Consider the following 144,179-nt stretch of genomic DNA (forward strand, 5'->3'; position numbering starts at 1 on the left):
TGGCCAGGCCTAGGTCTAATGCACTCCCGAAGGTGGATTGGTATAGGTAGAGGGCCCCCAAACCATACAGCCTGAAAGGGATGGAGGGGAGGGTCCCCAAGGCAAGGCCTGCTCTGAACCATGTGGCAGAGTGGGACTCTATCTCCAGAGTGGACTGTCCCCATCCCCACCCTCAGGGGCCCCTCCCCAGCCTGGTCTTCCTTGGAATTCTCTGACCCTGACCCACTGGTACTGAGCAAGGGGTTTGGAATTTGGAGCTGCAGGACCAGACTGTGTGACCTGGAGCCGATGAACCTCCGCTTCCTGCAAGCTGAACTCTCACATTGTCTTAGTCAGCTCAGGCTGCTGTAAAAAAACACCGCAGCCTGGGGGGTTTAAACAAGACGCTTGTTTCTCCCAGCTGTGGAGGCTGGGACTCCGAGGAGGCTGCCAGCATGGCCAGGTTCTGAGGAGGCCCTCTTCCTGGTTTGCAGGCTGCTGCCTTCTTGCTGGGTCCTCACATGGCGGAGAGAGGAAGCTCTGGTGTCTCTTCCTCTCCTTACAAGGGCGCTAATCCCATCAGGAGGGCCCCACTCACATGCCCTCCCCTCAACCCTCATCACCTCCCACAGGCTCCACTTCCTAATGCCTTGGCATTGGCGGTTAGCCTCTAACAGATGACTCTGGTGAGGACACAGGCATTTACTCGGTAACTCCCGTCCTGAAGAAAAACTCCGAAGGGAGGTGAAAGTGCTCTGTAAACGCTGAGTCCATGCTCCTGTAAGGTGTATCTGGATGGAAAAAGGTGCACTCGTGCCTAACTCCTGCCTTGATGTGCCGCACGTGGCTCCTCTGTGCCTCCGTTACAGTCTGTGGCCCCAGGCCTCCCCACCACTGTTCCTGGCACAGCAGGGTCCCACCCTCTGGCCAAGCGCTCCACAGCACAGCCCGCAGCCCGGCGAGGGACAGCCCCACTCTGGACATAGGCTAAGAGATGGAGAGACGTTGCTGCAGTGTTGAAGCAGATGCTCCTGTGGCCCAGGAAGGCTCACCCGGGTCATAAATCCCAGCCCAATGGTGTCCCCCACCCTCAGAGGCTAGAGAAGTCCTGCCTGAGGAGCCTCGGAGCCACGTGGGTGGGTGCTGGCTGGGCAGATTGTCCCCCAGTGCCTGCTCACAAGGCAGCCTGAGCAGATGAGCCCTTACAAACACTGATTCCATTTCCATACAAATGTCTGTGGTTGTAGCAAATACACGATGGGGAGACAGCAATGTGACATAAAAGCCAAGTCAGTTCTGTAGAAGATGCTTCCTGGTGTTTGGGGGGCTTCAGAGAGCTGTGTTAGCCACCTGTCAGGAATAGTGAGGGAACCAGATGGAGCTCTTTGGAGAGGCATCAAACAAGTTTGAGATAAATCTGCGTGGAAGGGGTAACGTAATCAGGCTCAGGGAGCTGCGGGTCGGGGTAGGCAGCGCTGTTCAGGAGAAGCAAATAATTAACCACAGACTGTTCCACTCAGCTCCAGGAGGGCAGCTGCCAGCTATGGGAGTTGGCTCCTTCCCCCAGAACGCCCATCCTGCTAGCGACACCCCAGGCACCCACCCCTCTAGAGCCCAGCCATCCTTCCCAAGAGGACCAGCCAGCACAAGAGCCCAGGAGGGTTTTGTTGCCAGGCCTGAGTCTTTAGCAGTGAGGTTTCAGCCCTAGGCCCTTCTCCCCTCCATGCCATCGTCTGAAAATGGTGAATGAGGGTTTTCCTTGTAAGGAAGATACCAAGGAATTGGATGGCATCCAAATTTCCCACTGCAGGATGTTTACTACTAGAAAGGAAAGAAGGAGGGAGAAAGGGAGGGAAGGGGGTGGCCTCCTAAAGTTCAAAACCAGAGGAAAACACAGGACTCGATGAAGTTAAATGGGCCCCCTTCCTGTAGGACTTAGAGATCCTGATAGATGTGTGTGGATCTATCAGGATCCCGATAGATCCTTCCCCTACATCCTCTGTGGGAGGAACGAAAGTTTGCAGATTTTTCACAAAGGATCTTGAGGACCTAGAGTCTTAGGATACGTTTTGGAAAATGCTGGATCAGCCGGTTTTCTTTTTCAATGCCATGATTCAAATATAAATTAATAAATACCACTTTTACAGTCCACACTGATCCAGGGCATGGGACATGGACTCCAGGCAGGACAGCAGGGTTCCTGGCCCGGTGCTGTGTCACTATGAGCAAGTTATTTCACTCCACGCAGGCTCCGTTTCCCATCAGTGACACGGTGATCATAACGCCGACTCCAGCACTTTATACCTGTAAAGGTATTCTGGAGAAATTACAGGCACTGTGAATATGTGGTTTGGATTCTTCTTCACTTTCAAGGAAAAAAGTGTGTGCCCTCCCTCTCTGTCTCCTTCCACATGGATTTGAGATCACAGTCAGCACGTATCTCCGCAAAGCAGCAATCTTTTTCAGATTAATTGATTCGATAAATATTTTCTGAGCACCCACTATGGGCCAAGCACATTCTACGCACTGAGGACAGAGCAGTGAACAAAAGGAACAAAATCCCTGTCCTCGTGGGGCTGTGAGCAGACATAATAAACAACCATTTGCATAAAAAATGGACATCGGGGGCCAGGCGTGGTGGCTCACGCTTGTAATCCCAGCACTTTGAGAGGCCGAGGTGGGTGGATCACCTGAGGTCAGGAGTTCAAGACCAGCCTGTCCAACATAGTGAAACCTCATCTCTACTAAAAATACAAAAAATTAGTTGGGCATGGTGGCACGTGCCTGTAATCCCAGCGACTCGGGAGGCTGAGGTGGGAGAAAAGCTTGAACCCGGGAGGCGGAGTTGCAGTGAGCTGAGATCATGCCACTGCACTCCAGCCTGGGTGACAGAGTGAGACCCTGTCTCAAAAAAAAAAGGGGGGGAGGGGGCGGGAATCAACAGCAATAAGATCTGAACCCTGAAGGGGACTGAAGGATTTTTAAATAATGACAAATAAGAGAAAGGAGGGGAGGATTCAGGCTTCCACTCTGAGCCGGGTCACTCAGGTTGCTGTCTGGCTTTGGGGAAGGGGAAGTTCAGCTCCCCGCAAATAAGCTTTTACCCTTGCTCCGGCCTATGCTGGCTGAGGCTTTGATGGTGGCAGCTGTGGGTCCCCATGGACCCAGCCGGGTTTCTTCTCCATCAATACAGATACTGGGGCGCGCCTCCCTCAGCCAGCTGCTCCCTATCTCCAAATTCACTTTGTGAATGAGAGAAAAAGGAAAGAATGTGAGAATCAGGTACTTTCCCCGTTCAACTCTGACTCTCTGATTAACTATTTTTATCTTCCAGTTAAAATAGAGAAACAGGGGGTGGTAGAGAGTGATATAGAGTCCCTTGTGCTGATAAACAGACTTAAAATTCTAGTCAGAAAATTTTTAAGATGATTCAAAGGAAATCACTTTCTACTTTCTGGCTTGGACGTACAAAGTCCAATCTCAGTATTGATCCCATAACACACAGAAACTTCTCAGCCAGACCAGTCCTCACACAGACAATATGCACTGTCGGGCCCACACAGGCCCCAGAGCCTGACCAACCTGGGGAGGCCCCAGGGACAGACCATTGAGAAGGCCAAGATCACAGACTTAAGGGCCAAGCTTCGAATATGTTTCCTTCTACTTGGACTTTTGGATTGAAAATCCTGTCCTAACCCTTCCTTCCTCTTTTGAGGACATCGTTCCAGCCTCTAGGAATGGAATCTAGTGCCTCCGGGTGGGCCAAGCCCTCCAATTCACCCCGTATATTAGTGTTCATAACCTGGGTGGCTTTAAACAAAAGAAAGGTATTGTCTCAGTTCTGGAGGCCAAGTCCAAAATCACAGTGTCTGCAGAACCATGTTCCCTCTGAAGGCTCCATGTAGAATCCATTCCCTGCGTCTCCTCGCTTCTGGATCTCACCAATCTCCACCTCCATTGTCACATGGCCTTCTTATAAGGACACCAGCCGTTGATTTAGGGCCCACCCTAATCCAGTGTTACCTTATTTTAACAAATCTCATCTGTAAAGACCCTATTTTCAAATAAAGTCACATCCTGAAATAATGTGGCTAAGACTGTAACATGTCTTTTGGATGGCACAGGTCAACCCACGACAGTCCCCATACTGCCTCCAGTATGGGTACACACTCTCCAGCATCATCACAGTCTTACTCTGCTTTTTCCTCATCAGCACCTTAGACTTTGGCTGGAAGAACATTCTAGAAAGACAGGCTCAGGAGCTTTGCAGGCTCCTGGAACTGGGAAGAGTCCAGCATATGTGGCAACTGGGCATTTGCATGTGCCACCCACAGTCTGGATCTCTCTCCTCAGCACATCCGTGGGTCCCCACTCCCCTGAGAGACCGTGGGAGGCCTTCTGGAAGCACTACACGGTGCCTCCTCTCTTCTGAGGTAGCTCAGGCAGGGCCTTGGGCCTGTAAAGCTCTGCTGGCCGCATTGGCCTCCTTACCAAGAGAAATGTTTCCAGTGGCTCTGAGCCCAGCAGTGAGTCACAGCAGGGTCCCCCACCAGCAAATGTGCTGTTCCAGCTCCAGTGACATTTTGAAGCTTCCTTCTCAAAGTTTCAGATGTGGTGGATGGAGGTGGACAGGAGCTTTGAGCCAAGTGAATGCAGAGGAAGTGTCAGGCTCAACAGTCCTGAATTGGAAGTGTTCAGACACCCATCCGGAAGATGGGGTGTGGAAAACCCAAGCAGCGGAGAAAGTGAAAACGCGAACGGGCATGTGGGAGTCAGCTAGTGACGATGTGATTTACGTTTGTGTCAGAGCCGCCGTCCCTGCACTGCGGTGGGTGGTTTGCTTTTGTTTGTTTTAAGTTCCAGCATTGCCACTGACTATGGGATCTTGGGCAAGTAGTTAGCCCCTATCTGTGCCTCAGTTCCCTTGTCTGTCAACCAGGGGCAGAAATACTGTCACCTTAAAGGGTTGTGGGGAAGACTTGAACCCTTCAGGCAGGTAAAGAGAAGGTTAGCTGTAATCTGGTGCACACTACACCCTCGCTAAAGGGACAAGAGCTCTGAAAATGGGTGTTTGCGTCTAACTTTGGAGCTCTGGGTCGGGACACCTCCTTATATCCAAGCTGGGTCTTTGCACAGTGACTCTTGACAAATCACGTTATCAGAGACATACATAAAGACCAATATGCAAGGACGTTTCCAGCAGCATTATTAATAATAGCAAAAAAAAAAAAAACTGGAAACAACCCAAATAGCCCAAAAAAGGGGAAATGTATGATAGCAGATCCATGCAGGAGAATATTGTGCAGCTATTAAACAAAAGGCAGCAAACAGAACTCTCTCTACAGTGGAACCCTCATCCTGTAAACTGCATATATTCATCACTAAACAGGCAAAATCATGACTGGAGGGAAAGAGACCCGAATGGCAATAGTGCTTCCTCCTGGGTCGTGGGGTTCTGGGTGAGTCTGGTCGTCTTTGCATTCTTCCATATTTCTAAATTTTCTAAGACGAATTGCTTTTATAGTTAGGGGGAAAAATGAGTAGGTGCTGTTTCATGAGCCACTTTCCAAGGCTGATGAGAAAGCCAACATTGGTCAGGTTTTAGTGAGGCCTCTTTCCCTCCCTAGGGTCATGCAATATTCTTGGGGGTCCTGTACACAGCAGAACATTCAGGGAAGAGTCTCACATCACCCCTGATGTGACAGCAAGGGTAGGACTCTGCCAGATACCCCCCTGAGGTCCTGCCAGGTCTTAGCCAGTGCCTAGGCCAGGTGTACCATTCTCTATTGCTTGCGAAACCTGCACACTGAACCACCAGCCCCTTCCCAACTTTAGGAAAAGTGTCCCAAATCTTGCAGTGAGACCAAAACAGATTCATATCCAAATACACTGTCCCCTCACTGGGGTCAGAAAAGTGTGACAAGGACAATGGACCACTGACCACTGCAGGAAGAAGCTCCAGCACCTACAGAATCAGGAAGCGTTGTGGAAACGCCGAGGGAACCACAGCGTGAGGGCCAGGAAAGCAAGGGTGGGGTCCTGTGCAGCCCCTGAGTCTGGCACTGGGCTCAGAGGAGTAGCGAAGCCCAAGTGGAAGGAGGGTGCAGAGACTGCTGCGGTTAAGGGCACACTGGAGGGTTTGACCTGTCAGTCTGCAAAGATGGAGACAATGACTCCAAAGGAAACCATGGAGATCTGGAATGTGTGGCCTTGGGCCACATCTCCATCTTTTTTTTTTTTTTTTTTTTTTTTTTGCGGAGTCTTGCTCTGTCACCCAGGCTGGAGTGCAGCGGCGCGATCTCGGCTCACTGCAGCCTCTGCCTCCCGGGTTCAAGTAGTTCTTCTGCCTCAGCTTCCTGAGTAGCTGGAATTACAGGCATGCGCCACCACACCCTGCTAATTTTTTGCACTTTTAGTAGAGACGGGGTTTCACCATGTTGGCCAGGCTGGTCTCAAACTCCTGACCTCAAGAGATCCGCCCATCTCTGCCTCCCAAAGTGCTGGGATTACAGGCATGAGCCACCGTGCCCAGCCTGTCTCCATCTTTCTGATGACTCCCCAAGTCCATCCATGAGCCCAGATCTAGGGTTTCAAGGGGAGAAGGGGGACGGAAGATACTCTAGGGCTTCCCACATCCCAGGACCCTGAGCCTGCACCTGTCAAGGTCAGTTTGCCCTCTTGGTGGCTGGACCTTGAGACTACTGGCCTGAAGACATTCAATGTATCTTCATTCAATTCAACGTATTTCTTCTCCATCGGATCAGAAAAATGGAATGGTCCTCTACCAGGAATAAGTTTGATTTGGTTTAAGCACAGCAGGGGCAAGAATGTGCCAGAGAGCTTTAATGTGTCTTCCTGGGCGACCTCCTGGGGCCCTCGCAGTCCCCGACAGCCTCTCCCGAGCTCTCACTGAGCCCTTGACCATGCCACCATCTGCTCCAGCTCCAGCCTTCCTCCTCTGCCCTGCACTTGAAGCAGGAGCTCTAAGCCCATTAGTTCATTTGTGCTATAAGGCCTAAAATGAAGGCCTGCTATGTGCCACCGTGACAACTGGTAAAATTGGGAGGGCCTCAGATGGTCTAACCACAAAATCCCCCTCCACCTCTGTTCCTGTGGATAAGGTCCTCTGGCCAGACAACCTCCTTATCCGGGAGACCAGATGCAGTTCCTGCTTCTCTCTGAGTTTCAGTTCCCTGCCAGCCCTCAGAACTATTCAGCCAAGTCAACCACGTCCTCCCATGGGCAGTAGGGGCACCTCGCCCTCTTGGTACTACAAAGCCTGCTTCCACAGCCCCAGGTGGTTCACATTGCTCCTGAGTGTGACTCCCCTGTGGCTGGTGTGGAGTGCTGAGTCCTCCCCAGGGCTGTGAGCATATATGACTGATAAACTGCTGTCAACATATCTGTCCAGTGCTGGGTGTCAAGTGTTCACGCATTCCGTAACCATAGGGTGAGATCCTCCCGCACTAATGGGGTGAAAAAGAATTGATTAAAACACCTTAAGTTCTCCCAGTGGTGGGGAGGCTTGATGGCTGGCCAGGGCTTGCAGAGCCAGTGAGGTAAGACATCCAGCAATGTGTACAAGTGGGAACTGGGCCTAGGGCTCCCGCAGCCTGAGGCTCTATTCCCGAGAAAGGCTTTCCCCGTGGGGCTGCCCCAGGCCCAGAGGTCTGGACCACATCCACTTACTTTATCAGGCCTCTTATAGATTAAATACCAAAGACATACCAAGATGCGGATATAAATCCTGTGGCAGGTTTTAAATGCTTACATTTAACAAATTACTGCTCCTAACATTAAAACCTCACTTGGAACCATCCCCAACATCTAAATATAAAGAGGCAATTGTGAATGTGAGGCTTAGGCCAGGAGGCTCCCTGCCCCTGGCCACCAGGCTGAGCCCCGTGTCTGGAGGGGCAGCATGTGGGCCACACTGCCTGCACCAGGCCTGCCCAACGACCATGCGGCCAGGGCTCCCCTCCCTCCTCACCCCTTCCTTCATTCCTCTTCTTTCCCTGCTCCTCCCTCCTCCTTCTCTATCCACTTCCCTTCCTCCTCCTCATCCCCACTTTCTCCTCCCACCCATCCTTCTCTCTCCCTGTACCCTCCTCCACTGCCTCTCCCCTCCGCTCCCACCCCCACTCACACATCTGAGCCCTGAAAGCCTGTGGGGACCTTGTGGTCCCAGGTGGGCCCAACTGCTCACTGCTGCCTAACCCTCTCCCTCCCACCTGGGACCTGCTGGGTTGTGGCTTGTCCCAGGGGCGCCAACCTTCCAGATCTGCATGACCAGGTCTTCACTTTAACGCTGCTGGTGTGGTCAGCAAAGCCTGGACTCGTCAGGAAGGGCTTCATGATGCAGGAACTGCGGCGAGTCCTGTACCTTCGCTGTGGCCTCATCTCTGTGTCTCCTGACATCCTGACACAGCCTGGAGCTTTGCCTCCCCACCTGACACTCCCGACACCCTAACAGACCACACTGCCCAGTTGCCCTTGCCCACGAAGGCCTCACCTCTCCACAACCTGCCTTGTAGAGTGTAAGGTGGCCTCTCTGTCCCCTGTGGCCCACTCCGGGTGACTGACACGATGGCACCAACCAGGATCCTGCAGGGCAGGCACCGCCTCTCCTGCCATCGCACTCCTGCCTGGCTAAAGATCACAGCCCAGTGCTCCCAGCTGTATGTCCTCAGGACACCCTGGCGCAAGGTCTGGCTGGCCCTTCCACTTCCTTCAGCTGGACTGAGTTGTGGAGGTTGCCAGATGTTTCCAGAGAGGTGAAAGGAGGTCTCAGCTGTTGGAGTATGGGTGCTTCTAGTTTTAAAGAGGCGTGGGCTCTGCTAAAGATTCCATCTTTCATTCAGTCACACTCCCTGCACACCCACGGCGTGCCAGGCCCCATGCTAAGTGCTAGGGATACAGGGAGCAACAGCCAGACAGTGCCCTGTCCTCAGAGCTTTCAATGATGGCAGGCATTCAGCCAGCAACGACAATGATACTCAACAATGAGTATATAATAACTATTAGAATTTGAGGGACACAGGAGCGTACACCAGGGGCTCTGATTTCATCCAGGCCAGGGATGGAATGATAGGGGAAAGCCCATCTGCACAATTTTGGTTGGGATTTGAGGGGCAGATAGAAGAAGCTGGTCAAAAGAGTAAGAAGAGGAGGTCCTGTGGGGTCCTGGCAGGCAAGGGACCCCACAGGGAACCTGGGTTTCATGCATATGAAGTCATGGAAGAAGGCTCCTGTGGCCACAATGTGGTGAGTGGGGGCGCCCAGCAGGCTGAAGTCAGATCCCCCAGGCCTGGGATGCAGACCACTACTTGAGGCTGAATTGCTTCAGGTGGAATCCTGGTGCAGGGTCCCAGGCCTGACCCCAGAGGCTGGCTCCTCCCCAAACTGCCCCCAGCCATATGCTCTGTTCTTTCATGGTCTCAGAGAAGAAGCTGGTCAGGACAGAGGACCCTGACGAAGGGCTCTCTGTTTAGACAGCTCCTATCCCACTCCTTCAGGCCAGTCCTGGTCATGCTCAGGACATGGACCAGGAGCAAAGCGCCATGCTCTGCCCCTCCCTGCACCTGCCAGCCCCACTGGTCACACCCCGATGGCCCTTACATACTTACAGCTGTGCCACTGGGTAATTTAGCTCCCAGGGGTATTATATTTAAGGTTTTGTCAACAGGCTATTTATAAAATGCCTCTCAGGCGTGGATAGGAAGCTCAGAGGAAGTAGGGGATGGGCACACTGCTCCTCCAGAATTATAGAGCTGCTAGAGAACCAGCTAGGACTGCAGAGGCAACAGGAATGTGTATGGTCATCAAGGTGGCTGTGGTCCAAGGACACATGCCCACCATCCTGGCAGCAGGGTGGCAGGTGTATGTGCTGAGACTGGCCCACACTCAGGCTGTTCTCTGCACTGGCCACCTCAGGCCCCTCGCTCTCCCCATCTTCAGTTGTTCAGATCCCACCATTCTTCAACATTCAGCTAGGATGACCCCTCCTCCCCAAACCCCCACTGATTCTGTGGCTCCTCCTCCAGTACTGTGGCTCCTCCCCTGGTTCTGGGCTCCTCCCCCCGGTTCTGTGGCTCCTGCTCTGGTTCTGTGGTTCCCCCTCCGGGTTCTGTGGCCCCTCCTCTGGTTCTGTGGCCCCCTCGTCAGGTTCTGTGGCCCCTCGTCCGGTTCTGTGGCTCCTCCTCCGGTTCTGTGACTCCTCCTCTGGTTCTGTGGCTCCTCCTCTCATTCTGTGACTCCTCCTCCGGTTCTGTGGCCCCTCCTTCAGTTCTGTGGCCCCTCCTCTGGTTCTGTGGCTCCTCCTCCAGTTCTGTGGCCCCTCCTCTGGTTCTGTGGCCCCGCCTCTGGTTCTGTGGCTCCTCATGACCTTGATGTTATCACAGCTCTACAGCTGGCGCCCACCACGGTTTAGAGAAAGGCCTCAGCTCCACAAGGCAAACAGGCAAGAGCTTTTTTTTGTTTTTTTCCTCTCCCTGAAAATCCCATAATTTGGGGTCACTTTTGGCTCTAAGGATGATGTTATCTTCAGGTATTAAAGAGTCTTATCTAGTCCAGCTAAAATCAAAACTTTATACAGCACTGTGAATATATTATCCTACTGAGCTATACACTTAAAAAATGATCAATAGGGTAAATTTTTATCTGCATTTTACCACAATTTAAATTTTTAAAAATCTAAAAACACTTTAATCTCACAAGCAATCTTAGCCTTTTGTCTCCCTCACTCAAGCCTGCACCTCAGCTCAGGGACTGGCAAGGGGGGCCAGTGGGGGTACATTGTTTAACGACATGAGATGAGTGGCTGTACTAGTCAAAGTCCTCCAGAGAAACAGAACCAATAGCAGCCATATATACACATAAAGAGTTTGTGAACATGGCTACTGAGAGACGGCAGACAGAGAGAGAGAGAGAGAGAGAGACTTCTAAGGAATTGGCTCACATGATTATGGGGTCCGGCAAATCCAAAATCTGCAGAGCTGATGTCCTAGTTTAAGCCCAAAGGCCAGAAGTTGCTGTGGAACCAGGAAAAGCCTGTGTTCCAGTTCACAGGCCATCAGGCAGAAGAATTCTTAATTGGGGGAGAGTCAGCGTTTTTGTTTTATTCAGGCCTTCAACTAATTGGATAAGGCCCAACCACGTCAGAAAAGATAACCTGCTTTACTCTGTCTACTACTTAAATGTTATTCTCAGCAAGGTGTGGTGGCACATGCCTGTAATCCCAGCATTGTGGGAGTCTGAGGCAGGTGGATCACTTGAGTCCAGGAGTTCAAGACCAGCCTGGGCAACATGATGAAACTTACATCTCTACAAAAAATACAAAAATTAGCCAGGCATGGTGGCACGTACCTGTAGTCCCAGCTACTCAGAGGCTGAGGTGGGAGGATCACTTGAGCCTGGGAGGCAGAGATTGCAGTCAGCTGAGATCACACCACTGCACTCCAGCCTGGAGGCTGGGCAATGGAGCGAGATCCTATCTCAAAAAGAACAAGGCCAGCCTGGGTAACACAGCAAGACCTCATCTCTACAAAAATAAAAATAAAAACTTTGTTTGATGTGGTGATGCACATCTGTAGTCCTAGCTATTTGGGAGGCTGAGGAAGGAGGATCACCTGAGCCCAGGAGTTTCAGGCTGCAGTGAGCTGTGATCATGCCACTGCACTCCAACGTGGGTGACAAAACAAGACTCTGACTCTTGAAAAAAATAGTAACAAAAAATAAGAAAAGTTATTCTCATCCAAAAACACCCTCACAGAAGCGCTCAGAATAATGTCTAACCAAACATCTGGGTGGCATGTGGCCCAGTCAAGTCAACACATAAAATTAACCAACACAGAAGTACAGAGTAGAGACAGTGGGCCCTGCCCTGTTTCCAGCAGCCCTCACTACTGGCTGGTGTCCCTGGGCCTCAACTTCCGCATTTCTTCAGTGAGATAAGGTCTGTGAACCCCTCTGTAAGCTACAAATGTGTGCTGTTGGAGTTGGAGTTGGAGTTGTTGGAGTTGGAGTTGGAGTTGTTGGAGTTGGAGTTGGAGTTGTTGGAGTTGTTGTTGTTATGATTATTTTAGCGACCTTAGTAAATACCCTGAAGGTTGCTGAGGAACTTGGCAGGGTTCCCACGAGCAGCTGAGGTGGGGGTGGGGGTGGGGTTGAAATAATTGCCAAATAACTTCCTGGAATGTTGATTTCCAAAGGTAATTTATGGTCCCTGGTAGTCATTATTTCAGGGCGACTTATCAGAAAAACTGCCCGCAGCATCATCATAAGCACTTATTCCACAGGAAAGTTGTTTGCAAAACACAACAAACATCAATAATGATGTTCACAGAGCTGTAAATCTTCCAAGCCTGCCTTCCCTTCCTGGGACTAAGACACTTGATTTGGTTCTCCAGGAGCTCAGAAGTTTCCAAATAGATAACAGAATATCAAAGTCCATTAAGCAAGGTAATTTACAATAGTGGCAGGCCAAATTCAGGGAAATACATTAGGGCATTTTCCCATTTGGCTTGTAGAAAAGACATTATTCTAAGCACACAAACAATGAATGTTGTTAGGTGACAATGAGGAAATCTGTTCGCTCTCCTAACGAGTTTATTCATCCCCCTCACCATGCAGCACATTAATTTTGAGTGAAAGTTGCACCACCAGATAAGATTCTCAAAGCTCTGACATAAACACCTGAGACCTCATTTCCGACCCATTAAGTAAGCATCACTGGGCATTGTAACAAAGAGAAGCGGGGGCACAAAGGTGACTTCCTTTAGAGCTCTGACTCTTACCTCAAGCTATCCCTGGAGTTGTGAAACAAAGAAGCAATTTCAAATTGTGCACTGCAGAAACTTTCAGAGGTCCTGAGAGTGTTTGGGGAGAGGAATAAAATGTAAAGTGATACTAAACATGAAGTGAAATTGCTACATTTTTTTTCATGTTTTAAAAAACAACCAAAGTTTGTTTCCATTCTCTGCTGCTCTCTCCAGGTTGCACTCCCCTTTGCCCCCACCCCACCTCAGAGTGGACTCCATTTCCAGGTGTAGTCAGGAACCAGGTCAGAATGGACCCTCTCACCCATAGAAAAAAATGGGAATTATTCATGCCATTCTGTGGCCCATTCATGGAGCAACCTAAAGAGATGGAAGAGAAACTAACTCACAATTTAGTAGTTACTGAGCTCCTACTATATATCTTTGTTGCAAAGGACAGGAAACCAACTCAAACTAACTTAAGCAAAACAATGAATGTATTGATAATCAGGATCAAGCATCCCAACTAGTATGGTGATATGGTTTGGATCTGTGTCCCCACCCAAATCTCATGTTGAATTGTAATCCCCCCTGCTGGAGATGGGGCCTGGTGAGAGGTAACAGGATCATGGGGGGTGAAGTTCCCATGAATGGGTTAGCGCCATTCCCCTCGGTGCTGTTCTTGTGACAGTGAGTGAGTTATCGTGAGATCTGGTTGTTTAAGCGTGTGTAGCTCCTCCCCTCTCTCTCTCTCTCTCTCTCTCTTCCTCCTGCTCCAGCCACATAAGACATGCCTGCTTCCTCTTTGCCTTCCACCATGATTGTAAGTTTCATGAGGCCTCCCAAGAAGCATAAGCCACTATGCTTCCTGCATGGCCTGCAGAACTCTGAGCCAATTAAACCTCTTTTCTTTATAAGTTATCCAGTCTCAGGTATTTCTTTTCTTTTTTTTTTTTTTTTTTTTTTTTTTTTGAGATGGAGTTTCGCCCTTGTTGCCCAGGCTGGAGTGCAAAGGTGCGATCTTGGCTCACTGCAACCTCCACTTCCCAGGTTCAAGTGATTCTCCTGCCTCAGCCTCCCAAGTAGGTGGGATTACAGGCATGCTCCACCACACCTGGCTAATTTTTGTATTTTTAGTAGAGACGGGATTTCACCATGTTGGTCAGGCTGGTCTCGAACTCCTGACCTCAGGTGATCCACCCACCTCAGCCTCCCAAAGTGCTGAGATTACAGGCGTGAGCCACTGCACCCGACCTCAGGTATTTCTATGTAGTAATGCAAAAACTAATACAAATGGTAAACACCATCTGTGCCTGTTAGCAGCCTAACATTAGAGGCTAGGTAGCAGTCTCAACTTCCAATTCTGTGGTGTCATTGTTGTGTTTCCTGGTTTCTCCCTTGAAGACCAAGACTTCCAAACTAGCTGAGTCCAAAGTTGCAAAGTCAGGAAGCAAAAATTATGAGTGTGTTATTAGGTATAGTAGTGAAGGAAGCTTTGCCCACTTTTACCTTCTCGATTCCAGGATCCCTGTATTTTGATGCTATTCTCTAAAATCCTCCCCCCACCCCCTGCCAAGGATGCAATATTGTTTTTAGCTTACTATCCTTGCAGGAAGAGGAAAATTCATAATAGCTCTCAGTCTATAGGTCAGGGAGCTAATGTGATGATTCTGTCAATTGCAGAGCATGTCTATTCCAATTAGATACCTAGAGACTAAGGAAGTATCACAAGAGTGAGTCCATGGGCCCAGTGTGAGATGAAGTTTGGTCAAAACTCCATTTGTCAGCTCACCACCATAAACCTTTCCTTTGACTAGTAGACCAAGGAGGTAGTTTGAGTTCCCAGGAATTAGCAAAAATTAAAATCTAGTGTCTAGCGGCCCCTAAAAGGACTGCCAGTTTCCTCATTCCTCAGATCCAGTGTCTGCAGATCCCAGTGGTCAAGGCTTAGGAGTAGTTTTGCAGTATATATATGGGTGTATTCGTGGCATTTTGCAGATTTCTTTCTCAAGAAGGCCAAGAACCGCTTTGATCATGTGGTTCCAGGATGTGAACCGGCTTAGGTCTGGGAAACTGAAGGGGGGACCATGACTGCATTGTGGGGGCCGAAGTTGGCTTCTGGCCACAGATCGTGCTTGTCAGGATGGTTCAGTGTGCTGTCCACCCACTTCAATCCTAGAGGCGCCAGATAAAGCAGCTACCACCAAAGTGCCCCTCCATCAAGACATTCTGATTCCCACACTGGGTATGTGTGGAGCGGGAGAAGGAGGAGGGCAGGAACGGTATTATTTGACTGTTACCGGTGTCACCCAGCATTGCCTTTTTTTGCTCACAACTGACATTTAAGGCGGGTTTTCTCTGGCCTGAACTTTCCCCTCATGGGTGCTTTGTGGATTCTTTGGGAACCCCAAATGGAACACTTGGCTACAGGTTCCTCTGTGTGGCTGCTGCTTTCCTCCCTCAATCTCCAGGAATTTGGGGGTCCATCTGTCTTCAGGGTCACCTTTCCCTTCTGGGCAGTTTTATGAGGCCAGCCCTTTGCCCCATGTGGCCCATGTCTGTAAGAAACACTTACTTATGCATCAGTGGTATTACTACTGGTAGAAGCACAGTTGGCTCCAAATGTGCCTCACACCTCTTTTTCTCTCGCTCTGTGTGTGTGTGTGTCTCTGAACCCCCTACCCTGTCTCCTCCCTTCCCCTCCTCCCCTTTCTTCTCTTCCCATACCCCCACTGTCTCATGTTTAGAGTCTTCAGGTGAATCTCAGAAAACACGGCCTGTAACCCTGACACTTTGGGAGGCTGAGGCAGGCAGATCGCTTGAGCTCAGGAGTTCAAGCCCAGCCTGGGCAACATAGCAAAACCTTATCTCTACTAAAAGGGGCTGAGGCAGGAGGATCACTTGAGCCCAGGAGGTCAAGGCTACAGTGAGCAGTTATCACACCACTACACTCCAGCCTGGGTGATAGAATGAGACATTATCTCAAAAAAAAAAGAAAGAAAGAAAGAAAGAAAAAGAAAAAAGAAAAGTGGCCAGGCGCAGTGGCTCACACCTGTAATCCCAGCACTTTGGGAGACCAAGGCAGGTGGATCACCTGAGGTCAGGAGTTTGAGACCAGCCTGACCAACATGGTGAAACCCCGTCTCTACAAAAAATACAAAATTAGCCAGGTATGCTTGTAATCCCAGCAAACTGGGAGGCTGAGGCAGTAGAATTGCTTGAACCCAGGAGGTGGAGGTTGCAGTGAGCCGAGATCATACCATTGCACTCCAACCTGAGCAAAAAGATCAAAACTCCATCTCAAAAAAAAAGTTATATTATTTTATATATACTACATTCTATATAGCATCTACCTCATAAGGCTCTTGTGATAATTAAATTGAACAACCCTGGTGAAGAGCCTAGTTAAAGTGCTCAAGAAATGGCAGGTATTATTAGTATTCCTATTAATATTATAAACCAGAGCACACAATGGCCCCAGCTGATCTACCAGGTCAGGAATCAGGGAACATTTCCTCCTCAGCTGCATCTCAGGCAGTGAAAGGCAAATCTCTCTAGAGGAGAGGCCCACAGATGCATCTGTGCATTCCCACCACCATCGCGTGCCCGCCTGCACACAGGCAAGCAGCTTTTTGAGCTTTGGAACTTTACAGGGAGGACTGGATTTGGGATGAGGCCTGGGGTCGGGGAGCAAGAGGCCTGGAGCATGGGCATTGGCCTCCAGCACACAGACATTTTCCAGTTTGCAAAGTTTCCAGCCTAGCAGAAGGAGGGTGGTTGGGGTTGGGGTTGGGGTTGGGGGAGTTGGCAGTCTGAGACGGATTAACATTTTCCTTCCTCAGGGCCTAGAGTAGTGGAGGAATTTGGAGAAGCTGCAAAGATAACTCAGGGCTGCTTTGAACATTTGAACCAAGGGCACTTCTGAAGCCAAGGGGTTGGGCGGCGGCATTGATTTTTAAGTTCATCACAGCTACAGCCTCAGATGTGGACTGTGCTGAGGGACCCAGGATCTGAACTCCTCACGGAGGCTGGTAGAAGAAATCTCCCAGCCTGTCTTTGCTGGGGACCATAACCAAAACTCTCTCCCCAAGATTTAAAAAAAAAAATTCAGACCTCAGAGTCCCGAGCAGGCCCTGGGGCTGTCACAAATTTCTGTGTAGTCCTTTCTGTGAAGTTCTTGGCTGTTCCCCAAGCCGTGAAACCACTCCCAGAACTGGGTCAACAGAAATCATCCAGAGCAGAGAGCCAGCCACTACCTTACCTACTCAGGAGGCTCTGCAGAGGGCCAGGGCAGTCGGAGACCTGTCCCACCAACAGTCTTGCTGTGGGACAACCATGTCCCACCAACAGTCTTGCTCCCTTCTCCTTCGGCATTATACCCAGGGTGAGACTGGCTCCCAGCCTATGGGAAAGATGGAACTTTTTCGCGGGTTTCTGGCTGAGAAGCTGCAGACATCCGAGGGATGTGCCTTCTGAGCCAGCTGCCCCAAATGGCCAAGCAGTCTCTCAACAGCAGTGCCCATTAGCTAATGCATATAACACATCTGGGGATGGGTGCACCCCATCTGTACTTCCCACCAAGTGGCTCTCAGGTTGAGGAACCATCTGTGTATCTCTAAGGAGGCATGTTGCCAAGGACCCTACCGTGGTACCAGCATTGTCCACTGAGGCCGAAGCCATTTCTCCAAGTTCATGCCTGCCCTTTGCCCTTGGTGGAGTCAGTGGAGCTGGGGACTGAACACTGAAGGACTTCGAGTTGGGACTAATGGACCTGCAGGTGCCCTGAGATTGGGGGAGTTATGACAATCGTACTTTCTTTTCTTCTTAATTTATTTTTATTTTATTTATTTATATTTATTTATTTTTTTTTTTTTTTTGAGACAGAGTCTTGCACTGTCGCCCAGGCTAGAGTGCAGTGGTATGATCTCAGCTCACTGCAACCTCTGCCTCCCAGGTTCAACCAATTCTCCTGCCTTAGCCTCCCAAGTAGCTGGGATTACAGGCATGTGCCACCATACCCAGCTAAATTTTTGTATTTTTAGTAGAGACGGGGTTTCATTATGTTGGCCAGGCTGGTCTCGAATGCCTGACTTGGTGATCCACCTGCCTTGGCCTCCCAAAGTGCTGGGATTACAGGCGTGAGCCACCGTGCCTGGCTGATAATCATACCTTTTTTTGCCCTCACTGTCGGAGATTTGGACTCACTGCCAGAAGCATCCTTCCAGCATCCAGCAGAAACTCGAAGATGCTTTTTCCTGAGAACCCAGGTAAAGAAGGAGGTCCCCTTTATGGTGTAGTCACACTACCCCCTGCTGGACAGAAGGCAGCATGGCGATGAGGGCCTGCCATGCCCAGCATCCATGGATATTTGCCAAGTGTCGTGGGCAAGGCATTAGACACACAGTAAGCACTCAGTAACAGTCACTTATTGTTATTGTTTAGTTACTGTTGTTGTCATAGAGTGAGGACCACCACAGAAGATCAGAGAAAGAAGTTACTGTGAGGCAGAGGGTCGCTATCGCCTTCTGGGCTCTGCCTCTGGCTGTCTATCCCAGGGGAGATGTACGCAGAGCTCTTGAGGGGAAGAAGCTGCTTATGGGCCATCATCACCTACAAGGGCACCTCCCACTTCGACAGACGGGCTCCGACCACCTGGGCCCCAAACGCCCTTGAACTAGCCTCTGTGTTGCCAAGTTCTTTCTGCCCCTGTTCCCTGAACAGACCCTCTGCAACCTCAGCTGGTCCCCGCACTGCAAACATTTGCTGATCTATTCAGCTCAATTTAAGCTGCAGCAGACCAAAACCTCAAGTGAGCTAACATGACCTTGCTGTTTTCATTTTCATCAAGATAAGAAAATGCCAAGATAAGTAATTGTCAGAGTTAATAATTTAAAAATGCAATAGACCTTGTAATTAAAAATAAGCTGAAGGAGGCCACAAAGTGATTGTAATAATGTTTCAAGGGCCAATCACACAAAACCCTCCTCTGGCTGTGCCAGGAGAGCTGGAAGGAAAGAATCAAACTCTTGGAGGCTCTGAGCAGTTTACGTACCAGGAAAATCCTTTTCTTAAAATCTGGTCCATCAGAAAGCTTTGGATACATTTATCCAATACTGGCCACACCTTCATGAATTTTCCCTACTTATTCATGTATCTTTTCGTTTGTTTGTTTGTTTGAGACAGAGTCACACTCCGTCACCCAGGCTGGAGTGCAGTGGCGCAATCTCTGCTCACTGCAACCTCCGCCTCCCGGGTTAAAGCGATTCTCCAGCCTCAGCTTCCCAAGTAGCTGGGATTATAGGCACCCACCACCGCACCTGACTAATTTTTTGTATTTTTAGTAGAGATGGGGTTTCACCATGTTGGCCAGGCTGGTCTTGAACTCCTGACCTCAGGCGATCCGCCCGCCTCAGCCTCTCAAAGTGCTGGGATAACAGGCATGAGCCACAGTGCCTGGCTATTCATGTATCTTTTTATCAGAAGTAATTATGGACTCCCTTTCTCCCTGGCCTAACTGGAATCTGTGGACTCTGTGGCATGCTATGTTTTCTGGTTGGAATGGGATTACTGAGTCAGGAAGCTGTACCCTTCTGGTACATTCCCAAAGAATCTAACACATCACTTTGAAGCCTCAGTCCCCTCCCTCTCTGGTGAGCCTTGGCATGTTATCAAATGGTTTCCTTGTTTCATGCAGAAGGGCTGATGAGGAAAACACTGTGCCCTTCATTGATTGGCATTCATACTTGCTCTACTGAGAGAGCAAAGAGGCCTTATACCATCACCCAGGAAGGTTGCAGCTCCCATTTCTGATGGCCACTCAGTTGGTAGCAGATCAGGCTTCCCTCTGCCTTCTTAGCTTCCAGGGCAGGATACAGCTTCCCAACTCAGTAATCCCTTTCCAACTGAAAACTTAGAATGCCACAGCAGTCACAGATTTCCACTTACAGAACCTCCCCTACAGTGTATTTTCCAGACCCAATTGTTTTATTTTTTTGTTTTGTTTTGTTTTATTTTTATTTTTAAATCACAAACTTTTATTATTTCATCATATCATAGACTGACCATCATATCATAGAATTTTCCTCCCTTAAAACACACACACACACACACACACACACCTGGGTTTCCTCAAAAATCTAAGCCTGTCCATGGAAGGAACATCATCATCCTGCCAGTGACAATGCATACAAGGCAGAAAAGGACTCTGCAAGCTGGTGGGAGGGCAGAGAGAGGGGATGGGGGAATCAGGACAAGATATGGTCAAGGGTGTGTCCAGGCACACCATCCTACCTGGCCTCGAGGTATTATCCACCAATGTGGTCAAGCGAACCCCAAAAAACCAGACCCAGTAACCAAGGTAGCTCTGCCTGCTTCCCTTGTTCATGACCTTAGGCCCCAAAGCCAGAGGGCTCACAAGAACATGACCAAGAAAGGAAGTCAGAGGTATATTTATAAAACTAACAAAAGGAAGCCCAGAAATCATCTTTGGAAACCTAGGAAGTCTCTGGAATCTTAGAACCTGCAGAGACCTCCCCTTCAACAGAAACGGAATTTTCAGAGAAAACATCAAGACTTTAGGGAGGTAGATTCACTTATCCAAAGAACATACAGACCCCATAAATGTTTACCCTGGCCAACAGTCTCCCTGCTCAGGGCACCTGAAACAGAACTACCACATTTCTACCCATCACAAACCCAACCACAGACTATGGGTGCCAGAAGGGCAAGAAGGGAGGGTCCAGCCCCTAGAGTAACCCAGTGATGGATCCCAAAGGGCCACACCTGATCCTATAATGTGAAATTGGTGTCCTCAAGCTCAGACATCTGTTTCTGGGAGAGAAGAGGAAAAGGAGAGGATCAGAAGGAGTCCTCAGGCTTCCAAAAAGGATAGAAGTGTGTTCATATCTTCCACTATGGAAATACAATTGGGTCTGGGTTCTTGAGAGCCTGTGGATGGGTTGGGCAAGGCCAGGGGTCCCCCTCCAAGCAATGCTCCCGAGCTCCAAAATGAAATCTCTGGGTTCCTTTCCAAAATATGAACTTGATTTGTATGTTCTTTTCTTCAAACATGGAAAAGATGAGCTCACTGCAATATTTTTTCTCAATTTTCTTTGGAACCAAGATTTGACCCCAGGAGCCAATCCAAGCATCATGTGTTCGGTGAACCTTTCCCTCGCCCTGTATCCCCAAATCTCAGCACAGGGCCTGGCTCAGTACAGGCAATCACTAGATGTCTATTGAATGAATGAGTTGCTTGTGGGCTCCTAGAGCAGAGTGAGACGCCAAGCTTCACATTCTTTATAGGCATAGCATGTCTCAGGATAACTTTCCTGTGTTGGTGTTTCATTTGGCCATGCCTCCTTCCTAATGGGCTGAAAGACAAGCCTTGTGTGTCTCCCTCTGTTGGAACAGTGTTTACTACATGGCTTTCTGCCTACAGGCCCAAGGCCAACAATCTAGCCCATGAGTTAATGACTTTCAGCAGCAAAGAAGCCCAGTAGACCTTTGAAACGGTCTACTACTCTCAACCAGGCAGCAGGGCAACCTTAACTTTTTCACTGTAAAAGGGCAGACTAATACAGGCAGAACTGGATTTGTAATAAGAAATGAACACACTCTATCTGGTGGTAACGGTAAGATGAATCATTTCCAGGATCCGAGAAAATCTTACGCCAGTGTTTATGTAGTAGAAGCTCCTTCATTTGGAGTCTGCTAAAGGCAGGGGGTTGCAAGACATTATAGCTATGCACTTACAGAGGCTAACAAGTAGTTGCCATACTGCTCACAGAGACCTGACAAAGGGTCAGAGAAAGTGGCTAGCTCTGCCTGGCGTCTGTCTCAACATCTTTGCCAACACATGCTTCACTTCATCAAGAAAGAAAGAGGGAAACTTCTGCTTCCAGCTATGATGGAGTAGTTGGTACCAGTCTAGCCCGCCCACCATGTGTTAGTTTGCTATTGCTATAAAGGAATACCTGAGGCTGGGTAATTTATAAAGAAAAGAGGTTTACTTTGGCTTATGGTTCTGCAGGCTGAACACGAAGCACGGTGCCAGCATCTGCTTCTGGTAAGGGCCTCCGGATGCTTATAATCATGGCAGAAAGCAAGTGGGGAGCAGGTGCATCACATGACAAGAGAGGGAACAAGGGTGGGAGGAGGTGCCAGGCTCCTTTAAACAACCAGCTCTTGCATGAACTAACAGAGCAAGAATGCATTCATTACCATGGGGAGGGCATCAAGCCATTCATGAGGGATCTGCCTGCATGACCCAAACATCTCCCACCAGGCCCCATCTCCAACACTGAGGATCACATTTCAACATTAGATTTGGAGAGTCAAACTATATCAGGCCAGGCACAGTGGCTCACGCCTGTAATCTCAGCACTTTGGGAGGCCAAGGTCGGGGGATCACTTGAGGTCAGGAGATCAAGATCAGCCAAGGCAACATGGCGAAACGCTGTGTCTACTAAAAATACAAAAATTAGATGGGCAGTAGTGGTGTGCCCCTGTAATCCCAGCTACTCTGGAGGCTGAGGCAAGAGAATCACTTGAGCCTAGGAGGCAGAGATTGCGGTGAGCCAAGATCACGCCACTGCACTTCAGCCTGGGTGACAGAGGGAGACTCCATCTCAAAAAAAAAAAAGAAGTTATCATTGATAGAACCTGAGCAAAGTGTACATAGGACCCCTGTATTATTTCTTCCAACTGCATGTGAATCTACAGTTTATCTCAAAGTAAAAAGGTTATATATACTAATAATATTTTATATGTTAATTATTAAATATTAAAATATATGATTAATATATTAAAACATTTATAATATTAAATTCATATATAGCTAGATCAATATCTGGAAACACCACCAACATCCATTAACAGGAGAATGGATAAACAAATTTTGGTTTATTCACTCAATGAATACTACTCAGTGTTATTGATGAATCTCAGCAATAAAAAGGAATGACTATTGATAATTCAACAATATAGATGAATCTAAAAATTAAAAGCAAAAGAAGCTAGACACAAAAGAACATACACTTTTGATTCTATCTATCTGAAATTCTAGAACAGGCAGAACTAATCTATTGTGATAGAAATCAGAAAGTAGTTACCTCTGGAAGATCGGTGAAGAATTGCCTAGAAAATGGCACTAGGGAATTTTCTGGAGTGATGGAAATATCTTTTATCTTGTTTGGGGGTGGCAGTTACAAAGATATATACAGTTGTCAAAACTGATTAAATGTTTAAAATCTATGAATTTATGTATGTAAAGTATACCTCAATAAAACAGAGCTGTAATTTCCTCAAAAAAAAAATGTTCATGAAAAGATACCATTCTGAAAGTGACAAGGCAAGTCACAGCATACAAGTGGCTGTTTATCGCATATAGAACTAATGAGGGCTTATATCCAGAACAGAGAACTCACACGAATAAGAAAAAGACAAACACCCCAATGGAAAAATAAGCAAGTGACTTGAACAAGCACATCACAAAAGAAGATATGCAAATGTCCAATTAACACATGAAAAATTATCAATATGATTAGTCATCAGGGAAAGGCAAAGTCAAACCACAAGGAGAGGCCACTGCATATCCACCAGAATAGCTGAAATTAAGAACACTAACAATGCCAAGTGTTCTTGGCATTGTCAGCAAAGATGCAGAGAGCAACAGGAACTTGCACAGGCTGGAAGAAATATAAATCGGGCCAGGTGCAGTGGCTCATGCCTGTAATCCCAGCACTTTGGGATGCTGAGGCGGATGGATCACTTGGGCTCAGGAGTTTGAGACCAGCCTGGGCAACATGCTGAAACTCTGTCTCTAATAAAAATACAAAACTTAGCTGGGCATGGTGGCACACACCTGTAGCCCCAGCTACTCGGGAGGCTGACGGAGGAGAATTGCTTGAACCCAGGAGGCGGAGGTTGCAGTGAGCTGATATCACACCACTGCACTCCAGCCTGGGCAATAGAGTGAGACTCCGTCTCAAAAAAATTTTTTTAAAGAAATATAAATTGGTCCAATCACCTTAGAAAATTGTGTGACGTTAGCTATTCAAGCTGGACATACTCATCCGGCAATTCCACTCAAGTATATACCCACCAGAGATGCAAATACCCCTGCAAACAAGAAAAGACATGTGTAAGAATATTCCTAACAGTATCACCCATAATAGTATGAAACTAGAAACAACTCAAATGTCCATCAAATGTGGGTTACATAAGCACAGTGAGTATATTTTTATAATAGAATACAATGTAGCTATGAAAATGACTGAACTGATGCTGCACACTCAACTACCATGATGAAACCCACAATCTAATGTTGAGTGAAAACAGCCAGCACAAACATGTATAATGCATGCAGTGTGATGCAATTTATCTAAAATTCCAAAACCTACTAGACGATGGTTTTACACATATATGCTTAGATAGTAAATCTAAAAAGCAAAGTGAAAAAATAATTGCCATAAACATCAAAATGATAACTCCTTGTGTGGGAGACTGAAGATAATAATTAGGAAGTGAGGATTGGGGGTGCTGGCAAAATTCTATTTCTCTACCTGAGCGGTGGCTAAACAGTGTTTACTTTATAATAATTTGTTAAGCTGTACATTTGTTTGATGTATTTTTCTGTAGTGTGCTATGTCATAACATAATAAAAGAAAGTTTAAAAGAAAAAAAGGAGAATACACACAAATGTTGAGGGCCTAAGGGTAGAGAACCTTTGAATAATTTCTTTTTCTTACCTTCTGTAGCTGTTTCATTTTCTAGAGTAATGGGGAATTAGTGATAGAGAGCAGGGAGTATGGAAACAGACCATGTCTTAATTCAAATCCCAGCTCTCTCTCATCAGCTCCATGACCTTGGGCAACTTGCTTAAACTTTCCATGCTCCTGGCTCCTTATCTGTAAAATGAGGATAATAATAGTAACTGCCTTATTGCGTTGCTTGCACACACAGAAATGGCAAATACTCAATCTGTAGTAAGCCCTGTGTTAGCTGTTATCAGAATGTCTAAATTACCTTTATAAGGAAAAAAAGTAAAATGCAGTTTTCAGCCTATAGCATTCATCACACTTCACTATGATTCTTTTTCTTCTCTACCTGGCAGTGGGCACCACAAGGGCAGAGACAGCATTTGCCTTGAACCACTCTGTCTTCCCAGCACGCAGCACAGGGCCTGAGTAGAAGGAGTCCAGGTGTTTTCCTTTTAATTCAGTGCCATGGTCATAGTAGAGTGTGGAACCCTGAGAGTGACCCTCCACGGCCCAAGCCCTGCCTCCATCCATGCTCCCTGAGGCGAGGCTGAGGCATACATACCGTGTAGCCTAAAAGTAGCCACCTCTCTGGGGTCCTCGGTCCCCTTGCCTCTCTGCTGTCTATTCTTGGGAACAGTCCAGGGAATGATGGAAAGGACCCCTTGGCCTCTTTATTGGGAAAGGATGAGGCTGGAGAACAGGGAATGGGGTTGAGAGGCTCCAAAGGAGATCCACCTATTCCCTAATAGGACCATACATGCCTGGATGGTTCAGGAGAAACCCAGCTCTGACCAGCTGTGTGCCTCAAGGTAGTCCCAAGGGGACTAGGGAAGGCAGCCTCAGGACTGCGGGCTATCCCTCCTTGGTGGACTCAAGGCTCAAGCTGACTCTTCTGTGGTCAGTGACATGGTGAAAACTCCTTCCTATGCACAAAGTCCTTCCACAAACATCAATCCATTTACTCTTCCTAACAGACTAGCGAGCTAATCAATCACTCATTTTATAAGGTAGGAGACTGCAACAGGCACAGCATGCTCAGACTATGGTCATCCAGCCCTGACCTCAACCCATACCCTTCTTTCCCTCCATTTCTCCCTAGGTCTGTCTTCCTAGAAGACCAGGTAGGTGCCACATGGGCCAGGATGACCTTAGTCCCAGCAAGGTGCAGGACATTCGAGTTAGCCCTCAAGACCCTTGACCCTTCCTCATTTCCAAGGAACAGTCAGGAAAAATGGCCTGGGGAGGACGCTCAGCCTAGGGGTTAGGCCCAGAGAGGGATTCCAACCCAGGCCTGTATGATTTCATGGCCCATCCTAGCTCTGGCAGGGCCCACTGCAAAGCATGGCCTCCTCAGGTGGGAGTGCTGTCCAATGCACATGCCAAGGGGAGAGAAGCACAAAGGGCCCTATGAGAAGAAAGGCATCCAGGAAGTCAAGGATCCCCAGAACATGGCATCTCTGGGTTTCCCAATAGAGAAATGCAGTTTTGAGGTTGTGAGAGAAAGAGGCATAGGGTTTCAGAGCCGAACTGTTAGGATAGGTGGAGAAAGGCTTCCTAAGTAAGGAGTAGGGTTTTTTTAATCTAGAGCCTCATTAGATTAAAAAACCCCTTGGCCATACGCAGTGGCTCACGCCCGTAATCCCAGCACTTTGAGAGGCTGAGGCGGGCAGATCATCTGAGGTCGAGAGTTTGAGACCGGCCTGACCAACATGGAGAAACCCCATCTCTACTAAAAACACAAAATTAGCCAGCCAAGCAAAACACCTGGATTCCTTTTACTCAGGCCCTGTGCTGCGTGCTGGGATGACAGAGTGGTTCAAGCCAGATGCTGTTTCTGCCCCTATGGTGCCCACTGGTACCAGCTAGTACAGATGGGTCTGGGACTCTTTAGGATGGAGTTAGAAGAGAGGTGGGCTTAGACCTCATGGGGTAGAAGCTGCTGCTTACTGGTCCAAAATCAGGCTCCCTTGAGCCACTTAAACAGCCTAGACAGCAGGCCATCACCACAGACGGCTACTGAGATGTGAGTCAGAAACAGCTCCAGCTCTGAGCTCCAGTGGTGCAATTGGTTAGCATGTGGTACTTACACAGAAATAGCCCTGGCTCCATTTCCAGAATCTGTCCCAGCAACTTCCGCTCCTAACGTCAAAATGAAAACAGAATCCAGCTAATTGAAGAGAACCACCCCACATATCCTGGCTCAAGCTGTGCTGCGTCAGGCCAGACTGACAACCTCAGGACAGCCTTCTTTTCTGTTCCCTTGGAAGACATTTGGTCCTCGAAAGACTTTTAACCTTTTGAACTTCAGCTGGGAAGGATGAACTGCTTCACACTGAACCCAGAAGGGAGGCAAACTGTTGCACCAGCAAACCAGGCTGAAAGAAGGCCGAAGGGCAAAGCCAGCCCTGCTCACCCCACCCCACACACAGGATTGGGGAGAACTGGAACATCGGCAGGAGTGCCGGCAGTGATCTCCTTCACCTTCAACAGGCAGCACCTGCTCTGATGAGAACCTGGGATTTGGAGGAAGGGGTGATATCTCATACAACTAGTGTGGGCTTTAGCTTCCCGTAGAATTGTGGATGTGCACATAAGGACTGACACACTGTACTCGGCTCTGATCCCGCATTCATCTGTGTACCCAGGACGTTAGTAGTATTGGACTCTATGCAGACTATGTGATCTTGTGCAGAGCCTGAGTTGTCTTGGTTTTCTCCTCATCTAATTTCTCAAATACTTCATTGAATAACAATTTAAAGGGGCCTAGCAGGTGCCAGGTAGAGTAATGAGCTTGGGGCTGGAGAGCAATAAGAGCCAGTTCCTGTTCTCAAGCAACTCACTCGGTGGGGCAAACCACACATTCCACAAGAGCTTGCACTCACGCTCAGGAGATCACATTTAAAATCAAGAAAGCCCAGTCAAGGTATGTGGTATGGTTTAGACCTGTGTCCTGCCCAAACTTCACGTCGAATTGAAGTCCCCAGTGTTGGAGGTGGGGCCTGGTGGGAGATGACTGGATCACGGGGGTGGTTTTCTCATGGTTTAACACCATCTCCCTTGGTGCTGTTCTCATGATGAGTTCTCATGAGATCTGGTGATTTAAAAGTGTATAGTAAGGCCAGGAACAGTGGCTCATGCCTGTAATCCCAACACTTTGGGAGGCCGAGGCGGGTGGATCATTGGAGGTCAGGAGTTCAAGACCAGCCTGGCCAACATGGTAAAACCCCACCTCTACTAAAAAATAAAATAAAATACAAAATACAAAAATTAGCTGGGAGTGGTGGCAGGTGCCTGTAGTCCCAGCTACTCAGGAGGATGAGTCAGGAGAATCACTTGAACTCAGGAGGTGGAGGCTGCAATGAGCCAAGACTGCACCACTGCACTACAGCCTTGGTGAAAGAGCGAGACTGTCTCAAAAAAAAAAAAAAAAAAAAAACTGTGTAGTACATTCCCCCTTACTCTCTCTTGCTCCTGTTCCTGTCATGTGAGACAACTGCTCCCCTTTCGTCTTTCACAATGATGGTAAGCTTCCTGAAACCTCCCCAGAAGCTGAGCAGATGCCAGCATCATGCTCCCTCCACAGCCTGCAAAACAGTGAGCCAATTAAACTTCTTTATAAATTATCCAGTCTTGGGTATTTCTATAGCAATGTGAGAACAGACTAATACAACATGCCTGCCTGACTGCCCAAATTCTAAATGTCTGTTTCTGTCTGCCCCACAAGTTCCAACACATTCCTTTTCAGCTAAGACACAGAAATGCGAGCTAAAAGGTAATCTATTATACCATTAGTACCAAAATCGGGTGCAGAGCTTCAGGTCTGACCAGAAAGTGAGTCTAGTCTAGGAGAAAGGAGCAGATAACACCACACAGGAGGAGGTGGCATGAGGTTGTGAGGCTCAACCGTGGCCCCTCCGTGCCTAGTCCCTAGTGCTCAAGTGCCTCTGTGAGACTCCAGGGGCATTTTTAATCAATGTATGATCTGATGCTCCAAAAGTCTGAAGCTACTTAATTGCAGCACTGTGACCTAGGTGGCTGGACCACCAGGAAGTACCCAAGAATCCCCCAGTCCACTAAGGGGGATGAGCCTCCACACTCAGGGAGCCTTCCATCCCAGATAGGGACCCCAGGATGCTAGAAAGAGCACACTGATTTAGCCACTTTGCTTTTCTTTGCCATCCTACTTTGCTACAGTTTTCAATAAACTTCAGTACCTCACAGTAAGTTGGACCTAAAGAAGAATTTAGAAATGTAAGTGGAATTCATAGAGGCAGAGTTGCACTGCTGAGAGGGACACCTGCAAGTGAATCAGGTTAGATTGCTCCCAGACATACGCTACTCCCCGTCACCACCTAAATGTCATCACTGAAATGAAACACAGAAACACACTCGTGAAATCATAGATTTATATCTTTGCCATTTATTTTTTAAAATCTTATTCAAAATATTAAATAATAGTTTCAGATATGAAAAAAATTACTGCAATAAAACGGTTCAGGGATATTTCCATTGTGCTTCCCTTCCCTATTAGGAAAGTACACTGTCCGCCCAAGAGACAGGATGGACGGCCTTCTTCCAGCTCTACATAAAGCGCAAGCCCACTGGCTCACCCGGGTCCTGCTTAACATATATTAGGGCTATGTTTTCTAAAAAGCTGTAGTGACACTTGTAAGTCAACCATGGTTCAAATCACATATTTACATATTGATCAATTCTTTATGATAGAAAGACAGACATAAATGAATCCCATAGTAAATACTTTCCAGTTGCCATAAAAAACAAAAACAAAGAAAACAAGTGTGGGGGAAAAAAGGTAATTGTACACAAATATCCTTTATGTATACAAACAACTTCATTCAGGTATAATTTTAATTTGAAAGACCTAGGTACAGTATTATTTAAGTGATAATGACCCCTAAGATTTATTCAAATTTACTGTAAAATAATAAATGAAGTAAACGAATCTGATATAATTTTAAACTCTGCCCATTGCTTGAAACCTTGGAGGAACCCATGCTACAATCAATTGCTAACTAAAAGCAATTGTACATGTATTATATTTTACCAGTTTCTGCTTCTAAATTTAATATAGTAATTCCAACCAAAAAAATACTATCTCTGTAACATTTTATCTATGTCCACTGCAAGCTGCAGAGTCTCTGTTGCCAAGATTTCTTGACACATTTAATGTTTTACCTAAAATTGTGGTCAGATTGAGCAATATCATTATCCTAAATTATGTTTAAATTATCTAAAAATATCCAAAGCAGTTTTCTTGGAAGAAAAAAAAATATTACTCAAATCCAAAGCATTATCACACGTATCCTTGTACATTACAGTTTGGGAACAAAAAAAAATGTGGATAAAAAATAGTATTTGAATGGCGGAGAATGAATGTGAGTCAGCAGTAACAGATATGTCAGAATTTAGTTACAAGTTTGGGATCTTTTAAAAGTAGCATCACTAATACTTCCAGAAGAAGCATAATAAATCTAAAACAATAAAAACTAACAGTGTAAATATAAGGTAATGTTTAACTCACATTTTGGACACCTGATTAAACTCAGCTCTAAAAGTACAGATAAAAAATTATATACTCGTTTGTGACATTTAATTTCCAAAGCACCAAGGCAAAAGAGAGACTCACCTCTCATTTAAGTACCAATTGCCTATGGCAAACATCTGCACAATATCATATAAAAAGTCAAGCAAATAAAATTACATAAGCAAATTCAAATCACAGTGCTTTAAAAAATATAATCATTGGTAATCTTCAAAGAAGGCATTGCCTCATTAACATTCTGATCTAGGCGATGGTATTCCACTGTTTTGGAACAAAGGCCATCACGCCATTTCCTGCTTTGAACCAGAAGAAAAATCTGGAAAACAAAAGTCATTAAATAGGCAAAAGAGAAAACAGAGAATATGGTAAACATTTTTATAACAAGTAAAATATCTCTCTCCTAGGTTTCTAAATATAAAACACAAAATATCAACAACAAAAAAGCTATTTTAGGCCAAGGCAGGCAGATCACTTGAGCCCAGGAGTCCGAGACCAGCCTAAGCAACATGGTGAAACACCATCTCTACAAAAAATACAAAATTAGCCAGGCATGGAGGCGCTTGCCTGTAGTCCCAGCTACTCAGGAGGCTAAGGTGGAGGGTCACTTGAGCCCAGGAGGCAGAGATCACAGTAAGCCATGACAGCACCACAACACTTCAGCCTGGGTGACAAAGCAAGACCCTGTCTCAAAAAAAAAAAAAAAAAAAAGCTATTTTGCTTTCCATCTTGTAAACAAGGCTAAACAGTGCTTCTCAAATTTCAATATATATAGGAATGTTTGTTAAAGACTCAGATTCCTAGGCTCTATCTTCAGAGACTGAGTTAGTACTTGAGGTGGAGCCCAGGAACCTACTTGTTTAACAAGTCCCTTTGATGTTCATAATAGAGATGGCCAAACACTAAACAGTGGGATATAATATCAGCAGCACTCAAGGTTCTGTCTATCCATAAACACTTACAAAGCTAGCAATATAGCACTAAATACAAATAACCAGAAGAGTTGGTTGGTTTGCTTTTTTTTGAACTATTATTAGAGTCACTGATTCTCAAAGCAGGAAGGCATTTTGAAATTTTCAGGTCCAGTTTCACTATTTGTCAGGTAAGGAAATCAAGGCCCCGAAGGGGAAGGTGGCTTACACGGTTACAAAGCAAGTTACAATAAAGTCAAGAACTGAGACTTCCTGACCAGTAAGTATTAAAAAGGAACTGTGTGTTTGATCTCCCTTTAAGGATTTTAAAAGGCTTAACTATTCAGCTTTGGATAGTGAATGGCAAAGACTGTACAGTGCCAACATGTACCCTCACACTAAATGTCATGTATCCTGTCCTATAGATGTCTCTTGTGCCTCATGTAATCCAGCAAACTGGTAACAGCACAGAAATGTTCATCACAATATTATTTCTGAACCAAAAATTGTAAACCATGAATCTAATATGTTTTTAGCCAGGCACAGTGGCTCACGCCTATAATCTCAATTACTTGGGAGGCTGAAGTGGGAGGATTACTTGAGGCCAGGAGTTCACCAGCGTGGACAACATAGCAAGATCCTGTCTCAAAAAAAAATAATGTTTTTAAAGAATATTAAGGATATGGAAAATGCTCATGATTGGTCAGGACATAAAACTCTATGAGAAAGCTGGGTGCAGTGGCTCACGCCTGTAATCCCAGCATTTTGGAAGGCTGAAGTGGGTGGATCACTTGAGGCCAGGAGTTTGAGACCAGCCTGGCCAACATGGCAAAACCCCGTCTCTACTAAAAATACAAAAATTAGCCAGGCATGGTGGCCTGCGCCTGTAGTCCCAGTTACTCAAGAGGCTGAGCCATGAAAATCGCTTGAACCTGGGAGGTGGAGGTTGCAGTGAGCCGAGATCGCACCACTGCTCTCCAGCCTGGGAGACAAAGTGAAGCTCTGTCTCAAAAAAAAAAAAAAAAAAAGCTGTGAGATAAAATTCCTTAAAAATCATGACATACACCTATATGTATAAATTATATGCACATTTATAGACCAGAAATACACCAAAATGTTAATGCTGAGAAGTAGTTTAAATTTTCCTTTCTAAACTCTTCTGTTTTCTGAATTCCCTAAAATAAACGTGTAACACTTTATAACCAGAAAAAAAATCAAAAGATTAAGTTCAATGTTAATAATTTAAAAGACAAATATTAAATTAACATTTTCTCCACAAGTATTCCTACTGAAGTAATGATGCCAAATTAAGACATAAACTCTTAAAAAAAAATCACTGGGCTTTGGTATTACTCATTAAGAAATAGGACTATTTCTTTTTTTAGAAGTACATACATTCAAGAATTCTGTCTGCAGTGTGTTAAAATACACAATAGATTTACATGCTGATTAGACATCTCAATATTTTACTATGAATTTAAACTTCACTGAAAAAAAGGAAAGAGGGCTGGGCATGGTGGCTCATGTCTGTAATCCCAACACTTTGGGAGGCCGAGGCAGGAAGACTGCTTGAGCCTGGGAGTTCAAGAACAGCCTGGGCAAAATAGCGACACCTCGTCTCTACAAACAATAATAATTTTTAAAATTTTAATTTAATAATTTTTAAAAATTAGCCGGGTGTGGTACTGTGAATCTGTCGTCCCACCTACTCGAGAGGCTGAGGCAAGAGAATCACTTAAGCCTAGGAGGTCAAGGCTCCAGTGAGCTGTGATTGTGCCACTGTACTCCAGCTTGGGTGACAGAGTGAAACCCACTACACTTTTTTTTGCAAAAAAAAAAAAAAAAGAACCACGAATCATCAAAAGCATTATGACTGAAATAATAAAGGGCTAAAAAAATCCCAAACCTACCTTCCTTTTGTTGTGATATGTAATGTAAACAACAGCAATGCAAAAAGCAAAAATAATAAGATGAAAAAAGAAATGGCTGTCTTCCTCTTCTATATTTGAGGATGGCATCTTAAAAGATTTCACTGACTGTTCAATTTCCATGTAACCCCTGTTTTCTTCCAAGGTGTCATCAGACTCGTCGTCGTCCCTGGGGCCCGTGGTCCAGTCATAGTCTGGTTCTCCATAATCGCCATTGTCTAGAGTGTCTTTGGCTGTGGATGGAGAACTGTTCAGCATGAGAAGATCCTCCTCCTCTATACTAGGATCTTCATTGTTATCAGCTTCCTCTTGAGACAGAGGAGTAGGCGAGGGATGAGGGACCACAGATGCTCCTCCACTTTTCTTGGTACTCGTCGTGGGAGGGAGGGTGGTGCTGATTTGGGAAATAGAAGGTTTGGTTTGGTTTTCATGTGTTAAAGCATTCACATTTGGGGTAGAAATATGTGAGTCGAGTACGGCTGGGCTCGGTGAATCAGTCCGTGATACAACTGAAACAAACAAAGAATATCAAACTGAAATCTCCAACTTTATCTCCACCAAGCTAAAAGCATATTTACCCAAATTTTACACTAAGCATTTCTCTCTGCTACATTCCTATAACTTTCTCGAAAACTAGTTATTAAGTCTCAATAGCCAGCATTCAGTTACATTTCTTCTTAGTCAGTTATTCTTCAGATAATAATTGCTTTGCTAGATACTAACAATTTAAGCAGCATAAAAGACTTACTGCATTATACAGCCTGCCACCAAAAGCAAAGAAAAAGGTCTGACTTTAAGTCACGATGGCAAAGTTCACATACAGCCCTCACCCATCCCCTCTGTTTTCATTTCATAAAGGGTGTGGATTTCAGTTACCTTGTCCAGACTTTACCTGATCCCTAGAACAGACCAAAAAGTGGCTGATTCTCACTCAAGTAGGTCCCAAAAAAGATATGGAGTTTGGACCTAAATACTTTCAACACAACATAACAAATTCAGGGGAAGCTATAGGCATGCTGTAGATAGTAATTCTAAGTGATGCTTGAACTAGAGGACTCCCTCTCCTAAATTAAAAAAAAAAGAAGGATCCTTACAAAGAAGAAAAAACTTCTAAAGGAGAAGCATCCGAAACGGGAACCTGAGAGCTAAGTGACAACTAGACTATTTTGAAGATGAGGGAAGGCATCTAGGTATAGCAAATGACACCAAATACACACACATTCTTATTTCCCTGTGCTGCTACCTACTCAGCATAGTTTACTAAAGGTAAAATTCTTTACATAAGAATTCTTACTATTCTTTTACCAAGAAGAATGAATAGAGGAAGATTCAACAGAGGAATCCTGCCGAAATTTAACCATCTCTAATTTATAATCTAATGTAGTATCTGTTGAAGAACTTCAAGGACCTCTGCTACACTAAAAAAATAAAAAAAAAAAACCCTCTGTCATGTAGATCTAAACATATTCAGACAATATTTTAAAGTCCATCACATTAAGGTAAAATATTTTATTGGGGTAAGATTAAACCAAGTCATTCTAGTGCTTTCACAAACATGTGCATTCACACAAGTTAACAATCCAACAGACAACCCTTTCTTCATGTGAATACACTCTGGTTTGTGTACCACAGTTGACATCCATTTTGTGTGGAAAAAAAAGAAATAGCTGGTGTCAATTAGAATGAACAGAGGATCTCAGAAAAATAATGTAGTAAGTTATTAAAAAAAAAAAGGCCAGGCCCTGTGGCTCACGCCTGTAATCCCAGCACTTTGGGAGGCCGAGGCAGGCGGAACATGAGGTCAGGAGCTCAAGACCATCCTGGCTAACATGATGAAACCCGGTCTCTACTAAAAAATACAAAAAATTAGCCAGGCATGGTGGCGGGCACCTGTAGTCCCAGCTACTCGGGAGGCTGAGGCAGGACAATGGCGTGAACCTGGGAGGTGGAGGTTGCAGTAAGCCGAGATGGCACCACTGCACTCTAGCCTGGCCGACAGAGGAAGACCACATCTCAAAAAAAAAAAAACAAAAAACCAATAAATTAGTAAAACTCTCTCTTTTTTCCCTTTTTTTTTGACAGGGTCTCACTCTGTTGCCCAGGCTGAAATGCAGTAGCACAAACATAGCTCACTGTAGCCTCGACCTCCTGGTTTCAAGCCCCCCGTGTAGCTGGGACCACAGGCACATGCTACCCTGCCCGGCTTTTTTTATTTTTCATATATTTGTCCAATGCCACATGCAATTTTTTTTTTTTTTTTTTTGAGACAGCATCTTGCCATGTTGCCCAGGCTGCTCTCATATTCCAGGGCTCAAGAAATCCTCCTACCTTGGCCTCCCAAAGTGCTGGGATTACAGTAAAACTCTTAAAACATTTTCAATAATTGAGTTCCTTGAAATTTTTTACTGGAAGAAAAGAGAAATAAACAGGACCTACAACTGAGTACATTACTCAGAAAACTACTAACAGGAATTTCTGAAAATAATTTTTGCATTTATCACTTCAACTTAGTTATAATTCAAGAATTTAAAAATTATTATTTTCTGATACATTTAATTTTCCTGCCAAAGTACAAAAAACATGTTTTAAAATAAAATTTAAAATTGAAATAAGTGGGAGCCAACTAACTAAACTTAACTTTTAAAAGAACAATTTTTCCATGGATGAGTACCTTTAAAGGACACAAGCTGATAGGGTGGGAATGATTATAAAGAAATTTCCACCACGCAGTATAGAATTCACAGTCATCAGCAAATCCCTTCTTTCACCCTTCGCTTTCTTGTTATTACTGAAACCTGACTCTCCCTTAAGGACACATTTTCCTTTCAGCCTGTTTAAGTAATAGCTGTTTTTTCTCCCACATCCTTGAACCACTGAATCTCGAGGAGGCACAGTTCTCCTCCTCATTGCCCTTTTCAGACCATTCTCCCGTTCTTCTCCCTAAATGCCTCTAGCTTTGATTCTCTTATCTTAAGCTATAATGCACTAACTTACTTTCATCCAACTCCAAAGTCATGCCCCCTAATTCTTAATGATCTTTAGCTCCCGGCTCTAGAGTTCACTCCATCTAAGACAAGTACTCCTGCCTTGATTTCAAAATCTTTGACCTCCTCTCTTCTCATGAGCTAGCCCTCCTCTTTACCTCAGCCACTCACTCCCAGAGTCATTATTTATTATCACAATTCTTCCATAATCTCAATTTCATGCATTCTACTTGCTGGCAAGACCTCCTATCCTTCCAGTTCATTCCCTGGTATTCTCAATCCATCAACACCTACAACCCTCTAATCCTTTTCATTCCCTTACGGTCACCATCAAAACTTGCCCAATACACTCTCTTCTCTCTTTATTCAGATTCAATTCTGTGTCAGCTATTATAATTGCTTATAATCACTCTCTTACATCCATCTTCAATTCCCTTCCCCCTTGTCCACTTTGACCCATTCACTTGGTGAGACTACACTCATCCCTAGTTATTAATAAATCAAGCTCTCTGACTACTCACATCTGCACCCAGCAGCTGAACATGGCTAGAAAAAATATACAACCATGCCACTGTTTTCATTTCATTTTAAATTCAATGCCAAAGATTCAGGTGTATGTTTAAAGCTGTTGGCAATTAAAATTGTTGGCAATCATATTTTCCTAGTCCATTTACCCTTCTACTCTCTTAGGACACCAATCACATTTTCCTCTAACCACAAACTTCAAATGTCTTCTCGGTTATCCTCATTTTCAACTGATGACATCACTTCCTAACTTTTCTGAGAAAAATTAAAAGAACTTCCAAGAACGACCAGAATTCTAGACTCATAAATCCAACCACCTACTTGACATCTCCTCTTAGATGTCTGACATTCACATTAATATGTTCAAAATGAATTCTGGCTGGCTTTCAGGAAGACAAACACACTCTTCCCTGTTTCTCCCACTAAAAACAACTAAAAGCTCTGGACATTATGTATAAAATAACACAAGAACACTCTGAAAGGTGGAAAGAACTGGGTAGAACAGTTAGAGACCTCAGGATATGTGAAACAACATGGTGGTGACTTCCTTAGGTTTTTCTTTTCACCTCATATATCCCAGGCTAAAGACAAAAAATAAAAATGGCAGACTTCAGCTCTAACATATCCATAGTGCAGTAAATGTAAATGACCTAAATACATCAATTAAAAAACAGAGACTGGCAGACTCAACTACATGATGTCCACAGAAAGCTCATTTTATTTTTTTCTTTTTGAGACAGGGTCTCGCTTTGTCACTTAGGCTGGAGTGCTGCACAAACACATTCATAGCAGCTTTATTCATAATAGCCAAAAACTGGAAACAATCAGGCATCCTTCAACAGATAAATAAAGTGTAGTCTACCTATACCATAGAATATTACTCAGCAATTTAAAGGAACAAACAACCAGGACTGGTGGCTCACACCTGTAATCCGGGCACTTTGGGAGGCCAAGGCAGGTGGATCACAAGGTCAGGAGTTCGAGACCAGCCTGGCCAAAATGGTGAAACCCCATCTCTACCAAAAATACAAAAATTAGCTGGGTGTGGTGGTGTGCACCTACAATCCCAGCTACTCTGGAGGCTGAGACAGGAGAACTGCTTGAACCTGGGAGGCAGAGGTTGCAGTGACCCGAGATCGTGCCATTGCACTCCAGCCTGGAGTGCAAGACTTTGTCTCGAAAAAATAAGAGTTAAAATTTAAAAGGGAACAAACTATTGACACATGTAACAACCTAGGTGAATCTTCAGAGAATTATGCTAAGTGAAAAAAAGTCAATCCCAAAAGTTACATACTGTATTATTCCATTTATGTAAGATTCTCAAAATTACCAACTTATACAAATGGATAATTTGTGGTTGCCAGGAGTTCAGGAGGGGTGAGGTAGGAGGGAAGTGGGGTGGCTTTATAAGGGCAATATGAGATATCCTTGTGGTGATGGTAATGCCCCGTATTTTGACTGTACCAATGTTAATATCCTGGTCGTGATATTGCACTATTGTTTTGAAAGACGTTACTATTAGGAAAACTGGGTAGGGGATATGCAGGATCTCTATATTATTTCTTACAACTGCCAAGTGAATCTATAATTATCTCAAAATAAGTTTAAATAAATTCCTATGCCCCACTCAAAAAACAAAAAAACTTGTTCTACTTAGTCTCCATCTCAATTAATGGCAACTACATCTTTCTAGTTACTAAAACTAAAAACCTTGGAGTTGTCATTTTTTTTAACATCCCACATCCAATCTGTTATTCTGACATATGCAGCATTTGAGGGCTTTTCACCCTCCACTGCTCCTGCCTGGTCCAAGTAAACATTATCTCACATGGATTATTACAATAGCCTCCTAATTAATCTGCCTGCTTCCACCCTAACTTCTACTGTCTATACTCAACACAGCAGCCAGAGTCATTCTGTCAAAACTTACATCAAATGTTACTCCTCTACTTAAGACCCTCTAGGGCCATCCATTTCTCACAAAAGTGAAAGTTTTTATAATAGCCTTCAAGATCCTACATGATCTGGCCCCCATTACCTCACTCTCATTATCTTACTAATCTCCCTAACAGCTCTATCCCCATTACCTACTTAATAGATAGCAGGCACTCAATAAATATTTATTGAATATGCTCTCGATTCAACTCTCACCACAAATCCCACACCACATCCCACATAGCATCTATGCACCTACTGCACTCCCTCAAGAGCCCATGCCATGGTTCTCAGCAAAACGCCACTCATTCTTCTAAGGATACCCCCAATATCACCCTATTCATTGTTTAACTCCAATACCTAGCACCAAGTAGGAGCAGAGTATGTCTTAGTCAAGCAGTAAAATCTTGGAAGTAATACACAAATACAGCACAAGAAAAAAGAAATAATTGATCTGAAACATGTAATACAAAGGCTATCAACTTACTCAAACTCCTTCAAATCAGAGAAGTTGATTAAGTCAGATATGAAGAGTATTCAGAACAAAGGTACAACTCTGACTTTACGGATTTAACTGTTGACCTTCTATGAGCATATAAATAAGACTTCTAAATCTTCCCTTTCCTAATTGATATTACCTCTCTACTTGAAGCTTAACATTTTAAAAATAAAGCTTAGGCCGGACACGGTGGCTCACACTTGTAACCCTAGCACTTTGGGAGGCCAAGGCAAGCGGATCGCTTAAGCACAGGAATTCAAGACCAGCCTGGCCAACATGGCAAAACCCCATCTCTACAAAACTACAAAAATCAGCTGAGCACGGTGGCAGGCACCTGTGGTCCCAGCTATTCAGGGGGCTGAAGTGGGAGGACTGCTTGAGCCCAGGAGGCGGAAGTTGCAATGGGCCAAGTTTGTGCTACTGCACTCCAGCCTGGGCGACAGAGCAAAACCCTGTCTCAAACAAACAAACAAAAAAGGCTGGGCACAGTGGCTCAGGCCTGTAATCCCAGCACTTTGGGAGGCCAAGGCGGGCGGATCACGAGGTCAGGAGATTGAGACCATCCTGGCTAACACGGTGAAACCCCGTCTCTACTAAAAATACAAAAACTAGCCAGGTGTGGTGCGCGCCTGTAGTCCCAGCATACTCTGGAGGCTGAGGCAGAAGAATCACTTGAAACCGGGAGGCGGAGGTTGCAATGAGCCGAGATCACGCCACTGCACTCCAGCCTGGCGACAGACTCAAAAAACAAACAAACAAAAAAAACTTTATAAATTTAATTCTCCCCTTCTACTGGTCCCTTTTTAAAAACTGCCCTAAAATAAAACTATATCAGCATTTCTTAAACTTAAGAATGCAGAGGACCCCAAGAACTCATTCACACACTAGTTTGAGAAACAATGCCTTAAAAATGAAATGCATTATACATTAAGTTTAGGTGATCATTTGGGGACAATATAATGGCAAATGTAGAGAACCAGGCATTTTTGAAATGGCATGACCAAGAATTAGTCACCCAGTGATCCAAACTGCTTATGTTAATTTTTTAGACTTGATCAAAACAAAAACATAAAACAAAAATTCTTACAGACTGACAAGCATATAACCAAGTATTGACAGTTTTTAAAACCTAATATGGAACAAATTTAAATAAATCTAATGTGGTAACCTTCTACCTTTGTAAACTCACTTGAAATTTGGAACTCAACACATTCTAGACTAATTTTCTTATTACAGGAGTGACTACTTTGAAATTACAAAAAATACTTATATCCCAAGGAACACTGTAGTGCAATGGAGCTGCTCGCCTATTAAAGACACGTATGTTCGTTTTCATTTAGCTTCTTTTCAGGACAGAATAATCTGAATTTATGACATTTTAAACTGGTGTATGTAAAGACTTAATTTAAAAGATAAAGATTCTCTAAAATGTCTCAGTATAGTTAGAAAAATATTTATAGGGCTCTAACAAATAAAAGCAGAGACTAAAGGACACTTAACAGTCCACATTCTGCCTCACTTCTTGCCCAATTTTCAACCATCTCTTAGGGGAAAAAAGCTGTTTCTGAAACTACAGTTGCCAGATATATATCCCTTAAGCATTCCAGCAGGAAATATAAATGTTTGTGTTTTATTTTTCTTAGATGATTAAATGGCCAAAACAATTAAGCTACTTAAGTACTTTAGGAACGGGAATATCTGCATCAACCAGGGAAATCCTCATTACATTTCACTAATGATAAAAGGGCCTTAGGAAATGGACAGCAGTCCTTCCTCAGAGACTGCAAAGACTTCTGGGAGGGCGTCCAGTTAGCAACACTGAAATGTTGCTGAGGAAACATAAGTATGTACCCACAGTACTGTCGCAGAGGAATGTAGGGCTGGACAGGCCCTGTTGGCAAGAAAGAAAACACTATACCAGGTCACACTGTTTTGCAGCTGAAAATTCAAATTTAGGGAGAAACGCAGGACTGTGTCTTGGCCTGAAAGAAAAATGGGACTACTAAACAAAATACCGTTTAATCCTTACAAGTTCTTAATAGTGGATTTTTCCCACCAAGTATCAGGCACTGGTTTACAGATTTCCTAATTTCTCAATAAAAGCCTTCAATCTCTTGATTTCATCATGCAACATTTGCAAGAAATGAAATATTTTATCAATCAAATCCTACAGATGCATTAAAATGAGGCAGGGTTATCCTGGTTAACTCGGAACACAGGGAAGAGGAATCATGATCTCCCTTGTCTCCAAACTCCTCTCTGCCTCCCAAGCCTTCAGCGGCCCAACGCCCCAGTACTCTGAATCTTTATCAAACACCAGAACCTCCCAGTCTTCAAATATGCACCAGTACCCTAAGACAGCTCTTTCCCTTTCACTTTCCCTCTCGGAAATATTCCATTGGTTCAGTCCGGTCACGGATTACTGCCCCTGCCCGCCTCGGTCTTTACCACTGACCTCTCCCATTCTGGAAAACCCCCACCTTTCCTTGGTCCTGCAAGATTCCTGAGTCCCCCAAACTCAGGACCCTTTCCAGACACCACACCCCCAGCCCCGGCCACCTCCTCAGCCCCTGTCGCCACCCTCTCTTCCAGAGTCTCCTAACTTTCCGATCCAAGAAATTTTGGAGACCCCACCACCGCCATTCCTTGTGGCAGCCCATTCTTCAACGATCTCTAGGCGCCAACACCACTCCTCCCTCCCCGCCCATCTACACACCCTGCTCCCTGGGTTCCTGCATCTCTCAGGGACCCCGCTTCCCAGGCCCCTTGGAGACCCTACCACCTTGGACCCCTTCAGACACCATACCCTCCGTCCTCAGGCCCGCAGAGACCCTGACCCAACCAGACACCGCCGTCTGCTCCTGACACTTGGAAGCGCCCTTTCCCTGGCCCGGCCTGTCTCCTGCCCTGCGCCCGAGCCCTCCTAGCCTTCCTAAGCCCACACTGCCGCCGCGCCCCCTTTACCACTGGATAGAGCGGCGGACACAAGCAGGAGCGCCAAGACCAGCGGCCGCGCCAACCCCACAAGGGCTTGGATGGCCGACCCGGGCAGCAGTTTCGCTTGTGCTGGCCCCCTCATCCTCTTCAGGACGGCAGCGGCCATAACGGACTTGGCTGGGAGCCTGCGCTGTTGCTAGGCTCTACGCCATGAGGTCAGACGCCGCGGCCCTCGGCACATACGTCCCAGCGTGGTGACGTCGAAGCCTGGAGTCGTGCTCTGGAAACCGGAATAAGAAGGAAGGATTGCAGGGAGGAGGGAGTTGCAGCTAGGCGAAAGTGGGGACTGCTACACAGTTGGCTGCGGATTAAAGGTAGGGTGTGACGTGCTGAAGAGGGCCAAAGCGAGCCCCTCCCTGCCGCCTGCATGATTGGGTACTATACAGCCAAAAATAGCGTTTTTAGCCATTTTAAAAAGGAAGATCCAGCTGTAGAACAGACTGATCACGAAAGCGAAGTAACTGCTCTTCCTCTCTCAAAGGCGAAAGAAACACAAATGTTAAGTAGTCCTATTTCGGTGATGGGATTATAAGTAATTTTTAAAAATCTTTCCCGACAGTCATTTATTTTTTTCAACAGAAATTTAGCACCTCTCCCTATTTAAGATACAGCAGTGAACAAAAAGAACCCCCCCCCCCCCCCCCGCGCCTTGGCAGTTTATTTTCTTGTGAGGGCGAATATGGTGTAAAATACACACTATACAAGATGATAAAGATATTATGGACCGGCCCTAGTGCAGTGGCTCCCAGCATTTTGGGAGGCCGAGGAGGGCAGATCACCTGAGGTCCGGAGTTGGAGACCAGCCTGGCCAACATGGAGAAACCCCGTCTCTACTAAAAATACAAAAATTAGCCAGGCGTGGTGGCGCGTGCCTGTAATCGCAGCTACTCGGGAGGCTGAGGTAGGAGAATCGCTGTAACCCGGGAGGTGGAGGCTGCAGGGAGCCGAGATGCCACTGCACTCTAGCCTGGGCCACAGAGACTCCGTCTCAAAAAAAAAAAATTATGGAGGAAAAGAAAGGAAGGTAGCTAGGAAGTAGAGGTGAGGGGCTGCCATTGAAAATAACTTTCAGATTTACTAAAATAAGCTTCTCTTTTTAAATTTTGTTACTTGAAATCCCCAGTATATAAAAATGCAAACTTACAAACTTCCAAGAAGTTCACCTAGGGCCCTGGCGCCATACTTTGTTCTGTGTGTACGTTCTGTAAATGTCTCCTTAATAAACAGATACAGGCTTCAATTCATAAAAGTTCCATTTGATCAATTTCAGGAAAATCAATGTGACGTTAAGCAAGACATTTATTGTGCCCGGAGCTTCACCATTCTGGTCTCTATGATTCCCTGCGAAGATTGCTGTTATCCCCCAGAGACACAGCTGAGCTGTGTCTCTAAAGGGCCTGTGTTCTACTCCTGAATCTGGTTTCCCCTAAGCTTTTATCTCACCCTGGTGACAGCTCAGAAACACACAAACTCTGTGTTAAGGAAACTAAGAAGTCATTCATCTGCACATTTCCCGAAATCCCCCAGAAGCCCATATTAGACTGAATGGTGTCCTTATTGCAAACTCTCCACTTTAGCCAAGGTGCAAAGTCCTCCCAGTCCCCCAGGAGCTTCCCTTCTCTGAGCTGTACTTAAGTTTTCTGTAAAACCACTCAGTTCAACAAATGAGCTTCTCAATCTTAGTTTCTGCTTGTTGACTTTAAAGTTAATCTATAATAAACACACTGCAGTCCTCTTCCCTGACTCATTGTCCACTTTGTCCATTTGTGTCCTCATACCAGATTGTCTCAATTCTCTTAACTGGTGAGATATTATGAACTCAAAGCATTTTGCACAATGATATTCCAACATGCTGCATGCAACAGGCAGACAATAAGTAATTAGTGAGGGAAATATTCCCTCATACTCAAGAGAACCCTTTATACATTTTTAAATATTTTAGGGCCAGGCATGGTGGCTTATGCCTGTAATCCCAAGTACTCGGGAGGCTGAGATGGGAGGATCACAGGAGCCCAGGAGTTCAAGGCTGCAGTGAGCTATGATGATGACAGTGCACTTCAGTCTGGGTGACCGAGTAAGACTGTCTCTAAAAGTAAAATATCTTAATACTGTACCTGACATCTGACTAGATGTACCCAGCAACCACTATGTGCCATAATCTCTGGATAAATTCTGTGAACATTCACTTAGAAATAGCTGCAAGTCCCTGAAGACAGTATGACAAATACTGAGGCCCACAGTTTTTGGGTGATCAGTTGCATAAAATGCTAAAATAGATGGTTCCTGTTTTGAATGTCACTTTCAAACATAGAAAAAAAAGGAATTCTGCTGAAAAATCATGAATGGAAAAAAAATGTTCATATTTGTTGAAGCTGGATCATGCATAGTTTATTACTATTTGTGTTTCCACAATAGGCCAGATGTGGTGGCTCACGCCTGTAATCCCAGCACAGCCGAGGTGAGCAGATCACCTGAGATCAGGAGTTTGAGACCAGCCTGACCAACATGGAGAAACCCCATCTCTACTAAAAATACAAAATTAGCCGGGTGTGGTGGCACATGTTTGTAATCCTAGCTAGTCGGGAGGCTGAGGCAGGAGAATTGCTTGAACCCATGAGGCGGAGCTTGCAGTGAGCAGACATTGTGCGCCATTGCATTCCAGCCTGGGCAACAAGAATGAAACTCCGCCTCAAAAAAAAAAAAAATCCACAATCAAGTTATTAAAAACATATAAATATATGGGAGAATTCCAAAATCACCCCTTCCCATGACCCATATGGAGGGACCTACAAACATGAAAGGATATTACCAGTGATTAGGTTACTTTACCTGGCAGTTAACTTGAAGGGAGATTACCCTCATTGGGCCTAACCTAATCAGGTGAGTCCTTAAAAGGGTTGGGGCTCTACCTGGAGGAGACTGGAAGTGTGAGAGGGATTTCACATGAGGGAGTTTTTCTGTTTCTGGCTTTGGCGATGGAGGGGACCACATGGCAAGGAATGCTGGCATCCTCTGAGCACTGAGAGTGGCTCAGCCAACAAAGAAATAGGGACCTCTATCCTACAACTGAAAATAACTGAATTCCACCACAACCCTGAAAGCCTGGAAGAGGACGCCAAGCCCCCAGATAAAATGAGAAGACAGCCGGGTCGACACCCTAATTCCAGCATTGTGAGAAGCTAAGCAGAGTCCAGGTAGGCATGCACACCTGCCTCACTTTGACCTGCAGAACTGTGAAATAAATGAGTGTTGTTTTAAGCTGCTAAACATATGGTAATCTGTTGTACAGCGAGTGAAAACGAATAATATATAATACACAGAGCATGAAGACAGAAAACAAATCTAAACAAATGCCGTTTATTTATATTTTATTAATAAAGACAACAGAAGAAGGATGAGGTTTCAATATTTTATTCAAGTTTTTTTAAGTGTTAATTACAGCATTTGAAGGGGAGGATCTAATTCCAACAAAATGGAAGACTCTAAAATGTACCCATTAAACTGCTAAAAAACAAATTGAGTGGTGAGAATACAACAGAAGTCCAATTTAGATTCTGAGTGTTGTCACCATGTGATTACAATCACACAGACACTTCCAAGCTTATAGCTGGAGCTCCTGGAAGCTATTTCATACTCTGGTGCAAGGGCAAAAAAAAAAACACAACACAAGAAGGAATAAGTCCTGAATTACTGGCTTCATCACATCCACCTTCTCCACCCCAAAATGGCACAAAAGAAACAGTTACCACACCCTGCAGACCTTTTGGTGTAAAAGAGATGATGATGAACTGGGGTGGGAACAGGTCATGAAGATCTGTCTAAAAAAGTCCCATTCAGGTGAGTTTGTACACACCATGAAGCAGCGAGCCTCTCATCAATTAGGGTTAGGAAACCAAGGTTCGATTCTCAGGAAATCACAATTTCATTCATTTACTCAATATGAATTTACAAAGTGCCTACATATTATCAGCTTCCACTTGCAGCCATTTCTAGATAAAAAAGAAACCTGGCATCTCAAAGGGGCCACCAAGTTCTCCCCGAGTCTACCACTGAAAGGACCTCTTTTGGAAATAGGTTTCTTCTGTACCTCTGGAAGGGTAACATCTTAAAGCTGAATCAACTTTAACCTGGAGGGCTAACATATTTAGCAATACTTGCATCCCAGACATACAACATTAAAAGATACACTAAATTCTGAAGGTAGCTATGCTGCAAAATAGTTTAAAATTAAACAATTGTACAGTATTCATTTATGCTTGAAATTCCAGTCCTAGACCAAGCTTGTGGCCACCAGCATTGACGTTCTTGCCATCCAGAAGAGCTGACAGTGTCAGTTTAATACCTGCAGGGAGAAAAATGAGGGAGAGGAAAGGAGGAGGAATGGAGGAAAGAAATGATAAGAAAGATTAACACCAAATTCAGAACCTGTTCCAGGTATTATCAGCAGGGTCCAAACTACATGGCCCTTCAATCCTTGTTACTTAGCACTATCTGACCAACAGGTATCCTACAGTGGGCTTATAAAACAACTATAATTATCCCACCACCCAGAGAGTACCCAAATCTACTTCTGGAACCCCACTTTCCTTTTTCCTCTCACTGTTCCCCTGGTACAATTAGTCTATAGCACTGGTAGCATGCAGTAAGCTTCTTTGGCAATCATCCCTTTAAACGAAACCTCAATCCTGAATCCAACCTAAGGTCTTACATGTTCATGTTCATAGTGTACACACACGTGTAGTGTGCATGTACATCCACAGATGCACACAACAAACTGACATTCCCTGGAATAACCTGATTCAGGGAGTAGCTGGTAGTCTTAAGATTTCCAGGGCTCAAAAGCGGTTATACACTAGAACTATAATACACTGTGGACTGGCCTAGCCAACTGTGCAGAGGAAACCTGCAAACCACTTTTCCTATTTCTTTGTCTTTTTACAGTGGGGTTGATTTATAAGTTAGTTTTGAGAATCTGCCAGAAATAAGTATCAAGCATTATGTACACACTGGAAAAAAGGATGGAAGAAAATAGCAAAGAATATGTGTTAGCCTCAGCCTTTTTCCTCCTGCTTGCTACATCTCATATTCTCCAAATGTTTTATAATGACCCCATACTCCTTTATAAACATTTAATTATACTTTACATATATCTATTTATATATACCCACTGTATTATATAAACATTTTATAAGCAATGACATAAATCAGCAAACCAGCACCACAATTTTTTTAAGATAAAGAACTGATTTCACACACAAGCAACACATACCTGGCTTTAGAGTCTGAGTGTATCCTAAACCTATCAGGCTGGAGTTGTTCACTTTAGCCTAATCAAGGAAATGACAAAACAGAGAAAACATTAAGTATAATACTTTGCACTTCCATCTCCAAAATTAGAGCTTTTTAGTCAACCAACCTTGGACTTTAGAATCAAAATTGTTTATGACCATCTTGTTCATGAGATTCATTAAATTCAATACAAAATACATCAATTTTAGGTGCATACTTTCCTGTTCAAATGGTGTGCTGAGATCTGACACCCCTCATAAGAATAAAGCAGAGAGAAGGAAGGCCTCTTAGGGGCCAGTGTCCTTTTTCTCATATAAATAATGAGGCTCTTTTTCTCTTGTTTTTAAGTGCTTGCTGTTAAGGGAGCCAAATTCGGTTCTAGTTTAGGAGACTTAAAAAGGGCTGTCCATAAATTACACAAACCAGTACAGACACCATTCTGCAACATGAGATTCCCTCATTTCACCCCAAAGAGATACAGCCTCCAGTGCCCTGTCACAACAGAAATGAGCCCAATAGGATTTACTGCAAAAACTGTGAAGTAGTTTGAGGGCCTGTGAGCAATGCCAGAGACTCTGCAAGATGCCAACTGACTATTGATTTCTTAATATGCAATGCAGGAGCTAAAAAGGAAAATGAAAAGTGAGGTGGGGGAGGGGAATTATCAATTAGAACCCTAGATTTCAGAGTGCCCCTTTTAACAGTCCGCATGATAGAACAGGAACTGGTATTAATGGAAGAGGCTCAACAGTAAGCCAGTCTGGTTCAAATCCAGTTCCCAGCATTTTCCTGCTGTGTACCTTTGAGCAAGTTACTCACCAAAGTTTCTAGTTCCTCATTTGTAAAAACAGAGATGATTGGCCAGGGGCCATGGCTCATGCCTGTAATTCCAGCATTTTGGGAGGCCGAGGCAGGCAGATCACCTGAGGTCAGGAGTTCGAGACCAGCCTGACCAACATGGTGAAACCCCGTCTATACTAAAAATACAAAAATTATCCAGGTGTGGTGGTGGGCACCTGTGTTCCCAGCTACATGGGAGGGTGAGGCAGGAGAATCACTTGAACCTGGGGGACGGAGGTTGCGCAGTGAGCTGAGATCGTGCCATTGCACTCCAGCCTGGGCAACAGAGGGAGACTCCGCCTCAAAAAAAAAAAAAAAAAAAACAGAGATGATTGGGCAGGCATGGTGGCTCATGCCTGTAATCCCAACATTTGGGAGGTTGAGGTGGGAGGACAGCTTGAGCCCAGCCCAGGCAACAGAGTGAGACATTGTCTCTACTAAAAATTTTTTTTTAATTAGCCAGGCATGCTGGTGTGCCTATAGTCCCAGCTACTTGGGAGGCTGAGGTGGCAGGATTACTTGAGCACAGAAGGATGAGGCTGCAGTGAGCTGCAATTACACCACTGCATCCAACCTGGGCCTTGTCTCAAAAAAACAATAAAAAAAACCCAGAGATGATTAAAAAAACAAAGCACCTATTTCAAATGGGATTAAACACAGTAATCTACACAAAAGGCTCTGCACAGTGCCTGGTACCCATAAGAAGTACTAGCAGTATGATCACTGTACTCATTTGGAACTCTTTTCAAAGTGAGAACATCTCTTACTTTGTTTTTGTTTTTTGAGATGGAGTCTTTTTTTTTTTTGAGATAGAATCTCACTCTGTCACCCAGGCTGGAGTGCAGTGACACGATCTCAGCTCACTGCAACCTCCGCCTCCCCAGTTCAAGCAATTCTCCTGCCTCAGCCTCTCGAGTAGCTGGGATTACAGGCACACGCCACCACGCCCGGCTAATTTTTGTATTTTTAGTAGAGACAGGGTTTCACCATGTTGGCGACGCTGGTGTCAAACTCCTGACCTCAAGTGATCTGCCTGCCTTGGCCTCCCAAAGTGCAGGGATTACAGGCGTGAGCCACGGCGCCCAGCAGCATCTCTCACTTTGAGTAAGCTGAAGCACAGCACTCCAGCAAACCTGAAGGATTCCAACATAAAGAGCAGATGGGCCTGCCTGTGAGATGCGTGATTCCACAGATACCCACCGAGAAGCAGGCGTCAGGGTACCCACCGAGAAGCAGGCGTCAGGGTCAATCTGATACTTGGCTGCTATTCCGAAGCGCGTGTTACTGTTTCCTGCTGTCCAGGCAAGATTGACAGCGGTCTCCAACTTCTTGTTCACTTTCTGGTAAATGGAGCCGCCAAACTCTGTCCCGTCATTCCTGCAAACAAGCACAGGACAGATGCTGAGCTTCCCAGGGAGGTGAGCTGCAGCCCAGACAGATCCACCCAAGTCTCCCAGAAGACAGGGATGACAGAAATGGACTGAACCAATACTGGTATTAAGGGAAGTCAGAAGTTCACCAAATTTCACAAAACAGGTACTAAATTACAGGAAGTCTGATAAGTATGGAACAGGCACCTGGCCAGGCACAGTGACTCACACCTGTAATCCCAGCACTTTGGGAGGCCGAGATGGGCAGATCACTTGAGGTCAGGGGTTTGAGACCAGCCTGGCCAACATGGTGAAACCCTGTTTCTACTAAAAATACAAAAATTGGCCGGGCTGGTACCATACGCCTGTAATCCCAGCTACTCAACAGGCTGAGGCAGGAGAATCGCTTGAACCTGGGAGGCAGAGGTTGCAGTGAGCCGAGATCGTGCCACTGCACTCCAGCCTGGGTGACAGAGCAAGACATTGTCTCAAACAAAAAAAGAATAAGCCAAGGGAGAGGGGGTACACAGTGACTCACGCCTGTAATCCTAGCATTTTGGGAGGCCGAGGCAGCAGGACTACTTGAGCCCAGGATATAGCTTGGGCAACAGAGCGAGATCCTGTCTCTATAAGGAAAAAAAAAAAAAAAAAAAAGAAGCAGCAAGTAGAGCACTGAGATTCTGAGTGATTTATTTTTACTGCTACTGATGTTATTACTTTTATAAACGATTCTGCCAGAAAAATGGCATGGAAGTCCGGGTGCAGTGGCTCATGCCTATAATCCCAGCACTTTGGGAGGCCAAGGCGGGCAGATCATTTGAGGTCAGGAGTTTGAGACCAGCCTGGCTAACATGATGAAACCCTGTCTCTACTAAAAACATAAAAATTAGCTGGGCATGGTGGCGGGTGCCTGTAATCCCAGCAACCTGGGAGGGTGAGGCAGGAGAATCGTCTGAACCCAGGAGGCAGAGGTTGCAGTGAGCTGAGATCTCACCACTGCACTCCAGTCTGGGTGACAGAGTGAGACTCTGGCTCAAAAAATAAAAGTAAAAATAAAAAATGGTATGGAAAGAGAAGAAAATGAGAAGAGAACACAGCCAGAAATGGCAAGAAAGGTGGGGCTGCACATATGCTTCAGAAGGCAAGTTAGAGCCCTTGGCACAACCTGCTGCAGCCACTGCTGGGGAGATACAGTTGGCACTGACCCAGCCTCTTGGAGGAGCAGCACTTCAAAAGAGCTTAATCCACAATTCATCTCGTCCACCTGTGCATACTCCTCACCCATGCTGCAACATCTAAGCCTGGCAGGATTTGAAAGGGAGCTTTTTGCTACATCATAAAATGTCTCCCTCTTTCAAAAACATTCAGAATGAAACCCCAGCTGGCCGAGCTCCCTCCTCTCTTACAAACACACTGAATGACTCCAGTTGCTGGGAATATCCCTTTCCCTTCTTCAGTCATTCAAATTCTCTTCCTCTTTTGGGGCCCTGCTTAAGCTTTCAGAATTTGAAAGTCTGCCCCACCCAGCTGAACAGCCTATACAAACTCTGCAGTCACTGCCACCCCTAAAAAGGCATACGAAGAGCTCAGAGTCTACACTTTGTCCTCTGTCGGGCTGGGGTCTGCACAGATCATAGACTGTCTCTCATTACTGCTTTCAGATTGTTGTTTATACACACAGTACATACTGGTGCCTGGTCAGAAGCAACCTTCTCCACGGAGGGAACCACAGAAAACAAAAACAGTTAAAGTGGCTGCCACCGCGGAGCTGGGATGAGCAGGCTGAGGCAGGCTGGAATCACTGCTTTTCATAAGCCCATCTGTACTGTTCGATTTTACAACCATGGGTTCAGACTCCTTTGATTAAAAAAATTAAGAAAAATTTTAATGCTGCAATTTTTTAAAAAGGAATGACCATCCTCCTTGCATCAGATGGTCTTCAAGCCTGCCTAGACCCTCTCAAACATCTTTAACATAAAATCAGTGTCTGAGTTCTGCCTCATCATTGTGGGCATTTCCAGTGGAAATGGCATTGGTTAACTGTGAGTCAGAGCCCACGTACTTTGGAATCCAGCAAAGGGCTTCAGGACCTAAGAACAAAAACTCTAGTCTTCACAAGACACTCTCCCTAAATCAGAGAATACATTCTAAATTTTCTTTTTTTTTTTCCCCAAGATGGGATCTTGCTCTGTTTCCCAGGCTGGAGAGCAGTGGCAAAATCATAGCTCACTGTAACCTCAAACTCCTGGGCTCAAGGGATCACAGGCATGTTGCCACCATGCCCAGCTAATTTTTAAAAAATTTCTTAGAGACAGAGTATTTCTATGTTGCCCAGGCTGGTCCCAAACTCCTGGCCTCAAGTGATCCTCCCGCCTCAGCCTCCCAAGTAGCTAGGATTACACGTATGAGCCACACATTGTAAATTTTCATTTCCCCATGAAATTCAGCGAGACAGACATTATGCTTCTAGAAAGTACAGGGAGACCCAGGCACTGCCTGATTCACAGAGAATCCTGTCTTCTGTAGACAGCCCAAGTATGCTACAATAAAACAGCAGCCTGTCAAAAATAAGATTTTTGAATGACTTTAGTAATATATTCAAATGGGGAAGTTTCTTGGGCTTACATGTTTTTAAAAAGGCCAGACTTTTCAGAATATCCTAAAACCAGGAACACAATACTGCCTTCCTGTACAGAGCTTTCAAAACCATAAACAGAAGCCAGATGCAGTGGCTCACGCCTATAATCCCAGCACTTTGGGAGGCCAAGGCGGGCAGATCGCTTGAGCTCACAAGTTCAAGAACAACCTGGGCAACATGGCGAAATCCTGCCTCTACAAAAAATACAAAAATTAGCCAGGTGTGGTGGCATGCACCTGTAGTCCCAGCTACTTGCAAGGCTGAGGTGGGAGTATCACTTAATCCCGGGAAGTGGAGGCTGCAGAGATCGTGCCACTGAACTCCAGCCTGGGTGAGAGAGCGAGACCCTGTCACCAAAAAATAATAATAATAAATAAATAAATACACAGGTGGAACTGTTCAAATTCATCTATATGAAGCACAAAGAATTTCTGTTATGCATCTGGGCCCCTGCAAGCACCAGGGCAACCCAGATTAGTTGTGTCAGCTGCCTTCATGCTGGTTCCAAAAATAAACCATACCCACCACTTGTTGCTTATTTAAAATGCTGAAGCTCAGATATGTGGGGGAAATGGCTAACAGCCACTGTTCCTCCTAGAATTGGTACTGAAGAATTGGTGCCAATGCCCAATTTCAAACCAAGGAAAACACTTCCCATGCCAATCAGAATTCTACATTCAAAAACATTTCTATGCATGTGGTATGTTTCCTACAGCTTTTTAGTATGTTTCACCTCTTCTTAATTAAACATACAATAAAATTGATATTTTCTTTGCTTTTTTTGTGTTTTTGTTTTTTTTGAGACGGAGTCTTGCTCTGTTGCCCAGGCTGGAGCACAGTGGCGTGATCTCGGCTCATTGCAAACTCCACCTCCCAGGTTCAAGCGATTCTCCTGCTTCAGCCTCCCAAGTAGCTGGGATTACAGGCACCCGCCACCACGCCCAGCTAATTTTTGTATTTTTAGTAGAGATGGGGTTTCACCTTCTTGACCAGGCTGGTCTTGAACTTCTGCCCTCGTGATCCACCTGCCTCAGCCTCCCAAAGTGCTGGGATTACAGGCGTGAGCCATGACACCCGGCCAAAATGGATATTTTCTTGGTATACATTTTTATGAATTTTAACACACGTACACAGATTAATGTAACCATGACCACAGTCAGAATATAGAACAGTTCCCTCCCCGAAACTCCCTCAGTCACCGCTTTGTAGTCATACCCTCCCCGCCCCCGCCAACCACTAGATTGTCCATCTCTATAGTTTTCCTGTGACTTTTTAGCTGTAACAGATTCCAAATTAATGATAAAAATTCCTCAAAAAATTTATTAATGGAAATATTAGTTTACACATTAATATCATTGATTTGCCTTAAGTTTAAGAAGTTACTTCTTTAGTGACCTCTAGTGGAAAGAAATAAACATGGTAACTCTGCACCCAGCTTGTGCCTGTCACAGGTTAATTCCTCATGAAACTAAATAAAACAAGGTTTATGTATAAAACAAGATTCATGAATGAAATGTGTTTCCCTTAACTTAAATCATCAATCTACTTCAATTCTCAAGGGGCTCTCTCCTAACCTATAATCACTGTTTCCCTTCACCATACTGTCCAATAGTTACTTTTACATGCTTCACTGTACAGAGAAGATAGTTTGTAACCGAGATAATCAGCTCCTAAATTTGTCTACCATGTCTACATGTCATCAAGCCCAGCAGGCTAATCCTCAGGCATTAGACATAGAAAGAGAGCTGTTTTGTTAACTAAAACAAAAACTGCAGGGAATGGACACGCTCTGGACTGACACCATGTCCCTGCTGTAATTAATCAGCCACTTTGTATACCTGTGGCAATATATACTGTTCACAGAGTGGAAAGGATCTAAGACACTCCAGGAAATGGGTAGGTGGGAAACAAAAGATAGCAGCAGGCCATGTGGCTCATCTAATGCCAACAAACTCACTTTACAGTGGTTAAAAACTGGGCTTTCTTAAAAAAAAAAAAAAAACAGTGAAAAGCAATCCCCTTACCACACACGCTCCAACCCCACCCCTCCCACCCTGCTGCCCCCATGTACACTTACACATTAGTGTGAAGCTGGAATTCATCAGTCTTGTAGCCAACTGCAAAGTTGCTCTGGGTCACTCGGGATTTTGCAGTCTCAAAATTCATCTGGTAGCCAGCCAGCCAGCCCTCGTAACCTAGCACCAGAGCACCCCGGATGGAAGGCCCAGCAATGTCGAAATCCATGTCGCAGCCCAGGTTAATGTGCTCCCGCTTGTACCCTGTCTTGATTTTAGCATTTTTTTTCCTGAAGGAAAATAAGTTATATTAAGATCAAAAGCTAACTCACCTTGAAATGCAAGTTGTCTTTTTTTTTTTTTTTTTAATCCCAGGTCAAATAAAGGGAGTGGGGTGGGGGTGAAGTCAGTGCTCCAGTTCTCCCTTAAGCCACTGCTGTACCACAATGAGCAGGACACAACCTCTCTTCCACAGGGACTCAGTCTGCAGAAACCCCACACTAACGAAGTGAGAACACAGATAGGAAAAGCCTGAAAAATAAATACGAAGTAACTTTCTTCTCCTATCCTCTTTGTATGCTTTACGTAGCAGCCTACACAGGCATTCATTAGGTAGAAAGCCACCATGTAATTATGAAACAGATGCATCTTTGATATTTTCCAAACCTGTGGAAAAGATTTATCTGCCATGAAGGCAGCTACCTAAATAGCAGCTTTTAAAGAGACGTTATCTTCTTACTCTGTGGCTCACATGGTTAAGTAAGGAAACAAAGGCTATGTTCCCTCTAAGTGAGTACAACAGTAAAATGGATTTCAATTCCATATTCATGAGACCCCAATGAGTACATATTTCAGAGAACCGGGTACTGATGTAGAACCTGGAACTCTGCAGTCATGGGGGCCAGGAAGTGTTAGTTAGCCAGACAGTACCCCAGGTCCAACCTGATGATACCAGATGTGAGTCTATAAGCAGTTCAGTGTCTCTACTGCCTGTTCCTCAAGACCCAGCATCCCTTAGGAAGAGCAGGTGAATAGTGTCACCTGCAGACCTATTATTACCATGTCTTTTACCAAAAGTACACACTGGAGAACAAGATCACATCGAACAAATACAACATGGACCATTTTTATCTGATTGTCTCTATCATTCAGTTACAAGATCGACATCTTCCACAGGAAGCTGCATTCTCAGCAGAGACCACAGGAGGAACCAGATCCACTCAGAGCCTCAAGGACTACACAGCACTGTTCACTTCTAGCTTTATTCACATTGAGATTAATGCTTCATCCTCAGCACCTAGACCATTTCCTCCTAAATGGAACCAGTGCTCCTTGGAGAAATGGCCGACTATAGATCTTAGGCAGGAAATGTACACAGTAACCTAAAACATCTATCAAAGCTATTGAAGACTACTGGGGTGGAGGCAAAAGGACTTACAAGGTAACCTGAAGAGGCTCCCAAGGGCTTCGACAATGGAGCAATGTGAGCCTCAATAAGAAAAATATTAGCAATAGGCTGGAACATATTAAACAGTATGTTTATTCTAGGCATTATAATGACACTCAGGGCCAGGCGCAGTGGCTCATGCCAGTAATTCCAGCACTTTGGGAGGCTGAGGCAGGTGGATCACAAGGTCAGAAGTTCGAGACCAGCCTGGCCAACATGGTGAAACACCGTCTCTACTAAAAATACAAAAATTAGCTGGGCGCGGTGGTGGGCGTGTAATCCCAGCTACTCAGGAGGCTGAGGCAGGAGAAATGCTTGAACCCGGGAGGCAGAGGTTGCAGTGAGCCGAGATCGCACCACTGCACTCCAGCCTAGGTGACAGAGTAAGACCCCGTCTCAAAAAAAAAAAAAAAAAAAAAAGAATTATAATAACACTCAAATCACATAGCTGTCATCTTTAGAGACTAGAGAACCAACCTGTTATTTTAAAAACAGCAAAAGACCAGGTGCGGTGGCTTACGCCTATAATCCCAACACTTCGGGAGGCCGAGGTGGGTGGATCACCTGAGGTCAGGAGTTCAAGGCCAGCCTGGCCAACATGGCAAAACCCCATCTCTACTAAAAATGCAAAAATTAGCTGGGTGTGGTGGCACATGCCTGTAATCTCATCTACTTGGGAGGCTGAGGCAGGAGAATCACTTGAACCCAGGAGGTGGAGGTTGCAGTGAGCCAAGATCACGCCACTGCACTCCAGCCTGGGTAGCAAGAATAAAACTCAGTCTCAAAAAAAAAAAAAAATCATGAAACAATCATGTAAATTTGAACAGACTAGAGATTTGACAATATTAAGAAATGATCCACTGGGTGCGGTGGCTCATGCCTGTAATCTCAGCACTTTGGGAGGCTGGGACAGGCGGATCACCTGAGGTCGGGAGTTCGAGCCCAGCCTGACCAACACGGAGAAATCCCGTCTCTACTAAAAATACAAAATTAGCCGGGTGTGGTGGCCCATGCCTGTAATCCCAGCTACTCAGGAGGCTGAGGCAAAAAAATCACTTGAACCCGGGAGGCGGAGGCTGCGTGAGCTGAGATCGCACCATTGCACTCCAGCCTGGGCAACAAGAGTGAAACTCCATCTTTAAAAAAAAAAAAAAGAAAAAGAAATGATCAACTTTTTTCAATATATTAATAATATCATGGTTATGCTCCTTTAAAATGGATTCTTGCCATTTAAAGATACATAATAAAATATTTACAGCTGAAATTAAGAGTTGTTATTTACTTAAAATAGTATGTGCGTGGAGGAGTGTTATATTTATGGCTGTATAAATAAAACATGATTGGCCACAGGTTGGTAACTATCAAAGCTGTGTGATAGGAATAGAATGAGGGTTAAACATATTTTTCTGTATATTTTTGTATGTTTCAGATTTCTCATTAAAAAAATAAAATAAAGGTTAAACATTCCAAATTCTCAATGAGACAAGAATTTTAGAGGTCACAGCTGAAAATAAAGCCAGCACCCCTCCCAAGTGATGTAGGAAAATAGCCTGTTCCATGGCAAGAGTGACACCGTCTTGAAGCAAAATCACCACTGATACAGTTTGGATGCTGTACGCTCTGAATCTCATGTTGAAATGCAGTCCCCAATGTTGGACCTGCTGGGTGGTGATTAGACCATGGGGGTGGATCCCTCATGCATTGGTGCTGTCCTCACAATAATGAGTTATGAGATCTGGTTGTTTGCGTGTGGCACCTCCCCACCACTCTCTCTCTCTTGCTCCTGCTCTTGCCATGTGATGTGCCTGCTTCTGCTTCATCAATCACCATGACTAAAAGCTTCCTGACGCCTTCCCAGAAGCCGAGCAGATGCCTGTGCTCTGCTTGTACAGACTGCAGAACCATGAGCCAACTGAACCTCTTTTCTTCATAAATTAGCTATCCTCAGGTATTTTTTTATTTTTTTGAGACAAGGTCTCACTCTGTTGTCCAGGCAAGAGTGCAGTGGTGCGATCATGGCTCACTACAGCCCCTACCTCCTGAGCTCAGGTGATCCTCCCACCTCAGCCTCCCAGGTAGCTGGAACTGACTATAGGTGCGCACCACCAGGCCCAGCTAGTGTGTGTGTGCATGTGGGTAGACGGGGTTTAACCATGTTGCCTAGGCTGGTCTCCAACTCCTGGGCTCAGGCAATCTGCCTGCCTCAGCCTCCCAAAATGCTGGGATTACAGGCGTGAGCCACCTTGCCTGGCCAGGTATTTCTTTAGAGCAATGCAAGAATAGCCTAATACAGCCATGACGACCAAGGAATGCATCATAGACAATCCCATAAAAGAAACAATGCCAGCCGGGCACAGTGGCTCACATCTGTAATTCCAACACTTTTAGAGGCCAAGGCAGGTAGATCACTTGAGCTCAGGAGTTCAAGACCAGCCTGGCCAACATGGCAAAATTCCATCTCTACTAAAAATACAAAAATCAGCTGGGTGTGGTGGTGCACACCTGTAGTCCCAGACACTCAGGAGGCTGAGGCAGAAGAATCGCTGGAACCCGGGAGGCAGAGGCTGCAATGAGCCAAGATCATGCCTCTGCATTCCAGCCCGGGTGACAGAGTGAGACTCTGTCTCAAAAAAATAAATAAAAATTTAAAAAGTAAAGATGCTTATCTAACCTCCCTTTGGTCACAAGTTTTGCAAGAGTTTTCTGCAAGATGGTCTAAGACATGCACATGTCTTTAATCTAAAAGCTTGCTATATAAAGAATACTTTCTGGAGGATGAATGCAGGGATCCACTGTCTCTTGGCTGCTTGAGACATCGCTTCTATTCGTAAGTCTCTATTAAATGTTTCTTTCTGAGAAACTGGATTTGTCAGTCTCTTTCTTTGGCCGCTCAGCTCCCTCAGCAGTTGGGAGTAGGTGTGCACAGACCTGCTCACCAACAGAACAAGTGACAATGAAACTTATGCCTTGGAACCTCAACTTTGTTCAAGTTACTTCTGTACATTTTGGTAAGGTTTGAAGGAAAGGAGTAACAACCAAATTATCTCTCAATAAGAAAAATCCAAAACTGGTCAGGCGTAGTGGCTCACACCTGTAATCCCAGCACTCCAAGGAGGGCAGATCACTTGAGGTCAGGAGTGGGAGACCAGCCTGGCCAACACGGAAAAACCCTGTCTCTACTAAAAATACAAAAATTAGCAGGACGTGGTGGCATGTGCCTGTAATCCCAGCTATTCAGGAGGCTGAGGCACGAGAATTGCTTGAACCTGGGAGGTGGAGGTTGCAGTGAGCTGAAATCACGTCACTGCACTCCAGCCTGAGCGACAGAGTGAGATGTCTCAAGAAAAAAGAAAAACCTATCTTCATCTGCCTGCTCTTTGGGGAAAGAAGTCTGGGTTTCAGCCAAGTATGTGATTGGCACCAGGCTGGTTGAGATGACTGATGATTAGACAGCTGTTGAGAGGCTGACATTTACAAAGGGAAAAAGAAATATAAAATCAGGCATCTTCTAACCACCTCCTTTTTCAATTTTTAATAAAAAGCTGCTGATGATCACAAACTATGATGCCTATGGCAGGGCCTCTGACCAGTGGTGTGCACCACCTGCACCAGTTTACATGGCACCCCCACCCACTGTCTCACTGGATTCTGGCCAGGGCCCACAATCCCCAAGAGAAACGGCAGTGCTGGGGAGTGGCTCAGGCTTCTCTCTAGGTCTCTTTCTAACACTGCACACCATGTCTGTGGAGTCTTCCTCTTTCAGATATTATTGGGATTTATTTTTAAGCCATTTCAACAGTAGTGCTAATTTGACAAGCACCCGAGAGAGGCCTGACTGATTTGTGGTTAACAAGCAAGCTTTATTTGTGGTGGATACTCAGTGTGGGTGCTGGTCCTTATTGCGGTCTGTGGCCTCATCCAGATGTGGTCTACACTCCGCTCCTCCTGGGAGCCAGGTGTTTTCCCAGGCTGTACCCTCAGTCACTTTGGAAAGCCAGCTTTCATTTCTAATCTCCATGATGCACCACCAGAACTTTCCTCAAATACCCAGTAGCAATATGTACATCTAGCACCCAGAATTTTACTTTTGTTTTTTTTTTTTTGAGACGGAGTCTTGCTCTGTCACCCACATTGGAGTGCAGTGGTACCATCTCGGCTCGCTGCAACCTCCACCTCCTGGGTTCAAGCGATTCTCCTGCCTCAGCCTCCTGAGTAGCTGGGATTACAGGTGTGCGCCACCACACCCAGCTAATTTTTGTATTTTTAGTAAAGACAGGGTTTTGCCAGGCTGGTCTCAAACACCTGACCTTGTGATCCGCCTGCCTCAGCATCCCAAAGTGCTGGGATTGCAGGCATGAGCCCCCACGCCAGGCCTACAATCTTAGTTTCTAAATATCATTCTCCAACATAAAGAACCAAGGCTCCTTGGAGAAATGGCAGATAGCAGGACTGGGGAAAAACAAGTACTAGATGAGCGTGGTACACTTTCTAAAACCAGAAATAAAGACATGCTCTGAAAAACGACAGAGGTTTGTCAAAAAGCACACAGAATGTATTCTCCCAAAGCCCATATCTGGGACAACTTGAGCAACAAAATAAATGACACTGTGGATTATAGCCCATAGAGTAAATGTCCATGCATCTATACTAATATAAATAAATAATTGATTAAATAAATACATGGGGAAGAAGAAATAGCTCTTCCTTACAGTAGAATACCAATTAACAAGTGAAGGAAGGATGGCAATAGAAAATTACCATTTGAGGCCTGGCCTCACACCTGTAATCCCAGAATTTTGGGAGGCCAAGGTGGGAGGCAGATCACTTGAGCTCAGGAGTTCGAGACCAGACTGAGCAACATGGTGAAACACTGTCTCTACCAAAAATATAAAAATCAGCCAGGGGTGGCAGCAGGCACCTGTAGTCCCAGCTACTGGGGAGGCCAAGGAGGGAGGATCCCTTGAGCCGGGGAGGCAGAGGTTGCAATGAGCCGAGATCATACCACTGCACTCCAGCCTGGGTGACAGAGTGAGACCCCATCTCATAAAAACAAAAAAGAAAAGAAAATCACCATTTGTAGCCAGGCTTGGTGGCTCACACCTGTAATCCCAACAATTTGGGAGGCTGAGACGGGTGGATCGCTTGAGCTGAGAAGTTCTAGACCAGCCTGGCCAACCTGGTGAAACCTCATCTCTACTAAAAATACAAAAATTAGCTGGGCTTGGTGGCACACAACTGTGGTCCCAGCTACTTGGGAGGCTGAGGAAGGAGGATTGCTGGAGCCCAGGAGGCAGAGGTTGCAGTGAGCCAGAATCGCACCACTGCACTCCAGTCACCATTTGCCAAGCGTAACTGTTGCAGGCAAGAATCACCAATGGATGTTACCATTTTTGAGCAAAAGTATGATGAGAAATAGAATATCTGCATAATCTCAAAGTGTCTACCCACAAGATACTTACTAATTACAAAGAGAAAAATAGTAGCTTTACAATGAAGAGAGTTGGCAGACACCACTTCAAAACTGATCACCAAAAACGAGGCCTACTGATATATTCTTCCTAACATCAGGTGCTGAGAAGAATATAACACAACAACTACAGTTGCCAAAAATGCATAACCTAAATTTAATCATAAGGAAGCATCAGACAAATCCAAACTGAGGGACATCTTAACAAAATAATTGGCCACTCTTTTTCAAAAGTGTCAGAGTCAGAAAATATTCCAGATTAGAGAAGACTTAACAATTAGATGCAATTTAGGAACCTGAACTGGATCACAGATCAGAAAAAAGACGTCATTGTGACAACAGATCAATTAACTATATGATATCAACATTAACTTGCTGATTCTGATCATTACAGTTACGTAAACCATTAACATTAGGAGCTGGGTGAAGAACACAGGAGAACTCTGCATACTATTTTTACCACTTTTTTTCTAAGTATAAAATTATTTTGAAATAAAAAGTAAATTTAAAAAAAAAAAAAAGGGGGCGGGTGCAGTGGCTCACGCCTGTAAACCCGGCACTTTGGGAGGCTGAGGTGGGCAGATCACCCGAGGTCAGGAGTTCAAGACCAGCCTGACCAACATGGAGAGACCCTGTCTCTATTAAAAATACAAAATTAGCTGGGTGTGGTGGTGCATTCCTGTAATCCCGGCTACTCGGGAGGCTGAGGCAGGAGAAACACATGAATCTGCCCAGCACTTTGGGAGGCCGAGGCAGGCGGATCACGAGGTCAGAAGTTCAAGACCAGCCTGGCCAATCATGGTGAAACCCCCGTCTCCACTAAAAATACAAAAATTAGCCAGGCATGGTGACCCGTGTCTGTAGTCCCAGCTACTTGGGAGGCTGAGGCAGAAGGATCACTTGAACTCGGGAGGAGGAGGTTGCAGTGAGCTGAGATCACACCACTGCACTCCAGCCTGGGCGACAGAGCAAGACTCCGTCCCCCTCAACCCCCAAAAAAAAAAACCAAAAAACTTTCCTTTGTGTTTTATACTGCAGGGCCTGGAGACCTCTGCAAAGCTCCCTAAGGTCATGGGAAGAAAATTGCCTACAAATTCCAAAGTGTGCTATCCCAGGGCAGCAGGCAAAGTCCCAGGCAGCAAATTCAAGCATGTGGGCACATCCTCCAGCCCCTCATCCTATCCCAGGATCTTTCCGGATAACCGCTCCCTGATACCATGGCAGAGTTCCTGGGGGGAGAGTGCACAGCACTGCAAAAAGGCAGTGCTCTTGCAGGAGAAACTACAGCAGCGAAGAGGAATGAGAGTAAATCAGCCCCGTAACAATGGTCTCTTCAGATCATCTATAGCCAGGCTATAAGAAGACACCTCCAGAGGATAGGAACCCTGTGTGCCCAGTCACTTGTGTGCACTGCACACCCAGCACAGGTCTGCACTTGGTAGATCCTCCCTCTAATAAATATCTGTTGGAAAGGAAAAAAGGAAGAAAGAAAAAAAAATGAATGGCAAAACTGAAAAATTCATAGTGCCATTTAACTACACACTTAAAGATGTTAAGTTTTATATGTATATCTTACCACAATTTTTTTTTTTTTTTGGAGACAGAGTCTCTCTCTGTAGCCCAGGCTGGAGTGCAGTGGTGCGATCTCAGCTCACTGCAACCTCTGTCTCCTGGGTTCAAGCGATTCTCATGCCTCAGCATCCCAAGTATCTGGGACTACAGGCACACACCACCATGCCTGGCTAATTTTTGTATTTTTATTAGAGATGGGATTTTGCCATGTTGCCCAGGCTGGTCTCAAACTCCTGACCTCAAGCAATCCACCCACCTCAGCCTCCCAAAGTGCTGGGATCACAGGCATGAGTCACTGCATCCGACTCTTTTTTTTTTTTCTTTTGAGATGGAGTTTCGCTCTTCTTGCCCAGGGTGCAGTGCAATGGCACCACCTTGGCTCACCACAACCTCCGCCTCCCAGGTTCAAGCGATTCTCCTGCCTCAGCCTCCCGAGTAGCTGGGATTACAGGCATGCGCCCACCATGCGCAGCTAATTTTTAAGTTTAGTAGAGACAGGGTTTCTCCACGTTGGTCAGGCTGGTCTCAAACTTCCGACCTCAGGTGATTTGTCTGCCTCAGCCTCCCAAAGTGTTGGGATTACAGGCGTGAGCCACCACGCCCGGCCCACAGTTTTTAAAAACTGAAATTCAGTACATGCCCTTGATCCTAACATCACTATATAAAACAACCTTCCCCAGGTTTAGAAGACCCACCAATGTGAGTGGAAAAAACAAGGGTGTATTCTAAAAGGGAATAATTCCTTCTAGGCACTTTGAAAAGCACCCAGGAATTGAGGCAGACTACCATGCTATCATGCCAAGTGATGGGTCAAGAACTAACAAGCCTAATACATCTGTGGCCAGAAGGCCTGGCGAAAGTGCAGCCTCAGGAGCCACCTTGCAGTTACACCCACAGGGTCTCAGTGTCCCTAAGCAGGCAGCTGGGAGAAGGACTTCCATGCCTGAAGAAATGAGGCTGGCAACAGTGACCAGTTAGGCCCTGCTTCCAAATGTCACCCACTCCCGTTTGGTCATGGCCACTTACATCACCAGCAGCCTAACTCACATGAAATGGCTATTACTGAACAGAAATCCCGCAACCTCCATGGCAGAAACTAGAAGAACACTAACAAAATGCAGAATCTTATTACAAAACATGGCTAAACACTGGGCTGAATCCTCTATTAGAAAGTGAGCTCCTTGGCGGGTAACAATCATGGCCTGGGCACCCTTAGATCTCCAGATGGGCACAGGGCCAAGCACAGGTGGCACTTAGAAATCGTTTGTTGGGTAAACACCAATCCTGAATTAGGAAGTGCTCATTATAGCATAGTCTGTTACTGCATAGATGTGGATACGACCCCTGGGACCAAATCAAAACCGGAGGACTTAAATCGCCAGGTCTCGGAGACCATATTTTAGGTGCTGTCAGCCCCCAAAACATTTTGTCACAAAGGGCTTCCACCACCTGCAACATCAGAGAACATCCTTGTGGAGAAAACAGATGAAACTCTTACCCAGTGTTAGGTGAGAAGGATGAATCGAAGGTCAGCTTCAGTCCACGTGCAAGCTGAACAGAAAAGAAATTTGCCAGTAGATTTAGTCACAAGGCAGGCTGGCAGATGCGAATTAATAAATCCACATCTTTTCACAGCAGCCATTACCTGATCTTCCACAGTAATCTCGGTGCCTAGTGTATTGTCGGTATTCCATTTCTCTGTAAACGTCAGGCCGTACTCAGTCCATCTGTACTTGGTTTCCAGACTGCCCGTCACTTTGGTGGTCTCAGTGTTGGCTGAGCCTGAGCTTGTAAATTCCTTCAAAGGAGAGAGAGAGTCACAGCCTGCATCATAGCACTCACTTGGCTTCACTTCACTCCTAAACACTATACTTGCCTTTCTGCAAGAGGCAAGACCCCGAACGTGGGGGGGCCAAGGCTAACTCTACAATTCAAACAGGTATTTAAAGTACAGATGGGAGTAAAGGAGCCTGCTATGTAAAGAAATCTTATGGGGAATTTGTTGTCAGCAGACAGCTTCCTTCCTCCCTGTAACTCTTCAGTCTGCACAGGAAAGCATCTCCCTTCCATCCTGACTCCAGCCCGGTACAGAGAAAAAGCACTGAGCTAAAGCTGACACAGCGGTAATTCAAACCCAAAACTTCTTTCTTCCAACAATTACTGCACACACAATTTCAAAGGGACTATTAAGATTACTTTAAAAACACTTATGTGGTTGAATGCAGGTGAATTTGAAAATAAGAAGCACAAGGAAAACTAAAACTGAGACCTGCCCCATTCTCCTCTGAGTATTACCCGCTGCTCAGCTGGGGGCCTACTGGCATGGTTCCCCTGGACCACCCATCATGCAGAAAATGGAATGAATGTGAAAACCACAAAAACTGCCAGAATAAAAAAAAAAAAAAGTACCTTCTTTTGGCTTTGCGGGCCAGGTCACGACAGTTACTTGTTGATCTACAACAAATTCCCACGTTCCATACAATGGTCACTATTTGGGTAATGGGTACACTAGAAGCCCAAACCTCACCATTACACAATACATCCATGTAACAAACCTGCACATGTACACCCTGAATCTAAAATCTTTTTAAAAACTAAAAATAAGCCAGGCGCAGTGGCTCATGCCTATAATTCCAGCACTTTGGGAGGCCAAGGTGGGCGGATCACCTGAAGTCGGGAGTTCAAGACCAGCCTGACCAACATGGAAAAACCCCGTCTCTATTAAAAATACAAAATTAGCCGGGCATGGTGGCGGGTGCCTGTAATCCCAGCTACTCGGTAGGCTGAGGTAGGAGAATCGCTTGAACCCAAGAAGTGGAGGTTGTGGTGAGCTGAGATCACGCCATTGCACTCCAGCCTGGGCGACAAGAGCGAAACTCCATCTCAAAAATAAATAAATAAAATAAAATAAAATAAAAATAAACAAATACTCATGTTCCATGTGGGTTGGACAACTTACCAATCCATTCTCAGATTTTGTTTTCAAATCAAGCTTTATTAAGCCAAATCCTAAAGAAAGAAGAAGACAACTGTCAATAGGTTAAATAACTAACTAGAGAACAGCACCTCTGCCTCCCTCATGGTTGCTTCAGGATGCTTTTTTAAAAAGAAGCACACTCCTGCCACAGGGGCTGAGGGCACCCAGTCTCTGCTGCTGCTCGTGGGGGGAGCTCTCAGCTGCCATGGAACAGCAGCAGACAGAATGGGCACCCCCACCTGGGTCCCACCTGCACTCCCAGCAGGGTCTGATAAGAAGACACCTGACAGCTGGCAAAGACACAGTTACTGGGCCTCGTGGGCATGTGCCTAAGCACAGGCTAAATATAGAAGCCGCGCTCCACTGCAGCAGCTTCCACAGGGCTGCTCCACACTTGGAAAAGAAAACAAGAATACCCACTTGACAGCACCAATGCAGGAGCCTGTCCAACTGGGTGCACAACCAAAGTTGCTACAATTGCCACACAAATGAAAGCTTCTTTTTTCCCTCACATGAAAGTTCAGAACAGCTGACCTACCCAGGTCTCCTAAACAGTTATCGGTAAAGTCTCAAACATGCCAACTCAGTCTGTGAGCTGAAAGGCACCCCCTCTCTGCAACACTCACCATAGCCCTTGGTGAAGACATCCCTGGCAGATTTGCCAAGATCGGCATACGTGGGTGGCACAGCCATCTTCTGCTACGATAAAAGAATCACCAGAATAAATGCATTGGTAATTAGGGAAATTAGCTTTCCATCAATAACAATTATTAGATGTAATTAGCAACCAATAAAAATCACCTAGCACTAAGACTACCAGGTAGCTTATCCTCCCAGATGGGCCAAGAAGCCCTTGCTGTCTTGTCCTTTATTTTGTGGCCAGAGCTTGAGACACTCAATGAGTCTTTGTTGACAGATGATCAACAATTTAGACCTCTCCTCCTCAGCATCCCCAGAACTGAGCCCAGGCCCAGAACAGAGTAGGAGTCAGGAAATATTTGCTTAATGAATAAACTGTCAAAGACACATTCCCATGAGCCAGTGACTTTACTGAATTGTAGGACTGTTGCCAATAAAACATATCATCTTACAAAATGTCAGCTACTAGGACATTAAATGCACCGAATAGAAATCAGAGCTTTTCATGGGAACATCATTTTCCATGTGGCTCTGATTTCATTCATTCAACAAATATTTATGGAGTACCTACTATATGCCAGGATGGGCCCAACTTTTCACAAAACTTTTGGACTTTATGGGAACCCACTTCATATTTCTCATAGAGAATACAGTAAAACCAAACCAGTTTGGCAGCTCTTCACATGGAAAAAACCCAAATACATCCTCCAAATACATTAAACAAATATTTATTGAGCTCCAGTGTAACTTTATTTTTAAAACCAACCATCAAAGGACTACTTGGGATTGCTGCATATCACTAAGTCAATCAACAAACATTGATTAAGCACCTCGGTGTTCAAGGAAGGAGAGTAACTCAAATAGTCTTTGCCCTAAGGACCACACTGCATTCCTGGAAGGCTTTGCTTTGGCATGCTGTATATGCTGTGTACACAGGATTAATATCCTAATCTGGGACTGTACACGGTGTGCTCTGCCCAGGAGGAGAGGGGGTCATGCATGAGAAAGCCTCATCTCCTGCACCTTCTCCATCCCCAGAATCATTAGTCTCAACCAGAAGGACCATTCCATTCGTTTTAAAATACGGTATACCTAAATTATCAAAATTCATCTGCATATATACCATCTGAAGTTATATGTATATATATTCACACAAATAAACACATGTATGACATGCTCCTGGTGAGTGGGGGTGAGCCCACTAAAAAGTGGTTCAAGTGATCCCAGGGGAACAATATCACAAATGGAAGTTGCATTCTTGGCCAAAGCTTTAACTTCAAAGGCATTGCAGGAGGCCACAGACTCATTGAGTATGTTTTGTAAAAGAAACAGTATAACTTCTACAATTTTAAATTGTGAAGTTGTGATCCAGGTCCTACTTTACTTTTTCCAGATGCTTTGTTAATTTTATCCCAGCTCACTTTTGTGTCAGAGCACAGACAGAAGAGCAGCGAGCTGTTTACTCTGTCCTATTTTTGTCGCTGCTGTGTTATTTCTTGCACATGATCAGGCTGAAACCATGGACAGGTCAGCCCACATTAGTATCAGGGTAGAGAGATGAGGGGGGAAGATCCATTTTACACTGCCCGCCACTGGCTCTTTCAAGTCTGGCGGCTCCCCTCTCCCCACTTGTTCCTCCCTCCCAAACTAACCCTGTAGGTGCATCCCCTCGGGACAGACCAGGAAACCACCCACCAGATCCTCAAGAAATACCCTTTACCTGACACCTTCCTAGGAGAACAACTCTGGATTGAAAGCTGAGGCAATGTAACCCCAGGCAGACACAGAACATAACAGTAAAGGGCCCAGAACATTCTCCACCCGACAGGGTTAACAAACCATCAGTGAACCAAGCACCCCTCTTCAGTGCTATGCCTCCCAGGGGGGCCACAAACTCAGCCGGGGTGGGGGCTGGGGAGGCAGAAGGAGAAGCAGTCCAGTGGTAATATCTGTGGGTCACCTAAGACCTCCCTGGACCTTAGGAGCCAGAGCCTTCCCCACGACTCTCCCCTGACCCCACAGAAGAGACGCCTCCCAGACACAGCAGCCTTCACATCTGGACTGGTCCCCGCTCAGGATAAAGGCAGAGCACTCATCCATTAAATGCTCCTCAAATGCCCTCTCTCATCGCTAATCCCCAAAATCCAACAAGCACAGCCACCTGTCAAAAAACACCCCACCCACAGCAAACATCAGCCTGAAGTACAAGGCCACTAAGGAGATTACCACCCAAGGACAAGGCACTCAGAGAGCAGAGCTCAGAAGAGCAGACCGGACCCCTCCTGGGGCCTCTAGGAGCTCCGACATGGCCAAGCTCTTTTGGGGCTGTGGGGTTCCACAACACAACCATGTAGTTGGTACCAGCAGCACGCAAGTGAACTTGCTGGTTCACTAAAACATATCCCTATCCAACGCCTCACTGTAAACATACTGGATGCTGGCTTTCTCATCTCTGTCTTGCTCTCTTCCCCATCTCCTTGAACACCGACAATGAAGCATAATCTCCCCCGTTCTGGGCCCCCAGGTAAGCATTCTCCCCAGCATAGCACCTGGCAAGGAAGACTCACAGAAACCACTGGCTGAATGGAGTCAAGTCCACTCCTGGGCCTGAAGTGACACCACCGAGGACAGCAAAAGGATGACTCGCCCTTTCACTAAAGGCCCCCAACTGCCAGGTAGTGGTAGCTTCCCCTCCTGCTTTTTGTGCACTTCGGCCCATCCCCTGCTGCACTGATCTGACGGAACTAAGGAAGGCCCGAGACAGCTCTGCTGCTCCGAGAAGTTCAGCTTTCTTACAGCTACAGACAGCACCCCCAAAATGCCCATTTTTACACAGCTCTCGAACCCATTTCAGAGACAATTTTATGATAGAAATGAAAATCTGCATTAATTTTCTAAGGCGAGGACTGGAGGAAAGAAAAGTCGGCAACCTGCTTTCACTTAACACCCTGCCAGGGTGCTGACTTGAAGGCTGAACCCTGGCCCCCACCCCTCCCAGTCACTCCTTCCACCCAGATCTGCTCCAAATCGGAGTCTGTACAGTTAGCTACTGATACACAGCTGTCTCTGCAGCATCCACCCCCCAGGGGCCTTCACAAGCTGAGCCTCTAGAGGCTGCGCATGAAGCTGGGCAGTCTGGCATCAGCAAAGCAGCTAGCCCTGGACAGACAGAAGTCAGAGGGCATCCTGGGGAAGTCAGAACCACAGGCCTCTCTGCCTGAGTGATGGCTTCAGGGCAGAGCCTGGGGGCTTCGTTCCCACTGGTTGGTAGGAAACAGAGGGATGGGCAGGGCCAGGCTGAGCAGACCTGCCTGCAGTCACTGAAGACTTTGAGAAGGACCAGCAAGTCACACCAGGATACAGGAGTCCCTGGTTCCCCTCCACAGCCTGCCAGTCTACCTACCCAACCTTTCCTTGGCTGACCTTGAACAAATTATGCAAGCCCCATTCCAGCTGAGGAATGAAAATCCGGCCCATACTGGAAGCTCAGAGGGGAAGGATAGTGTATCTATCACCCAGCACAGTCTGCATAATACTTACGTAACCTCTGTCTTGGGGGTACACATCCTTCTTGGCTCATCAGCTGAATAGCAATGACAGCTGCTGTGCTCACCGTACCCCCACCCCACCCTACCCCATACACCTACCCCCAAAATCACCTCTTTGAATTCAAAGCACCCCAGAGCCTGTCATGCATAAATTTATCCAAAATATGGAAAAAGTTATGTATATAAAGATGCTAAGCCCTGGCACATAATAGGCATTCAATATAAATGTGTTTGATGAGTGAATGAGCAATGAGCATCAAAGTATTATTTAGCAGTGGGGAAAAAAGTAGAAACTTGGAATCTGACAATAGGAACTCATTACAATGCAACCAGGAAGTAAGAGCTCCCTCTGCAGGCTCACTGTTGCAGCATCACCAAGAGTGGGGGAGTTGGGGAGACCCTCAACTAGCAACGACCTCCACTCCCTGCCTGCTCCCACCTCGGCCTAAGGAGAGCTGAACTCAGGCTGAGGAGACCAAGTGCCATCAGAAGCACTGGTTGCTTCTGACCTCAATACCATGCATGGATTTTATTCTAAGGGCCACCAAGAGCCCCTGTTGAGTGACTACCACATCTGTGTTTCAGAAGCTCACTTAACCAGCAGTCTGGCAAAAACGTAAATAATATCCAGTGTCAGTGAGGGTGTGGAAAACAGTCACTCTCGTTCACGCCAAGGGGGAGTACTACAGGTACACTCTTTCTGGAGAGCAATTAACCCAGCATTAATCCTAGTGGCAATTCCACTTCTAGGAACCTGCCCCACTGTAGCAACCAAGGCACTACTCAAAGATGTGTATATGAGGATGCTCACTGCAGCAGTATTTGTAAGACAAAACCCAGAAGCAACTTAAAGTCCATCAAAAGGAAAATGAATGAATAAAAATTAAGGTACTATACTTGCAAACTAAGGAGTACCATATGGTAATCAAAAAGAATAAGGTGGGTGGCTCATGCCTGTAATCCCAGCACTTTGGGAGGCTGAGGTGGGTGGATCACTTCAGGCCAGGACTTCCAGATCAACCTGGCCAACATGGCAAAACCCCGTCTCTACTAAAAACACACACACACACAAAAAAAACCAGCCAGGTGTGATGGTGCACACCTGTAATGCCAGCTACTTGAGAGGCTGAGGCACAAGCTTAAACCAGGAGGCAGAGGTTGCAGTGAGCCAAGATCGTGCCACTGCACTCCAGCCTGGATGACAGAGCGAGACTGTCTCACAAGAAAAAAAAAAATAAAAATAAGGTGGATGTGGTGGCATAGAAAGTTGCTATGAAGCTATGATAGCCATGTGCAGTGGCTCATGCCTGTAATCCCAGCACTTTGGGAGGCCGAGGTGGGCGGGTCACCTGAGGTCAGGAGTTCGAGACCACCCTGACCAACATGGAGAAACCCTGTCTCTACTAAAAATACAAAACAAATTAGCCAGGCGTGGTGGCGCATGCCTGTAATCCCAGCTACTCGGGAGGCTGGGGCAGAAGAATTGCTTCAACCTGGGAGGTGGAGGTTGTGGTGAGCTGAGATCACACCAGCGCAATCCAGCCTGGGCAACAAAAGTAAAACTCCGTCTCGAAACAAAACAAAAAAAAAAAAAAAAAGAAAGAAAGAAAGCTAGCTAGCTATGATACAGTTAAATGAAAAAAGTCAGAAAATTTGTAATTCCATGTAATTGGAGGAAAACCTTTTTACACATCTTTCTATGTTCATGAATGGATGGGAAAGCATGTGGAAGGATACAAGCCAATCTGCAAATTGGGGCTGGCTTAGATGCGCTTCTGGAGAAGGAGGTTTAGGGAAGGAATGCACTTCAAATTGAATTTTCATTTTTTGTTCTGCTTCATTATTTAAGCTGTTTGTGTATACTAATAATTTGTTTAAGGATAAAGAATTTTAATACAAAAATTAGCCGGGTGTGGTGGTAAGTGCCTGTAATCCCAGCTACTTGGGAGGCTGAGGCATGAGAATCACTTGAACCCAAAGGCAAACGCTGCAGTGAGCCAAGATCGTGCCACTGCACTCCAGCCTGGGTGACAGAGCGAGAGACTCCCTCTCCAAAAAAAAAAAGCACTTTAAAAGCCAACCACTGTGCCTGAAATTGAGCTGTGTTGTGTCCCAAATCACGTTCCAAGGCTGCTGCAGTAGCAATGCCAGAAGGCTACCTAGAGTGTCCATACAGATTGCAAGAACAGATTTAAACTACACTGAGATGGAAGAGTTATCAGGCAAGGTCCGTCGGGGCACATTTCACTCCCAGGTGACCACTAGTGGCTTGACCACCCTGCCAGAAATCATGAGCAGGGCAGAGCTCCCTAACTTCAGGGTGCACAAGAATCACCGGAGGCGCTTGTTCAAGAAGAGCCTGCCAGAAGAGATGGAACTCCTCCTGCCCTACCTCTCAGCCTGTGCCTAACAGGCAGGGCTGCCCCCAGGTGCCACTGAGAAGCAGCAGCTCAGGATGGTCCCCGCACTAAGCACCTACCAGGCCCCCACCTGGTAGAAATATGCTCTTTTCTCTGCAGAGGCTCCCTCAAAAGGATTCAGGCATGTGCCAGGCATGGTGGCTCACGCCTCTAATCCCAGCACTTTGGGAGGCTGAGGCAGGAGGATCGCCTGAATGCAGGAGTTCGAGACCAGCCTGGGCAATATAGTGAGACCCTGTCTCTTTTAAATAAAAAATAAAAAGAAATAAATAGTAATAATAGAAGGATTCAGACAGATGAGCTTTGCACCCCTAGAGAGCCAACAACTACTGCAATGGTTGATACAGGGAGCAGGGTGGCCATGGGTCTCCAAGACTCAGCTAAAAACAGCTGGGAGGAAAGGCCTTAGGCCTAAGGAAGTTGTTACAAGGAATAAGTGAAACAGGCAGAACAGCAGAAGTATCTGGCATGGAGTAAGTGTTCAACAAACGGCAGTAATAACCATAATCCACTACACTGGATACTCTGTCTGCCCCTCTAGATCCATTCTCCTCCCTTCCACCCTGCTCTGTGCCCCCAGAACTGATCATTATGGACTGCTGTCCATGGGCTTATGATTGGGCTTAGCCTTTCAACGTGAGGTACTTGCAGAAGACGGGAGTTTAGGGAAGAATGAAGTCGGGGTACTCACCCCGAGTCTCCCTCCCTGCTAGGCTTCAGATGGGCAATGACTACCTTCCTCTACCCAAGGCCACAGCTCCTGCCAAGAAGCTCCCTCTCTTGTAGGCCTCAGGGTGTTAACAGACCAGACCTGACACCCCGTCCACAGCTTTGCAAATGATGTCTTCATTAAACTCTCCTGGATTACCAAGTGTAAGTGTGCACCAGATCCCTGCAAAGACGCCAACCAACAGAGCAATCACAACCAACATCATCATCATTGCCATCATCTTATGATTCTGCCAAGGAAGAGAGTACTATGGAAAAGTCTCTGGCCCCGCTGTTTCACCAACACCATTCTAGGTGGTTTGTCACGGCAGAACTAGGCCAGCCTATAGGAGGGGTATCAGACCAGCCAGTGATCACAGAAACAGCACCTCTTCCTAGCCCTGAGGACCAGGAAAAGCAACTTCCCCAGCAGAAGGCAACCCTAGCTCTAAAAGCCAACATGGGGGCGAACACAATCAGCAGCTCACTCACACACATGCACGCATGCACACACATACACTCCAGCACTTTCTCTTTCTTGCCAGGAAGAAACAACCCAGGGGAACAGTTCCTGGTTCAAGCTCCAGGATGCTGGCAAAGGCTGATGGCCCTGTGCTCTGGTAGCAGGTCTGCGTACCCAATGCAGCTGTTCTCTCCCTCCATTCTTCCACAACAGTCTCGCAGTGGGCAGTAGAGCTTTCCAGGGTTAGCTTCTATTTTGAAACACCCTGGCAGCTGGGCCACCACCAGCACAGCTGAGTTCCATGCTGAGCTCCTGGGCTCAGGAGAAGGTTGCTGACTCAGGGCAGCCTGCCCACCCACCTATCAAGGGGAGATGGCCTGCGCTGGCAGCCAGTACACTACGGTCTGGACCCCAGGCATACCTGGGGCTCCTACCTGACCTAAGGCACCTCAAGTTCCCTGGAGCCTCACTGCTTGGCTTGACCAGGTGGGGTTGAGACAGACAGTGCTTGGGCAGGAAGCCTCGGGAATCAAACAGACCTGAGTTCTAACCCACCCCACCACTTTCTAGGTATGTGACTTTGGGCAAGTCGCAACCTCTCTACTCCTTTTTCTTCAGCTCTAATATGGAGAAAGAGAGCCTGGATTGGCGTCACTGTGAGGACTGAATTAGCTCGTTAATATACAACACTTGGTACAGTGGCTGGCGCTTGGTAAGCAGGGAATACACACAGTATTTTATCACAAGTTTGCATTTTGTATATTTATTATAATAATGGCTGCTAAGCATGTTCAAAAGGTCACCCTGAACCACAGGGTCCAGAGGCCTTCATGTCCACAATGAGGCATTGTTTAGCTGAACAGGTCCTGAAAGAATGCCTCCCACCAGATCCCAGGGAAAACGGACCCCTATAATAGACACTCAGCACCACTGTCCTTGCAAGAAATAGAGGTGACTCCATTGTCCACTGCCAGTTGGCCGGCACACAGCCATGCACAAGTTCACTCTGACTGGTGTGGAAAAATAATGTCTCCCATCTGAACACCAATTTTGACTTTCCAAAAGGCATTCACATCTGTTAGCACCTTGCAAGGGTCCCTTGGAGTGCACCTGCAATGTGAGAGCACCACCATTCAGACCAGGCCTTGAATCCCAACTCCACTCCTGCCAGGCTGTGTTACCTCAGAGTGGTCACCTCACCTCTCTGTGCTCGAGTCTGCTGACCTGTGAAATGGAAACACACTACCTCTCTCCCAGGGTATAGGGTGGTGAACTCAACATCACAGAACATTCGTTGAGCCCCCAGAAAGGTGCTGAGCAAGCCCTCAATCAGCAATCACTGTAATGACGACAATCATACTTTTATAGCAGAGAAACTCGGCCGGGCTCAGTGGCTCACACCTGTAATCCCCGCACTTTAGGAGTCCGAGGCGGGTGGATCAGGAGGTCAGGAGTTCAAGACCAACCTGGCCAAGATGGTGAAACCCTGTCTCTACTAAAAAATACAAAAAAATTAGCCAGGCATGGTGGCAGGCGCCTGTAATCCCGGCTACTCGAGAGGGTGAGGCAGAGAATTGCTTGAACCCGAGAGGTAGAGATTGCAGGGAGCCGAGATTGCACCACTGCACTCCAGCCTGGGCAACAGAGCGAGACTCCATCTAAAAAAAAAAAAAAGAGAGAGAGAGAGAGAAACTGAGGCACAAGACAGTGACTTGACCTGTGTGAGACCGACCCTATGGCTCACCAGACCTGTGTTGTGGGCCTAAGCTACTCTCCAGTGCTCTTTCCAGCACAGTTCTGAGTAAAGAACTTAAAGTCCCACTCATCCCAAACCCCCTGAGTACGTGGTAAAATGGAGAAATGCGCCCAGACCCAGCTGAGGAGCCCACTGGTCACCTTTTCTCAGTGGCTACCACAGGACTCCATGGAAAACCCAAAGCCGCAGACTACAGAATCTCTGAGCACCAGGAGGGGCTGCCTCCAAGCTTCAGCTGGTCCTCAACCACACATGCGCCTCTTCCAGTCACTACCACCGAAGACACTGCACCACGGGAAATTCCATCAAGGGCGAAGTGGACTTCAGTGCTTCAGGAGCATCTTCCTGGTAAGGGTAGAGGTTGGATGCCCTTCACCACCCCAGCATGGAGTTCACTGTCCACACCTGCCTAGTGTTCAACAAGGCCAGGGGCCCACAGGCACCTCATCCCTGTATGGTCCCCCACTTTCTGAGCTACGAATAACCCCTGCCTACAGCCCCACTCTAGAATAGCAAAAATAAAACTAAATAATCAACAAGGAGTAGTCCCCACTACCCACAGACAGGCACCCTACTCAGGACAACCCCAGCACAAGCTGTCCATCCACCCACCATGAGGGAAGGGGTAACAGGCCCAACACCTTCTGTAGAATCCCAGTCACCCATGTCACCCTCCCTGCAAGCCCAGAAACACCGGTTCAACAAGTTTCCCTCGGGACTTGGAAAACCAGAGAATGAAGACGATGTGTTTAAAGCACTTATTTCAAGAGACGATACATACTCTTACAGTTCTTTAAATATTTGTGACTCTCTGCTAGGTGAGGCTGTTTTCCACAAGTGAGATGTCTGTGTCCCTCAAAAGGATGTCCAGGACCGGGCATGGTGGCTCACGCCTGTAATCCCAGCACTTTGGGAGGTGGAGGCAGGTGGACTGCTTGAGGCCAGGAGTTTGAGATCAGCCTGGCAAACGTGGTGAAACCCCGACTCTACTAAAAATACAAAAACTAGCCAGGCGTGGTGGTATGTGCCTGGGATCCCAGATACTCTGTGAGGCTGAGGTGGGAGGATTGCCTGAACCCAGAAGACAGAAGTTGCCATGAGCCGATATAATGCCACCGCACTCCAGACCTGGCAACAGAGCAAGACCCTGTCTCAAAAAAAAAAAAAGTCCAGGATCAAAGGACTATGGTCTGGGCCTGCAGCCCTTCATATGCCCATTCAATAATTCCACAAATACTCAATAAGCACCTACTATGTGCCATGTACTGGAATAGTAAAACTCTGTCAGTAAAGGTGGGTGGATTCTGACACAAGAGTGCATTTACCCCCACAGACCCTTCTCAAGCACCTACTGTGTGCCAAGCAGCACCACCCCAGGCACTGAAGACAAAGTAGCACAGGGCCTCAGTGCCTCAGTCTGACCCTTAGGAGCTGAGTTGGTCCAGAGCTGGGGTGGGCAGAATGAAGGCTCGCCCTCGGTAGTCTGCTCTGGCCTTCTCCTGCCTCAGTGGAGAAGTTTAGGCAACAGAGGAGCCCTTTCCCCTATCTCCCCAGGAGAGGGGAGGCTAGTCAAGGGGACAGGGACCCCGGGCGGAACGGGCTCTAAACCAGGGTCTGCTCCTGCATTCAAGATCTCCACATGCAAACTTACTGCTCCAGGTTGACAACGTCCATTTGTAAACTTACAAGATTTTTCATAAATTAAGCTGAAAGTTACTCAATACCTGGTATACAGATGCTTGTCAATAATAGTGAAAGAATGTTTAAAAACAGGAGCTACGTTTATTGAACCCCTTCCACAACGCCACGTGTAGCAAAATGGTCTGCGGGGGATGGGCTGGATTCACCCAAAAAGCCCCAAGGGTGTCAGGGTTTCTACTTAGCCCTTCTCCATACCGGCACTGTTCTAAATTAATTCATTTTATTATTCCCCAAAACTCAACGAAGGAGAGGTACAATTGCTCCCATCCTATAGATGAGAAAACGAAGGTTTGGGGACTTCCCAGCTGTGTGACCTTGTACAAACCACTATGACTGCGGGCCTCTAATCCAAAATCAGGCTCCGAAACAGTTTCCAGAATGCACCGCCGCATTTGGCGAATGAATGAACGACCGAACCAATAATCACTCCTAAGACCAAGAAGGCCACATCCTTCCCCGTGGGGCCTCCTTTTCCGAGGCCAAACCTTCAGCCCAGGCCCGAGCTCCGGCCTCTACCGCCTAAGTCGACTCTCGGCCGGCGCGTTCCGCTCTAGAAGGCTCTGGCACAGGCGGGCGGTGCCGGGCGCCAGCTTCTGCGGGCGTGGGCCGGCCAGGGCGCGTGGGCCTGGGGACTCGGGGCCACGGTCGTCACGTGAGCTCATCCCCGAGGCGGCAGCGTGGCCGGCACCCGCCCGCTGGCCTGGTCCGGCGAGCGTGGGCGGCGAACGGGTCCCCGCCGGATGCACGCTGGTGGGATCCAGGGCCAGAGGGCGCCGCCGGGGAAGGTCACCTAGACGCGCGGCCCGCCGGGCCTCCACGCGGCCGCCCTTGCACTTCCGCCCGCAAGCCCGGGCCGCCTCTTGCGGCCAGCCGCAGGCGTCTCTGGACCCTCGGCCTCGCGCTTCCCAGCCCAGACCTGTTCGGCGCCCGCCTGTGCGGCCTTCTCTGCCCGCCCGCTGACCAGCCAGGCCCGCGCCGGCCGCTCGCGATCCCTCCCCGGGGCCGGGCTGCCGGGGCCCCTCGCCCGCTCCTCCCTCAGCGCCTCCCTCTCAGCTCCCCAGGGGCCCGGCCCCCGCCGTCCAGGGCGCAAGGAAGCCGGGGTCCTTTTCCGCTGAGCCTACCTCAGAGGATGTGGCGGCGGGCTCGGAGGCGGCTACGGCGGGGGCTGCGACGCTGAGGCAGGGAGCGGAGCCGAGCGAGCGGCTGGGCCAAGGGCGGGGCGGCGCGGACGGCGGCGGCGCGGACCCGCCTCCCCTCCTGCGCGCCCGGCCCGGCGCGCTCCGCCCCCAGGCCCCGCCCGGGACAGCGTCCAGGCCATGCCAGGGTCCCCATCCCGCTAGCGAGCCGCGTTCTTACCCTTCCGGGCCCCGCTGCCCCGGCAGCAGACACAGGAGCCTGCGGGCGTGTTGCGGGGGCGCGGGAGGACCTGCGTGAGACGGGGCACGGGGAGGCGCCGGACTGACGTGTGCACCGTGTGTGCGTGCGCAGGGACACGCGGGTTCTTGCTGGAAACCTCGGCCCCAGTGGCAGCGCTCGGGAAGGAGGAGGAGGCCTTCCGATTCTCTGAGCTGTGGCCCGGAGGTCCCTGCGCTGATGGAAGACGCACGGGGCTCCTGGGCCTCCTGCTCCGCCTCCGCGCTGCTAGATGCCCCGGGAGTTGATGTGGCCGGCGCTGGACCCAAGCCTCGCCTGGGTGGACAAAGTGGCCCCCGGCCCCCCATCAAAGCCCGCGTGGGCCCCATCCCCCGAGGGCAGTCCCAGGCCCAGCGCGGACACTGGGCGCCTGGGGCGGCGCAGATACAGAGTAGAGGCGGCGACTGTTGCTCCCGAGCTCCGCTCTCCGGATACAATGTGTCTGGCGCCTCCGACCCGCCCGCGCGGCGTCTAGACAATCTCAGAGAAAACGCCTGTGCGCCGATTTTGCACTACAGATTAGCGATTTTCTCCTGTAGCAAAGCTACTAGCAGCCAATTTCCATGCATTTGAGAGGCAAAAAGACAAAATAAAACAAAACGTGAATTGGGTTTTGCGAGGTCCCTGCTGGGTCTCTCGGCGCGAGGAGATCACGCCGGTTATGGCCGGCCGGCCGACTGAGGGCACCCCGGGGAACCCCCGCGACCAGCCGGGGCGTGTCCTGCGGGACCCAGTTAGTGTGTGTTGAGTGAACGGTCACCACGCTGCTAGGCCTAAGCGAGTGGTCTCGTTCACCACTGAGTGTCCCCTGTGTTACGCGCGAGGCCCACTCGAAGCAGGTTTCGAGAATTAATTCGTAGATGGACGAAGATTCTGCACATCCTTCGCCTTTGATCAACAAACGTCCTGGAAGGCTTGAGGCGTCTAGGTGCCGGGTTACAGAATCAGGACACTCCTCACAGCCAGCTGCGACACTAGCTAAAGCAGTGGGCAACTGGGGCTACGGAGGAGGCAATCAGGACTGGCTGCTGGGAAAAGGCGGCAGATTAAAAGTGGCGACTGGAGTTAGAAAAGGTGCTCCAGTGGGATAGGGTGCTGAGGAAGAGGGCAGCTGATACAGAGTGGGAGTGGAGTGCAGACAGGTTACCTAGGCCCTGTGTAGGGGCTGGGGGAGGGGTGACTGAGAATGTAAGGAAGAGCCCCCTTGAAGATCCTGAGGAGTGTAGGACGGATTCTATGACCCTCCCAGGCCCACGAGTTGCCTGGGGACTCTGGGCTTCCCAGCCTGGTGGTCCCCACCCCGCACACTGAGACTGGTGGGCAGGGGGAGGACAAGAACTCAGGGAGGCCGGGCGGGACAAGGCGGGGCTCCAGGAACCTCACAGGGCTAGGAACAGATGCCAGTGCAACCCAGTTTTGAGGCTGGGAGCAAATGTCGAAGGGCTTCCTCCCCTCCAGCGCCACCTCTCAACTCCGCTTTAAAGAACCAATCTGGGCCGGGCGCAGTGGCTCAAGCCTGTAATCCTAGTACTTTGGGAGGCCGAGACAGGCAGATCACTTGAGGCCAGGACTTCGAGACCAGCCTGGGCAACATGGCAAAACCCTGTCTCTACTAAAAATACAAAAACTAGCCGGGCGTGGTGGCGCGCGCCTGTAGTCCCAGCTACTCAGGAGGCTGAGCACGAGAATCGCTTGAACTTGGAAGGAGGAGGCTGGAGTCAGCTGAGATTGAGCCACTGTACTCCAGCCTGACTGACAGAGTGACATTGTCCCCCCACCCCCCCCAAAAAAAAACAAAAAAAACAACAACTTGGAAAGAGTTCTTCATGGCCTCTGCTACCCTGGGCCCCTTCGCCAGCTCCCCTAGGTGCTAGTTTCAGATTAACCACTCACTTAGTGGCTGCGTGACCCAGGCAAGAAGGCTGGCCTCTAAGAGCCTCAGCTTCAGAGTGTTGGTGTAAGTTTAAAATGGGACACATAAAGAGTAGGCACTCGGCCCCGTGCAGTGGCTCACTCCTGTAATCCCAGCACTTTGGGAGGCTGAGGCGGGTGGATCACCTGAGGTCGGGAGTTCCAGACCAGCCTTACCAACATGGAGAAACCCCGTCTCTACTAAAAATACAAAAATTAGCCGGGCATGGTGGCACATGCCTATAATCCCAGCTACTTGTGAAGCTAAGGCAGGAGAATTGCTTGAACCCGGGAGGCGGAGGTTGCGGTGAGCTAAGATCTCACCATCACACTCCAGTCTGGGCAACAAGAGTGAAACTCTGCCAAAAAAAAAAAAAGAGTAAGCACTCAGTAACTGGGCCAGGCTCAGAGGCACATGTGGGTAATCCCAACTGTTTGGGAGGCCAAGGAGGTAGGATGGCTTGAGGCCAGGAGTTCGAGGGTGCAGTAAGCTAGCATCCCACTACTGCACTCCAGCCTGGACCACAGAGCAAGTTCCCGTCTCAAGAAATAGTATTAGTAATTTTTTTAAAAAGAAAATCAGCTGAGATCTGCAGGTGCCATAATCACTAGAATCCATTGACCCACCATAACCCTGAGGGAGAGGGAAACCCCCTGAGCCCCACCTCCATTCCATCTGCCACAGCTGATTGGGTCAGGGTTGGGCCCCTGACCCAAGCCAGGTCAATCAGATCCTCTCTTGCAAATCTGAACTGAGAAACCCAGAGATGAGTATGGCAGAGGGGAAAATGCGGGAGCTTTCAAGGCCCTTGGGTAGACCTGGGTCTGGCATCCCTGTCGGCGTTGGGAAGCTAACGAGGGCGTTTCACAGAACAGAGAATGGAGCAGCCGCTGCAGAGGGTGGCTCTGGGCCCCTGTTCCTTGAGTGCCCCCCTGTTCTTGCCATGCGTGGGTTTCCCTGTGCCACTTCAATAACCCCACTTGAGCTTGACCCAGCTAGAGCAAGTCCCTGGCGAAGACAGTCAAATCTTGGTGGGTGGAGAAGGAGGTTTGTGGGGACAGGACAATCCTAACCTCAGTTTTTCTCTGGGGGAATGACCCTGTTTCCCTCTCCTTTTGGTCAGCAAGCTTTCATGGAGCTGACTCCATCCCTGACTCCAAAGCCTTCCTGGGAGTGGCCACATGGCCCAGTCTGACCAATTAGAGCCCTGTATACCTCTCCTGCCCCCGCTTCTCCACCCCCACATCCTGGCCTCCCACCGCCCCCGATCCCCGCCCCGCAGGGATGGACCAATGAGACCAGATGAGAATTCCTGGGGCTACAGGAATAAAGACTCCCTGAAAATAAAGTAAGCCCATAAGAGAAAGGCAGAGATGAAGTCCTGAATCTAGCCATGCCGGAGACTACACCCTGTACTTACCAGCTGCCTGAGCCAACGGCCTCCTGTTTTGCCTAGTCCAGTTTGGATTGTTTTCTTCCAGGTGCTAACTCAGTTCCTCTCCTCCATTCAAGTAGAACAATGTAAAACATTCAGGAAAAATGAGATTTTTCTTTCATTGTTAATATTGGAATGGGTTACCAATGTAAGACTATTTCATTTTAGGGAGTTTTTGGTCTTTGTCTTATCTCTAACTTACAGCCTTAGGGCTTCTACTGTAGATATTTATCAAAGTGGAAAGCAAACAATTTATGATCAGAATCATAAACCCATTCCACCCCCCTTTCAAGAACATAGGGGAAACACTCCCAACTCTTCTCTTTTCAGAGCCAGATGTCCCTGGATTTCTATGTGGTTTCTTAGCATTGTCTGTGCTAAGTACCAGAGCTTGAAGATGAAGTTCATGAAGGCAGAAATGGTAGTCATTTATGTAAATTAATTTTTAAAGAGAAAGATATTCTGCTTGTAACCAGCATCAATTAATTGGATTATAAAGTTGCATTGTCATAAAACCTAACTTTCCAATCATTTTCCAGTGAACTCCTCAGACTAGAGTCTGGGTAGGAAAAATCAAGATGGCGTGTTTGTGGTCAAGGATCTCAGGCCACACTCCCCACACTGTGCCCTGACACTCAGCATCCAGGGAAGGACCCAGCCAGGCCTCCAGGTTCTGAGTGACAGCAGTAATCTCTTGGGGAAACAGGACAGAAAGCATCCCAAGGTAAACACAATTGATAACATTCTCCTGCATATCCCAAAACATGAGGTGTCCTAGATCTAATCTAAAACAATTCCAAGAAGTTCCAACATCATAGCTATGATTTTTAAGAATTTTGTACATATATACACAGAGAGACAAATATCGGAAAGAAATGTATTAAGTATTAATGAAGTATTTATGGGAATTTATCAATTCTTTTTTTTTTTTTTTTTTTTTTGAGATGGAGTCTCGCTCTGTAGCCCAGGCTGGAGTGCAGTGGCATGATCTTGGCTCACTGCAACCTCCACCTCCCAGGTCCTCGTTCAAGCAATTCTCCTGCCTCAGCCTCCCAAGTAGCTGGGATTACAGGTACACGACACCATGCCCAGCTAATTTTTGTATTTTTAGTAGAGATGGGGTTTCACCATGTTGGCCAGGCTGGTCTCAAACTCCTGACCTTGTGATCTGCCGGCCTCAGCCTCCCAAAGTGCTGGGATTACAGGTGTGAGCCACTGCACCCAGCCAGAATTGATCAATTCTTATAAATTGAAACATAATTATTAAGTTGTGTTTCTATTTATGAGACTATGAGTGATTTTTTCCTTTGGCTCTTTTTACATTTCCCAAATATTCTTTTGTTTGGTTTGTTTTGTTTTGTTGTTTGAGACAGAGTCTCCCTCTGTCACCCAGGCTGGAGTTCAGTGGCACCATCTCGGGTCACTGCAACCTCCACCTCCCAAGTTAAGCTATTCTCATGCCTCAGCCTCCCAAGTAGCTGTGACTACAGGTGCATGCCACCACGTCTGGCTAATTTTTGTATTTTTAGTAGAGATGTGGTTTTGCCACGTTGGCCAGGCTGGTCTCAAACTCCTAACCTGAAGTAATCAACCTGTCTTGGCCTCCCAAAGTGCTGGGATTACAGGCATTAGCCACCAGGCCCGGCCTCCAAATATGCTTTAATGAGGACATAATACCTTGATTATAAAAAGAGCGAACTTTTTTCAGCTTTAAGAAAGTCATATGAGGTTCATCAAGAGATGTGTAAAGTGATACAATCCTTCTGAAAAGCGGTTAGGCTATATGCGATCACAATCATAATCCTATTCCACCCCCCTTGATCTGATGCTGGGAACCCACGCTAAGACCATCGTTGTAAGTATGGGGAATGCCTGCTGCAGGAAAATGGACAGCAGCCCAGGACGGAACACAACCTGGTTTCCAGCTTGGGCATATTGAATCACTCACAACCTTGAGGAAATATGGTTACAAAAACTTCCTGTGGGGGTCCGGGCGCGGTGGCACACACCTGTAATCCCAGCACTTTGGGAGGCTGAGGCAGGCAGATCACCTGAGATCAGGAGTTTGAGACCAGCCTGGTCAACATGATGAAACCCTGTCTCTACTAAAAATACAAAAATTAGCCAGACATAGTGGTAGGCGCCTGTAATCCCAGCTACTCGAGAGGCTGAAGCAGGAGAATGGCTTGAACCCGAGATGCAGAGGTTGCAGTGAGCCGAGATCACACCATTGCACCAGCCTGGGGGACAAGAGCGAGACTTTGTCTCAAAACAACAACAACAACAACAACAACAAATCTCCTGTGGGGAAATATTTCTGTTACAATGTTAATGGAAGGCAATCTATGTTCAGTATTACTGCAACCCCAACATTAAAAACTGTGGAGGCAAACTATGGTAAGTACAATGGCCCCCCAAGGATATCCACATCCTACTCACTGGAACCTGTGAATGTAAAAAACAAACAAAACAAAACAAAAACTACTTCATTGAGATAGGATTGCATACAAAAAGCTGTACATATTTAATATATATATGTCGATGAGTTTGGAGATAAGTATATTTCCATGAAACCATCACCACCGTAAAGCATATAAACATACCCAACACCTCCCAAAGTTTCCTCCCCTACCCCCATTCCCTTTTTTTTTTTTTTTTTGTAGGGGCACTTAAGATCTATCCTCTTGGCAAATCTAAGTATACAGTGCAGTATTGTTAGCTGTAGGGACTGTGATGTATAGTAGATAATGATTAGTGATGATGAACATTTTTTAATATGTTTCTTGGCCACTTGTATGTCTTCTTTTGAGAAGCACCTGTTCATGTCCTCTGCCCACATTTTTTTCTTTGTTTTTAGTAGAGATGGGATTTTGCCATGTTGCCCAGGCTGGTCTCAAACTTCTGAGCTCAGGCAATCTGCCTGCCTCAGCCTCCCAAAGTGCTAGGATTACAGGTGTGAGCCACTGTGCCCGGCCCCCTCTGCCCTCTTTTTAATGGGGTTATTTGTTTTTTTGCTTGTTGAACTGTTTAAGTTCCTTATAGATTCTAGATATTATAGCTTTTGTCAGATGCATAGATCTCCAGAATTTATTTATCTGGCGTAACTAAACCTTATACCCTTTGATCATCACCTCTCCATTTTCCCTTCCCTCCAGCCCTGAAAATTACCATTGTACTCTCTGCTTCTATGAGTGTGATTATTTTAGATTGTACATTTAAGTGAGATCATACAGATGTTACGGATCTTGACATGGGGGGATTGTCCTAGATCATCCAAGTGTGCCCAATGTAATCACAAGAATGTCATCACAAGTTCTTTTTTTTTTAGACAGAGTTTTACTCTGTCACCCTGGCTGGAGTGCAGTGGCGTGATCTCAGCTCACTGCAACCTCCGCCTCCTGGGTTCCAGCAATTCTTATGCATCAGCCTCCCAAGTAGCTAGGATTACAGGTGCCCACCACCAGGCCCGGCTAATTTCTGTATTTTTAGTAGAGACGAGGTTTCACCATGTTGGCCAGGTTGGTCTCAAACTCCTGACGTCAGATGATCCACCCACCTCAGCCTCCCAAAGTGCTGGGATTACAGGCATGAGCCACCATGCCCGGCCTACAGTTCTTATAAGAGGAAGACAAGAGGGTCAGAGTGAGAGAAGGTGATTTAATGACAGAAGCAGAGCAGGGCAGGGGTAGGGAGAGAGACAGAGAGAGAAAGAAAGAAAGAGAAAGAAAGAAAAAAAGAAAGAAAGAAAGAAAGAAAGAGAGAGATTAGAGATGCTACACTGCTAGCTCTGAAGATGTAAGAAGGAGCCATGAGCCAAGGAATGCAGGCAACCTATAGAAGCTGAAAAAGACAAGGAAACAGATTCTCCTCCCAAGGCCTCCAGAAGGAGGGAGCCCTGATGCCCACTTAATTTTAGCCCAGAGAGACTGATTTCAGACTCCTGACCTCTAGAACTGTAAAATTATAAATCTGAGTTGTTTAAACCACTGAGTCTGTGGTTCACAGTTACAACACAATAGGAAGTGTTACAACAGCAATAGGAAACTAATATACAACCTCTAAAAGACAATTCTAGAAATGATTTATTAGAATGGGGCTATAGTATGAATGTTTATCTCCCAAAATTGATATGTTGAAATCCTAAGTCCCAAGATGACGGTATTAGAAGGCAGAGCTTTTGAAATGTAATTATCATTAGGGCAGAGGCCTGAGAGCTTGTTCACCCTTTCCACCATGTAAAGACACAGTTAGAAAGCATCATCTATGTGACACAAGCAAATGGAAAAACACTCTATGCTCATGGATTGGAAGAATCAATATCATTAAAATGTTCATACTGCCAAAAGCAATCTGCAGATTTAATCCTGTTCCTATCAAACTAACAACATCATTTTTCACAGAATTAGAAAAAAAACTATTATAAAATTTATATTAAACAAAAAAAAAGAGCCAGAATAACCAAAGGATCCTAAGCAAAAATAACAGAATTGGAGGCATCACATTACCTGACTTCCAACTATACTGAAAGGCTACAATAACCCAAACAGCATAGTACTGGTACAAAAACAGACACATAGACCAATGGAACAGAATAGAGAACACAGAAATAAAGCCACCCTCCTACAACCAACTAATCTTCAACAAGTTGGACAAAAATAAGCAACGGGGAAAGGACTCCCTATTTAATAAATGGTGCTGGAATAACTGGCTATCCATATGCAGAAGAATGAAACTGGACCCCTGCCTATCACCATATACAAAAATGAACTCAAGACGGATTAAAGACTTAAATGTAACACTTCAAACCATTAAAATCCTAGAAGAAAACCTAGGAAATACCCTCCTGGGCATCAACCGCGGCAAAGAATTTATAAATAACTAAGTCCTCCAAAGCAGTTACAGCAAAACAAAAATCAGCCTGGACAACATGGCAAAAACCCGTCTGTACAAACAATACAAAAATTAGCCTGGCATAGTGGTGCACACCTGTAGTCTCAGCTACTCAGGAAACTGAGGTGGGAGGATCACTTGAGTCCAGGAGGTCGAGGCTGCAGTGAGCTATGATCGCACCACTGCACTCCAACCTTGGTGACAGAGTAAGACTGTGTCTCAAAAACAAACAAACAAACAAACAAAATTGACAAGTGGGACCTAATTAAACTTAAGAGTTTCTGCACAGCAAAAGAAACTATCAACAGAGTAAACAGACAACCTGCGGAATGGGAGAAAATATTTACAAACTACACATCTAACAAAGCTCTAATATCCAGAATCTATAAGGAATGTAAACAATTCAACAAGGAAAAAACAAAGACCCCCATTAAAAAGTGGGCAGAGGGCTGAGCACAGTGGCTCACACCTGTAATCCCAGCACTTTAGGAGGCCGAGGCAGGCAGATCACCTGAGGTCAGGAGTTCAAGACCATCCTGGCCAACATGGTGAAACCGCATCTCTACTAAAATACAAAAATTAGCCAGGCATGGTTGCGGGCACCTGTAATCCCACCTACTCGGGAGGCTGAGGCAGAAGAATCACTTGAATCCGGGAAGCGGAGGTTGCAGTGAGCTGAGATCGTGCTACTGCACTCCAGCCTGGGTGACAGAGTGAGACTCCGTCCCCCATCCCACCCCCCGAAAAAAAGTGGGCAGAGGACATGAACAGGCACTTCTCAAAAGAAGACATACAGCCAGGCATGGTGGCTCACACCTGTAATCCCAGCACTTTGGGGGGCCAAGGTGGGCGGATCACCTGAGGTCAGGAGTTTGAGACAACCTGGCCAACATGGTGAAACCCCGAGTCTACTAAAAATACAAAAATTAGCCAGGCGTGGTGGCGCGCGCTTGTAATCCCAGCTACTCAGGAAGCTGAGGCAGGAGAATCACTTGAATCCGGGGCGGTGGAGGTTGCAGTGAGTCGAGATCGTGCCACCACACTCCAGCCTGGATGACAGAGTGAGACTCCGTCTCAAAAAAATAAAAATAAAAAGACATACAAGTGGTCAACAAACATGAAAAAATGTTCATCATCACTAATCATCAGATAAATGCAAATCAAAACCACAATGAGTGCCACCTCACGCCAGTCAGAATGGGTATTATTAAAAAGTTAAAAAATAGTTGTTGGAAAGGCTGCAGAGAAAAGAGGATGCTTATACACTGCTGGTGGGAATGTAAATTAGTTCAGCCAGTGTGGAGAGCAGTTTGGATATTTCTCAAAGAACTAAAAATAGAACTACCATTCCACCCAAAGGAAAATAAGTCATGGCTGGGTGTAGTGGCTCACGCCTGTAATCCCAACACTTTGGGAGGCTGAAGCAGGTGGATCACAAGGTCAGGAGTTCAAGACCAGCCTAGCCAACATACTGAAACCCCGTCTCTACTAAAAATACAAAAATTAGCCAGGCCTGGTGGTGCACGCCTGTAGTCTCAGCTGCTCGGGAGGCTGAGGCAGGAGAATCGCTTGAACCTGGGAGGTGGAGGTTGCAGCGAGCCAAGATCGTGCCACTGCACTCCAGCTTGGGCAACAGAGTGAGACTTCATCTCAAAAAAAGAAAATAAATCATTCTACCAAAAAGACACATGCACATGTAGGTTTGTCACAGCGTGATTCACAATAGCAGAGACATGGAGTCAACCTAGGTGCCCATCAGTGGTGGATGGAATAAAGAAAATATGGTACATATATATGGCGGAATACTACACAGTCATAAAAAATAATGAAATCATGTCCTTTGCAGCAACATGGATGCAGCTGGAGGCCATTATTCTAAGTGAATGAATGCAGGAATAGAAAACCAAATACTGCATGTTCTCACTTATAAGTGGGAGCTAAACATTGGATACACATGGACATAAATATGGGAACAATAGACACTGTGGACTACAAGAGAGGGGAGGGAGGGAGAGAGGGGGGCAAGGGTTGGAAAACTACCTGTTGGGTACTATGCTCAATACCTGGATGACAGGTTCAGTCATACCCCAAACCTCAGCACCATGCAATATACCCTTGTAGCAAATCTGCACATGTAACCCCTGAATCTAAAAGAAAAATTGAAAACAGAAAAATAAAGTGCCATCTATGAAGCAGAGAGCAAGCCCACAACACACATTGAATCTTCTGGGACATTGATCTTAAACTTTCAGCCTCCAGAACTGTGAGAAATAACTTTGTTATTTATAAGCCACCCAGTCTATGGCATTTTGTTATAGCAGCCTGGATGAACTAAGGCAAATAGCAAGGTTGTAAGGAGCACCTGTAATCCCAGCTATTCGGGAGGCTGAGGGAGGAGAATCGCTTGAACGATTTTTTTTTCTTTTTTGAATCACTTTTTTATTTTTTGAGACGGAGTCTCACTCTGTCGCCCAGGCTGGAGTGCAGTGGCACCATCTCAGCTCACTGCAACCTCCACCTCCCGGGTTCAAGCGATTCTCCTGCCTCAGCCTCCCGAGTAGCTGGGACTACAGGCACACGCCACCACACCCAGCTAATTTTTGTATTTTTAGTAGAGACAGGGTTTCACCATATTGGCCAGGCTGGTCTTGAACTCCTGACCTTGTGATCTGCCTGCTTCAGCCTCCTAAAGTGCTGGGATTACAGGCATGAGCCACGGTGCCCCGTCTACACCCGGGCAATTTTTGTATTTTTTGTAGAGATGGGGGTTTGCCATGTTGCCCAGGCTGGTCTCAAACTTGTAAGCTCAAGCAATCTGCCCATCTCGGCTTTCCAAAGTGCTAAGATTACAGGCATGAGCCCCCACACCTGGCCTCCAACTTTTAAAGGAGGCCTCCAACTTTTAAAGGAGGCCGGGTGTGGTATTAAAATCACACGATCAGGAAAGAGGCAGGGATTCTTGCTGCATAAGACAGATTGCAATTTGGGGTAAGTGCAGATCTCATTATTATTGTACAGCAAACTCGGGCCCAGTGCTGGTACCTGTGACGTTCTCTGAGAGGGACTGTGTGTGCCTGTGTACATGGCTGTGATGGGGAGTGGGTGTTGTAAGGAGAACTGGCCTGGGGCTGGAATCCTACCAGAAAATTCTGAGTTGAGAAGGCAAGGGCTTCCCCCTTTGCTCAGCACACTCTGGTCCCTGATAAAGGTTAAAGACAAGCAGGAAAAAATTAGGCTGAGATCCCTTTGTATTGCAAGGGACATGGAACCCCTTCTCCAGACCCCACCAGTGAGTGGACCCAAGCAGTTTTTCCTCGAGCCAAAAATGGAGCTGTCTCTTCCACTTGACTTGCATTTATGCCTAAGTGGCTGGGACTTGAAGAATGTCCCAGTTTCTGTCATCATGGCCTCTGCTAACGGGCACCACTTTGTTTTTTATTATTTAAAATGTGGACAAATGCAAGGACAGGGAGCATGAAAAATAGAAAAATAAAAATAAAATGTGGATGAGGCCGGATGCAATTAAAATGGCCTGGCATCTTGGTGCCAGCCTGGTAGAGCTGCACAGGGTGCTGGCTTTCAGGCACTGTCTGTCCAAACCTGCTGTGTAGGGTTGTGTGGCTTACACACTGCATCAGCACAGGGGATGTGTACGGCTGAGACCCTGGCCATGCACGACTTGCAAAGCTTGGATCCTGACCAGACTATGTCAGCCACAAGGAAAGGGCTGTGTTTCTACTTTCACAGTCTGTAGGGGGCATGGCACCAAGGCCCATGTGCCCCTCTCCTGGGCATGTTCTTCCCAGGTGGCTGGTGCCTTCTCATTCTCTGGCCTCTGCTTAAACGGGACCTTCTTCAATCTACCTTCCCTGCCACAAAATCTAACACAGATTCTTTTCTCCTCTCTTTCCTTATTCTGAGCTCAGCCCTCTGTTTCCTTCATAGCTTGTAGCAATTTATAAGTATTTCAAGCCGGGCACGGTGGCTTATGCCTGTAATCCCACCACTTTGGAAGGCTGAGACGGATGGATCATCTGAGGTCAGGAGTTCGAGACCAGCCTGACCAACATGGAGAAACCCCGTCTCTACTAAAAATACAAAATTAGCTGGGCGTAGTGGCACATGCCTGTAATCCCAGCTACTCGGGAGGCTGAGGCAGGAGAATCACTTGAACCTGGGAGGTGGAGGTTGTGGTGAGCCGAGATCACGCCATCGCACTCCAGCCTGGGCAACAAGAGCGAAACTCCATCTCAAAAAAAAAAAAAAAAGTATTTCATCATTGGTTTGCTCTGGCTTCCTTGCTAGAGTGAGGACGTGAGGGCAGGGACCAGCTCTGCTTTGTCCATGCTTGTGTCCTTTCCATAGTGCCTGCCATATCTTAGGTATTACTAATACCTAATAAATAATAAATGGTGAGTAAACAAATAACTGAATAGGCTGGGTGTGGTGGCTCACGCTTGTAATCCCAGCACTTTGGGAGGCCGAGGTGGGCGGATCACGAGGTCAGGAGATCAAGACCATCCTGGCTAACACGGTGAAACCCCGTCTCTACTAAAAATACAAAAAATTAGCTGGGCTTAGTGGCGGGTGCCTGTAGTCCTAGCTACTCAGGAGGTTGAGGCAGGAGAATGGTGTGAACCCAGGAGGCGGAGCTTGCAGTGAGCCGAGATTGTGCCACTGCACTCCAGCCTGGGCAACAGAGCGAGACTCCGTCTCAAAAAAATAAATAAAAACAAATAACTGAATAGATGATGAATGACGTGTGGCATAAAGGCAGGTGACTGACGTAGATGGGCTTACCACCTCTCTATGCAGGTTGCACACTGTGTTAGTCCGTGTTTGTGTTGCCATGAAGAAATACCTGAGGCTGGGTAATTTATAAAGAAAAGAGGTTTAACTGGCTCATGGTTCTTCTGCAGGCTGCACAAAAAAGCATGGTGCAGGCATCTGCTCGGCTTCTGGTGAGGCCTGTGAGTGTCTCCTAACGAGGAAGCTTCCAATCATGGCAGAAGGCCAACAAGGAGCAGGTACATCATGTGGCAAGAGCAGGAGCAAGGGAGAGAAGGAGGAGGACCCAGATTCCTTCAAACAACCAGCTCTAGCATGAACTAACAGAGCATGAACTCACTCATTACCTTGCGGAGGGCACCAAGCCATTCACGAGGGATCTGCCCCCATGACTAAAACACCTCCCACCAGGCCCCATCTCCAACACTGGGGCTCACATTCCAACATGAGATTTGGAGGAGACACATATCCAAACCATATCACACACCTGGGGGACAGCTATAGGAATCGTGCCTCTTGGGTTGTCAATCTGCCAGAAACAATGGACTCACAGCCTTGGCGTGGGCTGGGGACTGTTTAGTCTGCCTGTGGAGTAAATAATTTAACCTTGCCCAAGGAGAGGCCTGGACTTTGCCCTCAGCTTCCAGAAGGTAATCTCTAAGCCCTTGCAATGTCATGCCAGATAGGAGGATATTTAGGGCAGAGGCTGGCCACACCAGATAAACGAACAATGTGATTTAGGGTGGGGTTGGCCACATTGGATAAACTAATACGTGATTCAGCGTGAGGACTTTGAGTCAAGCATGCTCAGCTGGATCTCTGGAGAATGGAGACGATGTCAGCCCTGTGGGCATTTGACCAGGGAGCCCCAGTAAAAACTCTAGGTCCCAAGGCTCGGGTGAATTTTCCTGGTTGGCAAGACTCCATGTGTACCCCTACACATCATCACCGGGAGGACTGCATACCCTCCATATGCCTCCATCAGGAAAGGACAATGGAAGCTCTGTGTTTGGAACCCTCCTTGACTTTGCCCCATGCATCTCGCATCTCCCCGCTTGGCTGATTTTAATCTGCAACCTTCCCCTGTAATAAAATGTAACTGTTAGGATAAGATCGCACTGAGTCCCTCCAGTTACTTATAAAATGTGTGAAGGTGTTGGAATGAAAATGGAGTCATTCGTGTTAACAAAAAAACAAGCAAACAAAAAAAAAACCCTACAAGTAGACACAGGGAAGGCCGTGAAGGGAAGGTTCTCCTGCATGTACACCTAATTACAAGAATGATCACAAAAGACTGCAAAAACCACAACTTTGGCCAGCCACAGTAGCTCCCACCTATAAACCCAGCACTTTGGGAGTCTAAGGGAGGCGGATTTCTTGAGCCCAGGAGTTCAGGGCCAGCCTGTGAAACACAGTGAGACTCTGTCTCTATGAAAAATTAAAAAATATTAGCCAGATATGGTGGTGAACACCTGTAGTCCCAGCTACTGAGGAGGCTGAAGTAGGTGGATTACTTAAGCCCAGGAGATTAAGGCTGCGGTGAGCCATGATCGTACCACTGTGATCCAGCCTGGGTGACAGAGCAAGACTCTGGCTCAAACAAACAAACAAACAAACAAAAAATGGAGTATTTATTTCCCCACCTCCTATCCTTCCAGGCAGCAACATAACAGAAGCCACATTTCTCTACCTAAGGCTACAAGAACTCTAAGGTTGCACTATCCCACAGCTGCCCCAACCCCCATCACATACGCACAGGCACCTGAATGAGGACTGACTTCTCCTGGCTGACTGAGGCCTGGTATCAGACCAAGCACCTGGCCTGTCTGAGACCACACTGCCTATGGGCTTTTATTTCTCTAGCCTCCTCCTGAATCTGGAGAGGACTTGCTTCCTCATTGGCCCCACACCAACACCTCCTCCTCTGTCCTGGTTGCCAGGAAGGACTTTCTCTCTGACATGGGCAATGACAGGTAGATACACAATGAATTAATAGCCAGGTTGGCCAATGAGCTCACAAGCGTCCCTGCCTTTGTCCTCACCACATCCTTTCATACCTGCCCCCCATAACCTACTCTCTAGCCTTTCCTGCTTGAAGAGAGACTGTGTGGGGAGGGGTATGCTGACCATCAGGATTTTCTCTGGGAATATCATGGCTTTCCTAAAACTCATTCAGTCCCACCTTTTTCTAATGCCACTGTTTCGCCAAGCCACAGATAAAGCCTTTCCTGCCAGAGCCAGCATAGTCAGAGGCAGCAACAGCCTCAGATGCCTCTCAAAGTCCAAAAGTTTCAGGTTCAAATCTAAACCTAGCAGCCTGCCACCCAACCTGTTACAAAACAGGTTCTTCCACGACTCCTGCGCTCACCCCTCCCCAGCTCCTGTTTACCCCTGAGGAAATATTTGCTTCCCCTTAACTGTGCTAAAGGCTCCTCCCCATCACCACAGCCAAGGACCCCACCCCTTGTATCCCTAAACCCCAAACATAAACTTCCCAATTCCGCACACAGTAAATCTGAAGAGGGAGAGAATCCAGCTTTGCTTCCTCCCTACTTGGTGTGGCTTCAGTGTCATCCTGCCCAGTCATAAGGCCCTGGGCCATATAACCTCTCCATAAGCCTCAAAAGGTAGATAAACATGCTGCATTTTTCAGGGATTATGGAACAGGCTTCTTTTTTGTTTGTTTGTTTGTTTGTTTTTTGAGATGGAGTCTCGCTCAGTCACCCAGGCTGGAGTGCAGTGGCGCTATCTCGGCTCACTGCAAGCTCCGCCTCCTGGGTTCACACCATTCTCCTGCCTCAGCCTCCCAAGTAGCTGGGATTACAGGCGCCCACCACCATGCCCAGCTACGGAACAGGCTTCTTTACAAAGCCTTCTGGGGAGGCCAGTCACGGGGGCTCACTCTTGTAATCCCAGAACTTTGGGAGGCGGAGGTGGGAGGATTGCTTGAGCCCAGGAGTTTGAGACCAGCCTGGGCAACATAAGGAGACCTTGTCTCTACAAAAAATACAAAAAAAAAAAAAATAGCCAGGCACAGTGGTGTGCAACTGTAGTCCCAGCTACTCGGGAAGCTGAAGTGGGAAGATCACCTGAGCCCTGGGAGGATCACCTGAACCCCGGGAGGTCAAGGCTACAGTGAGCTGTGATTGCACCACTGCACTCCAGCCTGCGTGACAGAATGAGACCTTGTCTTTTTTTTATTATTATTATACTTTAAGTTTTACAGTACATGTGCACAATGTGCAGGTTTGTTACATAGGTATACATGCGCCATGTTGGTTTGCTGCACCCATCAACTCATCATTTACATTAGGTATTTCTCCTAATGCTATTCCTCCCCCAGCCCCCCACCCTCCGAAAGGCCCTGGTGTGTGATGTTCCCCACCCTGTGTCCAAGTGTTCTCATTGCTCTGTTTCCACCTCTGAGTGAGAACATGTGGTGTTTGGTTTTCTGTCCTCATGATAGTTTGCTGAGAATGACGGTTTCCAGCTTCATCCATGTCCTTGCAAAGGACATGAACTCATTCTTTTTTGTGGCTGCATAGTATTGAGACCTTGTCTTAAAAAAAAAAAAAAGAAAAGAAAAGAAAAAATAAGCCTTCTGGGGAAATAAAGCTACCAAGGTCTTAAGAGACACAGGATGTCTTAAAGGAAAAACCAGCCCAAGAAATTTCCAGCTTAGAGCGTAGAAATGGGAAGGCGATGATACCTTACCACAAAATGTGGTGCACATGAGAATCACCTGCATGGCTGCTGGGATGTGCAGGGGGGGTGCCTAGCCCCTAGCCCCTGGAGGTTCTCCATTAATACTTCTGGTGTGGGGCTGGCACCTGTATTTTTCACAAGCACCCAAGTAATACTGGAGCAGTAGGCTCAGAGAAAGCCTGTGATTTTTTTTTTTTTTTTTTTTTTTTGAGACAGAGTCTCACTCTGTTGCCCAGGCTGGAGTGCAATGGCATGATCTTGGCTCACTGCAACCTCTGCCTCCCGGCTTCTCCAAGCGATTCTCCTGCCTCAGCCTCCCAAGTAGCTGGGGTTACAGGCATGTGCCACCACGCCAGCTAATTTTGTATTTTTAGTAGAGACAGGGTTTCTCCATGTTGGTCAGGCTGGTCTCAAACTCCTGACCTCAGGTGATCTGCCCGTGTCAGCCTCCCAAAGTGCTGGGATTACAGGCGTGAGCCACTGTGCCCAGCTGAAAGGCTGTGATCTTACATAATATCATGGAAAGAAGTTCAGGATGTGGCTGCTCTAAACACCAGCTCCCTGGGGTGTTGAAAAAATCAATTCAGAAAATTATTATTTACATCCATGTCTTCATTCATTTTGTCCTGCTATAATAATACCACAGACTGGGTAATTTATAATAAACAGAAATTTATTGGCACACAGTTCTAGAGGTTGGGAAGTTTGATATTAAGATGCTGCCATCTGGCGAGGGCCTTCTTGTGTATCATCCCATAGTGGAAGAGTATCACTTGGCAGAAGGGCAAAGAGAGGGAGAGAGAAAGAAAGAGGAGGCCAACCCACTTCCAAAAATAACAATATAATGGCATTAATCCAATCATGAGGGCTCTGCCCTAATGACCTAATCATCTCTTAAGAGTCCTACCTCCCCGCAATGGAAAATTCCATCCCCTAACACATGCTCAGTAAGTGGAACAAAGCAATATGGAGAAACTCAAGGGCCCACATGAGCACTACGAGGATGGGGGTGGAGGTACCAGAAATTTGTGCCTTATGCAAATGAGACATCCAGCCTTCATCAGTTTCTTATAAAAGTCTTTGCATTCAACTGTAAAAATGACAAGCCCTTCACACCAGTTAGAATGATTATTAAAAAGTCAGGAAACAACAGATGCTGGTGAGGCTGTGGAGAAATAGAAATGCATTTACACTGTTGGTGGGAGTGTAAATTAGTTCAACCATTGTGGAAGACAGTGTGGCAATTCCTCAAGGATCTAGAACCAGAAATACCATTTTACCCTGCAATCTCGTTACTTGGTGTATACCCAAAGGATTATAAATCATTCTACTATAAAGACACAGGCACGCATATGTTTACTGCAGCACTATTTACAATAGCAAAGACTTGGAACCAACCCAAATGCCCATCAGTGATAGACTGTATAAAGAAAATGTGGCACATATACACCATGGAGTAACTATGCAGCCATAAAAAAGAATGAGTTCATGTCCTTTGCAGGGACATGGATGAAGGTGGAAGCCATCATTCTCAGCAAACTAACACAGGAACAGAAAACCAAACACCGAATGTTCTCACTCATAAGTGGGAGTTGAACAATGGGAACACATGGACACAGGGAGGGGAACATCACACACTGGGGCCTGTCGGGGATGGGGGCAACGGGAGGGAGAGCATTAGGACAAATATCTAATGCATACCAGGCTTAAAACCTAGATGACATGTTGATTGGTGCAGCAAACCACCATGGCACATGTATAGCTATGTAACAAACCTACATGTTCTGCACATGTATCCCAGAACTTAAAGCAAAAAAAAAAAGACAACCCTCTTCTGGGCCCCCTCTCCATGGCAGATAAATAAATATGTAATTATGGATTTTGATAACTGCTTTGGAAGAAATGTTCTTCAGAACATTCATTCATTCAACAAATATTTATTGAGCTCCTACCATGGGCCAGGCCCTCTGCTAGGTGTTGGAGACTCAGGAATGCACAAAATAAATGTGGTTCCTCCCCTCTTGGCACTTACTCTCTAGGGGGCAAGACTGACAGCAAAAAGAGTATGATGGCAAGTGTTGATAAGGCAGAGTGGGCATAAGGGGTGAGGGCTACTCAAGACTGTCACGGAAGGCCTCTCCAAAGAGGCGACTTATAAGCAGAAATTAATGAAGTGGGCTGGGCACAGTGGCTCATGCCTGTAATCCCAGCACTTTGGGAGGGCAAGGTAGGCAGATCACCTGAGGTCAGGAGTTTGAGACCAGCCTGGCCAACATGGCGAAACCCCGTCTCCACTAAAAATACAAAAAAAAAAAAAAAAAAAAATTAGCCGGGCATGGTGATGCACACCTGTAATCCCAGCTACTCAGGAGACTGAGGCAGGAGAATGGCTTGAACCAGGAGGCAGAGGTTGCAGTGAGCTGAGATCATGCCACTGCACTCCAGCCTAGGTAGGCAACAGAGCAAGACTCCTTCTCCAGAGAAAAAAAAAAAAGAATGAAGTGAGCAAGTATTTCATGGAGAGCCCTGACCTGACTTGAAGAAGGTGGGCATGGTGGATTGCCTGCAAAAATGGTGGCCAGGTCGGGTGCGGTCACTCACACCTATAATCCCAGCATTTTGGGAGGCTGAGGAGGGCAGTCACTTGAGGTCAGGAGTTTGAGAGCAGCCTGGTCAACATGGTGAAACCCTGTCTCTACCAAAAACTACAAAAATTAGCCAGGTGTGGTGGTGGGCACCTGTAGTCCCAGCTACTTGGGAGGCCGAAGCAGGAGAATTGCTTGAACCTAGGAGGCAGAGGTTGCAGTGAGCCAAGCTTGCACCACTGCACTCCAGCCTGGGCGAGAGAGTGAGACCCTGTCTCAAAAAAAAAAAAAAAAACCTGGCTAATTCCTCCCAACCACTTCTCTCATCAAGAGGTAGAAACTTAAAAAAAAAAAAAAGAGTAAATAAATAAAATGACAGCAGCAAAATAAAAATTTTTTAAGAGCTGGAGTCTACTCACCTCACATTTCACTGGGCAGCTGTGCTGCCCTTAGAGCTTGCTCTAACCAGTGGAATGTGGTTGCAGGAACACTGTGCCAGTGCTAGGCCTGGACCTTAGAAGCCAGGTAGATTCTGTTCTCTGCTCTTATAGCCCAGACCCACACTGGTAGTAAGAAGTCCAATTATTCTGCTGGAGAGAGAGGCTCAGCTGCCTCTGCACCCACTCCCCTACCCCCTAGCCAGCTGAACTACCATACACGTGAGTGAAGCCATCTAGAAGATTCCAGCCCTGGCCAAGCTCCCAGCTGAAGGCAGCCACATGCATGGCCCCAGCCAACACCACATGGAGCAGCATGGTGAAGCCAAGCCACTGCCCTGTCCCAGGCGTGGGATGAGGGAGGCTGTGTTAGTCCATTTTGGTGTTGACATAAAGAAATACCTGAGGGTGGGCAACTTATAAAGAAAAGAGCCTTAATTGGCTCACAGTCTGCAGGCTGTACAGGAAGCATGATGCCAGCATCTGCTTCTGGCATGGCCCTCAGGAAGCTTCCACTCATGGCAGAAGGTGAAGGGGGGCCAGGCATGTCACATGGCGAAAGAGGGAGCATGGGGTTGGGAGGAGGTTGTGGTCTCTTTTAAGCAATCAGATCTCATGATAACTCTTTACCATAGGGAGGGCACCAAGCCATTCATCATTCATAAGAGGTTCACCCCCATGAGTCAAACACCTCCCACCAGGCCCCACCTCCAACACTGGGACTCGCACGTCAACATAAGATTCGGAAGGGACAAATATCTAGACCATATCAGAGGCTCAAATTGAGGTGAGGGCAGCAGTAGGGGTGGGGGAAATGGATGAATTGGACTTATTTAGGAAGTAGAGCCAGTAGGATTCAGTGATGGAAGTGATGTTTCCCTCTCTCCCTCTCTCTCATTTATTTATTTATTTTTATTTGAGTTCTCACTCTGTCACCCAGGCTGGAGTGCAGTGGTGCAATCTCTGCTCACTGCAACCTCAAACTCCTGGCCTCAAGCAATCCTCCCACCTCAGCCTCCCGACTAGCTGGGACTACAGGTGCACACCACCATGCCCAGCTAAGTTTCTTTTCATTTTTTTTCATAGAAATAGGGTCTCACTATGTTACCTAGGCTGGTCTTGAACTCCTGGCCTCAAGCGATCCTCCCACCTCAGCCTCCCAAATGAAGGTGATGTTTCTAGCTGTGGAACTCAGGGTCTGGTCCAGCCTCTACTGGGTTGGAGGAGGGGCAGGTTTAGGGAAAGATGTGAGTTTGGGTTGCCATGGGCAGTGCCAACCTTCTGCCTTTTCCACCGAGCCTGGCCTGGGGGAGGGAGTTGCCTGGAATCACCACCAGTCTGGCCACAGGGAGTCATTGCCGGGCAAGCAGCTAGACATGATTCCAACCCTCACACTCCCTGCCCTCATGCAAATCCGAACAGCCAAGCCCTGAATTAGAGAGATTCTAAGGGAGAGGGATCTCTGCATCTGCAGGAAAAGGGAGAGGGAAATAAACAAAGTTGGCCCAACTTTTTTTAAACATCACTAAATGGCTGGGCGCGGTGGCTCACGCCTGTAATCCCAGCACTTTGGGAGGCCGAGGTGGGCAGATCACAAGGTCAGAAGATCAAGACCATCCTGGCTAACCGTCTAACACGGTGAAACCCCGTCTCTACTGAAAATACAAAAAATTAGCCAGGCGTGGTGGTGGACACCTGTAGTCCCAGCTACTCAGGAGGCTGAGGCAGGAGAATGGCGTGAACCCGGGAGGTGGAGCTTGCAGTGAGCCAAGATCAAGCCACTGCACTCCAGCCCGGGCGACAGAGCGAGACTCCGTCTCAGAAAAAAAAAAAAAAAACACTAAACATTTGATCAAAATGATAGAAAAATGTCCCATCCCCACTGACTCCCCTGGCTGCCACACACCCTAGCTGGCCTTATTTGCAGCTTCCCTGGCCCAGTCTTAGAGCCAGGCCTTTACCAGCCAAGCCAGCTGCAGTCCACCGGCAGGCAAGTTGCCTCCCTGTGGACTGGAGCTTAATGAGCCATGGGTGCACTCCCACCTACTCACCAACAAGTGGCAGCACTCTCCAAGCCCGTCACCCCAAGCCTGCATGGATCTGCACAAAGGTAAATTCTCAAGACAGATTTTCCCCTGTGTGAAACTGGCATCAGATTCCCTCATTTACAGATGTGGAAACTGAGGCTGCTGAAGAAATGCTTCTAAGCCCGAGCTGCAAAGATTTCATTCCCACTAGAGCGTTAGGCTGGTTTTCTGACCCAGTTCCAAGGGCAGCCTGACCCTGGACTCCCAGGGGCATTTGACAATATCTGGAGATGTTTTTAATTTCACAACTTTGGGGAAGAGGTGGTGCTACTGGCATCTGCCGGGTGGTGGCCAGGGATGATGCTAAATATCTTACACAGGACAGGCCCCAACCCTGCCCTACAAAGAAATGTCTAGCCCAGGATATCAACAGTGATGAGGTTGAGAAACACTGATTTAATCCGATTCTCAAGAGTCAATGGCCTGCAAAATGCTGAGACATCCCTGGATCAGGGGCCACTGGATAGGATGATCCCAGCCCTCCTCCCTCTCCCGCCCCATCAGCAGCCATGAGAGGGGCTCCCATTTCCTCCTTCACCTGCAGGTCTCCCTCAGACCCACTGCTTCATGACCAGTTCCTGAGCAGCAAGGTGTGCAGGCGCTGTGTCGGGCCCTGGAGAGAACATGGGGGACAAGAGAGTGACAGCCCCTCCCTGCCTTCCTTCCAGCAGCTCAGGCTGCAGGGAGAGACAAAGTATTTGCAAATGTGACAAGTGCCAGGGTGGGACAAAAAAGGGACTGAGACACAGAATAATACAGAGGGGACCAACTTAAACAAAGAAGATTGGAAAAGCCTCTGAAAAGGTGACTGCTGAGCTAAGGTCTGAAGAAGGAGCCACCCACTTTAATTGAAAAGACAACACAACCAACACTAACTTTCATTTGTTTCAATTACCCGTGATCTTCTCCCTGCCCACCTACCATGACTGCAACTCTGTTATTTTTGGTATAATAAATTCATTTCCAGATCTTGTCTACTTTTTTTTTTTTTTTTTTTTTTTTGAGATGGAGTCTCGCTCTTGTCACCCGGGCTGGAGTGCAGTGGTGTGATCTCGGCTCACTGCAACCTTCGCCTCTCAGGTTCAAGCGATTCTCCTGCCTCAGTCTCCCAAGTAGCTGGGATTACAGGCGCCCACCACCATACCCTGCTAATTTTTGTATTTTTAGTAGAGAGAGGGTTTCACCATGTTGGCCAGGCTGGTCTCGAACGCCTGACCTCAGGTGATCTGCCTGCCTTGGCCTCCCAAAGTGCTGAGATTACAGGCGTGAGCCACTGTGCCCGGCCATGTCCAGGTATTTCTATAGCATTTTAGCCATCCTTTGAGTGTGTGTATACATTTATTTATTTATTTATTTAGAGACAGAGTCTCACTCTCTTGCCCAGGCTGGAGTGCAGTGGTGCCATCTCGGCTAACTGCAACCTCCACCTTCCAGGTTCAAGCAATTCTCCTGCCCCCACCTCCCAAGTAGCTGGGAGTACAGGGACCCACCACCATGCCTGGCTAATTTTTGTCTTTTTAGTAGGGACAGGGTTTCACCATGTTGGCCAGGCTGGTCTCGAACTCCTGACCTCAGGTGATTCGCCTGCCTTGGCCTCCCAAAGTGCTGGGATTACAGGTGTGAGCCACTGCACCGCGCCCTGAGTGTGTATTTTGTATTGTGAGTTTTTTCTTCCATGTTGCTATGTAGGCTTGGTGATCATCATTTATAACAGTGTTCAATGTTTCATTGCACTGAGGATTTTCTAAATGGTTCTCTAACTGTTGTTCAATTTTTCTGTGGGAGGGAACATCCAGTCATCTAACAATGCTCAGCTCACTAATTCCTCTGGCCTGGCATTGCTCTTCCCCCTCCTTCCCTCCCGTGAATGCCTCCTGAGGTAAGTGGGATGACCGTCATTTCACAGTGGGAAGGGACCTTGCAGCCAGCCAAACCACTGGTAGGCAAATGTGACTGTACCTCAGAGATCATTGATCCCTCAGCCAAGTACAGATTCCTAGGCCCTGTATCATCTGCCCAATCAGATGGGACAGCATGGAAGGTTTAAAATATGTCCACATATTCTTTGACAATCCTCCCTTCAGAAGGCAGATGCTAATTCCCCTGTCCTTGAATGTGGACCAGAGCACTCTCCTGGATCCCTCATCCTAGGAAAAGATGGCGGCCATGTCATAAGAATGCTCAAGCAGCCCTGGAAGAGGCCCATGTTGGGTGGAACTGAGCCCTCCTAGCAGCAGTAGGGTGACCAATCGTTCTGGTTTGTCTAGGACAGTTCCAGTTTTCACACTGAAAGTCCCACATCCCAGGGAACCTCTTAGTCCTAGGCAAACAGAAGTGGGTGCCCATCTAACATCTAGCACCAACTGGCCAGCCATGTGAGTGAGCCACCTTGGAGGAGGCTCCTTCAGCCCCAGCGAAGCCTTCAGATGGCTGCCCCTGACCAACCTCTTGATTGCAGCTTCATGAGAGACTCTGTGCCTAGCAGCACAGCTGAGTCACCCAAGAACTCCTGACCTACAGAAAATATGTGGGGTAATAAAGGTTGATCATTGTTTTAAGCCACTGCATTTTGGGGTAATTTATTATGCCACAATATATAAGTAATACACTCAGGAATCTGTATTTTGTCACACTGTTGGGTAATTGGGCTTATGAATCAGCATTTGTGAACCACAGATCTGGTCTTATTCCCTAAAGCAGCACTTTCCAATAGAACTTTCTGCAATGACAGAACAGTCGTGCATCTGTGCTGTGCAATTTGATGGTCACTAGCCAAACGTGGCTATTGAGCATTCAAAATGTGGCTGATATGACTGAGGAACTAACTTTTTAATTTGATTTAATTTTAATAAATTAAACTTGACATTTAAATAGCACATGTGTAGGATTCCATTTATGTAACATTCTTGAAATGACAAAAGTAGGGAGATAGAAAACAGATTAGTGGTTACCAAGGGTTAGGGATGGTGGGAAAAGGGCGGTGGGAGTGACTATAAAAGGATAGCCTGTGGGAGGTCTTTGAGATGCTGGGATAGTTCTGTATCATGATTAGGTGGTAGTTACATAAATCTACACATGTGAGAAAATGGCACAGAACTATACACACACATTGTACTAACATCAACTTCCTGGTTTTGATATTGCACTACAGTAATGTAAAATGTAACCCCTTGGGAAAACTGGGTGACGGGTACATGAGACTTCTCTCAACTACTTTTTGCAACTTCCTGGAAATCTATAATTATTTCAATAGAAAAAGGAAAAAGGCCGGGCACGGTGGCTCACACCTGTAATCCCAGCACTTTGGGAGGCTGAGGCTGGTGGATCACCTGAGGTCAGGACTTTGAGACCAGCCTGACCAACATGGAGAAACGCTATCTCTACTAAAAACACAAAATTAGCCGGGCGTGGTGGTGCATGACGGTAATCCCAGCTACTTGGGAGGATGAGGCAGGAGAATCGCTTGAACCCGGGAGGTGGAGGTCCGCGGTGAGCAAGATCGTGCCATTATACTCCAGCCTGGGCAACAAGAGTGAAACTCCATCTCAAAAAAAAAAAAGAGAAAAAAATGTTAATATGAAATAAGCATTACATAGCACATATGGCTAGTGCCCATCATGTTGGACAGGGAGGCCCCAGTAATGCATAGAGCCTTCTGCAAAATCTCCTAGTCATTCAGAACTTCCAGTGGCAGAGAGCTCACCTCCTCACAAGGTTCTGTTTGAAAGCTCTAATAATAAGAAAGCTCAGACCAGCAGGTTTCAGTAACGGTAGAAAAGTTTTCCCCTCAGCATTCTTTCTTTCTTTTTTTTTTTTTTTGAGATGGAGTCTCACTCTGTCGCCCAAGCTGGAAGCTGGAGTCCAGTGGTGACAGCGATCTCAGCTCACCGCAACCTCCACCTCCCAAGTTCAAGTGATTCTCCTGCCTCAGCCTTCTGAGAATCTGGGATTACAGGCCCCTGCCACCACACCTGGCTAATTTTTGTATTTTTAGTAGAGACAGGGTTTTACCATGGTGGTCAGGCTGGTCTTGAACTCCTGACCTCAAGTGATCTGCCCACCTTGGCCTCCCAAAGTGCTGGGATTACAGCCGTGAGCCACTGCTCCTGGCCTCTCTGCAGCTTTCTGTTTGTGCTAGAATCATGAATTATGCCTAGATTTGCTGGAACAAGGCCCCTTCCCTAGGGATCCCAAGGGACCCAACAACAGTAATGTTACAGCTACCACTTCCATTACCATCACTTGCCACTCATGAGGCAAGACTACAGGGACCTCACACTTTTGCCCTCAGGTGGTCCTGGATGACCACCTGGTGTGGGGATCGTTAGCCTTGGAAGCAGCCATTTACAGTCCATTCCAGCTGATCAAGAAAGAACTAAATCCAACATAGGATTTTAGACAGTGAGGAACATTGAAGACCTCCTGGTTTTATCCCTACCTTTCATATATGGGAAAATGAAGACAGAGTAAGTCTACAGGGATTAAATTTACTTAGTTAAAAAAAAAAAACGTGTTACCTGTGGTAGACTAAATACTGACCCCCAAAGATATCCAGGTCCTAATCCTCAGAATCTGTGAATGCTGCCTTGTATGGCTTAAGGGACTTTGCTGACACAAAATAAGAATTTTGAAATAGGGAAATTATCCCAGCAGGCCCTAAATGCAATCACAAGTCTGTTTATAAGAGGGAGACAGGAGATTCTATACAGAATGCAATGTGACCAGGAAAGTAAGATGCTACTCTGGGCCGGGTACAGTGGCTCACACCTGTAATCCTAGCACTTTGGGAGGCCGAGGCAGGTGGATTGTCTGAGCTCAGGAGTTCAAGACCAGCCTCAAAATCCCATCTCTACTAAAATACAAAAAATTAGGCCAGGCGCAGTGGCTCATGCCATAATCCCAGCACTTTGGGAGGCTGAGGCAGGCGGATCACTTGAGGTCAGGAGTTTCAGACCAGCCTGGCCAACATGGCGAAACCCCGTCTCTACTAAAAATACAAAAATTAGCTGGGAGTGGTGGCAGATGCCTGTAATCCCAGCTACTTGGGAGGCTGAGGCAGGAGAATCGCTTGAACCTGGGAGGCGGAGGTTGCAGTGAGCCGAGATTACACCACTGCACTCCAGCCTGGGTGACAGAGCAAGACCCCATCTCAAAAAAAAAAAAAAAAAGAACAAAAAAATTAGCTGGGTGTGGTGTCATGCACCTGTAGTCCCAGCTACTTGGGAGGCACGAGAATTGCCTGAACCCGGGAGGTGGAGGTTGCAGTGAGCCGAGATTGTGCCACTGCACTCCAACCTGGGCCACAGAGCGAGACTCTGCCTCACAAAAAAAAAAAAAAAAAAAAAAAAGCTACTCTGCTGGCTTTGAAGACACAGGAAGAGACTAAGAGCCGAGGAATGCAAGGAGTACAGCTCTAGAAACTGGAAAAGGCAAGGAAACAGATTCTCTCCTAGAGCCTCAGACAAACCCTGACAAACCTTGGTTCTGGTCAAGTTAAACCATTTCAGACTTGTGGCCCAAGAACAACAAGAAAATGAATGTGTGTGGTTTTAAGCCAATAAATGTATGGTAATTTGTTACAGCAGCAATAGGAAACCAATATATTACCTAACAAATCCACATCTGCACTTACCTTTGACCCACCAACCCACTCCTAGGATTTCACTCTGAAGATACACCTCCAACATTACAAAGCATACATGTGCAAGGTTATTCTGTGCAAAATTGTTTATAATTGCTGAATACTGGAAATTATCTAAATGTCCATGCATGGAAGAATGGTTGAATGAGCCACGGTATGACCCCACAATGGAGTAGTATGCAGCTATAAATAGAAAGAGGAAACTAATACAAATTGATTCCCAAGAGATATTAACTGGAAAGAGAAAAATACAAAAGAGTATCTATGGTATGCTCCTTTTCATGTAAGAAAGAAGAGGATATAAAGAAATAAGCCAGGAGCAGTGGATCACACCTGTAATCTCAATGCTTTGGGCAGCCGAGGTAGGAGGATCACTTGAGGCCAGGAGCTCAAGTCCAGCCTGGGCAACAGAGTGAGACTCTTTCTCTACAAAATAAAACAAAATAATGCCAGGTGCAGTGGTGCATGCCTGTAGTTCCAGCTACTCAGAAGGCTGGGACAGGAAGATTGCTTGAACCCAGAAAGTCAAGGCTATGATTGTACCTCTGCACTCCAGCCTGGGGGCAGAGTGAGAGCCCCATCTCAAAAAAGGAGAGGGGAGGGAAGGGGAAGGGAGGAGAGAAGAGGAGAGGAGAAGAGAGGAGAGGAGAGGAGAGGAAAGGAGAGAGATGAGAGGGAAAAAGAGAAAGAAAATATACATGTATATGCTCAAGGAAATCTAGGAAGTAGAAACTAATTTTTTTTTTTTTTTTTTTGAGACGGCGTCTGGTTCTGTCACCCAGGCTGGAGTGCAATGGCGTGATGTCGGCTCACTGCAATCTCCACCTCCCGGGTTCAAGCGGTTCTCTTGCCTCAGCCTCCCAAGTAGCTGGGACTACAGGCGCCCGCCAGCATGCCCGGCTGATTTTTATATTTTTAATAGAGAAGGGGTTTCACCATGTTGGCCAGGATGGTCTCGATCTCCTAACCTCGTGATCCGCCCGCCTCGGCCTCCCAAAGTGCTGGGATTACAGGCATGAGCCACCGCACCCGGCCACAGAGAAGCTAAATATAAGTAAGGTTGGTTGGCCTAGAGGGGCAGGCAGGTGCTTATAGAATAGCAAGAATGAGGAAATGTGAATGGATAGAAGTCATGCTGGGGGAGCTCCACTTTTGTAGTTCCGGGTCTTAAGACTATGGCAGTATTTCACATACCAATAATACTAATTAATTAATTAATTAAAATTAATCAGGAAGTGGGTGAGCCCAAAATGGAAAAAAAAAAAAAAAGTAAAAAAAGAGCCGAAATATAGGCCGAGTGCGGTGGCTCACGCCTGTAATCCCACCACTTTGGGAGGCCAAGGCGGGCGGATCACGAGGTCAGCAGATCGAGACCATCCTGGCTAACACGGTGAAACCCCGTCTCTACTAAAAATACAAAAAATTAGTCGGGCGTGGTGGCAGGAGCCTGTAGTCCCAGCTACTTGGGAGGCTGAGGCAGGAGAACGGCATGAACCCGGGAGGCAGAGCTTGTGGTGAGCCGAGATCGCACCACCACACTCCAGCCTGGGCAACAGAGAGAGACTCCGTCTCAAAAAAAAAAAAAAAAAAAAAAAAAAAGAACCGAAATATATTAGAAATAAATAATAGAACCAGCCACATGAAAAAGGTGGGGAAGAAAAAAGCTAATCTATGTAACTTTGGGAAGCATTATTTGATTATGCATTGGTAAGACTAAAGACAAAAAGATCAAGGCACATGTTCTCAGGATCTCCTGAGGGCTGTGTCACGCGCAAAAAAAAAATAAAAAGAACTCTACACATATATGTTAGTATATTTGTTTTTCAGAAGAATATCGGCTAGCAATTTGAAGCTACTTTCTGTGTGGAGCAGATTGTGTCCCCCAAAAGACAAACCTAAGTCCTCACCCCTAGAGCCTGTGAATGTGACCTTCTTTGGAGACAGGATTTTCACAGATACTATCATTAAGTAAAGGATCTTGAAACGAGGGTGGGCCCCTAGCTCCAGTGACCAGTGTTCTCCGGAGAGAAAGGAGAGGCGTGACACAGTCCCTGCCAAGGTGGAGGCAGAGATCCAAGCGACGCGTCCACTAGCCCGGGAAGCCCAGAATGCCACGCGCCGGACGCTAGGAAGAGGCCGGGATAGGGTTTAAATCCCAGGGCCCGCAGCAGGAAACAAACACGCCTTTTCGGGCCCTTTGATTTTGTACTGCTAGTCTCGAGGGTTGTGAGAAAATAAAATTTTGTGTTTGACGCCACCCAGCTTGTGGTAACTTGTGCGGCCCTGGGACACTAATGCAAGGTGCCTGCTGGGACCGAGCTGGTGAATAAACATAGCGGACAGTGAGAGCCAGGTTTCCACTATGGAGGAAAGGAGCTGCGAGTAAGGAAAGGAGCAAGGTTAAAATGAACCCTGTGGTGTTGAATTGGAATCTGAGGTATCGGTATACATTCATGATGTTTTCCTCTGACAACCGATCGCAGAGAGAAAAATTCATGGTTTTTATCGTAGATGGAGAGGCGGGGGATATGTAGAAATGGATATAGATGTGCATGTATGTGTCTGTCTGAACATACACTTCCTAGCTCTGTCCACCGAGAGGGCCTAGGAGCAATGACACTCCCAACAATGAGGACATCTAATGCCCAGATCTCGGTTTCCAAGCACTGTGCTGCAGTAGCAAGGACCAGGCTCTTGGAGAAATGGCTGGTCGCTGGGCTGAGGCAGGAGAAGTACAAGATGAACCTGGCACATCTTGCGGTCCTGGGAATTAAGGATGTGCTAAACAAAGTAATAAGCCAAATCTGGGACAATTTTTGTTTTGTTTTGTTTTGTTTTTGAGACAAGTTCTCTCTGTCACCCAGGCTGGAGTGCAGTGGTGCCATCATCTCTTACTGCAGCCTCAACCTCACCAGCTCAAGTGATCCTCCCACTTCAGCCTCGCAAGTAGCTGGGACTACACGTGTGCACAACAAAACCCTGCTAATTTTTTAAAATATACATTTTGTAGAAAAGGGGTCTCATCATTTTGCCCAGACTGGTCTTGAACTCCTGAGCTCAAGCAATCTGCCCACCTTGGTCTCCCAAAGTGCTGCGATTACAGGCTTAAGCCAACACACCAGCGAATATTTGAGCAACAAAATAAATAATAAAGGATGATAACCCACTGAATAAATGTCCATAAGTCGATACTGATGGAAATAAAAAATCAATTAGATAAATGGAGAAGGGACAGCTCTTCCTTTCAAATTCCAACTAATAAATGCAGAAGGAATAATGCAAATAGAAAATCATCATTTGCCAGGCCCGGCCTCGTGGCTCACTCCTGTAATCCCAGCACTTTGGGAGGCTGAAGCGGGTGGGTCATGAGGTCAGGAGTTCAAGACTAGCCTGGCCAAGATGGTGAAACCCCGTCTCTACTAAAAACTACAAAAATTAGCCGGGCGCAGTGGCAGGTGCCTGAAATCCCAGCTACTAGGGAGGCTGAGGCAGGAGAATCGCTTGGACCCTGGCGGCAGAGGTTGCAATGAGCAGAGATCGCACCACTGCACTCCAGCCCGGACAACAGAGTGAGACTCCATCTCAAAAAAAAAAAAAAAAAAAATTCCCATTTGCCAAACAGTACAGGAATTGTTAATTGTTGCAGGCAAGAATCATCAATGGATGCTGAAATTAGTGAGCCAAAATATGACAAGAAATATGATATTTGGATCATCTCCATCTATTTCCTCACAAGATATTTAATTGATTACAAACAGAAAAAATAGTAGCTTCACAGTGGAGAGACCAGGCAGGTACCACCTTAACCAAGTTATCAAAGTTAATAACACCCGAAAGGAGGCACATAAACATCATGTGCTTCCTGATACCGTCCTCTGAGAATAGCACGTCACTGCTGTGGTATTTCTGCTAAAATGCATAACTTCAGTCTAATCCTGAAAAAAATCAAACACAAATTGAGGGATATTCAAAATATAACTGGCCAACACTCTTCATAAGTGTCAAGGTCATGAAAGACTGGGGAACTGTCCCAGATTGGAAGACACTAAAGAGACATGACAACTAAACATAATGTCGGATCCTTGGACTAAAACACCAACCAGAAAAAAGGACATTAGTAGGTCAAGTGCACTTCTAGTAAAATCTGTAGGGATCCCTTGAGCCCAGGAGTATAAGGTTGCAGTGAGCTATAATCACACCACTGCACTCCAGCCTGGGTGACAGAGCAAGACACTGTCTTTAAAAAAAAAAAAAAAAAAAGGCCGGGTGTGGTGGCTCACGCCTGTAGTCCCAGCACTTTGGGAGGCTGAGGCAGGCGGATCACGAGGTCAGGAGATCGAGACGATCCTGGCTAACACAGTGAAACCTCATCTCTACTAAAAATACAAAAAATTAGCCAGGCATGACGGCGAGCACCTGTAGTCCCAGCTACTCGGGAGGCTGAGGCAGGAGAATGGTGTGAACCCAGGAGGTGGAGCTTGTAATGAGCCTAGATCACGCCACTGCACTCTAGCCTGGGCAACAGAGTGAGACTCCGTCTCAAAAAAAAAAAAAAACAAAAAACAACAAACAAACAAAAAAACTGAAGCAAATGCACAAACAGTTAATATGACATTATTAGCAGTTCCTCAGGCTGATGAGGATGCAGAAGGTGCCCTTTAACAAGTACCCAAGTGCAGGAGAACAGAGGAACAACCACAGCACAAACAGGCAACCATCCAGAGACCAGGGTGGACACTGCAGGACAAGAAGTGAAAGTCAGATGGAAGAAACGAGGCCCAATAAAGCAACAATCCTAATAGATTTGTTTTTCAGAAACCTGGACGCCCACCAGATGGAAAATGCCCATTGCTGTCATGTGGACCTCAGATAAGGGGGAACTGAGGACTGAACTCTGATCGCTGCCCTGTGTTCTAAATTTCTTCCCGAGGGGCTTGGAGAAAGTGACACCTGCAGGCCATCAATTTGCTAAACTGGTCACTCTGACCTAGTGCATTAGGGCTTGCTCTGGTGACCTGACTGGCATAGCACCCCTGATGATTAATGGGTTCCCCGATCTTAACTAGCCTATATTAAGGCCAAACCTTAACATTCCTTTCTGCTGACCCCAAGTTTTTTAGACAAAGTCTTCCTTCCTCAACCAACTGCAAATCAAAGAATCTCTGAATCTACCTGTGACCTGTAAGCCCCTGCTTCAAGATATCCCACCTTTTTGGGCTAAACCAATGTGTAGCTTCCATATGTTTGTTTACACATTGGCCTGTGACTTCTCCTTTCCTGAAATGTACCCCTGCCTTTAAAAACCCTTGCTTGTAAGCCATCAGGGAGGTTGGGTCTTAAGCGTGAGCTCCCCATCCTCTTTGCCTGATGTCCTGCAATAAATGCCTCTTTCTCTCACTGCAAAAAAAGCCCCCAAAAACAACAAAAAAACCTGTAGATTAGTGAATCGTATTGTATCAATGTTAACTCCTTTTATAGATCATTGTACTACAGTTATATATGATATTGACATTAAGGCAATCAGAGTGAAAATATACCATAACTCTGTAATATCATTGCAACTAAAATTATTCCAAAATACAAGAATTTGTAAAAGAATGCTTATTAAATAATGTCAATGTACCAGAGACTGGGGAAATTATGGTAAATTCTAGATATGGCCTCTACCCTCAAGGAGTTACAACACATGTGGGTTCCCAAGCAATAAACAAGGAAACAAGCACATAAACAATACAATTCAAGCAGTGAAAAGTACAATGGAGAATACAAAATGGGGAGAAGAATTAGGCAGGGGTCCTAATTTAATAAGGGTGATTAGGAAAGGCCTCTGACATTACAGCTAAGGCCTGAAAGAACTCAGAAAGCAAACCACGTAAATATCTGGGGAAAGAGTGCCCCAGGCAAAGCAAACAGCAGGTTCAGAGGCCCCTGGGATGGGAAGAAGGTGGCATGTTTGAGAGGCAGCAAAAAGCCCAGTGTGGCTGGAGGGGAGACAGTAAGCATGGAGTGTAAGAGCGGGGATTGAAAGGAAGGCAGAGGCAGAGCATACAGGGTTTTGCCGGCTCTGGCCAGGAGTTGGGACTTTATTTCCTATCCACGACCCCCTCCCTCAGTCCCACCCCCCCCCCAAATATCATTCAGTGTAATATGTATGGGACAGCATGGGGCAGGTACTTGTGAGTTCAAAACAGCTACAGCATTGTTTTGTGAACATGAAAATATTTTGAAAAGATAACTCAATTCTGCCAAGTCTTTTGTCTTTGCCTGGCTCAAATACATTCCTCACCAAGTGAATCCTTTTACCCTTTGCTAATTACCCCGTGACAATTTAAGTAGTTCTGCTTTGCAGCAATAGGATAGTAAATTCCAAAGTTATTTTGGACACCAAAACCAGGAGAGAAAGTCAGTTAATAGCCTTCCAGGTAAGCCAAGTTGTGTTTATATGTTGACTTTTAAATGTTATCATTGAGATAGACACAAAATGAACAAACGCCCATAGAGGGCCCATGGAAACGCCCACAGATGCTAATGTAAAGGCCCAGTAATAGACACTTTATTTGCAATAGGCGCTTTATTTACAACATTCTGTATTGTGGCATTCATTACTCGCTGACCTCCATGCTTTCCAGAGCACCAAGTAGGTCCATGGAAGCAAAGTGAAACCAATTCTCCAGAAAGCCCTTGTAATTTCTCCTCCCCACCTCAATCGTCCTCCCTTGCCTGTGGGCCAAGACCAAGGAACCAACCTACTGCTGTTACAGTGATTCGCAACCCTGGCTTCACATTGATGTCATCTGGAGAGCCCTAATAAATACTGATGCTAGGCCCCAATGAAACAGATGATTGTTTCACTGGTCTGGAATGGCCCCCGACATGCGTGGTTTTTTTTTTTTTTTTTTTTTTTTTGAGACGGAGTCTCGCTCTGTCGCCCAGGCTGGAGTGCAGTGGCGCAATCTCGGCTCACTGTAAGCTCTGCCTCCTGGGTTCTGGCCATTCTCCTGCCTCAGCCTTCCGAGTAGCTGGGACTACAGGCTCCTGCCACCACGCCCGGCTAATTTTTTGTATTTTTAGTAGAGACGGGGTTTCACCGTGTTAACCAGGATGGTCTCGATCTGCTGACCTCGTGATCCGCCCGCCTCGGACTCCCAAAGTGGTGGGATTACAGGCGTGAGCCACCGCGCCCGGCAGACATGCGTATTTTTAAAGCTCCCTCTGGTGGTTCTATTGAGAACCCTCTGTGCCAGAATGAGACCTGGCTGCTATTACAGAATTAGCCACGAGGTGGCACCAGAAGCTGACCAAAGAAGCGAGATGGGCCATCTCCCGGCTCCCAAACCCTGCAGCCTCCAGGAGGAGGCACAGTTCCCTGCTCTCAAATTAGGGGAGCAAACACTAGGCTGTGGCCACTCAGGTTTCTTTCACCTTAGGAGGGTGGCATGTCTGCCCACAGCCAAGTTTCCAGACTGCTCCCGCAGTCTGGAACGCAGACACAGCACATTCCCAAGCACCTATGAGCTGTCAACTAAGAAAAACCACAGGGTGACAGCACCCCCTTAGGCGCAGGAGATCCTGGAACCCCAAAATTGGGCCCTTCCAGGGACAAGGACGGAGGCTTCAGTTCCATGGGTCCACACAAAAGGCATCTCCTCTTTTGGCACCCGAGAGAGAGACCCCTGAGGTTAGCACTCCCATTCTAAAAGGAGCAATTGGCTGGCACGGTGGCTCACACTTCTAACCCCAACACTTTGGGAGGCCAAGACGGGTGGATCACTTGAGGTCGAGAGCTGGAGACCAGCCTGGCCAACATGGCGAAACCCGGTCTCCACTAAAAATATAAAAATTAGCTGGGCATAGGCCAGGAGCAGTGGCTCATGCCTGTAATCCCAGCACTTTGGGAAGCCGAGGTGGGCGGATCACGAGGTCAGGAGTTCGAGACCAGCCTGGCCAACATAGTGAAACCCCATCTCTACTAAAAACACAAAAATTAACCGGGTGTGGCGGCACGTGCCTGTAGTCCCAGCTACTCGGGAGGCTGAGGTGGGAGAATCGCTTGAACCTGGGAGGCAGAGGTTGCAGTGAGCCGAGACCACGCCATTGCACTCCAGCCTGGGTGACAGAGTGAGACTCCGTCTCAAAAAAAAAAAAAATTAGCTTGGCATGGTGCCACGTGCCTGTGGAGGCAGGCTGAGGCAGGAGAATCGCTTGAATCAAGGAGGTGGAGGTTGCAGTGAGCCAATATCGCACTGCTGCACTCCAGCCTGGACGACAGAGCGAGATTCTGTCTCAAATATAAAATTAAAAAATAAAAAGAGCAGTTGATTCTGTGTCTCTCCAAAACATCCTTTGAAGAACAACCCAGGCTATCCAATAGTGTCTCCTCCCCAGTTGGGAAAGGGGTCACTCTAGGAAGTCAGTTCTCCCTGAATTACTTTAACTTCCCAGGAATTACACATGGAGGGCTGCGAACCTTTTTAAATGTGGTGCAAAATTTTGTGTGTGTGTTTTTCCCCCAAGAAGAGAATCTGTAGCTTTCACTAAAAGGATTAATAATGCAAAAGATGAAGAACTGTCGAAACAGATGGACTTTAATGAAGAAATTTAAAATATTGTCCTTGGGATCCAGTTCAGTTGTTCTGGAATAAATGCACTCACTTTGCTCAAACCCCTGCTACTGATCCTACTCAAGGGAAAACATTACCAGCTCCTTCTCTTGATGCTTCAAAGACTTGGCTGACCCACAGGCTCCTTCCGAACATCTTTGGTCACCTGCAGGCTCTGGGAATGACAGAGCTCACCTTGCTCAGGGGACTTCTTTCTTTGGGGGATGTCAGAAAAGAGGTTGCTGCTGAAAATTCCTTGACCTAATCTTTACTGCTTGAGGTACCTACACCCACTCTGGGAGGGGCCACAGGCTCAGGAGGGGCACATCCATGGATCATGTAAACCAAGCAGTGTAGGGGCCTCTGCTGACCAGTGGGAAGGCGAAGGAATGGGTCTGGGGCTAGAGAAGACCAGCCCTGATGGCCAACGTCCTAGCAGAATATAAGGTGCTTATCCAATGGTCCCAGGACCAGCTGCTCAGGGAGCCCTGGACATCAGCGCTGTGAGTGGCATGGGACTCCGTAGTGCCCCTTCCCCACTCCAGCGGGGATGGGAAAGATGGTGGAACCGAGCTGGTGGGCCTCATTTCACCAGACTCAAACTCAGAGAAAGGCAGGCCTTGCCTAACATCACACAGCAAGGGGCCTTGGAGCCATGCCTGGGACTTGGGCCTCCTGCCTTCCACACAGGGCGCTTTGCATGGCCCCATGGGGAGCCCCCAGCTCCAAGCACCCCTGTTGGTGAGTGGCTCCCTGGGAGCAGGGCCCACCCAGGGTGAGCTGGCCAGTCAGTCCTCCAGAGTAAGGCGCCATCCTGGCCACCACCCCACACTCCCTGGCTGGCCTGGCCACCCTCGAAGCTCCTGAGGTGACCCATTTCCCTCACTCTCCTCTGCAGCTTCAAAACAAACCAAAATGCAGACCAACATCCTTTGTTTGTTTTGGGGGATCAGAGAAAGGGGAAAGCAGCTCTGTGGGTTTGCACTTGAAAACAAAACTGCTCTGAGCTGCCCGAGCAGAAACCAAACCAAAGGTGAACTTGGAGGCCAGAACCCCTTGTGGCAATGCTCTCAGAATGAGTCAAGGGGCAGCGTGGGAAGGTCGGAAGCAGGGCTGTCTACTGACCAGGCACTGATGGCCTGGGGTCAACAGCTGCCATGGTGGGCTCAGGGTCATGGCCACGCTCACTCATCCTGGGCACTGTGGGCTTGGGGGGGACCAGGCCCTGATAGGGACAAGCTTTCCAGTCACTGGTCTGGACCTCCTTCCTCACCATGGAGGAGTGTGGGGACGCCCTGGACCTCACGGCCCCCACCCATCCTGTCTTGCCATCCCTTGCCCACAGGCCCATGCTGGGTGCCCAGGCTAGGTGACCTGCCCCGTGGTAACTCCTAGCCAGTAGGTGAGACCACAAAGGCCCATTCAGCACTGGGCATTTTTTGGTTTTGTTTTTCTTTTTTTTTTTTCTTAGACAGAGTCTTGCTCTGTCTCTTAGCCTCTCCAGAGTGCAGTGGTGCAATCTCAGCTCACTGCAACCTCCGCCTCCCAGGTTCAAGCGATTCTCCTGCCTCGGCCTCCAGAGTAGCTGGAACTACAGGCATGCACTACCGTGCCTGGCTACTTTTTCTATTTTCGTAGAGATGGGGTTTCACCATTTTGGCCAACTTGAACTCCTGGCCTCAAGTGACCCGCCTGCCTCAGCCTCCCAAAGTGCTGGGGATTACAGGCGTGAGCCACCATGCCTGGCTTTGGGTCTTTTAATGGGAGTTCGGCCAGGCACCATCTTACCTGCCTGTTGAACTTATGCTTCTTAATGAAACTGGGCTCCCCCAGGTCCTCCACCTCCAGAGGAAAGCACATAGTGGGACAGAAACCAGAGTGCTCTAGACTTCTGGGGTTCCCCATTGGCACTGAGTATGTGGGTCGTGGGAGACAGGCTGGTGGAAACCCTGCCTGGGCCTTTCTTTTCCTGAGCTTGGATGAAAGAATGGGAGCAGCAGGGGCAGATCCAGGGAGGTCCAATTGATGCCGCTGGATCCTGCCAAGAGCCTCAGTGAACACTATGATCCTGGGGCAGGGGTGGCAGGAGAAGAGTGATCAAGGCTTCAGGGTGAATGGTGGGCCTGTCGGCCTAGCAAAGTGATATCATCAATTTCGACTGTCCAAGGGTGACCAGAGATGCTCTCCTCTGAGTGAGGATTTCTCACCTCTCCGAATAGTTTCAAATGCCCAGTCTCATGTGAGCTTCACAACTATCCAGGATAGAGAAAAGGAGCTGCTGAGGTTCAGAGAAGCAAAGCAACGTACTCCAGGTCACACAGCAAGCTAGCACCAGAGGCAGGGCTAGGACAAGGGCAGCGCTGGGCCACACCCCTCCCAGGAATTAGCCCAACCAGAGCAAAATTGTAGACTGCGGGACTACCTAAGAGGTGGCTGGAAAGGACTCTCACCTCCTCCTCTCTGGTTATTCTGCCCTAGGATGGGCTGGGTAGACTTTTCTTTTTTCTTTTTTTTTCCCAGACAAGGTTCACTCTGTTGCCCAGGCTGGAGTGTAGTGGTGCAATCACGGCTCACTGCAGCCTCAACCTCCAGGCTCAAGTTATCCTCCCACCTCAGCCTCCTGAGTAGCTGGTACTTACAGTTGTGCACCACCATGCCAGCTAATTTTTGTATTTTTTGTAGAGATGGGGTCTCATTATGTTGCCCAAGTTCATCTTGAACTCCTGGGCTCAAGCGATCCACCCATCTTGGCCTCTCAAAGTGCTGGGACTACAGGTGTGAGCCACCGCGCCCAGCCTAGGTAGACTTTTATCCAGTGCCTGCATTTTTCTTAAGCTCCCATTTTTTTAGTTCTTTGGTGATAAATGGAGCACTTGACTTCCATTCTCTCACCTAATCCTCACTCCAGCCCTGACAGGTAGGTGCCCTCAGTCGCCCATTTCAGAGATGCTGAAGCTGACGCAAAGAGACGTTGATCAACCAGCCCAAGGTAACCCAGCTGATGAGTACAGACTGCGACTCAAACCAAGCCTTTCCAACTCCAGAGCAGGCGCTGTTTTCTGCTCAGTACCCTGCCTCCCATCCCTATCCCTTCACCAATGGAATGTTGAGCTTACACCCCCTCATTTCTATATAGCTGTCCAAAAGCTGGGCCTCCTCCAAGATCCAAGGTAGGTTATGATTGGCAGCCTGAACTTCAGAGGCCCATCTCCCCTTGCTGGGGGCCAACTCAGACATCTGTGCTCCCAGCTCTTTCCGCCCTAGCTCCAGCTCCCATCATATGCAGGTGTCTGTACAACGGCCCCTCCAACAGCAGCCAACACCTGGGTCCCCTCCCCATCAATGGGAGATCCGCCCCATCCTTCCTGTCGGGGAACCTCCTCAGCTGCTGGGAGGCTCCCCAGACAGCTAAGGGATTTTTATGGATTAATAGAAACTTCCAAGGCCCTGCTAAGCTAGCTGGCATTTCAGTTCCCTCAGTGGACAGAAGTGTCCTCTCTTCCTTCAGAATAGGGCTCCATGGCACATTTGCATATCTGTATGTGTCTGTGTGCACATACCCATTGGTGCACGTGTGTGTGCACATAACTATCTGTGTGTGTTTGTGTGTGCATATTGCTATCTGTGTGTGTGTGTGTGTGCGCGCACAGGTATGTAGGTGCTTATCTAGGTATGCATCTAGGTATAGAAAAGACTGTGTGATGTCCCAAGCTGTGTGTGTGTCTGTGTATGTGTGCTACTGAATTATTTATTCATTCAGCAAATATTTCTTGAGCTCCAACCCCATGTGAGGTACTGCGCCAGAGCTAGGGGCACAGAAGAGACTGGCTGCCTAGAGCTCAGGGCCTTCAAGGAGCTCATCGCCATGTGAAACCCCCTCAACTCTAGCCATCCTGGGGAAGAGAGGCCTAGGCAGGGGCTGTAATTAGGCCCGGGAGCCAGAGGGCAGTTTTGGCCTTTTGGGCAGCTGGTTCCAAGACAAGGCCCAGAGCAGGGGCCCAGAAACTCCCAACAAGGTTGGCCCTGTGAAGTTCCATTCCTTGTGCTTCCCAATCACATCACGGGTCAAAACCCTCCAAAGCCTCAGTGGACAAATCTCCTTCCATGGGGGAGGAAGAACAGCCAGAGAACTAGATTCCCAAAGAAAGTCCACAAAATCAGAAAAATTTTAGGCCCTGCTGGCCTGGACTCATCAGCTTCAGTCAAGAAAGCATAGTGTGTGTGGCCCATCTGGCCAGCCACGCCAGTTATCTACAGAGAGGACAGCTGAAGTCCAGTGTATCAGCTTCCTATTGCTGCTGGAAAAAGTGCCACAAACTTAGTGGCTTAAAACAGCAGAATGTCTTCTATTACAGTTCAGGAGGTCAGAAGTCCTAAAACCAAGGTGCCTGCAGAGCTGCCTTCATTCTGGAGGCTTTAGGGAAGAATCATTTCCTTGCCTTTTCTAGCTTCCAGGAGCTACCTACGTTCCTTGGCTTAGGACGTCATCCTCATCTTCAAAGCCAGCAGCATCTCCAAATCTGTCTCTGGCCTCTGTTTCCATTGTCTCATCTCTTCTAATACGGACTCTTCTGCCTCCCTCTTTGAAGGGCCCTTGGGGTGACATTGGGTCTGCCTGAATAATCCAGGATGGTATCCCCATCCCAAGATTTTTCTTTTTTTTTTGAGATGGGGTTTCACTCTTGTTGCCCAGGCTGAAGTGCAATGGTGCGATCCTGGCTCACTGCAACCTCTGCCTCCTCTGCCTCCCAGGTTCAAGCGATTCTCCTGCCTCAGCCTCCCGAGTAGCTGGGATTACAGAGGCACACCACCACGCCTGGCTAATTTTCATATTTTTAGTAGAGACAGGGTTTCTCCGTGTTGGTCAGGCTGGTCTCGAACTCCCGACCTCAGGTGATCTGCCCACCTCAGCCTCCCAAAGTGCTGGGATTACAGGCATGAGCCACCGACCCCGGCAATTCTTCTTTTTTTTTTTCCATTTTTATTTATTTTATTTATTTATTTATTTATTTTTGAGATGGAGTCTCACTCTGTCACCCAAGCTGGAGTGCAGTGGCGCAATCTCGGCTCACTGCAAGCTCCGCCTCCCGGGTTCACGCCATTCTCCTGCCTCAGCCTCCCAAGCAGCTGGGACTGCAGGCACCTGCCACCACGCCCAGCTAATTTTTTTCTATTTTTTTAGTAGAGACGGGGTTTCATCGTGTTAGCCAGGATGGTCTCGCTCTCCTGACCTCGTGATCCACCCACCTTGGCCTCCCATAGTGCTGGGATTACAAACATGAGCCACCATGCCCAGCCTTTTCATTTTAATTTTTTAAAAAAATAGAGACGGGGTCTCCTTATGTTGCCCAGGCTGGTCTTGAACTCCTGGGCTCGAGTGATCTGCCTGCCTCAGCCTCCCAAAGTGCTGGGTTTACAGGCATGAGCCACCGTGCCTGGCCCTAAGATTCTTAATGTATTCACATCTGCAAACATCTGCAAAGTCCGTTTTGCCATATAAGGTAACAACATATTCACGGGTCTAGGCATTAGGATGTGGACATCTTGGGGCAGGTGGACAGCGTTCTGCCTACCACACCAGAAATGGAGGAAAATGCCCAAGGTTTAATGGGCTTGACCAAGGGCCAGAACTCAGGCTGTGGGTCCCCCAGTTCTGGGTTGTTTTGGGCAGCACCTCAGGGGAAAGGAAAAGGACTACCCCACAACACACATTTAAGCTTGTCTCCTAAAAAATGCTATACACAGAGTGGTCAATAGCACCTGGTTTGAGTTTCATCTCCACTTTACACCTACCAGTGGGGTGACCTTGGCCATGTGGCTTAGTGACTCCAGGCCTCGATCTTCTCATCTGTAAAGTGGGGACAATGGTAAGGAGCCATTATGTGGCCTGTTTTGAGGATACAAGGAGCCTGTTTTGTGGCTGCACTGTTAGAGCTTTGGCAATGTTTTTGCCACCCTACCCAGAGACACACCCTAATTCATGTAGAAGTGGGAGAAGTGAGGGCAGGGAGAGGGAAGGAACTATACTCGGACTATCAGGGCTGGTAACTGAGATAATGCCCTTGACCTTTCTCCTGCCCCTCCCAAAGCAGTAGACCAGAGCCAGGGGGGTCACTTTCCTGGAAACTCCCCAGTGAATGAAGCCTTTGATACCTAAGTGGGTCATAGAAAGGGAACAAAGGGATGCTTTTTGCATGAAAAGCCGCCTGCTGGGGGAGGGCAGGAACCCTGGTTAATAAAAGGTTGGGTGTCAAGTGATTGCAGAGACTCAGGCAGGTGGTACATTGAGGGAAAGGGCACCCACAGAGAGGCCACAAAGAGGGGGCCACTTCAGAGGTGCTGCCCAGGCATCTCCACACAGGAGGTGGGGATGGTTCCCGAAGGACTGGAAAGGCTTCCAGAGCCCAAGCTGTGAGTGGGGCCTCAGAAAAGGACCATCCCTATGGGAGAGAGGACAAATGCTCTTGTGTCCAACTCCAGACCCCAGGGACTCCATTCAGCCCGCACAGGAGGAAACTGGCAGCAGAGGCTGCAGGGCCTCCTGGGCCCCTCTCGGTGCTGCCTCCCCACTGCCATATGCTAAGCAGTATTTTATCAGCTCACAATGCTGCAGGCACCATCCGTAAGCTGCAACCCATTGGGGTGTTTCTTGTTCTGTTTTTTCTGTTTTCCTTTTTGATTCAGTGTACCTGTTTGTGCAATGTAGAGATGGGCAAAACAAATCTGCACATGGCCCAGTGCTGTCACCACAGGGCAAGTGAGGCTGGCACAGTGAAGGGGATGTCGAGGGGCAGGTCCCAGAGGCACAGTTCACCACAGTGCCCTGCTTTTCACAACATCCACATGAACATGACGGCATGATATTGCATCATAAGAGGCTAGTCAACAAGCACCATCATTTTTCTCTTTTTTTTTTTTTTTTTTTTTTTTGACACGGTGTCTCACTCCGTTGCCCAGGCTGGAGTGCAGTGGCGCGATCTCGGCTCTCTGCAAGCTCCGCCTCCTGGGTTCACACCATTCTCCTGCCTCAGCCTCCCAAGTAGCTGGGACTACAGGTGCCCACCACCATGCCCGGCTAACTTTTTCTCTTTTTTAGTACAGACGGGGTTTCACCCTGTTAGCCAGGATGGTCTTGATCTCCTGACCTCGTGATCTGCCTGCCTCCGCCTCCCAAAGTGCTGGGATTACAGGCATGAGCCACCGCACCAGGCCTTTTTTTTTTTTCTCTTTTGAGACAGTCTCGCTCTGTTGCCCAGGCTGGAGGGCAGTGGTGCAATCTTGGCTCACTGCAGCCTCTGCCTCCCAGTTTCACGTGATTCTCCTGCCTCAGCCTCCCGAGTACCTGGGACTACAGGTGTGCATTAGCACGCCTGGCTAACTTTTGTATTTTTAGTAGAGATAGGGTTTCGCCATGTTGCCCAGGCTGGTCTCGAACTCCTACTCCTGGGCTCAAGTAATCCACCCGCCTCAGCCTCCCAAAGTGCTGGGATTACAGGCATGAGCCACCGTGCTTGGCCTGACTTTTTAAATATACAGAAACTTCATTACTACTCATAAGAGAAATACTTATTAAAGAAAACTGGGCCATAAGGAAACACCACCCAATGCCCTCATTATTCAAAGACAATCCAGATCATATAGTATCTTGATCTATGTCCTCCTAGCTCTTATCCCCCGCTGGACATCTTTCCTCTAGTCCTTATCCCCCGCCGGGCATTTTTTTTTTTTTTAAACATATCTGTGCTCATGCTGCATGCATACCTTCTGTGTTTTCATTTGGCATTAATTTATTTACTACTGCAGCTCCAGTATGTAGAGCAGTAATTGGCACAAATGGTACCTCAGTAAATATTTGCTGAGTGAATGAATGAATGAACCAACATGGATAATGTTTCTATGTTACACAAAAGTAATAATAATCATGATATGTGACAGGGCTTACTCTGTGCTAAGTAGTTTATATGCATTATCTCACATGATGCAGTAATCCTATGAGGTAGCCACTACTGTTATCCTCATTTTACAGATGTGTAAACTTAGGCTTAGAGAGAGATTAAGTCCCAAAGCACACGGGTAGCACTGGGTTTCTAACCCAGGTCTAGCTGATGTCAAGACTGTTTTCCTAATAGCATGTATCACTGACTCCCTGTGAATATTTTCAGAAACAGCATTTAAAATGATTTCATACTATCCTTTAATTTAATTTTTAACTTATTTAAATAAATAGAGATAAGGTCTGTCTATGTTGTCCAGGATGGTCTCCAACTCCTGGCCTCAAGCAATCGTCCTACCTCTGCTTCCTAAAGTGCTGGAATGACAGGTGTGAGCCACCTTGCCCACCCCTTGCTATTCCTCAATCACTGCAAATTTAGATTACTTTCTGGTTTTATTTTTTATTGCCATAAATAATTCTGCAATAAACAACTTGATGCATAACCCAACTCTGTATTTAAGGGTTACTCATTAGCAAAAATTCCCCAGAAAGTGAATTACTAGTTCAATTGGTACAAACATTTCTAAAGTTTATTTTTTTGTTTGTTTTGTTTTTTAATACAGAGTCTCACTCTGTTGCCCAGGAGGGAGTGTAGTGTGATCTCAGCTCACTGCAACCTCCATCTCTCAGGTTCACGCAATTCTCCTGTCTCAGCCTCCCAAGTAGCTGGGAATACAGGCGCCCACCACCACATCTGGATAATTTTTATATTTTTAGTAGAGATGGGGGTTTAGCCATGTTGGCCAGGCTTGTCTCAAACTCCTGACTTCAAGTGATTGGCCCCACTTGGCCTCCCACGGTGCTGGGATTACAGGTGTGAGCCACCCCGTTCCTGGCCTAAAGTTTTTGAGGTGTGTTTTTCCACTCAACTTTGTTTAGTTTAGCTTTTACATATGGAAATTTAGATGTACTAAATCCACCACCGCCAGGCGCGGTGGCTCACGCCTGTAATCCCAGCACTTTGGGAGGCCGAGGAGGGCGGCTCATGAGGTCAAGTGATCGAGACCATCCTGGCCAACACGGTGAAACTCCGTTTCTACTAAAAATACAAAAATTAGCCAGGCGTGGTGGTGGGCGCCTGTAGTCCCAGCAACTCGGGAGGCTGAGGCAGGAGAATTGCTTGAACCTGGGAGGTGGAGGTTGCAGTGAGCCGAGATCACGCCATTGCACTCTAGCCTGGCAAAAGAGCAAGACTCCATCTAAAAGAAAATAAATAAATAAATAAATAAATGTGCCACCTTCTCTTGTTCAATATTATTCACTGTTTCCTGATTTGAAGTACTTTACCCTTCTACAGAAGTTAATAATTCTATTTTCTAGTGGTTGTACAGTTTGCTTTTAAATTATTCAATGCATTAGTTCTTCAGCACATCCTTTGGGGGATGCACTGAAGAGAAGCCCCATTTACACTTCCAAGCCCCCCCCAGCAACTGTTTCCTCTGGGCAGGGGGAGAGATGAAAGAGAATGCAAAATACTGAGAGTGTGAAATAGGGAGGCCGATGTCTTCCTAAATTACAGGGGAATGATTGCCCGTTCTTCTCCACATGAATGACTTTCTCTCAAAGTCTTCCACTTCTTCTTAGAAGCTTCCACAATGTACTGGTTGACTTGAAGTTAAGGCAGAATTCTCCTAATGGGAATTAGCCTAAGAAACTTCTTGAAAAACTCAAAGGATGCAAAAATTCTTAAAGTGGAATATTAAAAACATGTCAAATTGGAGATGAGGGTGTCACTGGGCATATCTGTGTTTGCTGAGTTGGCTTTGGGCGAGTGTGGTGGCAGAGTCAAGGTGGGGATGGGAGCAGGGGCTCAGGTGGATAAAAACAATCCATCCCTTCCCAGCAAAAAAGCCATCAGGAGTTTCTGGGGATAAGGAAGGGCCTTGCAAGTGAAGAGGCCTCTGGTGGTTCTTGAGGGCATGTGTGAACTCCTGGCTGAGGGAAGAGTTGGCAGTGTATTAGGCCTTATACCGTTGTATGTGTTGTGTCCTGCACAGGGGCACCTGGCCCAGGGAACCAGTGAGGCTAAAATCCACCCCATGCCCTCCAGCTAGAGGAGGACAGAGCACCTTCTTCCAGTTTCCTCGAAGGCACCCTGTGGGCCAACAGCTGTCTGGACTGTACAGACAGTGAGATGGAGAAGGAGCACTGCCCAGGAGCCAGGGGGGCCAGGCCCTGACTCCAACTCTGCCACAGCCCTCCAGATTGCAATGGTCCCAACCCAGCTCTGATGCTGAGCCTGCTCTCAGAGTCCACAGCAGCTCTGGCAGCACCCACAGTGGGCTAGGCATGGGCTACAGTGAAGAAGGCGCCCTGGGATGCTTCTGCAGGTTAGGGCAACCAGACTAACCAACGTTCTTCAAACAAAAGACTGCTACAGAGTCACTTGCATTTTGGTTTGGGTCCAGAGCTTCTTCCATTGCCTTTTCCTTTCAGGCAGTGCCCTTCTGTGAGCTTGATCATTGGTAAGAACCTTGTTGAGTGAGTCAGCCAGTCCCCTTGCTAAATACCTGGATGTGACACCATCTGTTCCATATCTCTCTTCCTACAGATATTAAATGATGTTAATCATCAATACCAATCAACAGGGTTAAGGACACAGTACCCCTGGTGCCTGGGCAGTTTGGTTTTTTTTTTGTTTTTTTGTTTTGTTTTGTTTTTTTGAGATGGAGTCTTGCTCTGTTGCTTCGGCTGGAGTGCAATAGCACGATCTCGGCTCACTGCAACCTCCACCTCCCAGGTTCAAGTGATTCTCCCACCTCAGCCTCCCGAGTATCTGGGATTACAGGCACCTGTCATCATGCCCAGCTAATTTTTGTATCTTTGTACAGACGGGGTTTCACCATGTTGGCCAGGCTGGTCTTGAACTCCTGACCTCAGGTGATCCGCCCACCTCAGCCTCCGAAAGTGCTGGGATTACAGGGGTGAGCCACTGCATAAGGCCGAATATTTTAAGCTGAAGGAATCTGAGCAACAGCGGGTACAAGCAAGAAGGACTCTCTGACCTTCCCCTGAAGTAGTTATAACCCCTCATTTGAAAGGCGCCCTCCCTCCACCAGCGGGAAAGGAAGATGCATCTTCTTAGCTCTGAAGAAAAAGAGAAATCTGAAGGGTCAAGCTTTCCTGGTTTTGCCCAGTTTGCTACTCTGATTGACCTCATTCTCTTTTGTCCTGTCACCTTTTCCCACAACTCTCCACTCTTCATTAAACCTGGTACAAAACGCAGGTTTAACTGTCTTCGGGTCTTCATTTCCCTATGAAGGCTCTTGTGTTATGTAAAACTTTTTTTTTGAGACAAGGTCTCACTCTGTCACCCAGGCTGGAATGCAGTAGCTTGATCTTGGCTCACTGCAGCCTCAACCTCCCAGGCTCAAGCAATCCTCCCATGCTACCACGCCTGGCTAATTTTTGTATTTTTTTGTAGAGGCAAAGGTCTCTCCATGTTGTCCAGGCTGGTCTCGAACTCCTGGGCTCAAGTGATCCTCCCAAAGTGCTGGGATCACAGGCATGAGCCACCGTGCTCAACCAAAACTTATATTAAATAAGTTTGCATGCTTTTCTCTTGTTAAGCTGTCTTTTGTTATGGGTCCCTGCTGAGAACCTAGAAGGTTAAAAGGAAAGATGTTTCTCCCTTCCCTATTCAGTCCACTTCCTGAGCACTGCCATGGGCCAGGCGCTGTGCTAGGTGCTCTACACACATGCTCATTTAGCCCTGACACCATGCCGTGGGGAGCTACTCTTGCTCCCCCAACTTTGCAAAGTTAAGAAGCAGAAGCCCTGGCCGGGTGCGGTGGCTCATGCCTGTAATCCCAGCACTTTGGGAGGCCGAGGTGGGCCATCACCTGAGGTCAGGAGTTCTAGACCAGCCTGACCAATATGGTGAAACCCCGTCTCTACTAAAAATACAAAATTAGCCGGGCGTGGTGGTGCATGCCTGTAATCCCAGCTACTCGGGAGGCTGAGGCAGGAGAATCCCTTGAACCCAGGAGGCGGAGGTTGCGGTGAGCTGAGATAGCGCCATTGCACTCCAGCCTGGGCAACAAGAGTGAAACTCCGTCTCAAAAAAAAAGAAGAAAGAAATAAAAGAAACAGAAGCCCCAAATACCACAATGCATAACTGAGCAGGGTTTGAATTCAGATCAGACTGACTCCAAATCCAGGCCCTGGTAACACCACCTTCTTTTTAAATGAGGAAAATGAAGCATGGAGTGGCCATGCCACTTGCCTGGTCACCCAGCAAGTCAGCAAAAAGATGGCTTTCGGTTCCTTCTGAAAAGCCCTCCATTCTACAAACAATCCCCTTCCAACCCGCACCCACCATGCCTGGGGATACTCTGCATTTTGTCAGTTTGCTGTGGGTCAATGGACCCATTGCCCAACCCTCCATCACTGTCTAGGGCTCCTGTGAGCCGTACCAGGGGCAGGCGCCAGGAAGGAGGATCCTGCAGGAGGAAGCACTGAGCGCAGCCTGCATGGAGTCAGACCTAGAGGACCTCGTCCCAGGGCAGGTGCTCTGGGAGGAAGCCTGGGGGGAAACAGAACAGGTTATGGACACCCCATCCTGCCCCCCTCAGCCCCATTCCGGGCCATTCCACATTGCATGGGTGGGACTTTCTCTCCAGCCTCCACTTTGCTGGGCAATTTAGTCAGCATCTCTGTGCTACCCAGTCAGGGCAGCCCACCCACACGGCAGACAGTCAACCAGCGCCTGCCTTCACCTAGGGAAGATGCCTTTTTCCCTAAACCACAAGTCAACAAGTCAGAAACAGGGCTTCTTTCCATTCTCTATCTTTATGGTGGATTCCTCCCAGAGCTGGCATTTACTCCTACTCATTAAAAATGCAAAGAACCAAGTACAGCAACAGAGAAGTCTTACGTTATGACTTCCTGTGGGTTACGGGACAGAGGAGGGAACAATCAGCTCCTTTGTTGTGCGAGTTGCTGTTTGTCACTGACAGTGGCATTCTTAAGGAATTATGATATTAAGGATTTAATAACCATTTGGTATATGCAGTAAAACATTTCAATTATGGCGTTTCTGGAAAGTACTGTCCTCATCTGTTGCTGGAATTTACAAAGTGTCTTTTAATTAAGTCGGTTCTAAATGAGACACCTTCTCAGTGTGGTAATTTTTTGAATGAAACTGCCCTGAAGTACTAATTAGTTTGTTTTTAATGCTTGATTTACTCTGCCAGCATGGTGGCTAGGGCGGGGCTGCCCTGCTGGAACTGGATGAATCTCCAGCGGGCAGGAACAAGGTGCAGTGGCTCAGGGCTCTCCTGGCTGGAGAAATGGAGGTAGTTCATTTCGCCCTGGCAAGCTTCTAGACTCTCCCTGTTGAGAACTGACCATAGTCTGTCTTTCTTTTCTTTTCTCTTTTATTTTCTTTTCCTTTCTTTCTTTCTTCCTTCCTTCCTTTCTTTTTTTTCTTTTTTTTTTTTTTTTGATGGAGTCTCGCTCTGTTGCCCAGGCTGGAGTGCAGTGGTGCCATCTTATGTCACTGCAACCTCTGCCTCCCAGGTTCAAGCAATTCTCCCCCTCAGCCTCCGGAGTAGCTGTAATTACAGGCGCCCATCGTCATGCCTAGCTAATTTTTTTGTATTTTTGTACAGACAGGATTTCACCATGTTGGCCAGGCTGGTCTTGAACTCCTGACCTCAGGTGATCCGCCCACCTTGGCCTCCCAACGTGCTGAGATTACAGGTGTGAGCCACCTCGCCCAACCGGACCACAGTCTTTCAACCAAACTGGGAAGTGCCTCAGTTACTGGCCCTCCTCCTGACTAACCTGACGAACCACTTACCACAGGAAGCGGCGACTGAGCTGCCTGGGAATGTGGTTACTGCCCCATTGCTAGAGGTGGCGAGCAGAGGGCATTTGGGCATCAGGTAGGCAAGTGGGCTAGGTGACCTCAGAGGTCTGTCCCCACCCAGTGTAACTCTGGTCGTTCCTTTATTGTTCAGTCATATGTCGATCACCAGACATTGATTGAGTCCCCTCTCTGTGCACATAAATGGAAAGCAAAGAAGGCAGGATGGCTGCCCTGGTGGTGCCCACAGCTCAGCTGCATGGGGTGGGGATGCTGGATAGACAGAGTGGGAAGCAGCCACAAAGGAGACAGGCTGGCAGCTCTGGGAGATGGGGCAGGTGGCCCCCAGGAAGCCACAGGGGTGGGGTGTAGGGTGGATATGGGATGTCTGTTTCTTAGGAATGGCAGTTGGACCCCGCTGTGGTGGCTATGGGGTGATTTGATCTGAGGAAGGGGGGCATGGGAAGAGTTTTCAGCCTTGGAGGAGATTTCCCCGTGTCTCAAGCATGCACAAATACATGTACATGCATTCTGGTCCTCGTGACGTGTGAGGACAAGTGCTTATTTTGTTTTTGTTTGTTTGTTTGTTTGTTTGTTTTGAGATGGAGTCTCGCTCTGTCACCCAGGCTGGAGTGCAGTGGCGTGATCTCAGCTCACTGTAAGCTCCGCCTCCCGGGTTCTTGTCATTCTCCTGCCTCAGTCTCCCAAGTAGCTGGGACCATAGGCGCCCGCCACCACGCCCCGCTAATGTTTTGTATTTTTTTTTTTTTTTTTTAGTAGAGACGGGGTTTCACCGTGGTCTCGATCTCCTGACCTCAGGTGATCCGCCCGCCATGGCTTCCCAAAGTGCTGGGATTACAGGCGTGAGCCACCGCGCCCGGCTGCTTATTTTGTTTTTAATTGTCTTTTTCTTTTTCTTTAAAAGTAAATACATGCCTGTAAACTATATAGATTAAAAAGTGAAAGTCTCCCATTATCTCAATTATTATCAGCCCCTTCCAGAGACAAGCACCATTAACATCCTTCCAGACCTTTCCTATGGGCGTGCAAGCACACATTCATGCACACACAGAGAGAACTTGCTTGCCTAAATAGATCATATTAAATCCAGAGACTGGCCAGGCGCGGTGGCTCATGCCTGTAATCCCAGCACTTTGGGAGGCTGAGGCGGGTGAATCACCTGAGGTCAAGAGTTTGAGACCAGCCTGGCCAACATGGTGAAACCCCATCTCTACTAAAAAGATACAAAAAGTAGCTGGACGTGGTGGCATGCACCTGTAATCCCAGCTACTCGGGAGGCTGAGGCAGGAGAATTGCTTGAACCGGGGAGGCAGAGGTTGCAGTGAGCCGATATAGCACCATTGCACTCCAGCCTAGGCGACAACAGTGAAACTCCGTCTCAAAAAAAAAAAAAAAAAAAAAAGATCTAGGGGTCTGTGATTTATTTTTACCTTACAAGATATGATTTTTGCATAAATCAGTACATAAAGATGTGCAGCTATGAGTAGCCTAGTGTGTACATCACTGTATTGATGAACATTAAGGCTGTTGCCTTTTTTACTTTTTTACAATTGCCAACAAAGCTGCAGTGAATTTTTTTTTTTTTTTTTTTTTTTTTTTGAGACAGGGTTTGTCTCTGTTGCCCAGGTTGGAGTACAGTGGTGCGATCATGGCTCACTGCAGCCTTCACCTCCTGGGCTCAAGTGATCTTCTAGCCTCGGCCTCCCGAAGTGCTGGGATTACAGGCATGAGCCACTGCACCGGCCCCAGTGAACATTCTTGAACATAACTTTTTGTGTTTTGTGTTATTCTTGGGATTGCAAAATGTTTTTGTATTATTGTGTAAGTTTTTCTTTTTCTTTTTTTGAGACGGAGTTTCGCTCTTGTTACCCAGGCTGGAATGCAATGGCGCGATCTTGGCTCACCGCAACCTCCGCCTCCCAGGTTCAAGCAATTCTCCTGCCTTAGCCTCCCGAGTAGCTGAGATTACAGGCATGCACCACCACGCCCGGCTAATTTTGTATTTTTAGTAGAGATGGGTTTCTCCATGTTAAGGCTGGTCTCGAACTCCTGAACTCAGGTGATCTGTTCCCCCCCCCACCACCAGCTTCCCAAAGTGCTGGGATTACAGGCGTGAGCCACTGCGCCCAGCCCAAGTTTTTCTATATGAAGTGTTCTCAGAAGTTTACTGCTGAGTCTAAAGTATATATGTCTTTTGGCTGGGCACAGTGGCTCACACCTATAATTCCAGCACTTTAGGAGGCCAACGCAGGTGGATCACCTGACATCAGGAGTTCGAGACCAGCCTGACCAACATGGTAAAACCCTGTCTCTACTAAAAATATAAAATTAGCCAAGTGAAGGCTGGGCACGGTGGCTCATGCCTGTAATCCCAGCACTTTGAGAGGCCAAGATGGGCATACCACTTGAGGTCAGGAGTTGGAGACCAGCCTGGCCAATATGGTGAAACCCCATCTCTACTAAAAATACAAAAATTAGCTGGCTGTGGTGGCACACGCCTCTAATCTCAGCTACTTGGGAGGCTGAGCCTGGAGAATTGCTAGAACCTGGGAGGCAGAGGTTGCAGTGAGCCAAGATCACGCCACTGCACTCCAGCCTGGGCGACAGAGTGAGGCTCTGTCTCAAAAAAAAAAAAAATCTGTATCTATATCTATATCTATATCTATATCTATATAAGCCAAGTGTGGTGGCTCATGCCTGTAATCTCAGCTACTTGGGAGGCTGAGGCACAACAATTGCTTGAACCTGGGAGGCAGAGGTTACAGTGAGCAGAGATTGCACTATTGCACTCCAGCCTGGGCAACAAGAGCGAAACTCCATCTGAAAAAAAAAAAAAAGGATATGTGTCTTTTGAATTTTAACAGATACTGCCAAATGGCCCTTCAGAACAGTCTTGACCCCCTTGCCCCTGCCACATTGCAGTACCCATTTCCCGACATTCGCTTCAACACTGGTTATTTTTAGTCCTTTAAATTTTTTGCCAGTCTGATGGGCAGAAAAAAATAAAAGGTACTTCTCACTGTTTTTTGTTTTGTTTTGTTTTGTTTTAGACCAAGTTCTTGCTCTGTCACCCAGGCTGGAGTGCAGTGGCATGATCTTGGCTCAATGCAATCTCCACCTCCTGGGCTCAAGCAATCCTCCCACCTCAGCCTCCCAAGTAGCTGGAATTACAGGCACCCGCCACATGCCCAGCTAATTTTTATATTTTTAGTAGAGATGGGGCTTCACCATGTTGACCAGGCTGGTCTCAGACCTTAAATAATCTGCCTGCTTCAGCCACCCAAAGTGTTGAGATTACAAGTGTGAGCCACCACGCCCAGTTGCTTCTCACTATTTTGACTTCTGTCCTTGTTTTGTAAGCTGATGATGATAAAAAGGCTGAGTGAGTGGCCAGCAGACCCAGGTCAGCAGCCAGGCTGTCCCTGGCCAGCCAGGGACTCTGACTTTTTTTTTTTTTTTTTTTTGAGACGGAGTCTCACTCTGTCGCCCAGGCTGGAGTGAAGTGGTGCAATCTCGGCTCACTGCAAGCTCTGCCTCCTGAGTTCACGCCATTCTTCTGCCTCAGCCTCCCAAGTAGCTGGGACTACAGGCACCCACCACCACACCCAGCTAATTTTTTTTGTATTTTTAGTAGAGAAGGGGTTTCACCGTGTTAACCAGGACGGTCTCGATCTCCTGACCTCATGATCCACCCGCCTTGGCCTCCCAAAGTGCTGGGATTACAGACGTGAGCCACCGCACCCGGCCCAGGGACTCTGACTCTTAAGGCCACCTGAGAGACCTTAGGCAGACCATGCATTGCACCAGCCTTGATCATGCAAACTGCATTCTAATCAGGGCCAGATAGGGAACAGAGCAAAGATGGAGCCTGTCATTCCCAGGGACTGAGGGGACCTGAGCAAGCAGGGCCTTCCTGAGGCAGAGAGTGTCTGAACCTGACACAGCAACGTGACCGGCACTCCAAGGCCTCTCCACAAGCCTCTCTGCAGGGAACTGCAGCCCCAGCAGACAGTCCCTGGCCCCATCTTGCCCTCTCCCCAGGAGCTGAGCCCAACTCCACCCAGCCATCAAGGGTGGGCTTTACAATAACCGCCTCCTCATGCCCGCGTGCCAATGCAGAGGCTATGCACCCTGCATGCCAGCAGAACAGGCAAGCCAGAGTGATTCAGCACTGCCTAGATTGTGGCTTGCCAACCCATGGTCGGCGACAGGCCATGAGTCACAAATTACAGGCCTTCCGTCCTAGCAGGCTTTGCCAGCCTATGGGGTGGCAACGCTGGCAAGGAGCTCCAGAGCTCCAGGCTGAGGGCTGTAAGGAAAGAAAGGCCCAGACAGGAGCAGCAGACTGGGCACTCTTACAGCTTCCCTCCCCACCAGCCAACGTGAGGCTCCCAGGCTCCCAGGACACAGAGCCAAGGTACAGTTTCAGTGATGTGATCCCAGGAGAGAGGCTTGGACATGCTCTGACCCAGGGCTTCCTTGGCTCTAGACCAAGAGGAAGCGGCTGGCATCAGAGCCTAGCACACTTTCATTCTGCATCTTTCAAGTGAAACTATGGGAGAGCCTCCCACGTGCTGTAGGCGGTGGCCCCAGGGAAGTGGTCCTCTGCCCTCTAAGACATCCCCACACCCAGGGAGGGCCTGGAGCAGCCTTGTTCATAGGGCCAGGAAGCTAGAAGCCCGTCGCACTGTTTCATGAGCTCCTACCAAACAGGAGCTGACCCCACAGGCCTCTGAGCATCAGCACACCCCCGAGCCATTTGGGCATCCTTGTCCATGACAACAGGGTTTCCAGAATTTTCAAGAGAACTGGGTCATTATTTTGTGCTAGTATAATGAAGCCAACCACACCCTATACCCCCCACCTCAATCCTGCCCCCAACAAAATTCCTTTCAGTTCAAGAACTGATTCTCAGCAACAGCAAACTTAAATGCTACCCAAATTTGATGTCTTGTTTGGGTTTCTTTGTTATACATGTTTGATTGTGTGGCTGAAGGTGACGCAGAGAGGCACAAACAGCAAGGAATGAGAGCCAAAGCCAGGCTTGGGCAGAGGCCCAGGGAGACTGTGTGTCTCCTTCAGGAGCAATCACACCCACCCCCAGGGCTCTGAGCATCTCTAAAATCCACAGGCCTTCTGCACCCTGCACGCCCTCCAGGGCTGTTCCACAGAGATCCTCTCCCACACCCCAGGGCCCCTGCTAGTGATGCTGGCCTCATCAAGTACATGGAACAAGCCAGATACAGACTCTAATGAGAACATGTTGGGCACAGTAAAGCCAAGAGTCAGAAACTGATCCTGATTTCAGCAGCTGGAAACTGTGCCATTTCTTAGGAACTAATAATAATAATACTGGTCACCACTGAGTGCAACTGTGCTCCAGCTACCACGTTGATGCGCTGCACGCACCTCATCCCAGCCGGGGATCGACCACCCGCCCAATGCAGGTGTCTGCATCCCCAGCACCTGGCACAGTGCCTGGTACCAGGAAGGTGCTCAGGAAATATGAATGAATGAATAGTAAGGTCAGTACACATTAGGAAACCAAAAAGCTTCCTAGTCATTTCCAAACATTTCTTTTCCAATAATCGTGTTTCTTATTAGAGATATATGATACACTTGTGAATAGACATATTTTGCCTTTTTTAAAATTTGGAAGCATTTCAAACACATTGAAAAGTACAGAAAATAATATGATAGCTCAAACCCTATTTTAAAATATCAAAGAATTTATAACTGCAACATTCAGAATAGAGCTTGCTTGTAGGCTGGAAGACAAAGGATGGGGAAGGAGGATACAATAGTAAAATTCTAGTTTTTAAGTTAGTTGTAAGGGTCATGAGGCTTATTTTGAAATTATACCTTATAAATCATATATATGTTGCACATATCATTCTATATGTATTATGTATATTACATGGAAACATTCAACAAATGAAAACAATATAGTAGACATACTTGTGCTTTATTTGTTGCAGATCTCCTCCTCTTCTTCTTTTTTTTTTTTTTTTTTGAGACAGGGTCTCACTCTGTCACCCAGGCTGGAGTGCAATGGTGCGATCCGCTCACTGCAACCTCCAGCCAGGTTCCAGCAATTCTCCCACCTCAGCTTCCCGAGTAGCTGGGATTGCAGGCACACACCACCACACCTGACTCATTTTTTGTATTTTTAGTAGAGACAGGGTTTCACCATGTTGGTCTCAAACTCCTGACCTCAAGTGATCTGCCCACCTTGGCCTCCCAAAGTGTTGGGATTACAGACATGAGCCACCACATCTAGCCTCCTTTTTTTTTTTCTTTTTTTTTTTAAAGAAACAAACTATACCTATGGCTAAAGCCCCATCCTCCATCCTGTTCTTCCTGTTCCTCATCTTCCCTCCTGGATATAATTGTTAAATATTTTTATTTCACATTTGTATACTGACTTTATATCCAGCCACCTAACTAAACTGTTCTTAGTTCAAACAGCTCACTTGTAAAGTCCCTGAATTTGTTGTTATTGTTGTTTGGAATAGGTCTCACTCTGTTGCCCAGGCTGGAATGCAGTGGTAAGATCACAGTTCACTGCTGCCTCAACTTCCCAGACTCAAGCAATCCTCTCACCACCACCTCCCAAGTAGCTGGGACTACAGGCACACACCACCATACCCAGCTAATTTTAAAATTTTTTTGTAGAGATGGGGTCTCCCTATGTTGCACAGGCTGGTCTTGAACTCCTGGACTCAAGGGATCCTCCTGCCTCAGCCCCCCAGAATGCTGGATTATAAGCAAGAGCCATTGCACACAGCCCCTGAATTTTTTATGAAGACAATCATGTCTTCTTACACATAAAGTTGCAATTTTTTCTTCCATTGTAATTTTTATTCTTTGAATTTCTTTTTCTCATCTTACTATGCTAGCTAAAACATCTAGCACAATGTTGAGTGGTATCAGTGGTAGCAGGTAGATTTTCCTCATGTCAGATTTTAACAGAAATGCTTAAAATATTTTGCCATCAAGGATACTGTTTGCTGTAGGTATTTGGTAGATACCCTTTCTCAGGTTTGGGAAGTTCCCTTCAATTCTGGATTGGTCAAGAATTGTTTTTTGGGTTTTTTTGGTTTTGTTTTTTTTGAGACAGAGTCTTGCTCTGTCGTCCAGGCTGGAGTGCAGTGGTATGATCTTGGCTCACTGCAACCTCTGCCTCCCAGGTTCCTGGGTTCAAGCGATTCTCCTGCCTCAGCCTCCTGAGTAGCTGGGACTACAGCAGCCCACCACCATGCCCGGCTAATTTTGGTATTTTTGGTAGAGATGGGGTTTCACCATGTTGGCTAGGATGGTCTTGATCTCCTGACCTTGTGATCCACCTGCCTCAGCCTCCCAAAGTGCTGGGATTACAGGCTTGAGCCACTGTGCCTGGCTGGTCAAGAGTTTTTACAAGGAGTGATATGGAATTTTTATCAAATGCTTTTTCTACTTGCATCTGTTGAGATGATTATATGATTGTTCTTCTTTACTTTGTTAAGTTGGCAAATTACTTTAGGTTTTCTAATTTTAAACTGTCCTTGTATCCCTGGTGTGTGTATCTATATATACAGTTTGCTAATACATTTAGGAAGTTTGCCTTTCTCTTCACAAATGAGATTGCCTATAATATTCTCATATTGCCCTTGACCAAACAAGATTATACTAACCTCATAAAGTTAATTAAGAAGCATTTCTTTCTTTTCCAGTTTTCTGAAACAGCTTTTGTTTGTTTTTTGTTTTGTTTTTGTTTCTCTGTTTGCGATGGAGTCTTGCTCTGTTACCCAGGCTAGAGTGCAATGGCGCAATCTCGGCTCACTGCAACCTCTACCTCCCAGATTCAAGCGATTCTCCCGCCTCAGCCTCCTGAGTAGCTGGGAGTACAGGCGCCCACCAGCATGCTCAGCTAATTTTTGTATTTTTAGTAGAAATGGGGTTTCACCATGTTAGCCAGGCTGGTCTCGAACCCCTGACCTCAAATGATCTGCCCTCCTCGGCCTCCCAAAGTGCTGGGATTACAGGCATGAGCCACTGCACCCGGCCTGAATTTTCTGAAACAGTTTAAATAAGAGAGGGATATCTGTCCCTTGAATAATTTGGCAAAAATCACCCATAAAATTACCTAGGCCTATAGTTTCCCAGTATGTTGGAAAGTTGTTGCTTTTTTTAAATAAACTTTTAGTTCTGGAATAATTTTAGACTTACAAAAAAGTTTCAAAGATAGTAAACAGAGTTTCCCTATATCTGTCATCTAGTTTCCCCTCAAGTTAATATATGAATATATAACCATGGTATATTTGTCTAAATAAGAAATTAACATTGAAATATTACTATTAACTAAACTCCAGTCTTTGTTTGGATTTCACCACCACCATTAGTTTTCCCACTAATGTCCTTTTTCCGTTCCAACATCCAGTGTGGACTACCACATTGTATTTAGGGAGGGTTGATTTATATGTTTACTTAACAGTCTTGGTTGATTGTTATAGTAACAGCCTCCCTACCCCCTATCCCTGTCTCTATCCCTGTATCCTTACCTATGTATAATCCCTCCCACATTGATTCAGTGACTTGCTTTGGCCAAGATTTGTTATAATTTGGCCAATGAGACATTAGCAAGTGTGATACAAGCAGAGGCTTGAAAAACACTTGTGCACTGGGGCTTGCTCTATTTTGCTGCTTGCTGGGAATCCTTCTGCTAACACAAGAAGTCTGGAATAACCTGACGGAGACATGTGACTCAGCTGACAGCCAGCACCAACTGCTAGACACGTGAGGGAGGGCATCCTGGATTGTCCAGAGCCAGAAGAGCTGCCAGATGGTGGTCACTGCCAGAGTGTCCCTAGGTAAGACCAGCAGAAGAACTGTCCAGATGTGCCTGGCCTGAACTGCTAACCACAGAATCATGAGCAAATAAAATGATTGTTGTCTTATTTTTATTTATTTACTTACTTATCTATTTATTTTTAGAGACATGGTCTTTCTCTGTCACCAGACTGAAGTGCAGTAGCACAATTATAGCTCACTGCAGCCTCAAACCCCCAGACTCAAGTGATTCCCCCTCCTCGGCCTCCCCAGTAGCTGAGACTACAGGCGCATACCACCTGTACTAATTTTTTTTTTTTTTTTTTTTTTTTTAGAGACAGGTTCTCCCTATGTTGCCCAGGCTGGTCACAAACTCCTGGGCTCCAGTGATCCTCCTGCCTCAGCTTCTCAAAGTGCTGGGATTACAGGCAAGAGCCACTGTGTCCAGTCCATGAATTTTTTATATAGACAATCATGGCATCTTGAATATAAAACTGCAATTTTTTTCTTCCACTGTAATTTTGGGCAAGCGATTCTCCTGCCTCAACTTCCCAAAGTGCTGAGATTACAGGCGTGAGCCATCATACCCAGCTGACTGATTATTGTTTTTTTGTTTTTTGGGTTTTTTTTTTATTATACTTTAAGTTTTAGGGTACATGTGCACATTGTGCAGGTTAGTTACATATGTATACATGTGCCATGCTGGTGTGCTGCACCCACTAACTCATCATCTAGCATTAGGTATATCTCCCGATGCTATCCCTCCCCCCTCCCCCCACCCCACAACAGTCCCCAGAGTGTGATATTCCCCTTCCTGTGTCCATGTGATCTCATTGTTCAATTCCCACCTATGAGTGAGAATATGCGGTGTTTGGTTTTTTGTTCTTGCGATAGTTTACTGAGAATGATGATTTCCAATTTCACCCATGTCCCTACAAAGGACATGAACTCATCATTTTTTATGGCTGCATAGTATTCCATGGTGTATATGTGCCACATTTTCTTAATCCAGTCTATCATTGTTGGACATTTGGGTTGGTTCCAAGTCTTTGCTATTGTGAATAATGCCGCAATAAACATATGTGTGCATGTGTCTTTATAGCAGCATGATTTATAGTCCTTTGGGTCTATACCCAGTAATGGGATGGCTGGGTCAATGGTATTTCCAGTTCTAGATCCCTGAGGAATCGCCACACTGACTTCCACAATGGTTGAACTAGTTTACAGTCCCACCAACAGTGTAAAAGTGTTCTTATTTCTCCACATCCTCTCCAGCACCTGTTGTTTCCTGACTTTTTAATGATTGCCATTCTAACGGGTGTGAGATGGTATCTCATTGTGGCTTTGATTTGCATTTCTCTGATGGCCAGTGATGATGAGCATTTTTTCATGTGTTTTTTGGCTGCATAAATGTCTTCTTTTGAGAAGTGTCTGTTCATGTCCTTTGCCCACTTTTTGATGGGGTTGTTTGTTTTTTTCTTGTAAATTTGTTTGAGTTCATTGTAGATTCTGGATATTAGCCCTTTGTCAGATGAGTAGGTTGCGAAAATTTTCTCCCATTTTGTAGGTTGCCTGTTCACTCTGATGGTAGTTTCTTTTGCTGTGCAGAAGCTCTTTAGTTTAATTAGCTCCCATTTGTCAATTTTGTCTTTTGTTGCCATTGCTTTTGGTGTTTTAGACATGAAGTCCTTGCCCATGCCTATGTCCTGAATGGTAATGCCTAGGTTTTCTTCTAGGGTTTTTATGGTTTTAGGTCTAACATTTAAGTCTTTAATCCATCTTGAATTGATTTTTGTATAAGGTGTAAGGAAGGGATCCAGTTTCAGCTTTCTACATATGGCTAGCCAGTTTTCCCAGCACCATTTATTAAATAGGGAATCCTTTCCCCATTGCTTGTTTTTCTCAGGTTTGTCAAAGATCAGATAGTTGTAGATATGCGGCGTTATTTCTGAGGGCTCTGTTCTGTTCCATTGATCTATATCTCTGTTTTGGTACCAGTACCATGCTGTTTTGATTACTGTAGCCTTGTAGTATAGTTTGAAGTCAGGTAGTGTGATGCCTCCAGCTTTGTTCTTTTGGCTTAGGATTGCCTTGGCGATGCGGGCTCTTTTTTGGTTCCATATGATTGTATATCTAGAAAACCCCATTGTCTCAGCCCAAAATCTCCTTAAGCTGATAAGCAACTTCAGCAAAGTCTCAGGATACAAAATCAATGTACAAAAATCACAAGCATTCTTATACACCAACAACAGACAAACAGAGAGCAAAATCATGAGTGAACTCCCATTCACAATTGCTTCAAAGAGAATAAAATACCTAGGAATCCAACTTACAAGGGATGTGAAGGACCTCTTCAAGGAGAACTACAAACCACTGCTCAAGGAAATAAAAGAGGATACAAACAAATGGAAGAACATTCCATGCTCATGGGTAGGAAGAATCAATATCGTGAAAATGGCCATACTGCCCAAGGTAATTTACAGATTCAATGCCATCCCCATAAAGCTACCAATGACTTTCTTCACAGTTTTGGGTGTTTTTTTGAGAGAGAAAGAGAGTCTTATTCCGTCACCCAGGCTGGAGTGCAGTAGTGCGATCTCGGCTCACTGCAACCTCCGCCTCCTGGTGCAAGCAATTTTCATGTCTCAACCTCCCGAGTAGCTGGGATTACAGGCATTTGCCACCGCACCTGGCTAATTTTTGTATTTTAGTAGAGATGGGGTTTCACTATGTTGGCCAGGCTGGTCTTGAACCCCCGACCTCAGATGATCTGCCCACCTCAGCCTCCCAAAGTGCTGGGATTACAAGTGTGAGCCGCTGGGCCTGGTCTGATTATTGTTTTAAGATACTATGTTTTGGGGGTGATTTGTTACTCAGCAATAGATAACTGATACAAGGGATATAGAACTAACATAGAACTATTCAATTTTTCTGTAACTTCTTTTTTTTTTTCTTTTTTGAGCTAAGGTCTGGCTCTATCAGCCAGGCTAGAGTACAATGGTGTGATCTCAGCTCACTGTGACCTCTGCTCCCTGGGCTCAAGTGATCCTCCCACCTCAGCCTCCCAAGTAGCTGGGACCCACAGGCGTGCACCACCATGCCCAGCTATTTTTTTGTATTTTTAGTAGAGATGGGGTCTTGCCATATTGCCCAGGTTGCTCTTGAACTTGTGAGCTCAAGCAATCTGCCTGACTCAGCCTTCCAAAGTGCTGGGATTATAGGCATGAGCCACCATGCCCAGCCTTAGTTTCCTTTTTTATTTCCTTTTTTCCTACTTTCTTCAGGCTATCCTGTTACTCTTTTTCTAATTCTTGAACTGGATACTCAGTTTATTAATTTTTAGTCTTTTTCTTTCTCTAATATATTCTTTAAAGGACATAAATTTCTCTCTAATCATTGTTCTAGCTGATTCCAAAAAAAAAAAATTATATGATGTTTTAATGACCTTCACTTCCAAATGTTTTGTAATTTTCTCTGTGGTTTCCTCTTTTCCCTATGAATTATTTAGACACACATCCAAATATAATGGGATTATTTTGGCTATCTCTTTGGTTTTAATTTTAATTTTTTTTTTTTTGGAGACAGAGTCTCACTCTACCATTCAGGCTGGAGTGCAGTGGCACATCTTGGCTCACTGCAACCTCTGCCTCCTGGCTTCAAGTAATTCTCCTGCTTCAGCCTTCCGAGTAGCTGGGACTACAAGCATGCACCACGACACCCAGCCAATTTTTGTATTTTTCGTAGAGACAGGGTTTTGCCATATTGGCCAGGCTGGTCTCAAACTCCTGGACTCAAGTTATCCACCTGTCTCAGCCTCTCAAAATTCTGGAATTACAGACATGAGCCACTGTGCCCTGCCTCTTTGGTTTTAACTTCTAGTTTTATTTCATTAAGATGAGATAATATAGTCAGTATGATAGCTATTCTTTGATATTTGTTCAAATTTGCTTTATGAATTAGTTCAGGGGTCATCAGACTTACTTTTTCTGTAAAGGGCCAGATAGTAATTTTTTTTTTGAGACAGAATTTCACTCTTTTGCCCAGGCTGGAGTGCAGTGGTGCCATCTTGAATCACTGCAACCTCCGCCTTCTGGTTTCAAGTGATTCTCCTGCTTCAGCCTCCCGAGTAGCTGGGATTACAGGCTCCCGCCACCACGCCTGGCTAATTTCGTATTTTTAGAAGAGATGGGGTCTCACCATGTTGGGCAGGCTGGTCTCGAACTCCTGACCTCATGATCCACTTGCCTCAGCTTCCCAAAGTGCTGGGATTACAGGCGTGAGCCACCGCGCCTGGTCGATAGTAAATATTTTTATCTATTTATTTTTTTGAGACAGAGTCTCGCTCTGTTGCCCAGGCTGGAGAGTGCTGGCTAATTTTTGTATTTTTAGTAGAGATGGGGTTTCACCATACTGGCCAGGCTGGTCTCAAACTCCCGACCTTGTGATCCACCCACCTCAGCCTCCCAGAGTGCTGAGATTACAGGCATGAGCCACCATGCCCGGCCAATAGTAAATATTTTTGACGTTTTACAGTCTCTGTTGTAACTATTTCAACTCTGGTAGTAAGGTGTGAATGCAGCTATAGACAATATATAACAAATGAGCATGTCTGTGTTTATTTTGTTTTGTTTTTGTTTTATTCTAACCTGAAAATCACTATCTTTTAAATAGTCTACTCCATTTACTTTTACTGTAATTTCTAACATAATTTATACCTGCTACATGTGTTAGTATATTGGTTAGCTGCTTTTGCAGTGAAATCAAATTAAAAGTGGCTTAAACAAAATGAAATTTTTAACTCTTACATAAAAGTCCTGGCTAGTGTGATAGCTCTTCTCCACAAAATTATCGGGGTCCCAGTCTCTTCCTTTCTTATTGCTCTGTCATCTTCAATACACAGCTTCCATCTTTTGGTGCGAGATAGATGATGTAGCTCCTGTTATTACACCTGAATTCCAACCAATTAGAAGAGGAAAAGGAGAAAGAGAAGGGAATAGAAGAGAATTTCCCCGTTTAATGGCAACACAGAAATTGCAATGTCACTTCTGGTCACATACCACTGGCCAAATCTATCTGTAAGAGAGGCTGAGGGATGTATAATAGATTTTAAATCTGCTTGGCAAAAAATATCCATTCCCTTGCTAGAAAGGGAGAACAGATATCTAGGGTTAAGTAATAAATTTTGCCACATCTGCCATTCTAGTTTGTATTTTTTGTTTATAATGTGTTTTCTTTGCTTCTTTTTCCCCCTCTTTTCATGCTTTTGATTGTTTTGATCAAAAGTTCTTTTTTTTTTTTTTTTCTTTTTTTGAGATGGAGTTTGTTGTTACCCGGGCTGGAGTGCAATGGCACAATTTCAGCTCACTGCAATCTCTGCCTTCCAGGTTCAAGCGATTCTCCTACCTCAGCCTCCCGAGTAGCTGGGATTACAGGCATATGCCACCATGCCTGGCTAATTTTGTATTTTTAGTAGAGACAGGGTTTCTCCATGTTGGTCAGGCTGGTCTTGAACTCTTGACCTCAGGTGACATGCCTGCCTCGGCCTCCCAAAGTGCTGGTATGACAGGCGTGAGCCACTGCTCCCAGCCAGATCAAATGTTCTTATCTTTATTTTCCCTAGCAGGTTAGAAGGTACATATTCTAAAAAAAAAAAAAAAAAAAATTATATATTCTGTTTTTTATACTTTTAGTAGTTGTCTTTACATTTTTAACTTATAGAACTATCTTAATAAAGTCCAAATATAAAATATTAATGCTACCTCAGAGGCAGATCCAGGTTTTATGGGATCTGAAGCTTATTCAATTTGGAAGCTCTCTTTTTTAAAAAAAAGAAGAAGGAGGAGGAGAAGAAGGGGAGGGGGAGAGGGGGAGGGGGAGGGCAAGGGAGAAGGAGAAGGGGAGGGAGAGGGAGAGGGAGAAGGAGAGGGAGAAGGAGAAGGAGACAGAAATTACTCTTGCAGCTTATACTTCCCTAGCTTCATGATCAGTTCACTTTCTGTTACACTCTCTTCCAAAACAACAAAAGAACCTTAGAATGCTTCACTTCAGTTGGGCATGATACCTCAGGCCTGTAATCCCAGCACTTTGGGAGGCCAAGGAAGGCGGATCACTTGAGGTCAGGAGTTCAAGACCAGCCTGGCCAACATGGTGAAACCCTGTCTCTACTGAAAATACAAAAATTAGCCGGTCTTGGTGGTGTGAGCCTGTAATACCAGCTACGTGGGAGGCTGAGGCAGGAGAGTCACTTGGACCTGGGAGGTGGAGGTTGCAGTAAGCAGAGATCGCGCCACTGCACACCAGCCTGGGCGACAGAGGGAGACTACATCTCAAAAAAAAAATACAAAACAAAAACAGAATGCTTCACTTCAATTACTCTACTCCATCTTCTTAATTATTGTTACCTATCAGTTTATTTTTTTTTCTCATTTTAAACCCTCCCAATTAGTTGCTATCATTGTTGTTGTTTTATACACAAGGATTATGAGATTTACCCAACATATATTCTTTTTCCCCTTAGTATTGTGTCTTCCATTCCACTCCTATCAGTTTTTTTTTTTTCTTTTTGAGGAATACTCTTCAGCAGTTTTTTCAATGAGGGGATGTATGTGAAAATGTTTCTCAGTGCTTTTTTTTTTTTTTGTCTGAAACGTCATTATTTTGCACTCATTCTTGAAAAACATGTATTTTAGTTTAGAATTTGGGGAAAACAATTATTTTCCCTCAGCCCTTTGAAGATATTATTCGGATCTCTTTTGTTGCTAATGAGAAGGCTGTTTACTTATGATTTCTTTGTAGGTAATTTTTCTTTTTTCTGTGGTTTCTTTTAGGATTTTCTCATTGTCTTTGGTGTCAAGAAGTTTCACTACAACGTGGCTAGGTATAAAGTGATTTATATTTTCTCTGTTCGGAAACCACTGTGCCTCTTCAGCCTGAGGAGTCACAGACCCAACAGTTCTGGAAAATTATTAGCTGTCAGCTCTTTGCATATTGCTTCTTCCCCATTCTCTCCATTGTCTTCTGCCGAAATTAATAGTAGAGGTGTTTCTTCCACTTACTCTATCCTCTGTGCATCTTGGTCTTCTTTTCTCATTTCTTTTCAGTGTTTTAAAAATCTCTAAGCTGAATCAGTACACTTATCTAAAGTGAATTTAGAACAGAAAAAAACTTCTCTGGGAGGTGACTGACTGTGTGTGTGTGTGTGTGTGTGTTCGCGTGCCCATTTTAGTAAAAGCAAAGTTTACTTAGTAGCAGTCCTCTCTGGGAGTCCCAGCAAGACTCCCACCCACACAGCCACCCCCCATGTTTTACTGTGCTTTCAGAAGAAAAAAAATGAATGTTAAAGAAATCAGAAGCACAAAATGAATTACAGT

General features: G+C 46.7%; 2 protein-coding genes and 1 long non-coding RNA gene across 13 annotated transcripts; 1 reads left to right on the plus strand and 2 right to left on the minus strand.

Annotated features, from left to right (window-relative positions):
* Positions 1-28,896: 28,896 nt before the first annotated feature.
* On the minus strand, positions 28,897-41,997 carry C4H5orf15 (chromosome 4 C5orf15 homolog). Its single transcript, XM_004042502.5, has 3 exons — positions 41,803-41,997; positions 32,878-33,404; positions 28,897-30,375 (listed from the first exon to the last, which is right to left on the minus strand). Exons 1-3 carry the CDS (start codon positions 41,939-41,941, stop codon positions 30,244-30,246), a joined length of 798 nt encoding a protein of 265 aa, XP_004042550.1. The 5' UTR covers positions 41,942-41,997; the 3' UTR covers positions 28,897-30,243.
* Positions 41,998-42,033: 36 nt separating this feature from the next.
* On the plus strand, positions 42,034-43,578 carry LOC115934645 (uncharacterized). The gene is made up of 2 exons (XR_004070401.3): positions 42,034-42,149; positions 43,106-43,578. It is a non-coding gene; the product is annotated as an uncharacterized lncRNA (long non-coding RNA).
* A 1,652-nt stretch (positions 43,579-45,230) lies between these two features.
* On the minus strand, positions 45,231-78,761 carry VDAC1 (voltage dependent anion channel 1). 11 transcript variants are annotated; one of them, XM_063705897.1, is made up of 10 exons: positions 77,602-77,689; positions 75,125-75,329; positions 66,077-66,149; positions 65,433-65,482; positions 64,119-64,271; positions 63,972-64,024; positions 54,050-54,277; positions 49,191-49,341; positions 47,105-47,162; positions 45,231-46,177 (listed from the first exon to the last, which is right to left on the minus strand). In XM_063705897.1, the coding sequence occupies exons 3-10, from the start codon at positions 66,141-66,143 to the stop codon at positions 46,086-46,088; spliced, it is 852 nt and encodes a 283-aa protein (XP_063561967.1). In that variant the 5' UTR covers positions 66,144-66,149; positions 75,125-75,329; positions 77,602-77,689; the 3' UTR covers positions 45,231-46,085. The 11 variants fall into 11 exon arrangements, with proteins under 11 accessions (XP_063561967.1, XP_063561968.1, XP_055242591.1 ...); XM_063705898.1 differs by having other exon boundaries at positions 66,077-66,146; positions 77,602-77,663; XM_055386616.2 differs by lacking the exons at positions 75,125-75,329; positions 77,602-77,689 and adding an exon at positions 78,042-78,761 and having other exon boundaries at positions 66,077-66,146.
* Between the last annotated feature and the right edge of the window lie 65,418 nt (positions 78,762-144,179).

This window comes from Gorilla gorilla, chromosome 4 (assembly GCF_029281585.2).
Source record: "Gorilla gorilla gorilla isolate KB3781 chromosome 4, NHGRI_mGorGor1-v2.1_pri, whole genome shotgun sequence".
NCBI lineage: Eukaryota > Metazoa > Chordata > Mammalia > Primates > Hominidae > Gorilla > Gorilla gorilla.

Excerpts from the sequence above, each read along its gene's own strand:
- C4H5orf15 (XM_004042502.5), bottom strand. The coding sequence starts at position 41,941 with ATGGCCGCTGCCGTCCTGAAGAGGATGAGGGGGCCAGCACAAGCGAAA. Across the intron at positions 33,405-41,802 it reads GTCCGCCGCTCTATCCAGTG|TTGTATCACGGACTGATTCA; the intron begins GTAAAGGGGGCG and ends TGTTTGTTTCAG. Across the intron at positions 30,376-32,877 it reads CATATCACAACAAAAGGAAG|ATTTTTCTTCTGGTTCAAAG; the intron begins GTAGGTTTGGGA and ends TTTGTTTTCCAG.
- VDAC1 (XM_055386616.2), bottom strand. The coding sequence starts at position 66,143 with ATGGCTGTGCCACCCACGTATGCCGATCTTGGCAAATCTGCCAGGGAT. Across the intron at positions 64,025-64,118 it reads AGATTACTGTGGAAGATCAG|CTTGCACGTGGACTGAAGCT; the intron begins GTAATGGCTGCT and ends TTTTCTGTTCAG. Across the intron at positions 46,178-47,104 it reads CACTCAGACTCTAAAGCCAG|GTATTAAACTGACACTGTCA; the intron begins GTATGTGTTGCT and ends TTCTCCCTGCAG.